This window comes from Triturus cristatus, chromosome 3_2 (genome assembly GCF_964204655.1).
Source record: "Triturus cristatus chromosome 3_2, aTriCri1.1, whole genome shotgun sequence".
In the NCBI taxonomy this organism is placed as follows: Eukaryota; Metazoa; Chordata; class Amphibia; order Caudata; family Salamandridae; genus Triturus; species Triturus cristatus.
In genome coordinates, this window is record NC_140584.1 from 418,012,131 (window position 1) to 418,156,309 (window position 144,179).

General features: G+C 45.4%; 1 protein-coding gene across 2 annotated transcripts; it reads left to right on the plus strand.

Annotated features, from left to right (window-relative positions):
- The first annotated feature begins 46,181 nt into the window (after positions 1-46,181).
- On the plus strand, positions 46,182-112,252 carry LOC146857472 (uncharacterized). 2 transcript variants are annotated; one of them, XR_014979580.1, is made up of 2 exons: positions 46,182-46,319; positions 111,482-111,612. XR_014979580.1 is itself a non-coding variant. In XM_085646824.1 (2 exons), exons 1-2 carry the CDS (start codon positions 98,204-98,206, stop codon positions 112,056-112,058), a joined length of 750 nt encoding a protein of 249 aa, XP_085502950.1. In that variant the 5' UTR covers positions 98,138-98,203; the 3' UTR covers positions 112,059-112,252. The 2 variants fall into 2 exon arrangements, 1 of the variants encoding a protein (XP_085502950.1); XM_085646824.1 differs by lacking the exon at positions 46,182-46,319 and adding an exon at positions 98,138-98,376 and having other exon boundaries at positions 111,482-112,252.
- The last annotated feature ends 31,927 nt before the right edge of the window (positions 112,253-144,179 follow it).

A 144,179-nucleotide genomic window follows, 5' to 3' on the forward strand; every position in this document is an offset into this window, starting at 1 on the left:
TTCACATTATCTTTCTCAGTCATGTGAGAATGAAGTCTGACATTCTCAGTAAAACATGTACATCCAACAAGGGCAGAGACTGTCAGTTGATTCCTTTGTGTTCTACTGCAGCTTCCCAGAGTGTTCCAAAGAACTACTAGAGCGCTAACAGTCCTACTTATGATAAACGTATGGCACACCTGAAGCCATCTTGCTTGGATTAAAGTGGTAACTCTTAAAACATTTAATTTAAAAAGGAACAAAATGAGGGGGTTCATTTTTCCATAAAAAGTATGATTAGTGCTGCAGAAAGAAAAATTAGAGCACATTTTGAGTGACTTCTCAAATCCTCTTCTATTTCATTAAAAAATTCTGACATGCAGACTGAAACATGCACTTTCAATACCAGCAGCAGTTTTCCCTGGTGAGCAGTAGCTTTACTACAGTGATCTAATGAGCAAAAAGAGTGCTAACATTCTGAATTTATGGCAAATGTGTGACACATCTGAATGCCTTCTTGATGGAATCAAAGTAAAAAACTGAAAGTATTTTCTACTGAGGAGACTGCAGTAAATGAGGAAATTAGGAAACTTCATAACAAATAAGTCTCCCAAGATGGCCACCAGAGACAAAAGAGCCCAAATGTAGCCCAAATATCACCCAGATGTAGCCCAAGTATAGCCCAATGACAGAATGTCCCAGAATGTTCTTAAAAACCACTAGAGCGCTTACTGTCTTCATTATGACAAAAGTATGGCACACCTGAAGCCATCTTGATTGGAATAAACTGGTAACACTTAAAACATTTAATTTAAAAAGGAACACAATGAGGGGGTTCATTTTGCCATAGAAATTATGATTAATGCTGAAGAAAGAAAATGAGGGCACATTTTGAGTGACTTCTCAAATCCTCTTCTATTTCATTAAAAAATTCTGACATGCAGACTGAAACATGCACTTTTAATACCAGGAGCAGACTTCCATGGTGAGCAGTAGTTTTACTACAGTGATCTAATGAGCAACTAGAGTGCTAACATTCAGAATTTATGGCAAATGTGTGACATACTGAATACCTTCATGATGGAATCAAAGTAAAAAACTGAAAGCATTTCCTACTGAGGAGACTGCAGTACATGAGGAAATTAGGACACTTCATAACAAATAAATCTCCCAAGATGGCCACCGGAGACAAAAGAGCCCAAATGTAGCCCAAAATCACCCAGATGTAGCCCAAATATAGCCCAATGACAGGTGTGCAAAACACTTATTATTTTGTGTTTTTGCAGTGTTATATAGTGCAGACTTGTCAGGTATTGGAGTGCTTTACATGAGCATTGGTTACATCACACAAGAACAAATTCATTTTGGTTGTAGACATGGGGAGACTAAGTGATTTGACCAGAATCACAGAATGTCGAGCTGAAGCAGAAACTTCAACCTGGTTCCCCAGTTGCAAAGTCTGCAGTTTTGGAAGTAACACCACATCCTCTCCCCTAAGTGCAACATTTAATCAAGTGGTCAACTGGATAAAAAAACATAAAGATAACAAATAATTTAAAAGTGCTTTGTCGCTATTTGAAAACTCAGAAAATATGTCCTTATTTTAGTCTTTTAGAGCACTAACCATAATTTTGATGCCAATAAGACCCTCTTATATATGTAATTTCTAAAGGAAATGCTCTAGGTATTACAGTTTTGATTACATCAAGATGATGTTAGGCGTTCCACACTTTTGTAATAAATATAGAATGTTAGCAATCTAGTTGTTCATTAGGATACTGTTGAGAGGCAGAGGCCAGGGGCACGGACTCTGAAAATTGAAGGCAGGTAGGAGGGTGCAAAGGCAACAATTTAACCACACTGAGCAGGCAGGAAGGGCCGTGGAAGCACAACAGACTATGGAGGGCAGTGGAAAGGGGGGCAGGGGCAACAAACCAACAATACAGGACTTGCAAGAGAGGCTGTTGGAGGGAAGATCTATTACGGGTCAAGGAAGCTAGGGGCGGTCCCCAGAGCCCCGGGAGCCACCACAGAACTGAGCAGGAGAGTGAGTCAGGGACAAAAGGGGCACCTTAATTTGAGCCGGGGTGCCTAGGAACGCTTGCTCCAAAAATGAAGAAAACAGACATATGAGACATGGAATTGGAGGCAGAATACAATGGCAGTTTAATGAGAAGATGCAACTTCAAAGAAACCGCAGAATAGAGACATAAAGTACAAAATACAGAATCCAGATAACCATACAGCTGTCATGATATTCTCTGTATCTCAATTAATGTACTGACAGAGAGAGGGAGAGAAAACACATCTATAAATGCATCATGAGAAACAAGTTACACCAAGGAAAATGTTACCTAGGAACACTCACGTTTACTCTTAGAGCAAGCATTCCTGCAATTACAACACAAAATCTTTTAAATGCAAAAGTAAAGAGAACAATGGTTAAACATAACATGACATTTCATATAGGTAAAATAGAATAAGATACTTCAAGCAAAGCAGAGCAAGACAATTTAAGCAAAGGAAGACAAGAGCTCCCAGCTCTTGGGGAAAACCTGCACAGCCTGTTAACCTACATACAGACGGCGAGGTAGTCCGTCGATATCTGTGGGTGCTCCCTTTTTATATCATTTTGTGAGCTCCTTTGCACACTACATCTACCTACGTATGCTACCCAAAAGCTTCGTCTGCAGATTTTACCAGACATTTCGTCATTTACCCACTTAATGCTGACAATGGACTGGGTGAAAAGGCCAGTCTCTCAGGCCAATCGCTTATCCTAAGTTCCATAGAGCAAGCAGAAAATAATGGGTATTGTACGGGAATTCAATGTATTCATGTATAAAATCTCCTCAGTTCTCCTAACTTGACGCTCTGCGGTTGCCACTTCCTTAAAAGCGGGAAACCTGCCCAGGAAGCAAGTACCAGTCCAGGGTGCAGCCTACTGTATGTCGACAGCTTCAGGGGGATGTTGAACTTTGATACCGAGCACGGAGCACTCGGGTAGGGTGGGGGCTACTAGTTTGGAGCAGAAGGCCTCGCAGACCTGCCTTCAGACTGCTATACACTAAAATTGCAGAGCTATGGTCAATTTAACAAAGAGGCCTACATATTGAACAGAAGGGCCTACACAGGGGTTTTATGCTGGCTGAGTGGTAAGGATGTCTCAGGATAATTATATAGCAACACAGGACACGCTGGTCAATTTAATACGGCCTACAAATGCGGCTGGCAGGGCAAGGACAAGGGTCTCATACTTCAGGTGTGGACAGAACGGGCCAGGGGCCCCCTGTGATACAAAATCTACCCTCCTTCAAGGCTGTGGCAATGTAATAGACCATTGTGGGCAGAAGGAAGAGGCAATGGTAGTACAACCATACATGCCAACAGACCCGATTCAGCCAGGAAACGTCCAATGTTTTTAAGCTCAAATGGGCTTTATTTGACTGTCTCCTGTCTACAATATCCTCTTTTTCAATGTAACTCAAAGGGGAAAATCAATACCCCAGTTTTTTTTCAAAATCTCCCTCTTACCAAATTCAAAATGTTCGCAAGTATGGTACATTGGATCATGGAAGGAAATGTGATAGGGACATGGACTTGGATAACAGAGGACAGGAGGGACATGGAGAGGTGCACCAAACTGACCCTGCAGGGCAGGCATCAGGGTTTGCAGCAGCACAATACACCACACAGGGCATGCAGGACGGGAGTGCAGCACAACAATCCATAGAAAGGGAGGGGACAGGACCATGCACATGGACAACAGAGAACAGAGGGGCAAGAGGCAATGGTAGCTAGCTGACCATAATGGACAGACAGGAGAGAAAGCTGCAGCATAACAGACCATAAAGGGCAGGAGGGACGGATCAGGGGCAGCACAGAAGACCATGCATGGTAAGTGGGAGGGTTAGTGGCAGCACAATGGCTATGATGGACAAGAAGGAGGGTGCAGGGGCATGCACAAAGGACGATGGAGGATAGAAGGGAGGGTCAGGACCTGTGCACAGACAAGAAAGTTCAGGGGAAGGGACCTAATAACAGACCACATGGGGCAGGCAGGAGGAGCAGTTGCAGCACAACAGACCAGGGAGGGCAGAAGGGTGTGGCAGTACAATGGACCATGTAGGACAGGAGGAAGATGATAGGGGCGTGGCATGTGGACAGGCAGGGTGGAAGTGGCAGGGACAGGTTACAGTCATCTGACAATGCTAGGCAGGTGGGAGGGGAGTGGCAGCTCAACAGAACACTCAGAGTAGATAGGAGTGGCAGGTCCATGGGACATGGTGGGCAAAAAGGATGGAGCAGGGGCATGCACAAAGACATCGGAGGGCAGGGGGAAGGAGAATAGGGGCAGCAAGCTAAGCACAGAGTTTAAGCAGGAGGTCAATGATGGGGCATAGAATTGGGCAATGGAGGGCAGGAGGAGTGGACTGGTACATCATACTAAATTGAGGGCAGTGGCAGCACATCAGACCATGCATGGCAGGAGGGAGGAGGCTAGTCCATGGATTCACACAACAGAGGATAGGGAGGAGGGGGATGGGGCAGCAAGCTAACTGTTCAGAGAAGGCGGGTATTAGGAACGTTATTGTTTTTAAAACATTGTGTCTGTGCGAACTACTTAAAATATGAACAAGTATGCAGCATAATCTCACTTTTATTCAGGAAGAAGAGGACGTTTGTGACTGTGACTCCGGGCTCACTTGGCAGAAACACCCCCTGACCCTCCACCCCCTATCGCAAAATGTAATGCCCGTGAAAAGGGTAGGTGAACACAGTGTTATATAGAACATAGTCCTGAGAGCACGATTGAAAATGAAAACTAGATATAGTGTATGGTATAAACTATGCACCAAAAAGTGTGATATAAGATGAACCGGGTGTGAAATATAATATGCAATACATTGTGCGCAATGACAGATTCATTGGAGAGCGCGAGATAGCACAGGCACTAGCGCGTGCTATGCGATATGCGCCTTGGAGTGTAATATGCACAGGGCAGTGTTGTGTAACCTAACTAGTCTCTAAAGTTGTAATATAAAATATGTGCTGGGGAGTGTAACGTTGCATATGCACTGTGACAAAGATATGGATCCCAGATTGTAATATGTATGGCATAGCACTGTGCGTTATAACATAGGCATCGAGGAAGGCACGTTAGATGGGGCAATATAACCTGTGCGAAGACAAGTGTGGCATGACATATTCACGGGGTGGTGTTACAGTGCACATGGGCTAGAGAGTGTCATAGCATATGCACTAGCTAGTGGAATACAACACAGAGGTGTGTGGCACTCGGCAGGCAATGGTGGGTGTAACACAGCATTGGGCTCTGTCAGGAGCGCGCTGTGACTCTCAAGTGATGTTCGTCCCCTTTCCAGAGAGTAAAATAAAAAGTATTACCCATCCGGCAGTGGATGTGTGTTTTATTAACCGTGAGGGGGGTTTCTTGCATAGTTTTGGTCGAATGTTTGTCGAATCCCCTTTGAATGGCTTGGTGTGCATGTGTATTAAATGTGCCCGTCAATAGCTACCCATGTTTGTATAAATAAACGACAAGGGTGTCTACCGGGATTAGGCACGGTAGGGCATCAGACATGTCAGAGCTTCACTAGTGGTGTAAATACATTCCACGTGGATTCATTGCATGCATAGTCGCCTTTTAATGAATATCACGCAAATCGTCATGGTGATAGGTACGTACGGTTTGTCCAGCATGTCCTAGGTGTGTCTATATATATATATTTTTTAACAATAATAAAAAACAGTGGCCGGCCCTGGGGATTGGGGTCAAAAAAATATAATTAGGAGACAGGCCCTGGGGGATGGGGTCATCAGGGCCAATAAATTAGAATAAGAAGGGGAACCACACAGCCCCCCTTCTTAAAAAATTAAAATAAATAAAAGACTGGCATCATGCCGGAGGCCATGCCCCCTCCGTGCAGCACTCTGCAAACGCGCCCCCAACAGGCATCTCCAGTATGCGCCAGGGAGCTGCGCTGCAGACAGGTGTTCTGAGGCCAAGCCCCTTTTTACACCTCTCTACAACGCAGCTCTGTGGCGCTTACTGGAGGTACCTAGTGGTCTAGTTTGACCCTAGGGACCCTTAGGATTCAAGGGGACTTAATCTCTCAACTTAGAACAGCCACAGGGCGCGTTTACACAGTGGTGAAGGGAGGGGACAGGGCCTGAGGTGACGTGTGCAAACACGCACTATGGCACGTTTTAAATTGGGGATATAATTTCCCTTCAATACTGAGGGCCCCTGGGGGCTAACTAGCCCACCAAGTGCTTCCAGTAAGCGCCACTGAGCTGCATTGCAGAGAGGTGGTCCAGGCCGTGCCACTTTTTACACCTCGCTGCAACGCAGCTCTGTGGCACTTACTGGAGGTACCTAGTGGGCTAGTTGGACCCTAGGGACCCTCAGGATTCAAATGAACTTAATCTCCCAACTAAAAATGGACACCGGGCGTGTTTACACAGTGGTGAAGGGAGGGGACGGGCCTGAGTTAACGTGTGCAAAAACGCCCTGTGGCCTGTTTTAAGAGGTAGTTTTAATCCCCATGCCCTATTATATACTAGGGGCTTACAGAGGAGGTCATGCTAATCACAGGGGGACCCCAACACATAATGTTCCCTAGTGTATGTAGGTGTTTTCACTGTATTCTAAGTGTCTTTTAACATAGCACTGGCTCTAGGACTGGTTAGTCAGACTCAGTTACCACCAGGATCCGTCTGAAAAAGTTGAGGGTACAGGATGATTTCGCAACAAGGCTTCTTTCTGCTCTTCTTTTTGTTCTTTCTGCACGTTATCCTTCTTCCTGCACTTATCTTCGTATTTGAGGACTTCTGTTGCTTCTTTCTGCACTTCTTTTGTTTCTTTCTGTGCATTTTTTCTTCTTTCTTCACATGTCCTATCTCTGTAGGCATAGTTAGAAATTAGCATTTAAAAAACCTTTCAAATTCACAGAAAAAACCATAGGTTTCAGGCACGTTATAGTTAGGAATTAGCATTTAAAAAACCTCAGAAATTCACTGAAAAAACCATAGGTTTCAGGGGTGTTATAGTTAGCTGGACTTTTCACTTGTACAAAACCATTGAAATTCCCCCGTTATAGTTAGTTCAGCTAACTATAACTCGCGCGCCCGCAATGCACTGCTGATGACGTCACATATTACATCACTCATGACATGGTCAGTGACATCACTCATGACATCACTGATGACATCTCAAATGACATCACTGATGACATCACTGATGACATCATCCTTGTGATAGAGTGGCAGACCTCCTCTCACCCTAATCTAACCTTTGATACACACATTAAAAAATAGAGACTACAATTTTCAAAACAATGGACATACCAATACCAGTTACAACAACCTCTTAAGCAATTCTAAGATCCACATACACATCCACTCATTCACCAACAGTCCTATTCAGTCACTCATACATGTACTCACTCATCATATGTACTCATACACCTATACATCCTGTTACACAATGCCACTCATCCATAAAGTTACTCACACACATAGTCACTCATGCTAATAAAGAATCAAACATACATTTACTTGCATATACAGTTATACACACACCACCACACTTACTTCTACGGAAACTTACACATACTTAGTCTTTTAAACAATCACTTTTAGAAACACATACTTATTCATACAGGAACTCTTTCAATCTCTCACTCTCACATATACTCACATATATACACCAATAGTCACATATACTAGTTTAAAACATATGTAGTTACTCATAAAGACACTATTGAGACAGTCATTCACTCACTAACACACCCATACACACACTCATCCACCCATACAGTCCTGCACACATGCTGTGTTCAACACATACAAACAGTGAGTCACTCATTCATGCACCTATGCACTACGTAATACCCCCCACCGAACCATGCAGACACTCAGACTGATACTCAAAAAACCAACTAATAATCTATATAGACACCCATGTAGCTACTCACCAACCCATGCAGCCACTTATACACAAAGTGAGACTGATACAGATATTTACATATTTAAACATTACTCACTAAGCCATGTATTCACTATGATACACTTAATCAGTCAGTTACACAATCAATTTTTCAAAAACAAATCATCCATTTAGACACTTATATACCCATTTATTCTTCCATCGACCTTGAGATATACATATATAAAACATACTTAATTTTCAGAAAAACACACATTCACTGGATGATGTCATCAGTGATGTCATCAGTGATGTCATTTGAGATGTCATCAGTGATGTCATGAGTGATGTCACTGACCATGTCATGAGTGATGTAATATGTGACGTCATCAGCAGTGCATTGCGGGCGCGCGAGTTATAGTTAGCTGAACTAACTATAACGGGGGAATTTCAATGGTTTTGTACAAGTGAAAAGTCCAGCTAACTATAACACCCCTGAAACCTATGGTTTTTTCAGTGAATATATATATATATTATCTACTGGCGGTCGCCAGTAGATAGTTATAGTTAGGACCGTGTTTCCATAGGAAATCTGAAAATTCTATTTTGAATAACTTTGGCGCCGGTTGACGAATCCTCGCGAAATTTTCAAAACTAATGGGGCGCTCCGCTCAGCTCCTACCCTGAAAGTCTCGGGGTGATTCGTCAAGTGGGGGGCGAGAAAAAAGGGGAGTCCCAAAACGTGTTTTCCCCATGCTTTTTTCCATAGGACCTTTAGTCGAAGGTACAGCCCGAACGGCTGAACAGATTTACTTGAAATTTGGCAGAGAGGTACTCAGGTCAGGCATGTGCCTTTTGCATGTGTGGAGTCAATTTGTTCAGTATTTCCTGAGAAAATTGCATTTAAAAGCACATACATATCTATAGCCGCGCACCTTACACGCACCGTACGCGCACGGTGCGCGCACCCTAACGTGCGCGAGCGTAATTCTGATTGGTGGTTACATGACAGTCAACGTTCGAATCGGTCGAAATCAGGAAGTGTCGGCCGCCATTTTGTTTGTTGTGGGTGCGAGAGTGAAAAAGAGAGGTGGCGAACATGAAAAGGGGGCAGGGTAGAGAGTTCCTGACCCCCTAGCCTTTGTCAGGGGGTCCCTAAAGGACCCCGAAGGGTGAAAAAACATATTATTTTTTTTTTTAAAATTGCGGGGTGCGCGCATGGTGCGCGCACGGTGAAAAACCTTAAAAAAAAAAACCATACATAACTTCGCATTTAAAAAACCGTACAAATTCACTTGAAAAACCATAGGTTTCACACACGTTATAGTTAGGAATTAGCATTTAAAAAACCTTGCAAATTCACTTAAAAAACCATAGGTTTCACACATGTTATAGTAAGCTGGACATTTCACTCGTAAAAAACCAATGAAATTCCCCCGTTATAGTTAGTTCAGATAACTATAACTCGCGCGACCGCCACTCTATCACAAGGATGATGTCATCAGTGATGTCATGAGTGATGCCACTGACCATGTCATGAGTAATGTAATATGTGACGTCATCAGCAGTGGATTGCGGGCGCGCGAGTTATAGTTATCTGAACTATCTATAACGGGGGAATTTCATTGGTTTTTTAAGAGTGAAATGTCCAGCTAACTATAACATGTGTGAAACCTATGGTTTTTTAAGTGAATATATATATATATATATATATGTATATATATTTATATATCGAGCTTGAAGTCCTGAGATGCCCACGTCACGGCAAGGAACAGGTACGGACCACACCGAGCAAAAATTGTTAAATAAAGTGCTTTTTATTCCAGTGCATCTTCCTCACACAGCTTTCTTGTGGCAAGTGCCCAGCATTACGCGTTTTGCCTGCGTCACCGCTGCCTTGAGATATATATATATATATTATCTACTGGCGGTCGCCAGTAGATAGTTATAGTTAGGACCGAGTTCCCATAGGAAATCTGAAAATTCTATTTTGAATATCTTTGGCGCCGGTTGACTTATCTTTGTGAAATTTTCAAAACTAATGGGGCGCTCCGCTCAGCTCCTACCCTGAACGTCTCAGGGTGATTCATCAAGCGGGGGCTGAGAAAAAAGGGGGGTCCCAAAACGCATTTTCCCCATGCATTTTCACATAGGACCATTAGTCGAGGTACAGCCCGAAAGGCTGAACAGAATTACTTGAAATTTGGCAAAGAGGTAGTCCTCAGGTTAGGCATGTGCCTTTTGCATATATGGTGTCAATCTGTTCAGTAGTTCCTGAGAAAATTGCAGTTAAAAGTACATAAATATCTATATGCGCGCACCGTGCGCGCACGATGCTCGCACGGTGCGCGCACCAAATGTCCGCGAGCGTAATTCTGATTGGTGGTTAGATGTCAGTCAACATTCGAATCGGTCGAAATCAGGAAGTGTCGGACGCCATTTTGTGTGTGACAGTGAAAAAAAAAGGTGGAGAACGTGAAAAGGGGGCAGGGTAGAGAGTTCCTGACCCCCTAGCCTTTGTCAGGGGGTCCCTGAAGGACCCCGAAGGGTGAAAAAAACATTTTTTTTTTGTTTAAAAAAATCACGGGGTGCGCGCATGGTGAAAAACCCTTAAAAAAATAAAGAAAACATTTAAAACTGTTTATAAGTTTATAGAAGATATTAACTATGCTGTTCAACTTTATCCTAATTTAAAGAAAAAGAGCTGAGCCATTCCATATTACAGGATACAGTCAATCTATAACTATATACATAGGTAGTTTATTGTAAAATAAATATATAAAAAATATAATACATACATAAATTAGCATTTAAAAAACCTTACAAATTCACTAAAAAAACCATAGGTTTCACACACGTTATAGTTAGAAATTAGCATTTAAAAAATCTTGCAAATTCACTTAAAAAACCATAGGTTTCACACACGTTATAGTTAGGAATTAGCATTTAAAAAACCTTGCAAATTCGCTGAAACAACCATAGGTTTCACACATGTTATAGTTAGCTGGACATTTCACTCGTAAAAAACCATTGAAATTCCCCCGTTATAGTTAGTTCAGCTAACTATAACTCGCGCGACCGCAATCCACTGCTGATGACGTCACATATTACATCACTCATGACATGGTCAGTGACATCACTCATGACATCACTGATGACATCTCAAATGACATCACTGATGACATCATCCAGTGAATATGTATCTTTCTGAAAAATAAATATTTTTTATATATGTATATCTAAAGGTTAATGGAAGAATAAATGGGTAAATACGTGTCTAAATGGATTTTTTTTTGGTAAAATTAATTGCATAACTGACTTATTAACAGTATCTTAGTGAATACAGTGATGTAATATGTGACGTCATCAGCAGTGGATTGCGGTCGCGCGAGTTATAGTTAGCTGAACTAACTATAACGGGGGAATTTCAATGGTTTTTTACGAGTGAAATGTCCAGCTAACTATAACATGTGTGAAACCTATGTTTTTTTTAAGTGAATATATATATATATATATATATATATATATATTCACTGAAAAAACCATAGGTTTCACACATGTTATAGTTAGCTGGACATTTTACTGATAAAAAACCAATGAAATTCCCCCGTTATAGTTACTGCAGGCAACTATAACTCACGCGACCGCAATCCTCTGCTGATGCTAATACTGTATTTAGACACTTATTTGCCCATGTCTTCTTCCATTAAATTTTAGCTTTACATATATTACAAATATTTTTTTTTCATAAAGACACATATGTCATCAGCAGAAGATTGCGGTCGCGTGAGTTATAGTTGCCTGCAGTAACTATAACGGGGGAATTTCATTGGTTTTTTATCAGTAAAATGTCCAGCTAACTATAACATGTGTGAAACCTATGGTTTTTTCAGTGAATTTGCAAGGTTTTTTAAATGCTAAGTTACTTTACGCCATTCGTGGCGTGCGCGCCCAGTTAACGCAGTTCGTTCCGTGCGCGCACGGTGCGCTTCGCGCACCGTGCGCGCTTCGCGCACCGTGCGCTTCGCGCACCGCGCGCCCTCTTTACGCAGTTAGTGCCGTGCACGCAAAGTGGTCACGCGGTGCGCTGCGCGCACCGCGTGCCCACGTTAAGCGGGATGGGCCATGTACGCACGATGCGCTTCGCGCACCGTGCGCACATGGGGGACATATTTTGCGCATCTTTATGAAATGTATTCTTCGGGCACCATTTTCACACGGGGTGGGGAGAATGTGGATAGTTTTTTTTTTTTATAATTTTTTACCGTGCGCGTACGGTAAGCGTAATCAGCGATTTTCCGAAAAATTTTTTTTTATTTTTTTTGGGCTTGGGGGTGGTTTGGGGACCCCTGTATCAATGCTGGGTGGTTAGGATCTCATGAAACTGCCTCTTTACATATATTTGGGGTACGTTTTTGCTGCCCAACTCAGGAAGCGAGAGAGAAAATGGCGGCCGCCGCTTCCTGGTTTCGACCGACTCGAATGTTTACTAAGATCTAAGAGCCAATCAGAATCGCGCTCGCGCACGCCACCGTACGCGTACGGTAAGCGCACGGTAAGCGCACCGTAAGCTGCCACAGATATATATATTGATTTAAAGGCTATTTTCTCAGAATCTACTGAACAGATTTACACCAAACCTACAAAAGGCACTTCCTTGACCCGGGGACTACCTCTCTGCCAAATTTCATTAAATTCTGTTCAGCCGTTCGGGCTGTAGCCCTGTCTAAAGGTCCTATGGAAAAATGCATGGGAAAAACGCGTTTTGGGACCCCCCTTTTATCTCAGCCCCCGCTTGACGAATCCCCCCGAGACTTTCAGGGTAGGAGCGGAGAGTAGCGCCCCACCTATTTTGAAAAATTCGCGAGGATTCGTCGACCGGCGCCAAAGTTATTCAAAATAGAATGTTGCGGATTTCCTATGGAAACGTGGTCCTAACTATAACTACCTACTGGCGACCGCCAGTAGGTAATATATATATATATATATATATATATATATATTCACTTAAAAAAACCATAGGTTTCACACACGTTATAGTTAGGAATTAGCATTTAAAAAACCTTGCAAATTCACTGAAAAAACTGGACACAATATGACATACAACATATAAACACAAAATGTTTCTCAAAACTTCTAGAACATACTTGTGCTTTGTCAATACTATGCCTCATGGTCTGCCGGGGTAGAGGGGCTTGTAGTCCCCCCTTTTTTGATTGTTCTGTAAATCAACAGTTGGACCATCTCAGATTGTAAGCGTCGATCGAGAGTAATCACCCATCTGTTAATGTTGTGGAGCTTCAAGAGATGTCCTGCTGTTGTCACTACAGACACCTCTAAATCATCACTCCAGCAGTCAACATGAAATCTAGAATTCCACATATTGGCAACAATGGTATGCTTGTCTCTCTGACAGCCTAAAGGTGGAAAATATGTGTATTTTTCCTTTTTTCAAATAAAAAATCCTGTTATTGTTTGAACAATATGAAAATATTGTGCAGTCATTTAGTATGTGAGATACACAATTGGGGTTCTTCATGCACATGAGTATGTCAGGATTATAACTAACGATAAGTGTACCATGTGCACCCTAGAGACATGAAGGCCTACAAGCTTTGTCTTAATCCCCAGCGAGCACAATCCCATATGACACACATGACCCTGAGCATCACATATCCCACTTGAAAGTTGTGCATTTTGATATTGATTACAGTTTAGATATTAATCTAGTGCTTAATTTGATTTGCATAAGTTTAAGACTCTGCCTATCACTCTGGTGATGATAGAAAAACAATTACTCACCTGTATTTCGTGAGTCTTACTTGAGAATGGTTACATCTATTCGTATAAAACCATACATTTTATAAGTATGTGGAGGTTAATGAATTGTTGCAAGCTATGGGCCCCGACATTATTTCTTGCAAGCTTATACCCTGAAGAGATCAAACAAGAGACAATTTCCCTGGGATTTGATCATCTTTAGGGTATGCACATCCCTTCACCTCTTTAAAAAAAGCTACTTTCAATTTTCACATTGGCCTTGTGAGATCTTCCATAGCAGCGAATGCACAACAAAAGGCACATTTAAAAACTCCACATGTTTATAAGTGGTTAGCCCTCTGCTCTGTTCAAAGTAATGGGTGTTCTTTTGGATTTCTATGTAAGACGCCCAGCCCATTAGCCAACATGCGTGACCAGATGTATCAGTCTGTGAAAGTTACTAAGGGCCTGATTTAGATCTTGGCGGATGGTTTACTCCATCACAATGGTGACGGATATCCCGTCCGTGGAAATATACATCCAATAGGATATAATATAGCATTATAGCCCGCCGTAGCGGGCTATACCGGCCATTAAAGGTCCGCTCCAGCGTTAAAGGCCCGAGCCTGAAGGCAAGGGCCTTTAACAAGGGAGAGGGACTTTAGTGGCCAGTATAGCCCAGCTATGAAGGGCTATAAGGCTATTAGAACATTCTGTCACTAGAGGGCAGAATGTTCTAACAAATAAAACAAAGGCCTCTCGGAACTCGAGGGGATTGAAGTCCCCTAAGGGCTCAGAGAGGCCTTGTTTAAACAACATTGGAATGTTGCTCCACGGGCTTTTACCGGGCTGTAGAAGCACGGAGCACTCCATTGTATTCAATGGAATGCTCCACATTCCAATGTTCTATTGGGATGTATATTTCGGCGGACAGGATATCCGTCACTGTTATGACAGAGTAACCCATTTGCCAGGATCTAAATCAAGTTCACTAAGTCACTAACAGTGTCAAAGTCACTAATACTGTAAGTAGAGTATGTCAACTGTGGTTGTTGACATCTGATGTTACCTCTGGTAAACTTTACATGCAAATGACAGTTAAATTCATCTTATTTTGTTCTGGATTCTACACCTAGGAGATATCTAAGAGATCCTTTCTATGAGCTCTGTTGCACAAAGCTGCTTTAAGCATTTGGCCGGTTGATAACAAAACATTCCAACAAACTTTTTCCCTCTTAAACAATAATATAGATGCATACTTTCTAAGATTATATTGTTTAACATCTTCAGCTTTCCTTTAATCCCTGATGATGACTACCACTAGCAACCCCAGGGTTATATTATTGAGAGATGTCAGCAAGATGACAGTGGTGAGGATGAATGTCTGAGGTACAGGAGTTACCTGTAAACCCAAGAAGGCCTAAGCTATACAATGTTAGGAAAAGCCAAAAGTCTCATTCAAAGTAAAAATAGATACACCTAGGCATAGATAGTAATGAATACTATCAAATTACAAAAAATGTGAATGAATATTGCTCAAAGAAGACCTAATTCAATACAATTGCATTATGTATATAAATACAATGAAACATATTAGTCATGAAATATGCAAAGGAGGCCTACATAAGCAACTGTGCTCTATAAAGTAAGTGATCATCCAGGCGCTAGGCAAACACTCTTGGGGAGTCTATTTCAGCAGAGAAACATACCTCATCTCTCACCGCAAAGTCTTTTGCCCATTCCCGCCTCCCGCCGCCGCAGCTCCATCCATCGCGGCCGCGGAGAGGAGGTGGGGACTACCTCTCGCAGGCTCCATAGCAGCAGGAAAGCCGCCAATGCTGTTTCCGCGCCCGGAGGCGCATAAAAGAGAAGCCCAGGCCCGGCAGAGCGGGCGCTAGGCAAACACTTTTGGGGAGTCTATTTCAGCGGAGAAACATACCTCATCTCTCACCGCAAAGTCTTTTGCCCGTTCCCGCCTCCCGCCGCCGCAGCTCCATCCATCGCGGCCGCGGAGAGGAGGTGGGGACTACCTCTCCCAGGCTCCATAGCGGCAGCAAAGCCGCCAACGCTGTTTCCGTGCCCGGAGGCACCTAAAAGAGAAGCCCAGCTAAGCCCGGGCAAAGGGCGGGCCGTCTGTGGCCGTCAGGGGCCTGAGGAGGCCGGGGCTGGGCCACCCCCTATGGACCTGCAGTTCAACGCAAATCCTACCCCTAGGTGACTGTTACATACACACGGCCGGTTGCCATATGAAATCACTGTTGTTTGTTGCATCAGGGTGTGTTTAGATTTGCATAGTTATGAATAGACGTAAGGGTGCGGTGGGGACACTTGATGCATTCATGATTAGGGCAGAGAGTGTACTCACGCATGAGATCGAGCTAACGGAGCGGCGACTGTCCCTAGATCTACTAACGGCTCAAAGACGCTCTTCATTGGAAGCTCTAACCCAGGGGGACATGTTACATCCCCGGCTCTCTGTATCACCTACCCTTTCTCCTATGATTGAGGCACCTTCTCCCCAATCTTCTTTATTAGTAATTCCGGACTCCCCCTCTGTTACTATTCTAAGTAGACAAAAAGTTTGGACTCGATCCCGCAATCCTAAAATTTCTATAGAGTCTAAACCTAAGGAACCACCGGCCAAACGCAAAAGTGGCCCCAACCTTACATCCAAATCCCACAACTGTTCTGGTGTTCTTAGTGTTGTTCCTTTACAAACTTCATCTGTTTCAATTACCGCGTCCGTTGGTACCCAAACTGATGATACAACTCATCCCCCTAGTAAAGATGTCATTATGGCTGCCCTGGAGTCGGGCTTGAGAGCAATAGTTAGCCATTCCAAGGCTTTATTTGATAAAAACTTCTCTCTTTTACAGGAAAGACTTGCATGCATGGAGCAATTGTTAACCCGGGAGCCAGCTTCTGATCTCCCGGTGGATAACCGCAATCCATTAATTACAACTACTCATACGCAGGGGGATCTTGCCAACCTAGGTCTCAGGACGGCTGACGTTAACAATGGGACCCAGTGTCCATCTAGTAGCTCACAGCAACAGCACTCTGCGATTGTCCCCCCCGAACATCGGACCCTGAAGTAAGACAACTCACTATAGATCCAATGCCGCCAAAGACTTTTCCTAAAACTGAGGTTCTGAATCTCCCCCCTGCCTCCTATCCTTATGTGATAGTTTTGGCTGGAGTTCCCTGCTTGTCAGGTTCTAGGAAGGAGTCATGGGTGGATCTTCGAAACAAATGTGTGGATTGGCTGAGGAAACACAAAGGGTTCGACCCGGCCAGACTGCACGAAATCCTAATGGTGCGAAGAGTGGGATGGGTGGGTGAATCTGCTAAAAACATTATAGGCGATTGTATTGTTATCAATTTTTGTAGTCCCCACACCGTCCGGTCCCTAATGCAAACCTGTGAGTTATTGCCGGGTCTAAAGTCGAACATATGTATGTTTACCCTTGTTTATTTTTATAAACCTACTATTAATGCATATGCGCCTACGCCCAAGGCCCTTCCTCTGGTTAATCGTTTTTCAGCTTTGTCAGATTTAGATATTCCCGACTGACAACCAAGAGTGAGTGTTGAACCCCTTGCCCTGTTACAGATTGAAGCTACTCCTGCTTTTTCCCAGTACCAGCACCTGCTATTCAAAATAGCCTAGATAGTCACCTAGGGAGAGTTGTGTCAAAAGTGGGCACCTTAAATGTTTTAAGTTGGAACGTAGCAGGCCTACGACAGAGATTACGCGACCCCGGGTGGCTCAGTTTAATTCAAAGCCACGACATAATTATGTTACAGGAGACATGGGCTACTACTGAACTGCACGTTAATGGGTTCCATTGCTATAACACTCTGGCAACCAAATCTAGAATGGGTCGTCCCTCGGGAGGCTTATCTATCTGGGTCAATATCACCGTTGGAGGCACTACCAGGGTTATACCAACGCATAATCAGAATTTCCAGGCTATATTATTTACCCAGAAAATAAGTTTTTTCCTGGTCAACTTTTATAACAATGATTTTAGTTCATTGCCAAATATACATTTTATAAATCTTTTTAACTTTATTACTACTTTGTAATCTAGGCACGACTTTGACGATACTAGCGGGTTTGTGTTGGGAGGTGATTTTAATGCTAAACTTAATGCGGCTTGTCCACCCATGGGGGAAAGTAGCTTTAGTTCTGGGTGTCAAAGGGGAGTGGAATTGATTTCCTTTTTGAATTCACATAATCTGGAGAATGTAATGGATATAATGGCTAATTGTCTGTTAACAGTTCCCCTAGTACCTACATTCAGAGGCAGAGATTGTTTATCAATTATTGATTATATTTTTAATCCTCCTGGGTTGGCTGACCGTATTAGTGAGGCCATAGTAATTCCCATGCCTCAAGGGGATCATAACCCCATTAAGGTTTGCCTTAAATCGATCCACCGCCCGGTATATAATAAGGAATGTGGAGCTAGGAACCTCTCCATATGTTCAAATAACCTTAGATTAAAATGGAGGGGTATTAATATTAAGGGGACTTTTCAGACACTGGTTAGAGATAACTTACCCCTTTTCCTCTCATGTTTGTCTGACCTAAATCCGAATCCTGAGGCAGTCGAGGATTTTGTTAAGATTTGCTCAGCTTGCCGAGCCCAACTCATGACCCCGCGGCGCATAGTCTCGGATGGCCCGAGATGGTTCGATCATGAGTGTTCTCTGGCCAACCACGACTTGCGGCGTGTTTTATCTTCCTGCCCGAGGAACCCGACCGATGTGAAAAATGCTCGATACAAACTGGCTATTACGAGAAGGAAGGAGGAGATCCTAGAAGAGCGTTGGGAGGTGTTAGTGCGAACTGCTGATCGCGGAAGGGGGGATATCTTTTGGGCCGCGGCCAAAGACTTACGTTGCTCAGATCAGCTTCTGACCCCAATGGACTGCACCATTTCTGGTGCAGCCTGGGTGGACCATTTCTCTAAGATTCATGCCGCCCCGCACTCAGTAACAGCTACCCCAGTATTCAATCACCCCCCATGGGTAGAAATATCATTATCGGAGGTGGTAGAAGCTATCACCCAGAGCGCGGGAAAAAGGCCCCAGTCCCGGATGGCCTCCCTATTGATATTATTAAATCTTATCCTGATTTGTGGGGCCCTTTATTGTTGAACGTTTTTAACAACTTAACATTCACCTCTCCACCACCAACTTGGTTATCGAGCACAATAGTGCCAATCTTCAAGAAGGGAGACCGGTCCCAACCATCCTGTTACAGGCCTATCTCCCTTATTGACAATACCCTAAAAATGATTGTATGACATAATTTCGAAAGACAAAAATTCGACCTACAAAAATATCGCAACAAAAATATCGTGGTCAAGAATATCGACATCCTATCTACAACATGGTAAGTACAAAAATATCGATAATTTAATATCGATGTCAAAAATTTCGTAATTCAAAAATATCGGGTTTTTTTTAGTTTAAAAATATATGTAAAATAAACCAAATAATACTTATAAATCAAAGAAACATAATTAAATATATTGTATAATATGTAAAATGTATAATAAATATATATAATTAAATGAAACTTTAATGAAACATATATATATAATATATAATATATACACTTACTTAATAATTACTTTTAATAATAATTTCTGTAACATATAAATTATTAAATATTTATTTAAATTACCAATACATCTATACACATAAAACAATAACATTAATAAATATTAAATAATTACATATAACAAATAATAATCAATAATTTTAATTTGAATAATTTTTATTATTAATTATATATTACAATAGCTAAAATATTACAAAACATATTTAATATCAGACACAATAAAACTACTAGTCCAACTTCAACAAAAACAACAGTAAGGAAAATGTTGGATAGCGTAGGGGTAAAAATAACTATTCCAACTCCCGAGAGTGCAACAGTAGGGAAAACATTGGATAGCGTAGGGGTAAAAATTACTATTCCAACTCCAAAGAGTGCAACAGTAGGGAAAGCGTTGGATAGCGTAGGGGTAAAAATTACTATTCCAACTCCAGAGAGTGCAATAGTAGGGAAAGTGTTGGATAGCGTAATGGTAAAAATTACTATTCCCACTCCAGAGAGTGCAATAGTAGGGAAAGTGTTGGATAGCGTAAGGGTAAAAATTACTATTCCCACTCCAGACAGAGCAACAGTAGGGAAAACGTTGGATAGCGTAGGGGTACAAATAACTATTCCAACTCCAAAGAGTGCAACAGTAGGGAAAACGTTGGATAGCGTAGGGGTAAAAATTACTATTCCAACTCCAGAGAGTGCAATAGTAGGGAAAGTGTTGGATAGCGTAAGGGTAAAATTTACTATTCCCACTCCAGAGAGTGCAATAGTAGGGAAAGTGTTGGATAGCGTAAGGGTAAAATTTACTATTCCCACTCCAGAGAGTGCAACAGTATAGAAAACGTTGGATAGCGTAGTGGTAAAAATAACTATTCCAACTCCAAAGAGTGCAACAGTAGGGAAAACGTTGGATAGCGTAGGGGTAAAAATTACTATTCCAACTCCAGAGAGTGCAATAGTAGGGAAAGTGTTGGATAGCGTAAGGGTAAAATTTACTATTCCCACTCCAGAGAATGCAATAGTAGGGAAAGTGTTGGATAGCGTAAGGGTAAAAATTACTATTCCAACTCCAGAGAGTGCAATAGTAGGGAAAGTGTTGGATAGCGTAAAGGTAAAATTCACTATTCCCACTCCAGACAGTGCAACAGTAGAGAAAAGGTTGGATAGCGTAGGGGTAAAAATGACTATTCCAACTCCAAAGAGTGCAACAGTAGGGAAAGCGCTGGATAGCGTAGGGGTAAAAATTACTATTCCAACTCCAGAGAGTGCAACAGTAGGGAAAGCGCTGGATAGCGTAGGGGTAAAAATTACTATTCCCACTCCAGATAGTAAAACAGTTGGGAAAGCACTAGATAGCATAGTGATTCTATGAACATTATGACCAATTCAATAATTTGTTATTAAAAAATTGCATGTTAACAATGTTTTAAAAAAATAATTATTATTAAATACCAATTATGTAAAATAAATATTTAAATAAATAAATTTAAATTACATCCCACACTATTCCCCCTTTAACACACAACACACTACACATACAAAATACACAATAGATTTAAATATCAATGTATCTCTTATTTACAATTAATAATACATTCTTTATAATTAATATAGTTATTAATTCACTAATTAATACATATTAACTACGAAATTACAAATATTCACCTATTAATTAACAATACACTAATTAGCAATAACAACAAATAAAATACAATAATCAATTATTTATATTTACTATATTTAACTAACTAATAACAATTAATTAATAATAATTACAAATAAATAAAATATATCATTATTTATTTCATTTTAATTACATCCAACCCTATTCCCCTATAAACCCACAACCCACTACACATAAAAATTCACATAATTAATTTTAATTATCAATTAATCACTTAATAAAATTAAATCACCAATTAATTACTAATTAACAATTAATTAATTAACTATAACAATAAATAAATATTATTAATAAACTAATTATAATTTATATAATTAACCAAATAATAAATTATTTTTACAATTAATAATTAATTAAAAATTATTTAATCTATTAATCAAATTAATTACCAATTAATAATTGATTACCAATTAATTAATCATAAATACCAATTAAACAATACATATTAATTCATTAATTATAATTACATTACTTCCCACCCTATTCCCCTATAAACCCACAACCCACTACACATAAAAATTCACATAATTAATTTAATTATCAATTAATCACTTAATAAACTTAAATCACCAATTAATTACTAATTAACAATTAATTAATTAACAATAACAATAAATAAATATTAATAATAAAGTAATTATAATGTATATAATTAACCAATTAATGAAATAATTTTACAATTAATAATTAATTAACAATTAATTAATCAATTATTTACCAATTATTAATTAATTACCAATTAATTAATCATAAATACCAATTAAACAATACATATTAATTCATTAATTATAATTAAATTACTTCCCACCCTATTCCCCTATAAACCCACAACCCGCTCTGATACTAAAACGCTAAATTAAATGTAAAATAATTATAAATCTCTAAACATTTATTTTTAAATGTATTAAAATACATTACAATAATCTTTAACATACAAATAAAATACATATTAACCCCTTCGCTGCTGCGGACATTCCGCTGCAGCGCTGGGGGGGGCAGGGGGGCAGCGCGGCGGGCCTGTGCTCATGACGGAACCGCTCCGTCATGAGCCACGGTTGACCTGTGCTCATGACGGAACGGTTCCGTCATGACTCTGCCCATTTGCGTTGTTCCCCCGCACAGGCGGGGAAACAGCGCCGCGTAGGCGGAGCGGCCGCCAACGGGCGTGTCATGACGGAACCGTTCCGTCATGAGCACACGGCAACCGTGGCTCATGACGGAACGGTTCCGTCATGAGCGGGGAAGGGGTTAAATGACATTACACTAAATAAATATCGATATTATTGACATCGAAATTTTTACTTACGATATTACTTACATCGATATTAAGTACTTCGATATTATTAACTTCGATATTACTTACCTTGGGATCGATATTCTGTCCATCGATATTCTTGACTTCGATATTCTGTACCTACGATATTAAAAACACGATATTATTGTAGGTCGAAATTTAAAACGCGATATTTTGGCTAAACACCCCTAAAAATACTAGGTAGAGTGTTAGATAATAAAATCTTGACCTGGGCCGAGGATAATCACATCTTAGAGAGCTGCCAGCTGGGTTTTCGAAATAAGGTTGGTACGGCAGAGCAATGTCTTAACCTCAATCTTATTTTGGGTAAATATACCGTAGCTCGCAAATCCCCAATTTACCTCGCCTTCATGGACCTGTCCACTGCTTTCGACCTTGTTAATAGGTCGATGCTTTGGAGGGCCCTATTGCAATATGGCCTGGATGAATCTCTGGTTCATTTTCTGGCCTACTTGCACAGAGATCTGAAGGCCTGTATTAGGATTAGCCAAGGGGGTGAGGTGACTGATGCGGTAAGAGTGCATAGAGGGGTTAGACAGGGCTGTGTTTTAGCCCCTCTTTTATTTATCATTTATATTAATGGGCTACATAAGTCCTTGGTTTCTCTAACCTGTGATGTTCCCAAAATAAATGGCAATTACCTTCCCGCTCTGCTATATGCAGATGATGCGGTCCTTATGGGCCGCACCCCCAATGCGTTACGCATCCTAGTGAATGGTTTCGTCGACCATATGGACTCTTTGGACTTAAAGACCAATTTTAAGAAATCCTTTGTTATGTCCTGTGGCCCGAAGAAACGACACATTGGAAGTATCGTTGTGGGGACAGAGAGATTGGGGTCTACTAGTAGCTTCCCGTACTTGGGAGTGGTCTTTGCTGCGAACAACTCCTGGAGTGGGCATATTGCCCACTCCAGGGGTAGGTTCTCAAAGGCCATTAACTCTATCCTGAGCCTCCCCCGCCCCAAAAGGACTGGCGCATTGGCTGCCACTTTAAAAATATATAAGGCACAATGCGTTCCGGTTGCAACATATGGAGCTGAGGTTTGGGGAACAGCCAGATGTCCGCACATTCTTGCTGAGGAAAATAGATTTTGCAGGAAGCTCCTTTGTGCCCCCATCTCCTCTCCCCACTATATATGTCATAAAGAATTAGGGTTGCATTTTATAGGGGATTTTATTTGTGCTCGCCCTGCTCTTTTTTGGCTGGCTATTTGGAAAAATCCTGCCGCTAAATTGACTAGGGATATTATAGAGGATTGTTTATGTTGTGATAGAGGCATGTCCATCCCTTGGCTTTCTGGGGTGCAGAGCGTTCTTGGTAGTGCAAATTTTCAAAATGTTTTTTCTGATCCTACCACCATCCACGGAGAGCGTTACGCTAAATGTAGGCTTTTTTGTCTTTTAAACGGCTTTTAACATTGCTAATAGGATTTATATTGAAGGGCTACGGAAACTACTTCTAATTTTAACCCTTTCTGTGCCACGCCCTTTCCCCCGCCTGTGCCGGGCGTTTAATTAGTGGGTGGGGTTCATGACGAGATAGTCTCGTCATGGGCACAGCGCGACCGCGCTCCATGACGAGACTATCTCGTCATGGGCACAGAAGAGGTTAATTTGTGTGGTGTCTTGTTTGTCTATTGCGCATTTGCACACAATTAAAAAGAGGCTTACTTGCACGCATCTGTTTTCCCTGACACTTCGCGCTGCCCCTCTGCCCGGTACTTTAGTTCTGGGTTTGGCGGATTGCCAGTCCGGTACAGAGACGTGGCTCCTCCCCCCCACCGCACTTCCGCTTCCTGGGGGCTATCTTCAAGAACATGATAGATATCCGGCCGCGCAGCGGGCGCGCCGGTGGCGCGCCGAAGGTGCGCCAAAGGCAAGCCCGTCTGCGCCCGTCCGCGCCGGCTCGGTGCCGGTCGTAGATCTTGTTGATAGTCCGCTAAGACCAAGGTATGTATACTCCCGGTCTGAGCTGTGTGCTATGGGGAAGCAGGTGGTAAGGTGCCTCCAGCCTCGGCCGGTTGACTCTGAAGGCTCTCTTAGATGCACGTACTGTGGCTTTTCACCCGTAGCTCTGGGCAAATCTAGCAACTCCACGCCCCGTTCCTCGGTGCGGGTCTGTTTGTTGAACTGTCGTTCGCTAGTTAAACACTTCACTGATGTTTATTGTCTCCTGGAGGACAGGTCACCTGACGTTCTGTTCCTTACTGAGACTTGGCTCTCGGAGGATACAGTGACGGAGCGGGTACTTGCTCTCCCGGTAGGCTACGCGATGCATGCACTTAACAGACCCAGGAGAGGAGGTGGCATTGCAGTTATTTTTAAATCTAAGTTCTCCTGCACTTTTATTGAACAGACTGTCGCCGACTGTGAGTGCGCTTCTTTTAAATTAGCTTTTAACTGTAACTATACAATGTCTGGTTTATTGATTTATCGCCCTCCAGGTCCTTCTACAGAGTTCCGCGCCACTCTACCTGACGTACTTAGCACCTTAGCAGTTAATGCCCCTAATTTCTCTATTATAGGCGACCTTAATTTACATATAGAAGATGTTCTTGACCCAACTATAGCGTTGTTCCTGGCAGACCTTATGGCCTGTCAACTTGTGCAACGGGTTCCCGGCCCCACCCATGTGGCTGGACACCTACTTTATCCCATTTTCACAAACATTTTATCGTCTGAGTTTCTCGTCCCAGACCCTATAGACTGGTCAGACCATTTTCTAGTCACTATGGTGATTTACGATATCCGGCCTATATGTACACCAGTAAATACCTCCTCTATCAAGCATCCTTGGCATCAATTGAGCTGGGAGCACTTTCAAGATCATCTTGTAGCAACCTCGCCGGTCCTTCCGGCTGATCCGTATGAGGCTTACTCCATCTTTTCGGATTGGATACTGCATGCTCTGAACGCTCTTATACCCGCTAGGCCCACGAGGAATCGGGTTAAGAAGCCCAATCCTTGGTTTAATGCTAAGCTGGCTGGCCTGCGCAAGAAGGGTAAGAGGTTGGAGAGAGCCTGGCGTCGGGATTATGACCCAGCCTCTAAGGCACTGTATCGCGCAGCTATAAAGCGCTATCATAGGGCCCTTCATGCAGAGCGTGCGGCCTTTTTTTCCGAACCGATTCGGGCCAGCCCTAACCCAGCTAAGACCATCTTCTCAATAGTGACAGGGCTCAAGACTCAGAAGAATGATGTAGGCGCAGGGATCTCTTCCAACTTGCAGTGTGAAGATTTGGCTAATTTTTTCATTGAGAAAGTTAAGGCTATCTATCATAACTTTCCTACGGTCCCTCTAGGCCTCTCTGAGCCCTCTAGCAACTCCAATCACGGGTCTTTTGAATTTTTTCCTTCTATCACCCAAGAAGTGCTTCTGACACTCTGCGATAAGGTCAAATCAGGATCTCCGGCTGATCCCTTGAAGCCCGATCAATTTAAAAGAATACTACCTTCTATCATTTATCCTCTAGAAGAAGTAATCAATGGATCTTTGCGTGAGGCAGTTGTGCCTATGGCCTGGAAACAGGCCAAGGTCCTCCCTTTACTCAAAAAACCCTCTTTAGACCCTCGGAAGCCCGACAGCTTCCGTCCCATCTCTTTGCTTCCCTGGGCTGCTAAAATCACAGAGGCATACATTACCTCTCTCCTCACAGATTTCTTTACAGCTCATCAGAGGTTTGTTGTGTCCCAAAATGGCTTCCGACCCGGCCACAGTACGGAGTCTGCTCTTCTGGCCGTCACTGAACATCTCTGGGCAGCTTTGGATGCAGGGCAGATGTCGGCACTGATCTTGCTGGATTTCAGTGCCGCGTTCGATACTGTATCTCATGCAATCCTGTTGAAGCGCCTCTCTGGGACAGCTCTTGGTTGGCTGGCCTCCTTCTTGGCTGATAGGACCTTTCAGGTAGTCTCTCCCCCTTTTGCCTCTGGCATCTTTCCTATTGGTCAGGGGGTCCCACAGGGCTCGTCCCTGAGCCCCCTGCTCTTCATCTTTACGTACAACCTCTGGCAGAGGTGGCAAGGAGTAGGGGGTTGACCATGGTTTCCTATGCCGACGTCACGCAGTTGGTGGTGGCCCTCTCGAGCGACCACGAGGAGGACGCCAGAATATTTCAGGGAGACCTCTCTGCCGTTGCCGAGTGGATGACTGCCAACTGTTTACAGCTAAACTCTAACAAGTCGGAGGTGTTGTTGGTGGGGGGGAACCATGAGTACTGGAGCGACCGGTGGAGGCCTGTTAGTTTGGGTGTGGCACCTACCCCTAAGCCGGTAGTAAAGAACTTGGGGGTTTGGATGGACAGCACACTCAACTATGCGGTTCAGACGAAGAAGGTGGCTGGCACTTGTTTTGGCCTTCTTCGTGGTCTGAAGCCCATCCTGGCCTTTTTTGATGCTTCTACCAGGCAGACCGTCGTCCAGGCCTTGATTTTGTCGAGGCTTGACTACGCCTGCTCGCTGTATTTAGGAGTTAATAAGTCTGAGATACAGCGGCTTCAGAGAGTCCAGAATGCGGCTGTCAGATCCATCCTGGGCTTACGTAGACCCTGCTCAGTGACTAGTGCCATTCGACGGCTTCATTGGCTGCCGGTGGCCAGGCATATTGAGTTCAAGGCACTTTGCTTTGCCTTTAAAATTCTGAAGCTGGCCTCCCCTTGCATTATATCTGATCTTCTTTCACCGTATATCCCTAGGCGACCTCTTCGCTCTATGGGACAATGTCTAGTCACAGTTCCTCGGGTCAGGAAAGTTCGCGCCGGTTGACGCTCCTTCCGGCAAAGAGCGGCCCTGTTGTGGAACTCTCTGCCGGTTCACATTCAGGAGCTCACCAACTTCCTCCAGTTTAGGAAAGCTATTAAGACCTTTTTGTTCCCCTCCCTGTAGGCCCTCTTTATTTCTTTTCCTTGTTTCGCTCTGCCGTTGCTTAGCGCCGGGACGCCTCTTAGCCGAGGCAGCTGTTGCGCTTTATTAATCCGGCTAACATAACATAACATAACATAACATCCAGCTCCCACCCAAGTCTGTACTTAAACAAGCTCTCTATACACTGTTCAGTGATGAAAGGGTTGTGAGAGAGTCCTTGAAACCTAGTGTTACCAGATACCTAGCCCGTAATCTTTTAACTTATCCCATACCCAGCTACCTAACTCTCCCAATGAGCCACTGGGAGCGAGGCCTTTTATTTCGCCTTAGGGCTGGTACTAACAAATATGCTCTTAGTTTCCCGCTATGGAATCATAATGAACAAATTGTCGAGCCGTGCCCATGTGATTGCCGGAGTGATTAAACAATTTTACATTTCTTATTCTTTTGTAAATTTTATATTAAATATATTAAATGGTTTTTAACCCCGTATTTTAAAAAATTGAAACCGATTAGCCTGGATCTCGCACTTTCAATGATATTAACCCTGGATGATCATGAACTTGTTTTCCGTGTGGGTTCCTTTTTAAAAACTGCGGTTCGTGCCCGTTTAACTATGTCTTAAAGTATGAATGTACTGTTGTTTTTTTATCTTGTAAATACTTGCATATTGTCCATCTGCAATGTTAATTATATCTTGTGCTTTTATGGATTACTATTATCCAAATAAAGTTTTGAAACTTGAACTTGTAAGTGATCATCCAATGAAAATGAAGAAAAAATATAAACAAAAGAGGTAATGTACTCAGAAGAAAGAAGATAGACAAAAATGGCAAACAAACTATTATTCGGAATCATTACATGAGAATATATATATATGGAAAATAAGTGTTGTTATGTTTTGTTAAAAGTACTTTTAAAGCGCAATGTATATTCAGAGGGTTCTTGGCACTAACTCTATTAACCCCTTTGCTGCTAGGCCTTTCCAACCCCTGTGCTAAGCCTTTTTTGGGCTATTTTGGGTAGTGCGCACTTAGGCCCCTGTAACTTTTTGACCACATAAGGTATCCATGCCAAATTTGCGTCCTTTTCTTGCAACATCATGGGGATTCTAAAGGTAACCAGGGTTTGTGGATTCTCCTAGAGGGGTCCCAGAAATTAGCCAAAATACAGCAACAAAAAGTTTTGGGGGGAACAATGGGAAAAACGGGCTACAATGAAAGCATCTGGGTTTTTCTCTGCAAATGGTATCAAAAAAGGGTTTGTGGGGCTGAAATCATTCACAGCTTTTAGGGAATGACAGTCTTTTGTCAGAAAACCAACATTTTTTACACAGTTTTGGCATTTTTCTGGGACATAGCCTACTTTTGCTATTTTTTGTGCTTTCAAGCTCCTTCTAGTTAATGGTAGAAATGGGTCTGAAAGCAATAATGGATCCTGGAAAGCTATACATTTGTGAAAAGTAGACAAAATTCTGAATTCAGCAAGGGGTCATTTGTGTAGATCCAGCAAGGTTTCTTTATAGAAACTAGCAGTTAAATATAGGAAGAAATGAAAATTAGTTGAAAAAACGGCCTTTTGTGTCAACGTTTTTACCTGTAGCTTTTTCCTATTATGACAGCTCTTTGAAAGCAATATACCGTTACATCCGCTGGACCTTCCTGGTTGTGGGGATATATAGGACTTGTAGGTTCACCAAGAACCCGACGAATCCAGAGTCAAAAACTGAGCAGCAATTTGCAATGGTTTTTTATTCTGTTCCGGGTATATAGCAATTATTGTGGGAAAATGTATACATGGAAAAATCGGTATGAAAGACACCTATGTATTTCTGAAATGGGAAAAAATTATAGAGTATAGAAACAGTACATATTTGCACATTTTCGAAATTGGGAATACTCATACTAGCATGAGAATTATCGTTCATTTTTCAAAATGGCTTCTTTTTTACACAATGTCTTTCATTTGAAAGGCAGAAATGCATCGAAAATCAATAGGTAATAACAGTTGCTTTACAAATCTGAATTACTCCAAGTCTCCCAATAAAAATGGTACCTCACTTGTGTGGGTAGGCATAGTGCCCACGACAGGAAATGGCTCAAAACCAAACGTGAACACACCACATTTTCACAATGAAAATTTACCCTTTGTTTGCGAAGTGTCTAGCTGAAGTTTTTGAACACTAGCTCTGCCGGCACCTAGTGAAATGTTGCAAACCTATACATTTTTTAAAACTATATACCGAGGGGAATCCAGGATGGGGTGACTTGACTGCCTCCCACCAGGTTCTGTTACCCACAATTCCGTGCAAACCTAAAAAATTGTCAAAAAAACACATTTTCCCCAAATTTCTGTGGTGGAAAGTTCTGGAATCTGCATGGATCCACAAATTTTTACCCACCCCGCGTTCCCCAAAGTCTTATGAGAAAAATGGTACCTCACTTGTGCGGGTCGGCCTAGTGCCCACGACAGGAAACGGCGCAAAACGCAACGTGGTCACACCTCAATTTCGCAGTGAAAAATGACCCTTTTTTGGCAAAGTGCCTAGCTGTAGTTTTTGAACCCTAGCTCTGCGGGCACCTTGGGAAACCTAGCAAACCTATACATTTTTGAAAACTAGACACCCAGGGAAATTCAGGATGGGGTGACTTGACTGCCTCCCATCAGGGTCTGTTACCCAGAATCCCTTGCAAACCTAAAATTGTCCAAAATAACACATTTTCCCCACATTTCTGTGGTGGAAAGTTCTGGAATCTGCGTGGATCCACAAATTTCCACCTATGCCGCGTTCCCCAAAGTCTTACGAGAAAAATGGTACCTCACTTGTGTGGGTCGGCCTAGTGCCCGCAACAGGAAACGGCACAAAACGCAACGTGGTCACACCTCAAGTTCGCAGTGAAAAATGACCCTTTTTTTACAAAGTGCCTAGCTGTAGTTTTTGAACCCTAGCTCTGCGGGCACCTTGGGAAACCTAGCAAACCTATACATTTATGAAAACTAGACACCCAGGGGAATCCAGGATGGGGTGACTTGACTGCCTCCCACCAGGCTCTGTTACCCAGAATCCCTTGCAAACCTAAAACATTGTCCAAAAAATCACATTTTCCCCACATTTCTGTGGTGGAAAGTTCCGGAATCTGCGTGGATCCACAAATTTCCACCCACCCCGCATTCCCCAAAGTCTTACGAGAAAAACGGTACCTCACTTGTGCGGGTCAGCCTAGTGCCCACGACAGGAAACGGCGCAAAACGCAACGTGGTCACACCTCAATTTCGCAGTGAAAAATGACCCTTTTTTGGCAAAGTGCCTAGCTGTAGTTTTTGAACCCTAGCTCTGCGGGCACCTTGGGAAACCTAGCAAACCTATACATTTATGAAAACTAGACACCCAGGGGAATCCAGGATGGGGTGACTTGACTGCCTCCCACCAGGCTCTGTTACCCAGAATCCCTTGCAAACCTAAAACATTGTCCAAAAAATCACATTTTCCCCACATTTCTGTGGTGGAAAGTTCCGGAATCTGCGTGGATCCACAAATTTCCACCCACCCCGCATTCCCCAAAGTCTTACGAGAAAAACGGTACCTCACTTGTGCGGGTCAGCCTAGTGCCCACGACAGGAAACGGCGCAAAACGCAACGTGGTCACACCTCAATTTCGCAGTGAAAAATGACCCTTTTTTGGCAAAGTGCCTAGCTGTAGTTTTTGAACCCTAGTTCTGCGGGCACCTTGGGAAACCTAGCAAACCTATACATTTATGAAAACTAGACACCCAGGGGAATCCAGGATGGGGTGACTTGACTGCCTCCCACCAGGCTCTGTTACCCAGAATCCCTTGCAAACCTAAAACATTGTCCAAAAAATCACATTTTCCCCACATTTCTGTGGTGGAAAGTTCTGGAATCTGCGTGGATCCACAAATTTCCACCCACCCCGCATTCCCCAAAGTCTTACGAGAAAAACGGTACCTCACTTGTGCGGGTCAGCCTAGTGCCCACGACAGGAAACGGCGCAAAACGCAACGTGGTCACACCTCAATTTCGCAGTGAAAAATGACCCTTTTTTGGCAAAGTGCCTCGCTGTAGTTTTTGAACCCTAGTTCTGCGGGCACCTTGAGAAACCTAGCAAACCTATACATTTTTGAAAACTAGACACCCAGGGAAATTCAGGATGGGGTGACTTGACTGCCTCCCATCAGGGTCTGTTACCCAGAATCCCTTGCAAACCTAAAAAATTGTCCAAAAAAACACATTTTCCCCACATTTCTGTGGTGGAATGTTCTGGAATCTGCGTGGATCCACAAATTTCCACCTATGCCGCGTTCCCCAAAGTCTTACCAGAAAAATGGTACCTCACTTGTGTGGGTCGGCCTAGTGCCCGCGACAGGAAACGGCACAAAACGCAACGTGGTCACACCTCAATTTCGCAGTGAAAAATGACCCTTTTTTGTCAAAGTGCCTAGCTGTAGTTTTTGAACCCTAGCTCTGCGGGCACCTTGGGAAACCTAGCAAACCTATACATTTATGAAAACTAGACACCCAGGGGAATCCAGGATGGGGTGACTTGACTGCCTCCCACCAGGCTCTGTTACCCAGAATCCCTTGCAAACCTAAAACATTGTCCAAAAAATCACATTTTCCCCACATTTCTGTTGTGGAAAGTTCCGGAATCTGCGTGGATCCACAAATTTCCACCCACCCCGCATTCCCCAAAGTCTTACGAGAAAAACGGTACCTCACTTGTGCGGGTCAGCCTAGTGCCCGCGACAGGAAACGGTGCAAAATGCAACGTGGTCACACCTCAATTTCGCAGTGAAAAATGACCCTTTTTTGGCAAAGTGCCTAGCTGTAGTTTCTGAACCCTAGCTCTGCGGGCACCTTGGGAAACCTAGCAAACCTATACAGTTTTTTAAAACTAGACACACAGGGGAATCCAGGATGGGGTGACTTGACTGCCTCCCATCAGGGTCTGTTACCCAGAATCCCTTGCAAACCTAAAAAATTGTCCAAAATAACACATTTTCCCCACATTTCTGTGGTGGAAAGTTCTGGAATCTGCGTGGATCCACAAATTTCCACCTATGCCGCGTTCCCCAAAGTCTTACGAGAAAAATGGTACCTCACTTGTGTGGGTCGGCCTAGTGCCCGCAACAGGAAGCGGCACAAAACGCAACGTGGTCACACCTCAAATTCGCAGTGAAAAATGACCCTTTTTTGACAAAGTGCCTAGCTGTAGTTTTTGAACCCTAGCTCTGCGGGCACCTTGGGAAACCTAGCAAACCTATACATTTATGAAAACTAGACACCCAGGGGAATCCAGGATGGGGTGACTTGACTGCCTCCCACCAGGCTCTGTTACCCAGAATCCCTTGCAAACCTAAAACATTGTCCAAAAAATCACATTTTCCCCACATTTCTGTGGTGGAAAGTTCCGGAATCTGCGTGGATCCACAAATTTCCACCCACCCCGCATTCCCCAAAGTCTTACGAGAAAAACGGTACCTCACTTGTGCGGGTCAGCCTAGTGCCCACGACAGGAAACGGCGCAAAATGCAACGTGGTCACACCTCAATTTCGCAGTGAAAAATGACCCTTTTTTGGCAAAGTGCATAGCTGTAGTTTTTGAACCCTAGCTCTGCGGGCACCTTGGGAAACCTAGCAAACCTATACATGTTTGAAAACTAGACACCCAGGGAAATTCAGGATGGGGTGACTTGACTGCCTCCCATCAGGGTCTGTTACCCAGAATCCCTTGCAAACCTAAAAAATTGTCCACAAAAACACATTTTCCCCACATTTCTGTGGTGGAAAGTTCTGGAATCTGCGTGGATCCACAAATTTCCACCTATGCCGCGTTCCCCAAAGTCTTACGAGAAAAATGGTACCTCACTTGTGTGGGTCGGCCTAGTGCCCGTGACAGGAAACGGCACAAAACGCAACGTGGTCACACCTCAATTTCGCAGTGAAAAATGACCCTTTTTTGTCAAAGTGCCTAGCTGTAGTTTTTGAACCCTAGCTCTGCGGGCACCTTGGGAAACCTAGCAAACCTATACATTTATGAAAACTAGAAACCCAGGGGAATCCAGGATGGGGTGACTTGACTGCCTCCCACCAGGGTCTGTCACCCAGGATACCATGCAAACCTAAAAAATTGTCCAAAAAAACACATTTTCCCCACATTTCTGTGGTGGAAAGTTCCGGAATCTGCGTGGATCCACAAGTTTCCACCCACCCTGCGTTCCCCAAAGTCTTACGAGAAAAATGGTACCTCACTTGTGCGGGTCGGCCTGGTGCCCGCGACAGGAAACGGCACAAAACGCAACGTGGTCACACCACAATTTCACAGTGAAAATTGACCCTTTTTTGGCAAAGTGCCTAGCTGTAGTTTTTCATCCCTAGATCTGCAGGCACCTTGGGAAACCTAGCAAACGTATACATTTCTGAAAACTAGACACCCGTGGGCTTCCTGGGAGGTATGGCTTGCGTGGATCCCCCAATGTTTCCTTACCCAGAATCCCCTGCAAACCTCAATTTTAGCTGAAAAAATCACCTTTTTCACACATTTTTGTGTGGGAAAGTTGTGGCAGTGTAAGGTTCCAACCTCTGATCTACTCTATCAACACCACCCATGTGCTTATTGTAGTCTAAAATGCACACAGGTTTGCGCACTTCAGAAATCTGACCCCAAGCAGCCACAGGTGAAGTACTCTCATCATGGATGGTAGTCAGCATGTACACATCCCTCCTGTCCACAAATTTCACAGCTAGTAGTTCATCACTACACAAGGAACTGCACTGTCCCCTCTAAAGTTTTCTGCAAACAAGCTCTTTTGGATAACCTTTACGGTTAGAGCGGATTGTGCCACAAGCAAAAGTGTCCACTTTGAACAATTCCTTAAACAATTGCACAGCAGTGTAGAAGTTATCAAATGGTGGCCTCTATTAAACAGTCCTCTAGGAAGATCCCACACAATTTTCTCAGAAACTCCAAAAGTGGATGGACAACCAGGGGGGTCAATAGTGGAATCCCTACCAGTGTACACACGGAAATTAAAAACATATCCTGTCCTACTCTCAGACAACATATACAGCTTAATTCCATAGCGTGCCCTCTTGCTAGGGATGTACTGTCTAAAAAACAAACGGCCCTTGAACAAGACCAAAGACTCACCAATAGATATTTCTTTCCCTGGAGTATAGATCTCTGAAAATTGATCTACCAAGTGATCAAGAACAGGCCGAATCTTAAAAAGACGGTCACAGTCAGGGTGATCTCGTGGCAACGCCAAAGAATTATCAACAAAATGCAGCATCCGTAGCAAAAGCAAATACCGATCACGAGTCATAACTGCAGGAAATATGGCCGTTGCCATCAAGGGACTGGTAGACCAATATGAAGCCATGGACGGCTTCCTTATCAAACCCATCAATAAAGTCAAACCCAAAAACTTCTTCATCTCTTCCAAATTTGTGGGAGTCCACCGGGTAGCTCTAGAGTGGGGCCTAAGTTTGTCACTGTTGTCCTTCAAAAACTGTTCAGCATACAAATTAGTCTGCTCAACAATCTCACCCAAAAATACATCATCCATAAACAACTTAAAAAACTGTATAGGCAAAAAATGTTCACAATCCACTCTACACCCTGCATCACCTCTAAAGGCAGGCAACACCGGCTGCACCATGTTTGGATCAACCCAGAGTCCATCACTTCCAGTAGGAAGCCTAGCAGCCTCAGGCTGCAATCCAGATGCCTCTTGCACCATCGGCACAGCAGTATCCCCCTCTAAAACAGGCACTTCATCCACACTGAGAGTAGCTTCATCTGCACTGAGAGTACCTTCATCATCTGATGATTCCATGTGGAGAGAAAACTCACTGCCTGAATCTTCCGCTCCCTCCTCTCCCTCAGACGCACTGCACTGTCAGTCTCATAATCCTGCTCAGAGGAAGATTCAAGAAGCATACCAACCACCTGCTGAGCAGTCATTCTACGGCTAGCCATACTGCTTACTAATAAAAGTAACTTGACAAACAAGTCAACAACAACAAACACTTATTAAAATAAGTAATAAACAAAATGCACCTTTATCAGAAATACCTATAATACTCCAAAACGATACCACTCACTTGCCAGAAGCAGATAAATTCACCACCACCTACTCTGCACCGACACAGTATGGATCAACAATATCCCACTAAAAAAGAAAGAGAAAAGAAAATTACACATAAGACAATGCAAAACACATCGCAAAGAATTCCTTGCACAAAACACTAACTAAATAAGCTGCCATTATGACACCACTTACAAAAAAATTCTTTCATACATGACAAAAATACTAATTTGGAGTATATACAACAAAAATGTTTTTCTTACCCAAAAAATGCAACTACGCAAAACTGCAGAACACCACTGTCGAAATCACGAACAGGAATCAAAAGCTTTACACTAGAATAAAAAGGAGAAACAAACATTACAATCACATATGCAAATAATGCACCAGTCCACACACAATCCACCAGCCAAGCTAAGGGGTAGGTGGGCCTAAGAGTATAAATAAAATATTCACCCCCGTAATAGGGGAGCAACCCTTGCCCTTGAGGCCACTCCCAAACACAAAAATGAAAAAAAAAAAACAGGTGGCTAGTGGCTTCTGCCCCCCTTGAGGGCAGATGGCCTAAAAAACATACTACTATTTTGCCACCCAAAGAGGGCAGAAATGAACACAATCATCCTCCCATAAAAGGGAGCAACCCTTGTCCAAGGGGGCGCTCAACAACAACAGAATCCCTGGTGGTCTAGTGGGCCCAGTTTTAAAAAAAACATAACATGGCCATCTGGCTCCCTGCGGGGCAGACACAGCCACAAAGATTGACCCCAAAGGAGAGTGACCCTTGCCCAAGGGGTCAATCTCAAACAAATAACTCCCTGGTAGCCTAGTGGGCCCTACATTAAACAAGCATTTGCAATGCAATCGGTCTCGCCTTTGGGACCTTATATGCACTTAGCTATGCAGCACATTAACCTGTGCCCTGAAACATTTGCTGTTCTTTGACATGGAGGGAAAGTAAGCACCAAACTGCGTGACACGCCAAGTATTGGAACACACGGGGAGAAATATTGCCGTTCAGCTGGAAATGGTATAGTCCAATGCTCTATGCTCTGTTTTTAATAGAAAATCTGGGACCTTCGGTGGTCATATCACTGACAATACAAGATTTAAAAAAAATATTATTGTCTGTGGGTGCTCGTTGAAGACAACTTCTATGGACTGAAAACTAGAGAATGCTTGAGTGATTCTGGTAGTTTACTGACCTCTGCTGGTCGTTTTCTATCAAAAAAGTCAAATAGTCAGTTGATCAGAAAGAAAAGTCCCTAAGCGGAAGCAGACAAGTCCTAGGGCTGATCTCCAAAGCACACAAACCATAAAAACATATAAGTAAATACTGAAGAATATACAAGAGGTCTCAAATGCTCAACCTAAAAATGGCGAAATCTGCCCCCCCCGCAGACAGCCAAAATCATAAGCCCCCAAAGGGGAGTGACCCTTGCCCAAGGGGCCACTCCACACTAAACAATCCCTGGTGGTTCAGTGGGCATTTCTTTTTATAAAGAAAATCTGCCCCCCCTGGGGGGCAGGCAAAGCCTAAAACATAGCCCCCATGAGGGAAGCGACCCTTGCCTAAGGGGCCGCTCCCCCAAACAAAACATACATCAAAACAACAAAACCTAACATCATAGGCATACTAAAATGGCCCCCAAAGGGGAGTGACCCTTGCCCAAGGGGCCACTCCCCAGTACATTTATTACATTGGCCCAGTGGGCCGATTTTTTTTAAATATAATTAAAACTGCCCCCCTCCCCAGGGGGCAGACAAAGCCCAAATTTATGCCCCAAAAAGGGGAGTGACCCTTGCCCAAGGGGCCACTCCCCACTACATTTATTCAATTGGCCCAGTGGGCCGAATACATTTTTTAAAATTTAAATCTGCCCCCCCAGGGGGGCAAACAAAGCAAAAATATAGGCGCCCAAAAGGGGAGCGACCCTTGCCGAAAGGGGTCGCTCCCCAAAACTAAAACTAATATGGTGGGCTTCCTAAAATGTCCCCCAAAGGGGAGTGACCCTTGCCCAAGGGGCCACTCCCCTGCACGTTCGCAAAGTGGGCCGATTTTTGGCCCAAAATGTAAATCTGCGCCCCCTCAGGGGGGCAAACAAAGCCAAAACATGTGCCCCCAACTTGGGGAGCGACCCTTGCCCAAGGGGCCGCTCCCCCAACCAACACACTGCCCAAATTAAAAAAAAATGTAAAAATCCCTGGTGCTAGTGGGCATTCCTGCTGCACGATATATATCCCACCCTCCCCAGCCCCAAAACTAACCTCATAGATCACCGACGCGCAGGAAGCAAATGGCTTCCTGCACGTCGGTGATCCAAGGGAACCCTCAATGACGTCAGCGCGCCTCGCGTGCTGACGTCATTGATGACGCGAGGGGGGGCGGGGGGAGGCAGGGGAAAGTCTTCCCCTGCCTTCCCCAGGAAAAAACACCCGATCGGCCGCCCACGGGGGGAGCGCCAGAGCTTCCCCCGTGGGTGGGTGTCATGACGAGCTGGGCTCGTCTTGAGCACACGGCGACTGTGTGCCATGACGAGCCCAGCTCGTCATGAGCACCGAAGGGGTTAAGTAGGCTCAGATCCATCATTAGCTGGAAAACAGCAAGGTTTTCAATTCTTTCCTAAAAGTCAACAAGTTATGTGTGGCTCTGATATGAAAAGGTAGTTTGTTTCATTCTTTTGCAGTATTCGTCATAACATTTCTTCCTCCACAATTAGTCATTTTGAACCTGGGAACCACAAGTTTCATGGCTCCCAAGGAACGCAAGATTCTGCCAGGGCCATACCATTTGAAACACTGTTTCAGGTAGTCAGGACCTACACATGAAGAGCCATGTAGGCAAGACAGAGGGCTTTAAATCTAATTTGCTGCCTGATAGAAAGTCAGTGTAGCTTTGTGATGACTTGCTAAACATATTTATACTTAGGAATGTTGCTAACAGTCTTCCGGCGGCATTCTGCAGAACCTGTAACCTGTTCAGATGCTGTTGCTGCATATTTAAGTACAGGCCGTTGCAGTAATCTAACTTTGCTAATACCAAGGCAGTCAACACAGTTGTTTGTTCGCCCGGGAGGGTCGAAGAAAAGGTAAAGCTTTTTTAGCATCCTCAGGGTGTACAAATATGAAGAAATTACTGCATTTACCTGCTGACCGAATGCAATCTTATGGTCCATTATAACTTCCAGATTCCTCACCTTACTTCCTGGAGAAGGCAGGATTCCTAGTTGCCCTGGCCACCATGAAGAAGACCAAAGGTAAGCGCTATTTTCAAACAGGACAACCTCTGTTTTTCCAAAGTTGAGTTTTAAACAATTTCTGTTCATCAAGGACCCACTTGCGCACATGCAATTATGACACCTCCCCCCTGTACTACTGTCGCCTGTGGACATGGATACCACAATCTGGGTGCCATCTGCATAGGAAGTAAGATCAAAGCCAAAAGATCTCATCAGGGCTGCCAGAGGCCTCACACAAACATTATATAGGGTAGGACTGAGTGAGGATCCCTGCAGGACACCACAAGGCAGTGAAAAGGTGTTAGACACAAATTGATCCAGGGCTCCTACTTGCTTTCACTCGGAAAGAAATGATTTTTAAAGAGCAAGCGCAGTCCCCTCAATACCGACAGCCCAGAGATGGTCGACCAATATCTTATGATCGACCGTATCAAAAGCTGCTGATAAATAGAGTGGTGCAAAAAAACTATTGATGGATAGAATGCTGAACAATGTCAAACATTCACCCCAGTACAGAGATCTGGGCCGAAATCCATAATTTGTTTGCTCCTCATACAATTCCTGTTTAAACCCAGCCATATGCAAATCAGTCTTGACCCTGTTCCTCATGAGAACATTCCAGCCCGAACTGCCAGGCCACAGTCTCCCTGGACTGGAAATTACCATCCTGGGGCCGGTTTCAGGATATCACCCCTCCTCATCAGCCAGGCTAGCTTGACTCCAGTGGCATGGAGAGCACGGGAGCCACGTCTGGGAATACCCGTCCCACTCGGGGTGAAAAATACAAAAAGAACAATTGATAAACAGAATGCTGAACAATGTCAAACATTCACCTCAGTAATGAGATATGACCCTAAATGCATCAATTGTTTTCTCTCCATGCCATTCCAGTTTAAACCCAGCCATATGCAAATCAGTCTTGACCCTGTTCCCTGTGGGAACAGTCCAGCCCGAACTGCCAGGCCAGTTTCTCCCTGGACCAGCAACAAGCATCCTGGGACCAGTTTTGGGGTATCACCCCATATCAGCCTGGCTATTGTGACGCCAATGGCATGGAGAGCACAGTACCCATGCCTGGGCATACCTGTCCCACTCGGGGTGACAAATGCAAAAAGAATGCTGACCAATGTCAAACATTTACCCCACTACAGGGATCTGGGCCTGAATCCATAATTTTTTCAGCATTCCATTCATCATCTGTTCTTTTTGCATTTTTCGCTCTAAGTGGGAAGGATATGGCCAGACGTGTGTCCCATGCTCACTGCCCCACTGGATTCAAGCTAGCCTGGCTGATGAGGGGTGATACCCTGAAACCGGTCCAAGGATGCTTGTTTCCGGTCCAGAGAGGATCTGGCTTGGCAGTTCGGGTTGGACTGTGCCCATAAAGAGCAGGGTCAAGACTGATTTGCATATGGCTGGGTCTGAACAGAGGTGGCGTGGTGGGCAAAACAATAATGGATTCAATCCAGATCTGTTGACTGGGGGGTGAATGTTTGCATTGTTCAGTATTCCGACCATCATCTGTTATTTTTTATTAATTGAGTAAGGACCAAGGCCATGCTGCCACCTCCATCAAGTATTGATCTGGCCTTTTCTGTTCTCTTGATCAGGGCCATTTCGGTACTATGACCGCTTCTGAACTGGAACTGAGTAGTATATAGCAGCTGAATGTTCAGTAGAAACAGAGCAAGCTGATGATTCAAGGCCTTTTCTACGATCTTTGCTGATAGAGGAAGGCGAGAAATGGAACGGTAACTGTTCAGGTGCAATGGAAATAAGTTTGGCTTTTTTATAAGAGGGAGTCTGAAGGCTTCCTTCCATTGTGTAGGAAAATACCCCGATTCAAACATGGATGATATTCGAGCACAGCTCGTAGAGGGCCATGATAATTTAATTGAAGCCTTTTTGGCACAGTGTTTGGGGCAGTCCCTTTATCTGAGTTTGGTAGTATGGCTGTGTTCGAAATGGCCCTTTTTGCAGGGTTACCCCAAACATTTTGCCTTCCTACTCCTCTTTTTCTGACCTTATTTTTGATGGCTTTAGGACTCTGAGCACTTACCACTGCTAAAGTGCATGTGCTCTGTACGTAAACTATGATGACAATTAGTTTATTCATGATTGGCATATTTGGTTTACATATAAGTCCCTATTAAAGTGCACTCCCTGTGCCCAGGGCCTATAAATCAAATGCTACAAGTGGGCTTGCAGCACTGATTGTGCCACCCACCTAAGTAGCCCTTTGACTATGCCTCAGGCCTGCCACTGCAGCTCCTGTGTGTGCAGTTTTAAACTTCCATTTCAACCTGGCAAGTTTATTTGCCAGGCCCAAACCTTCCCTTTGATTACATATAAGTCACCCCTAGAGTAGGCCCTGGACAGCCCATGGGCAGGGTGCAGTGTACTTAAAAGGTAGAACATGTACTTTTAAGTTTTACATGTCCTGGTAGGAAAAAATTCCTAAATTCATATTTCACTACTGCAAGGCCTATCTCTTCCATAGCATAGGGTAACATTGGAGCTGCCTTATAACATTTTACAGGAGTAGCTTTCAATTGGAAAAAGATAGGAAATGTAAGTTTGGTGTCTCTGGACTCACAATTTAAAAACTAATATTTTAGTGAAAATGGTTTTTAAATTGCAGGTCTGAAAATGACACTTTTAGAAATATGGCATTTTATCACTTAAACCCTTTAGTGCCTTCTGCCTGACTTTAGAATACACGTCTGGCTTGGGTGACAGCTGGCCTCCATCATTCCCTCTAGACAGACACACGCAAAGGAAGGATATGTGTGTCTGAGTGATCATCTGCATGTTGATGGGTCTGCCTGAGCAGGATGTGTGGGAGGGGCTGAAAGGGCTGGGTCTTGTCCCCACACAAAGGGCTGTGTTGTAATCAAAGATGCTTCCACAAGTTGATCAATACAAAATAGGTATTTTATTCGAAGCGCTAGAGACAACTTTGGTGGTTCCTCTGCAGCCAGCAGACAACTGACAGGCAATGAACACATCTATGTCATCGAGCATAGCAACACCAGAACTAACAGTGGAATGTTACATTTAAAGAACAAGATACATTTGAAGAACAGGATACCATAATATAAACTCATGTAAGAATACAACACATCCTCTCTCCTTTAAATAACAATAATGAAATTACAAATTACAAATGAAATAACAAATATCATATCATGTGAGGCTCACTAAAAGTCTCCACATACATAGTCTTGGAGATACTAAAAGTCTCCACATACATAGTCTTGAAGATATCTGGGAGGACACCTGGATCTTTGGGAAACAGATCTATTAGTAACACCTCTGAGACTATCACCACTATCCCTTGAGGGATCACTAGGTGGTCTCCTAAAAACTTCTTCGTCACTCATGAGCAGATGAGGATTGAAATTGTTAACAGTCTCACACTCATCATTCTTCCCATGACTCTTGTTTTTCTTGTAAAGATCAACTCTCCTCAGATTCCAACTTTCTCCATTGTACAAAGTGACATATCCTTTATGATTAGCTTTAACTTTGTATGGACCACGAAATTTAGTGAACCCACCACTCACACAACCAGGTCTGACTTTTACTAAATCATTGGGATTTATGGTTCCTTCATGCATTGAAACTTTATCGTGATCTACTCTGTCATGATTAAGATTTGCCAAACTTGGTACTTGCACAACGTCCCCTCATGACAACAAAAGGAACCTTCCCAGAAACAGTATTTTCGGTTGTACGGTAGATCATTGATCATCCCTCTCACATCACCTCTGTTTGCAACCGCGATCTGAATGACTCATTTGACCATGCGGTTGGCCCTTTCCACAACACCATTTCCCTGTGGGTTGTAGAGGGATGTCCTTGTATGTACAATCCCACACGATTTTAGGTACGTGGTCATTTCTGTAGAAATAAGTTGTGTGCCATTGTCGGTAATTAACTTAACCGGATAACCTTCTTCCCTGAATATTCCACTAAGCACATGAATAGTAGTTTTTGTGGTGATTCCCGTACAAATTTCACAATTAGCCATTTGGATGTCACATCCACCATGACCACACCAAAATTCAAATCCAAGTTTAGACAAGTAAAGGGACCTATGAAATCAAGGCAGACGGCTGGCTACCAACCTGCACCCTCTTCTCATTCTCAACACAATCCACACACCTCTCCACCCATTCAGACACTTGTTGGTCCATTGCAGGCCACAAGAAATGCTCCCTTAACCTTTTCTTTGTGAGTGATTGACCCATACGACCCTCATGAGCCAATTTGAACAAACCAAATCCCAACTCCTTTGGGGGAACAAACGTGTCATCTTTCATAATAACATTGCCCTCCTTTTCAGATATGGACAGATCTTCCAAAACTTTTCCAAAAGGTCTCACAGCAATGGGAAGGGTACTTTTACGCCTGCCTCCTTTGACAATTAAATCTTTGACCACTTGTAAGGCCTCGTCTTTGGACATGCATTCTTTCCACTGACCTTTGTCAATTTCCCAATTGTACACTTCAGCCAATTCTTCAATTGCAGCAACTGCACCCTCACATTCAAAAGACTCAACTTTTATCAACTTCATACCAAGGTAGGGGCAATCTGGACAACCCATCAGCTTGGCAGTTCTTCCATCCCACAATGTATTCAATTCTGTATAAATATTCTTGCAGACGAGCAGCTAACCTAGCAAGCCTTGCTGACCCTTTTCCCGCACCACCAGGAGATAGAATCTTGATCAGGGGCTTATGATCAGTCCGTAGAGTAAATTGGAAACCCCACAGATACATGCGAAAATACTCTGTCGCCCATGCTGCAGCCAAAGCTTCTCTCTCTATTACTGAGCAATTTCTCTCAGAATTGGTGAGAGATCTGGAAGCAAAAGCTACAGTCCTTACTCCTGAAGGGTGTACCTGTGCCAAAACAGCCCTTATTCCCACAGCACTAGCGTCAACAGTGAGAATAGACTTCAATCTGGTGTCAAACGGAGTCAGTACTTTTTTCCCACAAATCTCACTTTTGATTTTATCAAAGGCATTCTGTTGATCATCAGACCACACAAACTTGCACCCCTTTCTAAGCAATTTCTTAATATGTTCAGTTTTTCTGCAAAATTATATACAAACTTAGCATAGTACTCTATGAGACCAAGGAAGGACCTGAGCTGGCCTTTATCTATAGGTGCAGGGACCTTTCTTATAGCTTCCAAAAGATCACATTTTGGTTTAATCCCACCAGCAGGCAAAGTGTAGCCCAAGTATTCTACTTCTTCCACACAAAACTTGCATTTTTCGTTCTTGAGGGTTAGGCCAGCATCATCCATCTTACTCAAAAACTCTTTCAAGACTATGTTATGATGTTCTTTTGTGTCTCCAAATACAAACACGTCATCTTGAAAATGAACAACATTCTTTGTACCTTTCAAAACTGAACCCATCATCCTTTGAAAGACTCCTGCAGCGGAAGCCAAACCAAACGGCATCCTAGTGAACTGGAATACACCCTCTGTAGTGATAAATACTGTTAATGGTTTGGACTCTTTGTGTAATTTGATCTGGTGGTATGCGCTGCGTAGGTCCAATTTTGAGAAAAATGTCCCTCCTTTCAAAGACAGAATAAGTTAATTTATGTTCGGCAAGGGAAAATTGTCGACCACAATATTTTGGTTTAGGGTGCGCAAGTCCACCCAGAACCTATAACTGCCATCAGGTTTGCCCGTGAATACAACTGGCGAAGTTCAACTAGAGGTCTCAATTTGTTCTATGATACCCAGCTCTACCATCTCACCAAGCATACGTTTTACCTCTTGTCTGGCAATGATGGGAACTTTTCGTACCTTTTGCTGCATGGGGACCGCATCAGACTTGAGTACAATTTTGTGTACATATCCTTTAAGCTCTCCAATCTCTTCGGAGAATAGATTACTCATGCCTTCTACAATCGCTTCAGTGGTGACCCCATCGACAACCATGACCTGATGTGAGGCCCTAGGATTTATGACAATATGTAAATCATATTGGTGTGCCCAACCTAAAATTGGTGGTACGCTTTGCGCTACATAAACCTTCCCCTTCACACACCTATCATGGAAGGCAGTTTCCGTTGACATGTATCTTATAATATCTATTTTCTCACCCTGGTACCCCCCAGGATTCATATCTCTAGGGAATAGGTTCATATTTGGCCAGGTTTGCTTAAACATTTCTTGGGGAATGATAGTGTAAACTGAACCTGAATCTACCATCAATTCAATCTCCTTGCCTTGTATCATGAAAACTTCCTTAGGTCTCAATCTCTCTCCTGGTGTGGTTGTCATATCATCCTCATCAACGCATAACATTTTATCTGCACAATCTACATCACTCATTGTTATTATATTCCCAACATCATTCTGTACTACAGCTACCTTTGATCTATTATTTGTTCTGCACATCTTAAAGAAGTGCCCCTTACGGACGCATTTTTTACATTCTTTGTCAATGGCATAATACTTCTTATATTCAGCAGTGTGGTAAGTGCTGCCACACCTGGTACACATTTTCTCATATGATTTGTTGTGATCTGAACTCTTCTTTGCATTATTGTTGTACCTTTTACTGGGCACACCCTTCTTTCCAAAAGTATCACCACTTTTATTGAAGTTTACTGCAGCAACATCATCTTGTTCTACACAGGAGACCCCCGTTGCACTTTTTTGTTTTTCCATTTCTTTCATACATGCATCCGACTGCTCAACGACTTTGGCTATTTCTATAGCATTGCCCAACGTGGGATTTTTTGCATCCCATAATCTTTCTTGCATTTTTTTATTATGACACTGAACAATGAGCTGATCCCTGATCATTTCATCCCTCATCCCACCAAATTGGCACTTGATGGATAACTCATGTAAACATGTTACAAACTAATCTACCGTTTCATCACTTCTTTGAGGATGCGTGTAAAACTTATGTCTACACATGACAATATTTACCCTCTTCAGCAAACTGTTTTCTTAATCTTGCTTTTGCCTCTACATATACATTAGTAATTGCTCTTCTCTCAGAGTCCGTAATAACAGGTAAGTATTTAAATGCATGCTGCCCCTCTTTCCCTAGAGTGCTTAAAAGTAATGCTTTTTTTCTTGCTGCACTAAAATCACTACCATCTAAAGCCTCAATGTAATTTTCGAATATCCCACTCAATAGGAGGTTCACCAGGTTGCTGGAGAAATAAAGGTGGTGGGATTACAGCAGCTGGCATGTTTATAACTTCTTCTCAAATCTGGTGTGCTCTAATGAGAAAGTACTTGGTGTGCTTATCACCGGAGGTTGCGAAGCAAATAAATGAAAGAAGTAAGCACTTGGTGTGTTTATCACTGCAGGTTGCGTGACAGAAAAAATTATAAAAGCAATTACTTGATAGTTAGTCACAATTTCCGTTGTACATTCCAAAGAAAACAATTACCAAATTAAATTTAAATTGTTCGTGAAGGTATAAACCAAGTCATTAAATATATGTATGTACCTCAAGTAAAGTAGATTCTGTTAGTCTCTTTTCGTTGAATAGTTTTTTTCCGCTGGAAGATAATAAAAAAAATGAGTTACATGTAAATGATGACGGTAGATATAACGCTCTTTCATCATTCAAAATGGCCACCAGGTACGTCACCACGTCATGAGCGTCACTACGTGGGAACGTCACCATGTCTAGAACGTCGTCACCCTTGCTAACGTCACCACACGTCGAGCTTGAGAACACAGGGACGCAATAGCCTTGAGAGAATGGAACGGTGGAATGCACGCGCAACCGTGTACATTCAAGAGGTAACTGCCAATGTTCAAATAACAATATGTTGCAATGAAATCCGGTGAATTGATGAAAAAAAAATAAGTGTATGCCCCAATCTCTTCACAATTTCAGGGTCATTCTAGCAGCAGCACACACTCTGGCTGTGATATTTTAAAGTTCACTTTCTTCCTTTTCTTTTTTCAAGTCGCAAACAGCTGTACACATGTAGCCACTATCAAACGTAATAACGCTGGCACATGAACATTGCACATTCAGTCATGACCAAAATTGGTCAGCTTTCACAGTCATGCGTAGTTCTAAGGTCGATTCCTTACTTTATGCGTTTTCTTTGTTATCCTTGTAAGCACACATTAATTCTCGTTGCACCAACGGAACAAAATGTTCACTCTGCGCTCCTCCACTGCTGCTAGCTGATCGTCACAGCAAACAAATGATGGACGGAATGCTTACAATGCAAACATTCTCCCCCAGTCAAATGATCTGCGTTAAATCCATCATTCTTTTGCCCACTACGCCACCCCAGTTTGGACCCAGCCATATGCAAATCAGTTTCAACCCTGTGCCCCATGGGAACAGTCCAGACCGAACTGCCAGGCCAGGTCCTCCCTGGACCGGAAACAAGCATCCTGGGACAGGTTTCAGAGTATGTCACCCTTCTTCAGCCAGGCTTGCTTGAATCCAGTGGCACAGTGAGCAAGGGACCCACGTCTGGGCATACCCATCCAACTTAGGGCGAAAAGTGATACAGTAAACAAATGATGGACAGAATGCTGACAATGCAAACATTCTCCCCCAGTCAAAAGATCTGGGTTAAATCCATCGTTATTTTGCCCACTATGCCACCCCAGTTTGGACCCAGCCATATGCAAATCAGTCTTGACCCTGTGCCCCATGGGAACAGTCCAGACCGAACTGCCAGGCCAGGTCCTCCCTGGACCGGGAACAAGCATCTTGGGACCAGTTTCAGGATATATCACCCTTCTTCAGCCATTTGTTTATTGTAACGCTAGCTGATCGTCGCCATCTGTTGTAATCAAAGATGCTTCCGTAAGTTGATCAATACGAAATAGGTATTTTATTCGGAGCGCTAGAGACAACGTTGGTGGTCCCTCTCCAACCAGCAGACAACTGACAGGCAAGGAACACAGCTATGTCATGGAGCATAGCAACACCAGAACTAACAGTGGAATGTTACATTTAAAGAACAAGATACATTTAAAGAACAAGATACCATAATATAAACTCATGTACAAATACAACAGGGTGCATACCCCGTTGTTTTGAGTCTTGTGCCAGGGCAGGGTATTGTGCAGGTCTTTCTATGATGTCTCCCTACTTGAAAGACTAAAATAGGTATAAGTACTGCACCTCTGACACATGTACTCAGTTCACTTTTGGGACCTGAGGGGACTCTGCCAGGAAGAGGAGCTTTGCTTCAGGAGCAACTGCCACTCTGCTAACTGCTTTGCTGTGTTGGCATGCTGCCTGCTGATTGCTGTGCTGTAGTACGGACTGCCACTTTGCTACTTGCTTTTCTGTGTTGGCCTGCTGACTCTGGTCTGAGCAGTGAGAAGGAGGACTGAAGCTCATCCCTACAACCTCTAGAGGAAGCTTAAGTTACTTCAAGGGCTTGTTGACTTGCCCAGTGCTCACAAAGTCTCAGGGCCATCAAAGACTTTATTTTCACTTACACGGCTACCAGACTCTGCCATCCTTGAGGCCGGCAGCTGAGTTCTGTAAAGATCGGTGCTTGACACTTCCAAAGGCAGTGACTCCTACCATGACTGCCAGTGGAGCTTGGCTCCCCATGCACCAATACCAGTGCTTGCCTCGATCTGTGGTTGAGCTCTATGCTTGGGGCTCCATTGACCCCTTAACCCATGCTTCATTCCAAGTGGCGTCAGAGTCCAGATGAAGAAACAGTGCGTCCCTCACGGACGCCGCATTCCTTTCCCTAAGCATTGCCGGGGCAATGTATATGCCAGTGGAGTCCGGATCCAGAGCAGCGCGTCGCACGCAAGTCCCATTTTCCTTTCCCCACACGTAGCCAGGGCAACGATAACGCCAAGCTGAAACCAGCATGTGGTCCTGAACCCGAGGCCGACAACCTCGCCAGTAAAACGTATTGTGTGCACCCTGGACCTGTGAGGTTCCTATAGCTGCCCTACATGCTGTCGCGGGCGGCTAAATCCCTTAAATTGATCAAGTCCAGAGAGAACTGCAGAGTTCCTCAGTTCTGGTGTCTGTTTGTAACAATGGCACACAGTAACTTTGAGAAGGCATATCTATTAATCCCACTCGGGATCTGTGCAAGTGAAACCTACTAATTAGGCTTGATTTAAACACTGTTGTTATCGTTATACTTTTGCAAAGTGCATATCTTGAGATTCCTAAATGGGATGTTTTTTGTTTTGGTCTTTTTGTGGTGTTTTCACTGTGTTACTGTGTATTGTGATGGACAAATACTTTACGCATTGCCTATTTAGTTTGGCCTGACTTCTCTGTACCAAGCTACCATAGGGTGAGCACATGTAAACTTTGAGGGGGATGTTCTCAAGAACGTGTGATAACTACCGCAAAAGTAGCTTAACGCAACTCTTCACATCGCAGTCTATTGCGGGAAAATAACACTGTGTTAACGTGGTATTCACAACACGACAGTACCATGCGATAGACCCATCATAATGCGACAAATGAACATGTTAAAATCAATGCGACGCCGCAAAAATGTGAAACACAACGCAAAAAAAGCGGCGACGACGCAAATCATGATACAGAAATCAGCGAAAACCAGCCACAGGCCTGCAATCCCATGCGACATGCGGGAAAATGCACTACAAAAGTTGGGAAAAAAACACATACAAAAGCCAAACAACAGCGAAACACAATGGAGGCAGCCGGAGCAAGTGCAGAGGACAACCAGAACCCCATCCCCCCCCCTCAGGACCAGCCTGGGACCTCAGGGTCAGGGAACGGCAAGGAGAAGAAGAGTAGGAAGAAAAGGTTCAGTCCACAGGAAAACAGGATCCTGATAACTGAGGTGATGGAACACCATCAACTACTGTTCGTCACCTCCACTGTGTCACTGGCAACTAAAAATGGAATATGGCAGTCTATCGTGGACAAGGTGAATGCAGTCGGAGTGCTGAAGAGGACAATGGAAGAGGTCAAGAGGCGCTGGAATGATGTCAAGCGCAAGACCAAGCAGAAACTCGCAAACAACCGGAAGGCAGCAGTGTAGACTGGAGGTGGGAGCCCAGCGCCACAGGAGGAGCTGGACGAGATGGAGGAAATGGTGTCCACAGTCATCAGTGGGGAGACGGTGGCAGGAGTCGGGGGACTGGACACTGCTCAACATGACCGGACACAACAGCAACAGGGTGAGTAACGACCAGGGACTGGGGGGACGGGGGGAGATGGGCATAATGGCACACATGCACAAGTAAGCATAGCACAGCTGCGGACAAACCATGCCCCAAAGTCCCAACTCCCACCAAGAGACCAATGCATCCAAGTATGCAACATCTCAGCACTGTATAAGCACAGAAGTCAGAGGCACACCGCATGTAAGGGATAAGGGGCAGCCAAATCAGAGCTGCAGGGGCAACTCCCCCAAAATGCGGCACACACACATCACCTGCAGAGCACATCAACGTCGACAACGATGTGGCACAATCTGCAACACGTCCACCACAGAACAGAGGACACAACTGGTGTCGCTTGTGTGCAGAAACTGGCCCATCACATGTGGCCTAGCAGGGAAATGTGAATTGATATGTACAAGTGCAAACACACATCTGTGATGTTGTCGGAATGTCCACTGTCCCGCACCATAGAGGCAGCTCCCCACAGTCACAATGTACACTGTCATGCAGTCTGAATGTAAACATGTACAAAGCGACAACATACATGTGAACACAATGTTAAACTGCATCTCCCCTTCACATTGCAGAGGGAAATTCAACACCTCCTGCAGAGCAGTCCCAACCTCTCTTCTCTGATGACGAAAAGGACCACAACACCTTTGACTCTGACGCCCTTCAACAACTCGTGGACAGCCTCCGCAGCCCACTTCCAGTAGCAGGTCAGCCCAGCTGCTACGAGGAGAACCCACCCCCTGCACAGAACATGCAGCAGGCAGCACCCACCACCACGGCTGCCTCCCAGGATGCCCACGACGAACACATGGCCTTCCAACGCCATGTGTTGGGGTGCCAGGAGAAGCTGGCTGAACAGGTGCAGGTGGGGTTCAACCGCATGGCAGACAAACTAGACGCCATACGTGGGTGTCTAAGTCCCATCAGGGACCACTCACAGTCCCTAACAGACACCCACAGTCCGCTCCATGCCCTCCAATGAACCATGGCTGACATCGCCAGAGTCCTGACTCTGCGACAAGAACGACTCTCTGGTCAGAGTGGTTCTTGCGAGCTCGCCCGGGAGTTCGGACTCATGCGGAGAACATGGATCGGACGCGGGCAGAAAGATCGGCTGCCATGGCTGCACACGAGCGAGAGGTAGCTGGGTCCCTCAATGCCATAAAGACCCTCCTCATGGCAATGCTGCCACAAGGCCTGGCGCTGATGCATGCTGCTGCTACCACTCCATCCACATCCCCGGCCCCTGATGTGTCAGTGCCACACAGTGCTGGAGACAAAACACCACCACCCACATGTGAGGCACCTGAAACAGCAGAGGACGAAGATGTGGATGAATCTGCCCTCATGGTCAGAAGGAAGCGGTAGCATACATCTCCGCCATACGGCCTGTTTCTGGTTGGTTCTGCCCTCTGCATCATCACCTTCCACTGTCCCCCGATGCACCCTGCGACACTCACCTTGGACCTCGACATGGACTGCCATATCCTGTTTGGTCACCAATGACACAGCTATCAGACTGCGGACTGGGCTCCTCCTCTTCTGATGTACTTCTCATTCCCTGAAGGACTCTGGCTGGCCCTACACGGGTTGTCAATGTGGCGTGGGGTTTGCATGGCCCTGTACTGCTCCAGCTACGACACTCCATTGAATGTGCATTAAACATTCATTGTCACACCGATGTGTCATGTCTGTGATCTTGCAAGTGTGGAGGTATGGATGAATGTAGGGTCAATGATTCCCCCTTATGTCCATGTTGCACATTGCCGATTGCGTTCCGGGTGGCGCCGACACTAGAACAGAGACACACGCATCCGGGGTCATTATTCGCACCCTTATGCTGGACTGGCATGCGCCAGGCCAGCCCACTCCGCTTACGCTCACAGGGGGGGACGACAACGCTACATGTCCAGGTGTTCCCTGTAGGGATCTGCTGCTCACAGGTCTAGTTGTCAGCATGCCACAGCCACTCCCTCAAGGCTGGTTCACACCCATACCACATCCATTCAGCACCAGCGTCACAGGACATGTGACCCTGCCAATAAAAAGGGCCTGGCACCATTTCCACTCTGTCACTGGGTTTCTCCGTGTGGGTATCCTTTCTGCCTGACAGCCTAGGGCCCTGCCACAGCACATTGCACAGTGCTGGGGGTGACATGATGGCGTCCGCACCACGTGACTCAATCATAAAGGGTCCATGGCTTGCAATGCACAGACTTGGTGGCACCTGATACACTGCGGCAGGCACAGGCACACAGCCACGGGACGGTGTCTTTTGGTGCACTGAGGTAGGGGCACCGTAAGTGCTGTGCGGGTGTGCAGCCTGCGATGATGCACCGTCCAGGCAGTTTGGAATGGTGGTATTGGTGTGAGCCCTGCTGGACCACAGTGTAGGCCTGAGCCAGCGGGCAGTGGGGGCCTACCGCCACGTGGCCTCGCCTCGCAGTTCACAGAGTTCGTGGCACCTCTAATGCTGAGTGGGTGTGCAGCCTGCGATGAGGCCGGGTGCATGGATATGTTCTCTGTCATAGTGAAATCAAGACCCAGAATCAAGTGTGTGACCTGGTGGCCCACAGTGCGGGGCTCCATGATGTGGAGGATGCCATGGTCGCGGGCCCCGGGCTTGGAGATCCCACCGGCATGTGGTGGGCCCTCTTGGAGACACGCCGGTGGCGGAAGGTGAGCAGGGAGGCCTGGTTGCGCAGGGGCGGGCAATCATCACTGGGCAGCGGGAGGGGCTGGGGTGCAGCAGCCTGTGTGCGCAGGGGCGGGCAAGCACGGATGGCGTGTGCTACTGTATGGACTCTGCCATTCATGTCTCTGGCAAATGTTTCAGATGAGGGACCTGAGAGACTGCAGTGCTTACAGGGACGTGGTTGGAGACACACCAGTGATTGCAGATGAGCAGTGAGGACTGGGTCTGCAGTGTCGGAACTCTCTCACCCTCTCTTTCTTTCTTTCTCTCTCCCTCTCTCTCTCTTTCTCTCTCTCTCTCTCCCTCTCTTTCCCTCTCCCTCTATCGCTATCTTTCTCTCTCTCTCTCTCCAGGCTGTGACTTACAGAATGCCCAGAGAAGACCCGCCCTGCCTCTACAAGATTGTTGTTTTTTGTTTGATTTGCAAAAAAGTTTTTATTTGGATTATATGATTTGGATGTATGATTTCCATTTTTCTAGCCGCACCTGTATGTTAGGTGTTGTGATTGTGCGACTTCAGTCTATTTGTTTGGTTCATGGTTTCGTGGTGTTGATGTGCATTCTCTTTGTCCAAAGAGAGGGGGGGGCGGGTTGTGGGGTCCGGGGGTGGTGGCGGTAGGTGTTGTCGCCCTATTGGGTCTCCGGGCTGCATGTTCAGTTGCTCGGGAGCATCTGTTGTTCTTCATGTTTGGCTCTGGGCTGTGCTCCCTTGTCTGCTGCCGGTTGTTGTCCGACTTTACACCAGGTCAGAGCAGGTGTTAGTTTCCTGCTGCTAACGCGCCTTATCGCCTGTTTTGTGATCTTATCGCCGATGTGGCTGGTTGTTGAGAATGTCGTGGAGTGGTGTTGTCGCGGCTGTTCGCTCAGGAATGCCTACTCTGCATCTCATTAGTGATAGTTGCCGGGGTCATCTGTGGCGATGTTTTTAGGTCTTGCCTGAGCCAGCGCGCATGCGCTGTCCTGCAAGGCTTCTAGTGAGGACTTCAAACTCCGACCACATGCTCGTGCGTGTGCTTTTTCACGCTATTGGCCTTTGCTTGCGTCTTTCTAAGAAAGACAGCACGCAATTGGCCAAAGGCGGGTGCATGTCCCGCCTTCTCTCTCCCCTGGGCTAGGGAGCTCGGGAGCAAGCAGCAGCGTGACCGGGTGCCAGCTGCATAGCTCGCCTTCCTTGAGGTGCGTGCGCACCGCGCTTGTTTTCAAGCGCTAATACCCATTTTTACCACTTTTTACTTCCTGGTGGTTTGTGCTTGACTCCGTCTATGCGCTAGTTAAAAGAAGTAGAGATTTAGAACAACCACTATCGTTGCTCTATTTAAACACAATGTAAGTCAGGAGCCTGGAAATGTTTAATCAGCTGTAGTGATTTGGAACAACGAGTTTGTTATTACCTGCCCGCTCTGCGTCTAGGCACACGCAGAGATCTGTGTGCTTTCTCCACAACACGCCCCGCCCTAGTTGATTGTTGTCCTTTTACGCAAATACACTTGGTGTGTGGCCTTTGTTTTCCCCAGGGTTCACTGGCCAGGTAGAAGGGAGGAAGCAGGTGCTCGGCATAACGCCATTAGCAGTTCCTGATCAGTGCGCGTGCAGGGAAGGCACACGGCGAGAATCTCTGCCGCGGGGGTCTGTAGCGGAGCGGGCCTCTAGTCAGGTGAGTGGTCAGGAACAAATCAATATGAGGGGGGGAAAGTGGCGAATTCGATGTTCTTTTCTTCTTTTACATTCAACTGCTCTCGCAATGTGTTCACTTGTGTATGCGTTATGGTAGCAACACCGAACTGTCGGAGAGTGTAGGAAGGTGGAATCTGACTGCATGGTTACCCCCACTTTTTTCCTGGTGTTTTGCTGGTTTTCGACTTAGTCTGACTGGGATCCTGCTAATCAGGACCCCAGTCTATCTGCTTACTCCCTAAATTGGTTGTTCATGTACTTTAGGTACACTCCATATTGGATTCTGGGGTACCCTTATTAGTCCCTAGTATATGGTATACTGTGTACCCAGGGCATAGGTACCCCAGACGCCTCTCAGGGGCTGCAGCATATATTATGCCACCCCTGGGAGACCATTCAAAATGACACCACAGGTCTGCTACAGCAGCCTGTGTAAGGTGGTGCATGTACTCCTTACTTAGATATAGGTTCACTATATCTACTCCATATCACTGCACATATAAAGTTAAGTCCTATGGCAGGCCTTATCAATCCTGAAGGCAGGGTGCTGGGTTTTATGTGAGAGGGTGCTCCTTCATGAGCAGAGCCCCACTGCAACCTTCAGAACCTATATTCCGGGGGTTGTTTGTGATGCAGCCAACCATATATACTTAAGTGCATTATAACCTTGCTGTAAATGCTAACTTTAAAACGGCTGCATGGAAACATGTCGTGTTTGGTGTCAAACACCTTGGAATCATACAATACCACACCAGTAACTGGTGTGGGTGGTATGATTCCACCCTCCTAGGGTGAGAAATATGACAACACCGGTACATCCGGTACCAGCTTTCTCGACCCTGGCATCACAAGATGGATGCTGCCAGCCACAGACACGAGTCTGCCCTCCTGCTGCTGGATGAAACACCGGCAGGGGAAGGCTGGATAATAGGTTTCCTGTCACAGGGAGGTGCAACCACCTCCCAGACACCTTTAGTGTATTGGGACAGGGTGGGTGCACTCCGAGAGTGCTTTGATGTCTGCACTGGGGGCACATTTGGTGTCAGGAGCCATTTGCTCCTGCTCTGGCACGAAACTGGACAAAGGACGTGGGTGTCCTTTGTCCAGAGCCACCCCTCTGTCCTGACCCTCCCATAGATGGGTTCCCAGAGTTTGTCCCACCCCTTCCTTGGGTATAAAGTAGGAACCCCTGACTACAGGACTTTAGATTTACCTGGTCGAAACTCTGCTACAGAAACCAAGTACTTCAACTGTCTACACGACGCTGCATGACTGAAGAATCTCCCCTGGAATAAAGGAGTTACTCCCCTGAAAGGCAGGCACCTTAAACGCATCTGACCGGTTTGCATCTCCCGAGCTCCTGAGGACTCCGAAGATTTCTGCAACACAGGAGCTGGGTTCCCAAGTGTCCCCGAGGTTGACTAGTCCTCTCAGCAATCCTGAGACCCGCAGCCCTCGTGGGGACTGTGCAACCTGTACCCCTGTGCACCGTGTCCATTTGCAGCAGCATATGTTTTTCGGCGATCCCTGAGGATGCGCTTTGGGCTACTTGTAGTTCTGACCCTGAGCAGTAATTCCACTGAAGATTTCTGGCCTACACTCCACGAGTGTTCCATGGGCCGGTATTTTGTGATTCAGCTTGAGGTCCCTTCTCGATCCCTGGTCCGTTGGCCTGTGGGTCCCTTTGAAGGCAACTTTAACTTTCAGTGGGCTTCCCTAGTTGCTCCAGACGTGCCCTGACACTCCATTGTTTGGAGAGTCCCCAGGACCTAGCTGGTCCTCACCGAAGCATCTTTCCTCTGACAGCATGGGTTGCAGTTGCCAAGTCTTGTTGGTGTTCAATCCGGACACTGACCCCCCACCACTCGACATTGTTTGTGGGACAGGTCACCTCCGGACTTTGGTCATCGTTGATGTCTCCTGGTCCCCGTGGCTGCAGAGTCAAACTTCACCTCTTCTTACCTGGAACACCCGACATGGGTGGGCATTCGTCTATCATGCCCCTGATCACTGTGAAGTGACCCAGACTCTGTCCCCTCTGCTTTCAGGTTCTTCTCAGCTCCGATCCAGGCTTAGATCACACCGGACACTTCTCATCTGCCCGGCAGCAGCACTTCTTAGCATCACGCCATTGAAATCAACTAGCGTTTCCGACACCACTTGACCCCTATGCACCCAGCTTCCCTGGTATAGGTAACGCGGGTACCTCGGTACTCTCAAGGGTGCTGGCCTTAGAACCTCCCATGTTCCAAAGGGTTTGCTTGAAGTCCTCTCCTAAGTGTCCTTAATCTTCAAAATTCCAACCTCGACTTTCCCATAGAGTTGTACGGAGATCGCGGCTGTGTTCGCACACTGCACCCGGCCTCCGTGGGTCCCCTGTGTCACTACCTTGGGTGGTTCCTTGGGGTCCCAGCGATTCTATGTGCTCTAGGCACTGTGTCTAGTCAAGTCGTGGTTGTTATACCACTATCTTAGTATATGGTTCGGTCTCCCCCTAGAGCCTGCTGTGAATTGTGCTATTTACTGTCGTTCTAGTGCTTTAATATTGTGTGCCTTGTTCTCTAACCTCATAAAGAGGTTTGTAGAGAGTGTTTAGTAATAAATACATATATTTTATATATTCCTTTTGTGGTTGTCCTTTCATTTGGTCATTCAGGAGGTTATAATCTGGTAAACCAAGCTGCTTTACATTCCTTCGAGACTTAGCCTGAAGGCTGCTCTCCATAGCTACCACTAGTATAGCTTTCAATAAAGGTTGTCTTTAACCTAATCATCAATAAGGGTCGTTTGGACTGGTGCAAAGTGCCCACTTTAACTAGTGGACAGCATATACCAGGCCAACTTCTCACAGAGAGTACGTTTTTTGTGTGTGCAATGTGCTTTCTTATACCGAGTTCATGCCAGACGACTTTATGGAGGTGGTTAAGGATCTCGGCTTCCTATAGGCTAATGTCATCGCTTAATTTCGTTCCCGGACTGTTTTATAGTGGGGACTCAGCCCCATATCATGAGAGTGCCCGTCAGCCCGTGTGGGGCTGTCTGTTTCTTCACAAAGCACCAAAGCACGCAGTTTCTCGTAGTTTCACGTTTTGTTTTTAACCTTAAAAGTATGGGACTGACACCAGAGCTGGTAAAAAGCTACTATGATGGCAAGGGCCAGTTGATAGGTCTGTCTTCTTGGTGTTATGTTTGCTTGTTTGTGGATGAAATTTCCTAGGTTCAGAGGTGGTGTCTTTTCCGCCTGAATCCATGTTGTATTTCAACGCCCCTCCTTCATATGGCGTGCAATCGGTGCCCAACGCGTAGCGTGTTCTTTCTCAGTCACAACAGAGCCCCCTAGTATTCAAGGGTGTCGTTCTCTACGGTTCTTTAAACGGAAGGTCGCTCAACTGCAGCGCTTATCTCTTCAACGACCAGGAGATGCTATCTTTCAATAGAGACAATAGTTAAAATGAATTGCATCATCCTGGTGGTAGGCGTATGTGCTCGAACAGCAGTCTGTCAGTTGTCTCTGAATTCCGCACCTGGAGTCGAGAGTCGCATTCACATAGCCCACCCACCAAAATTCCTCTCACTCTTTTAATCTCATTAACAAATTACACCTAGGTAGGTGTACTGCCCGAAAAGGTTTGTGGTTTGAGTCTAAGCCAGTCGTGTGCATTGTGGTGTTGAAACTGGGTTTTCGGGTGTGCTGGTCAACTGCCTCACCTGACCATAATGAGGGGGACTCCTGAAACATCCTGGTGTTACTTAAAGAGCAAATGTGGGAAAGGAGTAAAGCATTTTATTCTAGGCAATAGGAATCTGCATCCCGGCCCAACACCTTTTTTAGGTCTGGCTACATGCGTTCTTCATCGATTCAAACATGGACTTGTGGCATAACCTCGCTCTAAGTCAATGTGGAGTCTGTCTCCAGTCCTGAATTGTTCCCCATCAATCAAAATAATTTCAGGTGTTAGTCCAATTAATTCAATTGAAGTAAAACAACTACAACACCCAGAAGGCATTAGATTATGATAAGAATGTCAGGGCCTGGAAACATTACATGTAATGACCAAGAGCTAGGTAATCACCCTAGAGGGCTTTGAGTCACCCCCCTTCAGCCATTAGTTGGTGTTGGTCAGCTGCCATCAGTAATTGCTTGGAGAAAGTGTCATTCATGTTTTAAATAATGGTAGAGGAATATTTCAGTCTTACAGTTTGCAGTTGCCTAATAGGTAGCAGTCCTTTTATTTTTGTTTTCGCTATTAAAACATAAATAAATTTCGTTGTCATTTACAATGCCATTAGCTTAAACTCGCATAAATGCGAGACCTATTGCATTGCAAATGCTTGTTTGAGGATGCTATCGCCGGAAAACTGGTGATATAGGCTGTTTGCACCAGCTTGTGAATGGGGCGATAAATTTATTGCCAATTTGGCTGCGATAAAGTGCCGATAACTCAGCGATAGCTCCTTGAGAGTATGCCCCTTAGTGCGTACATCACTTACCCTGAATAGTGTGGTGGTGCCTGCCTGGCCTGGGTGTATACCTCAGCTAACCAGGAACCCTATTTCTAATAGGCTGCCTGCCTGAAATAATCAGATCTCCATTCACAGTTCCTGTGGATATGCAGGAACTGGCCATAGAGTAGGTTGTTCTTCACCCCTTGGGGTGGTGGCTACTGTAAGATAAGAGGGTATTATGCTCTGTGAGTTTCCTATATTTCAGTACCCAGTTTGCCTTCGTAGACTTTGATGGTAAAGTCAAGAAAAGGTAGTGAAGAAATGCTGGAGCATATCATGCTCCTAAAGAGACACCTTTGCATTGTTGCAACTGTTGTCCTCAAATTGGAAAAAAATGTTGATAATGCAATTTCAGATAGCGTGGAAAGGAAATACGTGGGTACTTGTGGAGCTGGTCTGGAATCCCAAAGTGAGGTGATGATATTGAGTCCTTCATCCTCTGGAATACTAGTGTAAAGTGACTTGATATCAAGCCCTGCAAAGAGGTTATTCAGACGATCGAGGTCAAGGCATTCAGTATGATTTATTAAGTCCATACTGTCACATACAAAAACCTGCGATCAGGATATTTACCTATTGGTTCCAGTACAGACCTACAGCTAGATACGATTGGTCTTCTGGGTGGTGCATGGTACTTTTATGAATCTTTGGCAGTACGTATATTACTGGTGTATGGTGGGTTTTGTTATGAGGATATGGGGATTCCATTGTGGCTAAGAAATCCTGCTTCTCCACCCTATTTGATAATTTGTAAGATATTGTTTTGAATCCCTGTAGTGGAATCTTGGTCTGAAGTGTAAGTGAAGATCGGTGCTAGCAAGTTGCTGGAAGTAGATGAAGCTCGGTGTTAGCAATTTGCTGGAGGATCTCATTTCTGTAATCACAATGATCCATAATAATACACCCACCCTTATCAGCCGGCTTTATAATAATGTTTGTATTGGCCTTAAGGGAACTGAGGGCAAGTCTCTCTGCTTTGATAAGGTTATAAGGAACATATTTAATCATATCCTTAAGCTTGGAGATCTCATTAAGGACAAGTTTTTAGAACGTAAGTTCTTCACAAGACATTGACAATCTAGGTGGGTTAAAGGTAGAGAGTGGGTGTAGCCCTGTCATGTCTTTAATAGTGTGATTGGATTTGTCTGCAAAAAAGACATGTAACCTGATCTTCCTCAAAATTTGAAGCAAGTCTTCATGTAACTTGTAAGGAAATGCCTCTTTTTGTATAGTCACCTATGAGTTTTTTGACTGATGCTGCTGGTTTTTCGACATTCCAAGAGAGCCCTGAGGCCTGCAAACCAGACCTCAGTGCCAGTGCCCTGCCCCTAAAATATATGTTGAATTGGCTGTGCGCAATTGGAAATTGCTAACTTACCTGTAAGTCCCTAGTGAGTGGTACCCTGGTACCTAGGTACCTTAGAGGGGTACCCCAGGGCTTGCAGCACTGGTTGTGCCACCCTATAGGTCATCCAATAAACACAAGCCCCCCAGTCTGTTAAAGATTGTAGGAATCACTGTTAGCATGAGCTGTAAGCCATTTCGTTCTCGGCAGCCATTTTAGTTAGCCATGTGCTTTCTCCTTCTTCCAGAGCCTTGCACATGCTCAGAAAGACCTGTAGCTGCCAGAATGCACCTGCTCCTAGTGTGTAACTGTCAGGCTGTTCTAACTAATGTCAGCAACTCATTACTCCTCCTACTGGTTGACTGTGCATTTTCTGTATGACCATCTATGCGTGTAACTCTTCTCATGTGTACTTGTACCGTCTCCTTTTGAGCCCCTGTGTGGGTATAAAAGCCCCTGTTCTCTGTACTCCTTAGAATGGCTCCTACAGTGGCCTGAGGGTACTGTGTGACACAATCTCCCTCATGTGAGGTTAATAAATGCATTGTTTTTATATTACAGCTTCTGTGCCAATCTCTTCTTTGTTGGTTTAAAGGACCAGGTGTATCAGTGAACCCCTAGAAAGGTTTTTATTTCTTCAAGTCAACCACTGCAGACTGGTAGAGCAGTCCTGCACTGCTAGCTTGACTTTGCCTTTGAAAGCAATAGCAAAGCCACCACATTACCTGTAAACGTGATTAAGTCACCCCTCTGGCAGGCCTACCGAAACCTAAAGGCAGGTTGCAACATATGACACAGGCAGCCATGTACTGTACATGTTGTCACAGTAAAACCTGCAAAACTTGGTCGCCCAATTGGCGAGTACAGGGTAACATGCTGACCTCTCAGCTGTGCTAACTCCCGAACAGCGCAACTAAAGTGGGCACTCCAAGGAACACAAACAACTTGTTACATTAAGCCTGATTTGTATCTCAAGTCGACATTAATGTAATTTGTGGCAGTGTACAGCTTTAGCAAAGCTGCCACTTGGTTTAAAACTCCTGTACCTTCTCAGGCACACATGGAGCCTGCTACAGGCGACAGCCCTCTGGTCCCCTGGAGAGACGCTAAGGACTCTCAGGAAGGAGAACAAGGAGAGATTGCAGGGTAGTGATGTGTCACCTCCCTCATGCAGTAAGCCACTTCAGTGTTAGTCCCAAAAGGCAGGCTTCAAATGTGAAGCCACCCTTGAAGGGCAGATGTGTAAAACCAGGGGGGAGGGCTACTCCATTGTTAAGGTAGACAGGATGGCACTGGAGGCAGAATGGGAAACAAGTTGCCAAACTGGTTTCCCCAGGGGCATGTAGTCTGTGGTAGCCACAAACCGGGGTGGGCTAGGGAGATCTGACCATCAAGAGAGGGGTCCCACTATCTTGGGAGTGGGCAGAATAGGGCATCCTGGGATATGCAGATGCAACACTCCACAGGAAGAGGTCACAAGGTGGGAGGAAATCTGGTAGCCCTTTAGCTACCACCCACATCTTGCCCTAAAACCACTTTCTGAGCATCAGAGGGGCATCCCTGGCATACAAACCTTAGATCTCGACCGACTTGGAAGAAGGACCAAAGAAGAAATACCCTGCTGTACCGAGGGCCCATCAAAGAGAAGCTGTACTGTTGAAGACTTCACCTGGTGGCCAGGGAAGAGAGAGACTGTGCCTGCCGTGTTCTGTTCAAGGAGAAGCTGTCTTCAGAGCCCAGTCAAACCCAGAGACTCCAAGGGCGAGCTACCTGGCCTCCTGTTCTCAGAACAGGGACACAACAGTTGAAGACGCCTACCAGGGCAAGTTGTGCCTTGAAGACTTTGGGCTACCATCTCCACCGTGCAGTACTAAGGAATAGCACCCGATGCACAGAGTTGCACCCGAGTTCGCTGAACCAGGGTGTGCTATCGGAGAGTTGCTGGGACCCTTATAGGGTGAGGTACCGACCCAGGAACACTAGCCCTCTGACTGTGACATCTGGAACCTGGCAGTTCAGTAGCAACCGGACTTCAGCCAGACCGAAGAGGACTTTGGGGCATGTCGACCCTGCCAGCAGGACCCCCTACCTCTCTTCATTGACAAAGGAATCCCTGCAGGAAGACCTGGGTCCACAGTATCCTTGGTGCATCTTCAGCATCCTTTATCCCTTGCTTCAAGACCACTCCATAGGAATCCATTGCAACACAGCTAAAGTGCCTGGAACTGCTGAAGGACTGCTTGTTCGATTAAGGTAACTGTTCTTGAGGACCTTGCTGATCCCCCTGGCCAGCTCCCTACCAGAGTTGGTCACCCTAAGTACTTCTAACTGACCGCATTGACACTTACCTAAGTTTTCTTTGAAAAGGTTGATAAGCGTCCAATTTGTTGACTTTGCCACGGCTTGTTCATGTTTGAATGAAATTGCTTTGATTTACTATTGCTTGAAAAATCAATTTTTCCTGAACCCTCCAGTGGAACTTGTTTGCTTTAGGCTCTAAAGTCTTACAAAAATATTGTCTATTTATATAAATCAGTGTTGGATTTCTTGAGTGTCATGTCAGTTTCATCTTCAATTGTTTTGGTGCTGTTTAAATGCTTAACACTTTTTTCTCTGTGTAAACCTTGCTGCTCAGTGCCACAGGTACTCAGGGTTGAGTTGAGGGTTTTCCAGACTGTTAGACCTGGCATCATTGGCGTAGGCCTCCCTTCCTCTTTTCGCTTCCTAACTTTTATGTTGGCTGGATTTAGATGCTCTGGGCGCTGTGCCACTGCTAATCAGTGCCACAGCGCGAATGCTCCCTGTGTAAAGATGACTGTATGAATTGGGATAACCATAATTGGCGCGTTTGGTTTACCTGTCAGTCCCTAGTATAAGTGCAGTGTGTGTGCCCAGGGATGGTAGACCAAATACTGCTGGTGGGCCTGCAGCCCTGATTTGCGCTACCCACTGAAGCAGCTTTTAAAGTATGTTTCAGACCTGCCATTGTAGTGTCTATAGGCAGTCCAGAACTGCCTTTGTAACTGTGAGGGGCACCCACTTCCCAGCCCCTGCACCTTCCCTTCGCACCATGTAAGACACCCCTATGGCAGGGTGCATTGTCTGTGACAGGAAGAACATGCCTAGGTCTGTGTAGCATGTTTTAATAGCGAGTTACCCTCCATTTCACTGTTTACTATTGTGAGGCTATCCGCTCTCATAGGCCAGAATGGGCAGGCTGAGTCTTACATTCCATAATCCTACCTGACCCCAGGAACCTGATAAGAAATTCGAATTTGATATGTTTAAGCTGAGGACATTGAGATACATCTTTTAGTAAGGATCATTTGTATATCCCATGTTCGAAAATGCTTCTTCTAGAAACGAGGGATTTTCTTGCCTAAGCTTTCCTGTAGGCTTTGCTAGTATGTGTATTGGCCGTCTGGTTTTGGAGCAGCAGGGCCAGCTGGGTCAGACCTGGCTGGAGAGAGATCGGCATTCAGAGTATGGGGAGGGGTGACTCTTTGATCTGAGCAGGGCCGTGCCTGGCAAGGTGAATGATGGCTCCACCTCCCACTGGGCACCAGATAGCAGACCCCCTCATTCTCAAAGGGCAGGATGTCACCTCGTAAACCAAGTGCTCCCCGACCCCACCGAACTGGTTCTGGCTGGATTCAGTGATTTGTGACTTTAGAGAACAAAGACTTTTTAGGTATAAAACGCTGCGCTGAAACCTTTTTCAAGTGTGTTCCTTCTGGATGTCAAGACGAAACTCTGTCCGAGTGAATAGAGGAAAGGACTTTGAAACTTTCACCAAGCTTGCTGAAAAAACTACCCGAGGGCCTGAATTGAGAGCGCCTCCTGCTGAAGTCTCAGTGACATTAGACTTCATCCTGTCAGCCGTCTGAATTCCTGTGCGAGGAATTCTACTTGCAGGTGAGGCCTCCGTCGAGTAATGCGGAGCCTCTAGTTCTACTGTAAGGAACGCAGACTTTTAACCCTTGTTAACTCCATGTGGGCCGCCGCAGCTATGAGAGAGCTGCCGCCGCTGAGAGCCCGCCTTAACTTGTACCTTCGGAACCTTTGCTGAATCTGTGTGGGCCGCCGCAGTTAAGAGAGAGCTGCTGCCGCTGAGTGCCCGCACTTGTGTCTGCTGTGCATCATCGTGACTTGTCCTGTGGGCCGCCGCAGTTAAGAGAGAGCTGCTACTGCTGAGTCCCCACACCTTTACCAACTTTGCATCACCGTGATTTGTCCTGTGGGCCGCCGCATCTAAGAGAGGGCTGCTGCCGCTGTGTGCCCGCACCTTTGCCAGCTTTGCTTCATCCTGATTTGTCCTGTGGGCCGCCTCAGCTAAGAGAGAGCTGCCACCGCTGTGTGCCCGTACCTTGTTCACCATTGTCAAAGAATGTCGCTATCGTCTCGTGGGCCACCGCAGCTAAGAGAGAGCTGCTGCCACTGTGAGCCCACCACGGAGCTGCACGACGAGAGTCATCGCCACCACCAGCCCAGCTGCCGCAGCCGCATGATGCTGCCGCTGAGAGCCCGCCTGTCCCAGAGTGCCTGAATCATTGTGCGTGCACGCTGCTGACCACTGCAGCCAAGAACTGTGGTCGCTGGGAGTCCGCCTCTCACCGTCTCTGCTTCTTCGAGAAGCTGCGTGCTGTGTCCCCTTCCAACGGCAGATATCTGGTGCGCAAAAAGTTGTGTAGACCCAGGCCTTGAACTAAGTCAGTGCCACGTTCTAGTGAATACGTTATTGCATTTTTAAGCCCATACCAATTTACGTGCATTGTGGCTTATTAAAACGCTTTTGAGTGTCTTGTGTTAAACCTTAGATAAAGATACTATTTTTCTATACTTACTTGAGTTGTGTCCTTTTGTGGTGCCGTTTTGTAGTGTTGTCATAGTCAGTGTACTATCCAAAGTGGATTGCCCAATTGGTAGTACTTTTGTCTTGTTTGTTTCTCACCGTGTTACTTCTAATATTAATTGCTCTGTCCATGACCCCTGTCTTTGCCCCAGTATGCTGTATTTTTTTTTTACTTTTAACTGTGGAATTGGGGGCAGGTGAAGTAGTAGTTCCTTTAAGAGGGTCCTCTGTTGTGTTGTCAGAGGATTCCGAACATGTGATCGATTTTAGATTTTTAAACCTACCCCACAGGCACTGTTGTAAAAGCTGGCATAGCCGTATTCCTAGTTTCAAGTAAGTACTCATATCAACTTACCCTGGCAGTAATTGATTCAGTCTTACGTGCTGCCTCGTATATATAGCCCTGGGCGAAGTTCGCAGAACTCTGCAAGGTGACTGAAAAACTCTTCCACGTTATGCGGAGTTCCGCAAGCAGCTAAGTGCATTAGGTCACGCCGTTCGTGCAGATTTTTAGTGACAGGTGTTTGTCCCACATTGGAGGGCACAATGTGCAGCACTGTACGGCACTGCTTCTTTCTGCTGCTTGAGGAGATGGTCTAGTCGAGCGGCAGCTTCATTCATGCGAACAGTAGGCTTTTCAACGTGAGCAGTTGTGACCATCCGTGACCGCCCACTTTGAAAAATCTTCCTGGGAGGTGGTCTAGTGTTGGATTTTCCTCGCTCGCCAACTTAACTTTGGCGAGCCAGAGCGAGGAAAAAACTCCACTCCGTCACGGAACTCCGCGTGCTGCGCAGAGAGCGGAAATCTCCTCAAACTCTGCGAACAGAGCAGAGTTCACCACCTAGGCCTACTTATATACCATATGCATTTATTCGATTTTATTTCCCTTTCAGACACTCCTCGATTTACCTGTAAATTGCATGGGTTCATGCACACAGAACTTTCTTCCGCCCTCTTCCCTAATTTTGTGTATACACTATTGTTCTGGTATACATCTACATAAGATACATCTACATAAGATATCCCGGTAATTTTCCTCAATGCAATATAGGAAACCTTATTCCTTATCAAAGATTTATTATTTAGATTTAATTGTATTTATATATATTCTTAAAAATTGTAGGATCAAAAATTTCTTTCATCTGATGATGACCCAGGAACTCCACCTTTGGGTTGAGTGGTGTTGTAGTTTTGTGGCAAAACCTTTCATTAAATTATAATAGCCATCTAGGAGCCATGCTCAAATGGTAGCGTTTGCGGCACCATTTATGTTTGGCCGCCATTTTAGCCATGATCGAAACTAATTTCTCTCTGTCCCTGCTGAAGCAACTTTGATAGTTTTCATTTCTCCATGGTTGAGCTTTGCTGTACTAATGAATACACGGTTTTATTAGCGAATACCTTTCCCAGTAGATAGAGGCCTGCTCCCACTAGTCCAGCGATGGGCACAGGCAAGACGACCTTGGCATAGAGATAGTGTTTGCCCGGTCTCAGGATTGAAACTTATCTTTCTGTACCTCCTTTTTGTAGCTTCCTCCATCTGGAAATTTCCAGTCTGGGTGTGCCTTCATTGGTTCTGAATCGTACGTAATGTATAACCATGTTTTCTGATATGAGTCCTTCTGCAGCATTCCACAGAGACTGGGCAGAGTGCGCTCCACTTGAGTGTACCTGAATAAATATACTTGGTTTGTATTCTCTACTGTCTGACCGAAATTTAATTTGTATAGGATGCTGAGAGGTGGTCGCGAGTGACCTGGGAGGCCCTAATCGGGCAACTTCCTTCAGTTGGCACCCGAACAGGGACTCCATCCCCTCCCGCAGACGGGTGGGGAGGTCGGGCCATCGTCGGGTCGGACGGATGGATCAGACATTCCTGTACGAGGAGCATTGTTTGCTCTCAGCTGCCTCTTCTGTCCCGCCAGACGGTGCCTCGCCCCCAGGGGTCATCCCGACTGTGGTCCTGAATGGCGAAACCCTTGTATCTGACCGTTTGGTCCAAAGAGTCGGCAGTGGAGAATACATTTGTTTGACCTGTGTTCATGGGGTGAGTTTGTTTTGGTTCTTTGTGGCTATGGTACCATTTTAGTTTGTATTTGGTACGGTCTGAATACCGATTTTGGTATAAAGTGTTTGTGAACACTTTGCCAGGCAACATAACGAATTTGGCCCACTTTTGAAAATGCCTGGATTTAGTAGGTTTTTGGTTTCTTGTTGTCGTTGTTGCTCTGCAGATGCTCGATTGGAAGAACATCAGCCGGCGCCTCCAGAAGGCACTCTGAACTTTGATATGTATATGAAGCATGGCCTTGGCCCTACTATGTTTAGTACGCTATGGCACAAATATACGAGGGACAATGCCGAGTTGCAGTGGCCGCTGACGGGCACTTTTGATGAACAAAAAATTGGGTTTTTACAGGAGAAGTTATTCACAAAAAGAAGCAGACAGTCTATGTTTGATTCTCTCCAAATGTGGCAAAAGGAGGCTAAACAAAGGCGAATTAAGGCAGATAGGGATTGAACATGAAGATAGGAGGTTTCGATTGAATATTGATAAATCTAATGTGGTCCATGAAGAAAATGATACATTTGTGGAACAATTGTTAGATACTCTACCCCCACCCCCATGTGCCCCGCAGAGGATATATCCCGCTCTTACCTCACAGGTTCAGCTACCCGGTTCTTCCATCTCTACTGTTTCTGCTTCTGGCACTGTTGATCGGATTGTCTTGGCTACGGCACCTCCTGTCCTCTCTTTGCCTTCACCGTCTGTGGCATCTATGACTGTTAGTACCCCTGCAACACCTATTGCCTCAGCGTCTCTTTCGCCATCTCTTACACCTGCGACGCAGCCGGCAGCGACGTTAGTGCCTGCTACTTCTGTTTCTACTCCCACTGTGTTCTTCCATCCCCCGACATTACCCAGTAGTGGGACACCAGTACATGGATTCCAGGATAGAGACTGGATGAAGTTTAAAGAGCGAATGGGTCCGTATGTGCGATCGGAGATGGTAGATGCAGAGAAAAAGGTAGTGGCTAATCAGGCTGCGCAGTGGGCCAGAAACCCCATTTATGGTGTGGAAATGTGTGGAGTGTGATGAAAGATTATGAGCCTTCTGTACAACAGCATGCCCTTAAGCATATGTCTGCTACTTTGATCGGTCTTTGGGAGAAGTGCTTTAATGATGCAGCACCGCAAATTCTATATGATATTATGGATCATGTATACGTTACTGATATGGCACCTGGTCATGTTTTTGGTAATGTTGCGACATTGGTTGCTTATCAGGGTAGACTGCTTGAGAAAAGCCCCACTCCGGTATCTCAGTTCCCAATGTGGGAGGTTCATCCTATTTATCACCCTGAAATACCAGAGCTAAGAAATCAGCACAATGTTGTTACTAGACCAGGGTCAGCGGTCCGATTCTAAGAGCAATGGGTTTATACTCCATGGAAAAGGAGTGAAGTTTTGTCTCTTAAGACTCAGTTACATGATCCTTGGAAGAATCCAACTGCTTATTATAAAGAACTGACTGAAGCTGCCTCTTCTACGGTGATGACACTTTCTGATATTGAAATGTTCTTTGGCTTACTAGTTCCGGTGGAAATTTTGCGACAATCGCACACACAGGATCATGCTGAGGAATCGGGTGGCACTTGGGATCAGATAAAAGTATGGGATCAGGAACGGAAGCCAGGTGATAAGCCTAGAGTGGAGATATTTCCTTTTCCCGGCCGTATCATTGCATTCGCTTATCCCTCTGAGGAAGGTTGAGTGGGACAAGTTATCGGCTTGCCGTCAGAAGAAAGATGAGAGTGTGTCTGATTTTTTCACTTGGTTTGAGGGGGTGTTTCTAGATTATACTGGACAGGATTTATCAATTGAAGATGGTGTGTGACTGTTAATAGATTGTTTTCCAATTTGCTTCCTGAGAATGCGACCCGATTGCAGGCTTCCAAGAGCACCTGGTTCACATCTTCCCCTTCTGTTATTTTGAATATGGCGCAGTATTATGAACACAGGGAAAATGAGGATAAAGAGAGGTCATAGAAGAAGCACAAGGATTTACAGACAAAGGTGTTATTGGAGCAGGCTTCTAGGGGGAATGGTAGGGGACGTGGTGGTTCCACCCGACAGCTTCCACGCACCAACAGGCCACCATATATATTACAGGAATGGAGTTTTTGAGGAGACGACTGCTAATGTTTGTAATAGCCCTATTCTTTCTATTCTCAAAAGGACACCTTCGGGTTCCTCTGATGATCAAGCAGATGGTTATCGCTTTGTGATTGACTTGCTGGAAGTTAATAAAATAGTGATTACCCAGTTCCTGGTGACCCCTGACATTACAGCTCTTTTGACAATGATTCCTTCTTCTGCTATATATTTTTCTGCCATTGACTTGAAAAACGCTTTTTCAGTATTCCCATTCATCCTGACAGCAGGTATCTGTTTGGGTTCACCCTAGCTGGTAGAAGCTTTAGATTCTGTTGCGCTCCTTATGGCTATACAGAGTGTAGTGGAGACAGGGTTTTATGTGCACACATTGCTATGTTAGCATAAGTGCTTTAGAAGTTAAACGCCATCTTGCCACTTTGCAGCTTTTTGCACATGACACTACAGGTAGCTGTTATTACAAGTAAAACTGCTTGCTTGCTTTTTCTTCACATGAGAACGGTCTATTGTTCACATCCCTAGACGTGCACCGCGACCTTAGTCTGAACACTGTGTGCAGAAGCCTTCAAGGTCAAATAACAATGTATGCTGTTGAATTCAGGTTGATCGGCCCACGCTCTAGACACAACAAACACACAGCTGCAAATATATGAAACTAAGGTGCCTTTAATATTGCATTTGCATGCATGATTCATATACTTGGAGAAAACCTTTCCAGACACAGAGAGCAGAGCTGATCCTGTGATGTGATTCACCTAAGCTGATCTTTGAGGTATGGGGTTCCCCTTTCAAACCTAGAGACCTTCTATTAGTTCATAAAACTAGTTTACTAGCGAAGGGAGGGTGGTTCACAAGGTATTATAGGACCTGTTTTCCACTATCATTTTTAATAAGATTTCTCCCTTCATTTTCTATGAAATTGTAAGTGCTGATGGTTTTATTCCTAAGCATTTGTCTGCTTATGGTAGCCAAAGTACTGCACCTTAGAGCACGTAGTTAAAAATAAACATTTTTAACTTTTACGTGTCTCTGATTACTCATGTTGTGGGCTGATATGAGAATAATAACGAAAAGGTGTTTCTGATCCCCACCATTCCTTACAGAGAACGAATGAGGCACTGATGCTAGTCGGATAGGGGTTCTGGGTACTGAGGTGAGTTTATTGGCACTAACAACAGAACAACGTGGGAAAAAGGTCCAAAGGGAAGGATTTTAAAGACCAGCAGGTTGTATATCCCCTTAATCAAATCACTATAACACTTGTCAACCCGGGTCTAATGCTGTGTCAACAAAAAAGAAAAGAAAACATCTCTACTGTTTCCGACATCTCTTAGTTAGAAGAGAACCCTTCTTGGAACAGAACCCATCAATCACCGAGGAGTCAGTGCGTTTGTCATCATCTGGGTCTGGCTCTCTTGATACACCGCCCCAGGTCTAGATGGAATGACCCGGTTGCGAGTAAAGAGAAGTGGCATACAAGGGTTGCTGTCAGATCTCCAACAAAGAGAGCACAAAAAATATAGTAAACGCTCGCTCACGTGAGAGGGTTTCTAAAAGTGCAGCACTAAATCATAAAAAGTGACTAAAAATGGCTAGGGGAACTCAAAAGTGCTTTAATTAGTAGAGTACCTCTGCCAATATTAAAAAGCAAAATGGCAACTCAGCATAAATACTTTGTCATTATGCTCATTGTCCATAGTATCTGGTCGACATGTTTCTGCCCACTGGGATCTGCGTAGTATCAAGGGCATTCATCAGGACCTAAATTGCTGCTACTATGTAAAAGTGTGTGAAATTATAAAAAATTGTTACAGACATTCCTACCACCGGTTGAACTCAACTGATGTCTTAACCGGATACCTAGGAAAGTAAAGAGACATGGATAAGAAATGCAACAAATCATCAATGTTGACAAAAACAGCCAAAACAACAGTATTTAAATACCGTCTTGAGAAACACGAATTAGTGCTTCATACGGCGAAACTGTTCAACTACTTCGAAATACTATGAACATGCCAACCAACTCTCTTCTCAACTATTGGATAGGCAATATCCTAAGAGAACCATAAGAACATCAATGAAGAGAGCTTTTAATAATCACAGGGAGGCTCTTCTGGAGAAACGAATTGGTAATCCAAGTACTGAGGAGAACAGGATTACTTGTGTTAATACCTTTTCTAGCTACTCAAATGCACTGAAGAAGAGCATTCTTAAGAATTGGAGAGTGGTTAAGATTGAAGGGAAGACACTACCTCCTCCTTTATTTGCCTACAAAAGGAGTCATAACATCAAGGACCAGTTGATACATACACGTCCTCGAACACCCAGTAGATCCGCAGATGCGCCCCTTTGGGGTCTACCTCCAGTTAAAGGCCACTTTCCCTGTGGGAACTGTTCAGTGTGCCCCCAGACCTCGCACACCACGGAAATAGACATTGGTACGGACAGACCATGGCGCCTTGACAAACACACTAACTGTAACAGTGACAGGGTCATTTACCTTATAAAGTGTCCGTGTGACAAGAACTATGTGGGGATGACATCTCGAAAAATTAAATTGAGGATTGCAGAACATAAGAGCACTATTCGGTGCAGAAAGAGTGCTACCAAACTCACCAGCCACTTCATCACAGCTGGCCACAGAGAAACTGATCTACGTTGGGTAATACTTGAACAACCTCATATTCCCCAACACATTGTGGATATCCAACGTTTTCTCCTCTGTAGAGAACAGAGATGGGTCTATCGTCTACACTCGGATACTACAGGGCTTAATGACGATATCCCCTGGCTGTTGTTATGAGATACATGCGCGTTTATGAGTTTGTCTCTAATGAATATCATACTAGACAACACTCTTATTCCAGCTATGACTCTGTCTGCTAGGTTCGACCCTACCTCTACTGTGATTCTTGGGCCAGGTTCGATTAGTGTATGTAGATAGACACACATGTAGGCAAGGGGCCAAGTTGTCACATTGACACATTTACTTATGCATAGCTCATTATTACTGCGAGCCCACGCCACATTTAATTACAAATTTAACAGGTTCTGTGATGACCATCATGGTCTACATCCAGCAGCAAGAGTCCACGAATAAAATCTAAAATCTAATTTCTTTTGAATTTTCTTTGTCATTTAGTGAGACCGGTCTAGATTAAGCACTTTCATAACATGCGCGCTGTGTCAGAACAGTGTGTACAACCTGACACATGCGCACTAATAGGGACACAGAATAAGCTCGTTATCAACACATGCGCAGCACTCTACGGCGTGAGCCAGGTTGGGTCCTCACGCCGTTCCAATTATAGCAGGCTGTGTCGGAGTCACCCCTACGAAACGGACTTATACCACTTGACACATGCGCACTCCTGAGGGTAAGCGCGCTAGTAACACATGCGCAGTAATCTCCGGTGCAAACCATTTTGGGTCCTTACGCCGATCTAAAAACAACAGGCTTTGCTGAAGTTACCCCTGTGTAACTGACTCAGCTGTGTAGAATCGAGTACGCTATAAAGCACTCCCTGCCTCTCACGTCGGTACCTCCGGTCTTTACTCATAGACCGCCCCGGGGTACCGACGGAGTGGTAAGCGTGGCTCGCACTCTGTGACTGCTTTTTCAAATTCTAAGTCTGCCTCTGCAACACAGGAGTCTACAACACTCGCGGCTGTTGCGAGGTTTCAAAGACTCAGTTAGGGTCTTTCCATTGCTTGTCACTATAATTCTAATCATTCTCAGAACTTCTAGAGTTCTTGTGACTCCCAGTCAGGGTCAAAACCATTTTTTAAAGCCATGCTGTCTGCCATCACTACTTTTAATACATGGACAATGTCTACACTTTTGAGCCACCCCGATGGGGAGTATGAAGTTTTTTGGCATGTTATTTAGCAGCCTTTTTTCTTTTTCTTCCCCCTATCAGAGCGGGGCCCCTTTCCCTGAGCAAAGACCAGGTTGAGGTGAGGGTATCACCCAGAATTCTGGGGTAAGTGCAATCTAATAAATGATTGGATGTATGAAGCACTAATTCGTGTTTCTCAAGACGGTATTTAAATACTGTTGTTTTGGCTGTTTTTGTCAACATTGATGATTTGTTGCATTTCTTATCCATGTCTCTTTACTTTCCTAGGTATCCGGTTAAGACATGAGTTGAGTTCAACCGGTGGTAGGAATGTCTGTAACAATTTTTTATAATTTCACACACTTTTACATAGTAGCAGCAATTTAGGTCCTGATGAATGCCCTTGATACTACGCAGATCCCAGTGGGCAGAAACATGTCGACCAGATACTATGGACAATGAGCATAATGACAAAGTATTTATGCTGAGTTGCCATTTTGCTTTTTAATATTGGCAGAGGTACTCTACTAATTAAAGCACTTTTGAGTTCCCCTAGCCATTTTTAGTCACTTTTTATGATTTAGTGCTGCACTTTTAGAAACCCTCTCACGTGAGCGAGCGTTTACTATATTTTTTGTGCTCTCTTTGTTGGAGATCTGACAGCAACCCTTGTATGCCACTTCTCTTTACTCGCAACCGGGTCATTCCATCTAGACCTGGGGCGGTGTATCAAGAGAGCCAGACCCAGATGATGACAAACGCACTGACTCCTCGGTGATTGATGGGTTCTGTTCCAAGAAGGGTTCTCTTCTAACTAAGAGATGTCGGAAACAGTAGAGATGTTTTCTTTTCTTTTTTGTTGACACAGCATTAGACCCGGGTTGACAAGTGTTATAGAGTTTATTGGCACACCACAATTCACTGAGGTTCTGGTTTCCTGCACATAGTTCTGTGCATGAGCAGAATCCGTGCAACAAGAGAGTCTGAGTATCTATAGTCAGGCATTAAAAGGTCAACTGGATTCCTTGTCGCTCCCTACAGGTAATGCTTCAGTTTGTCGATGACTTGCTCATCGCCTCGGATACAGAACAAGGTTGCAGAGACAGTACGGTTAAATTGTTGTTACATTCAGCTCAACATAGCCATAAAGTATTCCTTTCCAAATTTCAGTATTGTCGACAGGAGGTCACCTACCTAGGTCACCTACTGTTGAAGGAGGGTAGGAGATTGACCCCGGAGTGCATCAGTCCCATTGTTAAAATGCCCGTTCCGTAAACTCAGAAAGATGTGCGCGCTTTAATAGGTATCACTTCCTATTGCAGGCAGTGGATACCTAGCTATTCGCCGTTAATTAACCCCCTGCTTGCTCTAACACTAAAAGATGTGCATGAACCCCTGCCCTGGATGCCTTTATGTCAGCAGTCTTTTGAGCAATAGAAAACTGCACTTTGTTTGGCTCCAGTACTCGGCACCCCTGACTATGCTAAGCAGTTTGTGTTGTACGTCCATGGGATGACTGGTTGCATGCTTTCTGTTATAACACAAAAATATGGAGACAAGCAATGGGAGTGTGCTTATTTCTCTGCTGTGTTTGACCCTGTCGCCCGAGCCCTCCTGAGCTGCCTAAGAGTGGTCGCAGCAGTGGCTCTCTCGATAAGACAAACAGCTGGACTCGTACTTGATACTGACTTCACAATCATGGTACCCCATGCTGTGGATACACTTTTGAATATGACACAGCACCTCACCAGTGCACATCTGACAGGTTATGAGCTAATGCTGTTCGCTAAACATATTACGATTAAACGGTGTGCCACTCTGAACCCAGCCACGTTTCTACCCCTCCCTTCTGACAATGATGAGATTGACATACATGATTGTATCTTCTGGACGGAAGAAGAGTCAAAAGGTTGGGTAGGCCTGACTGATGTTCCCTTATGTGACCCTCAAGGGGAACTATATGTTGATGGCTCTTGCTTTAAATTACCAGATGGCACTACAACTGCTGCGTATGCTATTACTACGCTGCATGCAGTAGTTGAGACATCATGAGTTCCCTATCAGTCGGCCCAAGCTGCAGAGCTCATTGCCCTTATTCAAGTCAGTGAATTGAGTAAAAGACTGGTTAGCAATATTTATACTGACAGCCAATACGCTTTTGGAGTCGGCCATAATTTTGGGCGACTCTGGGCAGAGAGAGGATTCCTCACTTCCCATGGAACAAAGATCCAGCATGGTCATCTTATTTATAGGATTCTGTCCGCTTTGACACTCCCTAAGAAGTTGGCAATAGTAAAGTGCAGCACCCATAGGAAAGTCACTGACAATGTAGATAAAGGGAATGCTTTTGCAGATCAGACAGCCAAGGAAACAGCCAGGACTAGAATGAAAAGAATGTTCATAGCAGGTCCTGCTAGGTGGGTGCCCGAGGTCACCTTGTTTCAGGATACTCTTTAGAACGTGAAGGAGATTCAGAGTGAGACCACAGTTTAGGAAATAGCAGTATAGCAAGAAAGTACAGCACAATTGGACGATGAGGGATGTTAAATTGACAAGTCAGGGAAGCAACGATGGATGTTGCCAGATGCATATGTTCTTCCTGTAGTTACAATGGCTCATGGCCCTGCCCATATTAGTGCTAAGGGTATTTGCAAGTTGTTAGACCCCGTATGGCAAAATGACAACATTTTGAAGACAGCTACACATTTAGTGAAGTACTGTATGGTGTGCATGATGCACAATCCTGGGAAAGGTACCCCTACACCACCCGGAAATTTTGCACCACCAAATTTCCCTTTTGAGGTCCTTCAGCTAGATTACGCCGAATTAGACAGGGTCAACAACTTGAAGTACGTGTTGGTGGTTGTCTGTGCATTCAGTAAATGGGTTGAGGCTTACCCCACTGAAGATAATACAGCCATTACGACTGCAAAGGTACTCCTGATTTAGTTCTTTCCTCATTTTGGTTTGCCTCGTTTGATCTGGAGTGATAACGGAAGTCACTTTAATGTCAAGGTCATTCTGGTAATTTGTGATGGTTTTCACATAAAACAGAAGTTTCATGCTGCAAATCATCCACAGTCAGCAGGTGTGGTTGAAAAGTACAATTGTGCTCTCAAACTGAAACTGGCAAAGATTCAGGAGACAACAGAGTTACAGCAGCCTAATGCTTTACCATTAGTTCTTTTGTCGACAAGAACAACAGCATATTCTAGGACAGGATTGTCACCCTACGAGGTGGTGTGTGGACGCCCGGCAAATGTCTGTGGTGTCCCGCGCCTTCGTAGGTTTTCCGATATTGAGTACCCATTGTTGACAGACTACCTATGCCAGTTAGCTGAAAATTTGCGTTCTATTCACCAACAGGTCCAGGAGGCTCTGCCTGATATACCAGAGGGACCCAGACACGACATTAAGCCTGGTGATTGGATTCTGATGCAAATTTTCAGTGGAAGAAGAGTTTGGAGCCACACTGGAAGGGACCTGATCAGGTCGCTCTAGCCACCAGAACAGCAGTCAAGGTCACTGGCCGAAAGAACTGGATTCATGGCACTCATCGCAAACGAGTGCCTCTACCTTTGCCCTCTGACCAATGGGTCGCTAACGGAGTTGGGGATACTGAGTGTGAGAATGTGCCTCAGTTCGTACCCTTTGGTGATGCAAAGCTTACATGGACCCAAACGGATGCAGAGGATGATGATGCACTAAATGCAGCTGTACCTCCAGAAATTTGAGCTATTGAGGAGCCGCTTTTTGTTGACCCCTCGGTGCCTGGAGTCACCAGGTAAAATGTACGCCCTTGGCTGAGGAATAGTGCACCAAAGGAGAAGACAGATTATCCAGGAATGGACTGTGTAAGTTAGGGTGTACTTTGCTGTAGTACCAATGGTGTTAGTTCAGAGTGTCGTGAGATTGGTGCACTGTTCTGACATTGGACAAGATAGATCAAACGTACTCCCCTGTGCGACGTGGGATTCATCGCGAGCTTAGGACTGAGCAAGTGCCTCTACCGGTGCTCAAGAGCCTAAACGTTGATGAACAATAGGAGCCTGTACCAGTGAGGCTCTGACGGACACTGGGAACATTGACTTTGCTATTGTTTTGTTGCATTTTTCCCTTGCTCCATAATGCATCCATTTGGTCAGCCTATTGATGAGGAGGAACAGCCATTTGCACCACCACATCTAGCGCAGGTTGTTCCACAAAGAGTAAAATAGTTTTCATATTAATTGTCGTGATTATGCTAATAATAATACTTGGAATATCCTGGTTTCTGGAGGAGAAGTATCCTGTACACTCTTTGGTTGGTATGACACCCACTCCCCATGAGCATGTTTTTGTCACTTTGGCTCCACATAAAGAAGCGCTTAGATTGTCCTATACCGATAATGTCTTTATACAAATGTTACATCAAGTTCATAATGTCTCCAATACAACTAATTGTTGGGTTGTGGATTGCTCCCTTCAGTCACTCATAAAAGTGACAATCTGTTCTCCCTGCCATTGTCATATATTGGTAGCTGTAAGGGATGGTTTGAATTGTTCATTATGGTGCATTATCATTTCCAACTCTCCACTCTGGTTATGACACCTGCTGATTCTCGCATTGTGGTAGAGAATATATGTTTTTATCATGGGCTTACTCCCGTAGGACTGGCAGGACAAGGGACCTTCGGTACATTGTCCCCAAACTCCTGTATGAGCACATATGAAAAAGTGAAGAACGAAACAAGGCTTCGAATGGAAATGGCTGATTTCCAAAGGTTCACCACCTCTGAGTATTTTCAACCTTTCCAAGCTCGCAATATTACTAAGGAAAAAACGATGCCTGTGTCTGTGGTCAACACAACAGCTAGTTTCTGTGTCCAGGGGACTGGGGAGGTAAAGGTGGGGGAGAGTAAATGCAATTTCACCTACAGACAGAGATCAATTAATAGTCCGCCTTTGATCCTACCACATAATGTTTATTTTGTCTGTGGATCCCAAGCTCATGTCTGGCTTACAAGGGGATGGTCAGGCAGATGTTACCTCTCTTTTCTCCTCCCCCCTGTGTATGTTGCCCCGTCCAATTATCATAAAGATCATCGGTTGCAGTGTAGGAGTACACACTTGCCCTGAGTCAGAAGGGTTGTTGACACAAAGGATATAGGTCAGACAGATACCACTGACCTACAATTTGGGGATGCTTTGAAGGACCTACTACCTTATTGGGGTCCCATGGCTAATAGCATTCAAATTCGTCAGCTAACAATAGTTGTTGAAGGGGATAGTGACAAATATCACTGCTGAGCTCCAGGCTACGAGATTAGTCACCTTACAGAACATGATGGTGTTAGACGTCATCCTTGCAGATTGGGGAGGGGCTTGAAGCATTATTGGCAGCAGCTGTTGTGTTTACGTACCTGACCACACTCCCAGCGTGTATGCAGCTATACAAAAATTTCATAGACTTTCGTCTGACATATACCAAGAGACAGGCACTTGGACCCTATCGGGTTGTTCTGGAATATGCTAACAACATGGGGTTGGAAGATCCTCATCTTTTTGGTTGTGGTTGCTAGTATTATTTTCACATGTTGCCTCTGTATACATTGTCTCCCGGTCTGTAGCTCCTACTGTGTTAATGCGCTCACCCCAAACAGAAAATATCAGTTCATGATACTAATGTTTCGATTATGCTCCAACAAGATATTGACAATATGATGCACATCGGTGGGGGTATCTTTGAATACTGATTATATGAATAATTTCTCACAGTGTTGTTTCTTGCTTCCGCAAAATGTTGTACTTTTCTTGATAACATAAATATGGTTACCTCCTGCTAAAAGGAGGGTTTGTTAGAATAAAAAGGTCATAGCTGTCTTTCCTATGTATTGCACATCTTAAGTTAGCATCGCAGCACCATTTTATGTTTTGCTGCCATTTTAGCCATGATCGAAACTAATTTCTCTCTGTCCCTGCTGAAGCAGCTTCGATAGTTTTCATTTCTCCAAGGTTGAGCCTTGCTGTACTAATAAATGCGCAGTTCTTATTAGCGCATACCTTTCCCACTAGATAGAGGCCTGCTCCCACTAGTCCAGCGATGGGCACAGGCAGAACGACCTTGGCATAGAGATAGTGTTTGCCCGGTCTCAGGATCGAAACTTATCCTTCTGTACCTCCTTTGTGTAACTGCCTCCATCTGGAACTTTCCAGTCTGGGCGTGCCTTCATTGGTTCTGAATCGTACATAATGTATCACCATGTTTTCTGATGTGAGTCCCCCTGCAGCATATCACAGAGACTGGGCAGATTGGGCACCACTCGAGTGTACCTGAATAAATATACGTGGTTTGTATTCTCTACTGTCTAACCGACTCTTCATTAGTATAGGCTGAGAGGTGGTCCTGAGTGACCCGAGTGGCCCTAATCGGTTCACTTCCTTCATGTATGTAATGCGTTTCATTGTATTTACATACATAAAGCAATTTATTGAATTACGTTTCCTTTAAGTGATATACAAACACATTTTTTGCAATTTGATAGTTTTAATCACTATCTATAATTAGGCGTATCTATTTTCAGGGATACCTAGTAGGACTTTTCATTGTTCATAACATTGTTGAGGATGAAGGCAGTGGCCTCAGATGTTAACTCATTGAAAACATCTTTGACTGATGGGAAGTGAATTCAAGTACAAAGTAGAGGTACACCAAAAATGGACATATTATCTTTTACAATGCATGCTACTAATGGAGCAATTACTTTTCTAGTAATTTGGGGACAGTCTAGAAACAAAACTACTTTGTAGGCCAATTTTATGATAGTTTATTAATATATGTTTGAAATTTGACATATAGACATGGCTATGCTATGTGAGACTACATCTGTTAGAGCTCTTGATATGTATTCTTAGAAACAATTACTAATTGAATTTTTAAATGAATGTGTTTGTTGCAAGCATATTAATATGTCTGCTTAATCCGACATAGGTTACGTAATCCTGTCATCTGCTGCAGCATTAGCAATTAATTGGTGGATAAGTTGTAGTCTTGCACAGAAACTGATGAGATCTTCAGTGCAAGGTACTTGAACATTGGTGTGATGTGTTTGCAAATAATATTTATACACTTCCTCTCAGTCATGGAGTCATGCCAATATTAATGAGTTTCACCTTAGGTAAATGACACATATTATATGTGTCTTCAAGTCCAGAACTAGTTATTGATTAAGCCTAAGCATAATATATGTGTAAAACATGAGGACAGGCCCAAAGTGTGACTTAAGACTCACATTTGCGTTGCTAATTTAAATGGTGGCGCAGGAACTTAAAAAATTGTTAGACTGACTTTTATTTTTTCACAATAGGTGGATTTCTTATCTACTTTCCATGGTCCAATTTTTTTCCACTAAGCATCCCGATCATTTGCTTGTTCAGTACTTCCTAATGCTGTGTCTCCTCTGCATGGTCTCCATTTTAACAAGTGTCTGTAGACCTTGTTGAATATTTGAATAGATCTCTCAAGCGGAACTTCAAAAAAATGAAATGCTGGTCATTTACTAAATTTCTTTTGGGAAAATATGTACTGTGTGTAGCCAATAAAAGTGTGTTTAAATTGTTAACTTTATTAAACAGTGTGAATTATTATTTTGTAATGCACCATTTCTTTTTATTTGATTAATGTCACAACACATTATTTGTATTCATTTTTATAATTATTCTAAAACAATATGATAAAATTGAATGTCACATTCTCAGTAAATGAGATAGTATGTATGTCGGATGAGAAATTAAAGATGAGTCTACAATTTGTTAGGGTAATTTTCCAGGCAACAGTCCATTCGTGGATTTAAAATGTGTGGACAGAAGGTGGATAGGGTGATAGTCCAGATGCTCATATTAGGACAACACTTCGAAGGTCTCCTGGAGCTGACTCGTTGGGTGCTGCCCTCACCGGGCCAGGTGAATGACCCCTCCTAAGGCCACTAAAGTGGCCTCACTGTCAACTGGGGAGGTGGTGGCAAGTGGCACCATGGGCAACAGTGTCTCCTTTTTGTGGAGTTGCCAGTTGGAGATGTTTCTTGGACCAAGCTGGCAGCAGATGCTGCTTGAGAAAGGGCCAGCTAAATTTAACACAGCTATAGACAATGCTCAAATGACATTCTGGACCACTCAGAATGTAAAGTGTAGACACTCACGTGCTTCTCCAATAGATCATTTTGGGTCCTCTGGATCTCATTAGTGGCTCTTGGAAGATCTATAATTTGGCCCAGGTGTCCCTTCTGCCATGTAGCTGCCCCATCAGGTGTTTGCCCATGGTGTTTACATCGGTTACATCGGCATTGCACCTGGAGCTTGCCTATCCGCAGCAGGTTCTGGTCCAGCCCTGTCAAAATGGCCCTGTGATGGACTGGATGGCCACAGACATTGTCTGTCCCGGCTGCGCAGCAGTTTTAATTGCTTTGGGTGTCACAGGAGCTAGGATAGCACATCCTATGGTGGTGTGGGGCCACAGGAGTCTGTTGGGGACATGGATGTATGTAATGGCAGCAGGAGTCTGCTGCCTGTATTAAGTGTAGTGTCTTGAGGCAGAGGGAGAGGTAAAGAGCGCTGGCCATACACAACTGATAGGCCAGGCTGCTCTTCAAGAACTTCCTCATTCGACAGGAGAGATGCTCCCATTGAAGGCTTCAGATTTTGGCTAACAGAGGTTTTTAAAAAAACTTTATTTATCATTTTGTATACATACAGACAGTGTGTAGCCAAATAACACCAATTACAGCATAGGGTCAATAGTGAGTAGATCCATAAGGGGAAGAATTACATATACTTCTGGGTGGAGTCCTGGGGTGAAAAACGAGCTTAATAGTGGAGCCACACCAACAAATACAATGTTTACAACATAGCATGTCAGAGGTGTCCCGATTTATCCAGGCCAGTCCTCCCACAATCGATGTTAAAAAGGAAAACTGTTGTATCGAACAGATACAGCGTCCCGTACATTCTCTTTGAAAAAGCTGCCAATACCTGACCATTTAACCCATTCCGCCGCTGCCACTAACACAAGGGTGGACGCATTCTGATTGTTATCTTCCTCGTAATTAACTGACATATGGATCAAGTATGCTTGATATGACCCCCATAAATTGTGCGGTTTATTGCGTATCAGCGTGAGAGCCTTATAGGTGTCCGTCTGTGTGTTGCAGTAGGACATGCCAGTGTGCCATTCTGGTATCGCCGGCAAAGGGCACTTCATCCATAGCATGGTGATTCTCCGCCTTGCCAATAAAAGACCCAGAGCCACCAGCCGCCTAGACATCTTTGGCCCATCGTTGTCATATCCCAGTAAGGCTACCAAGGGTGACTCCGGCAGCGGCATCTCCACAATATCTTGTACCACTTCAAACACCGCTGGCAAAAACTGACGAACCCCCTGCAAAACCAAGCCACATGCCCAAAGTCAGCACCCTCGGTGCCGCATCTCAAGCAGCGGTCATCACCCCTTAACCCACATCTGAATAATTGTGCTGGGTGTAGTATACACGGTTAAGGAAGGTACTTAAAATGTACTAAACTGTGCCGCCCAGTCTGTGAAATGGTTTTTGTGATCGATCAGCAATGTGCCCACTGTTTCTCTGTGATTTCTATGCCTAGGTCATCCTGCCATTACTGCCGTGTTTTTTTTGCAAGTATCGAGTCCTTATTTATTCTCATGAGCTTATATAATGTCAATATCCCCCCGCGGGGGGAATGAGTCTGCAATAGGTACGTCAGTGAGACCATCTCCTGTGGTTCCAATATCTCGTTCCCTGGCAGTGCACGTAAGGAGTGGCGTGCCCGGTAACAGTTGTATCTGATAAGTAGTGCTATATCAGATGTTTGGATTGGCTTTGTTCCCAGGTACTAATCACCCCTTCTACAAAAAAGTCCCCCATGAAATGTATGTTAAGAGCACGCAATGCCTGTAGTACTGCCCATTCTCCACCCAATGGAAACCATCTGCACCACTCCACAGGCAATTTGATGAATAGAGAAGTTTAATCTGTAGCTCATCAGCAATTTTCCGCATGAGAAATCGTGTGACGCCCATGAGATCAATAGTGTGGAATCGACACTGCGACATACCCAATAAGTATGGTGGGAGTGCTAATGGACTAGTCTCCTCCCTATCCAAATATAGGTGATGAAGCTCCAACGGTCCATGTATACAGTAATACGCATTGTTAGAACTGGGTATCTCTAGTTGGCAGAGGTAGGTACCTTTGACCAAATAGGGACCCCTGCTTCTAGTCAGGGTAAGGGACTACACTTCTAAAATAACCCCTGCTCAACCCCTTGGTAGCTTGGCACGAGCAGACAGGCTTATATCAGAGGCAGTGTGTAAAGCATTTGTGAACACATACACTAATACAGTGAAAACACTACAAATGGACACCACACCAGTTTAGAAAAATAACGAATCTTTACTAGACTTAACACAAGACCAAACGACAAAAATCCACAATACTGTAATCAAAAATAGACTTTAAAATGGTAGAAATAGCTTAGTTCAATGTAGATGGTAAATGCGACACTTTACTCTCAAAGTACCTTGGATGCGTCACGCAATACAAGCAAAAGGGTCGCAGGGAAGGTGATGTGTTGCTTCCTTGCTTCGGGGGAGGTGATGCGTCGGTTTCTTACTGCAGCGCAGGGGAGATGATGCGTCGGTTCCTTACCGGAGAGGAGGTGATGCGTCGGTTTCTTACAGTGATCTAGTGGGATGCGACAAGATGGTGCCTCGATGCGATGCGACAATCCGGTGCGATGCAACAAAATGGCGTCTTTGATGTGATGCAACAACGTGGATGCAATGCATGCACACCCGACGGCCCGGCGGCGAACTCGGTAATTTCTGAGCCGCGACAGGCCCTGCGACATGCGTCTCCGGTGATGCGATGGTGACCTCTGCGGCGGCGACACGCTTCACCGGTGATACGACGTGCTTCGTCGATGATGCGACGGCAAACAGCTGCAGCGGCGGCACGCTTCTTTGGCGATGCAACGGCTACTGCTGCGGCGGCGACACGCTACTCCACGTTGCGTTGAGCTTCCAGCTCCCAGCGACTCGCAGTCTTCTCAGAGGGTCCAAACAACTGCAGGCAGCATTCCTCAGCAAGGGAATTCAGGGGAGCTGGTGGTGAAGTCTTGTATCCCTGAGACTTCAGGCAGAAGGCAAGCACATTTGAAGCCCTTGGAGATTCTTCTTCAAGATTGCAAAAGTATGCACAAAGTTCCTTTTCGCCTTTCCTTGGCAATAAAGTAACCACTGCAGGCCAACCCCAACAGCACTGCATAGGGGCAGTCTCCTCCTTCAGCTTCTTTGTTTTTTCTCCTTGGCAAAGGATCGTCTTGATTCCCAGAAGTGATCTAAAGTTCTGGGGTCTGGGTCTTCCTCTTTATACACACAAATCCTTTGTCCTCTGACGGCAGAGGATCCTGTACCTAGCCCAAACCAGTTCTGGGTGCATTCTGCCAGTGCACAACTTCTTCCTTTGTCAGTGTGGGCCAGGGTCATCAGACGCACCACAGGAGGTGGAGTCAGCATTGTGAAGGCAGGCACAGCCCTATTCAGGCCCAGGTGCTGCTCCTCCCACCACTGAAAATGCAGATAGGTCTATTCAGCCTAGTGCTGACTCAGTGAGTCAGTCAGTCATTTGGTCTTTATTTCGATTTTAAAATCATTTAAGACATCATACATCAATGATTAAGTCTAACAATTCATAACATAAAACCATTTGTTAGAACCATATAATAAAACTTGTAGCAAGATAAATCGCAGGGGTAAAAAACGTAGCATTAAAAATAGTTTAGACAAGATAATATCAGTTTACATAAAACCACTATTATACCAAGTAAGGGAGCTTTCACAATTTAGAGAACAACAACACTAGCTCTATAGATAGGGAGGAAATTCATATACATGAACAAAAATAAAATGAAGTGATTATGAACTCGGGGTGCTAGAGCTATTAATAACAATTATCACAGCTATGGTGCCCTCGTCATTTTTGCTCGAATGACTCACATCCATCCCAGAAATTTAGCAACGGCAATCACTGTGGGCTCACATGTTTCTGACTTTAAGATCCTTAGTGCCTCTACGCCCGGCCTTCTGCCAACAATTGAACAGGTTGGTTTAAGCCATCTGTTCCTGGAAGGCTTGTAAGCAGGGCAAACAAACAGAACATGTGCAATTGTTTCCTTCTGTGACGGACATGCGATACATTTGTCTTTACATGTGAAGGTTTTTATTGGGAGGGAGCCCACTCTAAACTGATGGTAAAATTTCCTATCGTTAGGTACCGCAATAAAATCCCAGTAACATTCATACTTGTACTCTTGTTTATGCTCCAGAATTTCCCTCGTCAGGGTAGGCCTCGTTATAGATGAGAATCGCTGCATCATGATCATATTCCAATAAGCTTTCTTGAACTCTTTCTTTAAGGGAAAACGGTTTCCTGCGGGATTCTCCCATAAGCTACTCATCCCCATATCACTTAGGGTGTCTTTTATCCTTCTCAACCAGGAGATCTTACAAGAGCTATCAGCCCCCCTGGTTTCCAGAAGTGCTTGGGCGTACAGGGACAGTTCAGGAGTAACCCAAAGCCTTCTCCAATATGCCACAGGTCTAAAATGAGCTTTATCCTCGATTTTGTTGCAGCCCAAATCTAGATAAAGAGGCAACAGTGGTGTTGATTATGGGAGTCCTAATAAGGCTCTCACAAATTTATTTTGGGCTGCAGTCAGGGGTGCTAGGTCCTCAAAGCCCCACAGCTCCGCCCCATACAATACCGAGGTGTTGATTTTAGTTTTATATATCTTTATAACAGGGGCCACTGGCTTGGCATGGGAAAGTCTCTGTTCCTTCCTAAGGACTCCTGTCAATTGGGCATGTTTAAGCGACAGCATGTCAATCTGGGGTTTCCAATTTAATTTCTTTCCTAATGTAATTCCCAAGTACGTAAAAACATCAGTTTGCTCTAGTTGGACTTTGTTCATAAAGACACTCCCTTTGATGACTTCACGATTGTGGAGGACCATAAACTTGGCCTTATCCATGTTTACCACAAGGTCATGTTCGCGGCAGAACACCTCGAACCTATTAAGAGCTAACTGCAGCCCCTTCTGGGTCTTGGAGATTATCAGAGTGTCGTCCGCAAACATTAACAGGGGTATCTTCATGCCTGCTAGGGTTGGGGCATCTGTGGGGTAGTTAGAGTAATACTGCACGATCCTGTTAATGAATAGAGAAAACAAGGTAGGAGCGAGGACACACCCCTGGCGAACTCCCTTGGAAATGGAGAACTTGTCCGTAACGTCCCCATGTATACCCCAGCGAACCTGAGCAAAATTGGAATCATGTAAGATAATTAAAATGGCCAGTATTTGAGGTGGCATCTCCATGTCCATAAAAGCTCTCCACATTTTTATGTGGGGCACCAAATCGAAAGCCGATTTACGATCGATAAAGGCTGCGTATAGTGTGCCCCCTCCTATGATGACCGCCAGTAAATAATCACAAACCTAAAAACCTGGTCTATAGTGCCAGTGTGTGGCCGAAACCCTGCCTGCAATGGTGACATAGGTGCCGATTCCAATCCTGTAAAACCCGGGTACGAATGGTTGTATGGAGCGTATTCTCCGTACGACACGTACCCGGGAAATCTACTGTACAAACCAGCAAGTACGATTCGTACAGAAATACCATTTCCGTACGAATCGTACAAAACACCGTACGGCCAAAAAATACCTAGGGCCTGATTCACAGAACTAACTTAAGACAAAATCCTAAACTTACTACCATTTTGGTATTCACAGAAGGCACTTACTCATTTCGGTATTCACAGAAGGCACTTACTCATTTCGGTATTAACAGAAGTTAGGAGTCCTAACTTTAGGACTCCTAAATGCCTTCTGTGAATACCGAAAGTCTTAAAATTGGAATTTTTCTCAGTTTAGTAGTAGTATAGTTAGGACTCCTAAGTTTAGGACTCCTAAATGCCTTCTGTGAATACCGAAAGTCTTAAAATAAGGATTTTTCTCAATTTAGTAGTAGTAAAGTTAGGACTCCTAACTTTAGGACTCCTAAATGCCTTCTGTGAATACCAAAAGCCTTAAAATTTGGATTTTTCTCAGTTTAGTAGTAGTATAGTTAGGACTCCTAAGTTTAGGACTCCTAAATGCCTTCTGTGAATACCGAAAGTCTTAAAATAAGGATTTTTCTCAATTTAGTAGTAGTAAAGTTAGGACTCCTAACTTTAGGACTCCTAAATGCCTTCTGTGAATACCGAAAGCCTTAAAATTAGGATTTTTCTCAGTTTAGTAGTAGTATAGTTAGGACTCCTAAGTTTAGGACTCCTAAACTGAGAAAAATCCTAATTTTAAGACTTTCGGTATTCACAGAAGGCAGTTAGGAGTCCTAAACTTAGGACTCCTAACTTCTGTGAATACCGAAATGAGTAAGGGCCATATGTAGGTAAATTACATTTACCGATTCTTAAATACCGAATTTTACCGATTCGGTATTTATGAATCGGTAAATGTAATGTAGGTAAAAAAATACCGAATCGGTAAGTGTCGGTATTTTAGAATCGGTATTTACCGATTCGGTAATGGCAACTGGCTTCCCATTCATTCCTATGGGCCTGGAGGCCCATAGGAATGAATGGGAAGCCAGTTGCCATTACCGAATCGGTAAATACCGAATCGGTAATGGGGGAGGCAGTATCATGGGTGGCAGGGTGTCACATTGACACCCTGTTGCACCCCTGATTCGTCCATGTGTGCACATGTGGCGCACATACATGCCCTAAGGGCATGTATGTCTGCCACATTGCACACTTCAAAGTGCACAAAAATGCATTTTTACACCTATTCGTCATTTACCACCAACTTTTAGTTGGTGGTAAATTACGAATCCCCACACCCACGACACACTCCCCCTACATCTCATTTCAGGATTCGGTATTTACCGAATCGGTAAAATTACCGATTCGGTAATTTTACCGATTCGGTAAATTACCGAATCCTGAAATGATCCCCCTACATAGCATAAGCCTAAATACCGGTCGGTAACGGTATATTTACCGAAAATCGGTAATTCCTACATATGGCCCTAAGTGTCTTCTGTGAATACCAAAATGAGTAAGTACCTTCTGTGAATACGAAAATGGTAGTAAGTTTAGGATTTAGTCTTAAGTTAGTTCTGTGAATCGGGCCCCTACTATTCTGATCCGGGACTGCGCGTACACGACGTCCGTATGGAGTCAGGCAGCGTTTTACGGACCAGCAAGTACGATCCGTCCCTACGGCACTCCGTCCGGCTCTTTTTTTACGGGAGCCAAAAACAGCCGTAAAAGCTGATTCCCCAGGGGTACGAGTCGTACAGGCCCCCTCCCACCCCTCCTCGTATGTACGCACCGTACCCCCACCCCCGTATGTACGCACCGTACCCCCACCCCCGTATGTACGCACCGTACCCCCACCCCCGTATGTACGCACCGTTCCTCCACCCCCGTATGTACGCACTGTACCCCCACCCCCCGTATGTACGCACCGTACCCCCACCCCCGTATGTACGCACCGTTGTTCTACTGTACTAGAACCTCTGCCCCCTGGGGTCCCTCGTGAATAAACATTGATGACCAGTATATCCGGAACATTTCCCATCCAGAGTCTGATGACTATAATATCCCTACTATTGTTCTGGACTTCCTCCACTGTATAGCCTGCTTGCTGTCTAACCCAGATGACAAGTCCCCCTAAGGGTCTGCCCCTCTGTCCCCCTAAGGCCAGCTTGTAAAAATGTAAGAAGCCTGGGTGATAGATTTGCTCTAGTGCCCAGGTTTCCTGAAATGCCCAAATGTCATGATTATCAATGAATGAAGACCATTCTAATGAGGAGGTTTTAGAAGAAAGACCAGCAATATTCCAGCAATATTCCAGCAGACTAGTGATATGTTTGGTTTCTTAGGTCCTTGGTTTGGAGAGTTGGAAATAACCAAGGGGTTGGGAGCATTGGCATTATCCAAATCCACCTGTCCAGATCCACTGTTGGGCATGGGAAACCCTGCTAGTAGAGGTGTGGAAGGATAGTCTTCCCTCACTACACTACTCCCATCCATCCCACCTTGTCCTTTATCCCCCGGGATGTCAATACCTCCCACATATCCTACCCCTGACTGTTTAGAATTCCTATTTGGGGTTAGTTCCATAGTGTACGGGGAGTTAGGATCTAAAACGTTCTTACGAATTCCCCTAGAATCGTGTATGGCTACAGAGGATAGACCAGTACTTGACCCAAGTCAATCAATGTCATCCAGGGAGGCAAAAATGTCAAAACGATTATATGTAGAGACTGGATAGTTATATTTGCTATGAGCTTGTGGTACCACCCCCCGTGTACTGCACCTAATATCTGCAGTCAGTTGGTAAAAAAAGCCCAGGGGAAGGATGTTAATATCATCCATCTTGATTTGTCGGTTTCCTCCCCTGTCCAAAATGTGTTGAACCAAACCCGGGGACCCAAACCTTAGGACCACACAGTCCCCAGACAGAGACTTGTGTGATTTACCGATCCATGGTACTCTACGAACCATTTTGAAGTCAGGGAAAAGGTCCAGAGGGAGGTGTAGGGACGTATGGACATGAAAATTGCTAATAGCATGTTGCTGGGGAATCCAAGTATGAGAATCACCCGCTGTCGGAGCTGATGGAGGGGGTACGCCGCTATGAATAGAATGCAAGGATTGGTTGGCCACGGGTGCTACAGCAGCTGGGGGTGGTGGGCAAGGTGCAGTATTTGTGAGTGCCCTAGTGTGTGTACACTCACCAACTGAGAATCCGTACCTTCACTCTGCCGCACATTAGGATTAGTTAGCAGGGTACTAGAAATACACTGCTCTATTTTTGCCAACCTTCCTTATATCAGGATCTATTTGTCTAAAAGCGGATTGATCAGGGCTATGAGTTTATTTTCTATCAGTGTGCAAAATACAGCCTCAGGCGGACATGATGGAGAGTCAGTTATTGCAGTGGTGGTAGTGGTTATACATGCATTGTTGGGGGCAGTGTTGGTCTTTAAGATACCTTTGCTCCCATTTTCACCCGCCTTACGTTTGGTGGCTCTAGGTACCTGCTGATTGGACTTTGAGAGACCTTGGGCTTTCCTTTTATTTGAAGGCGGTTCCCCCCCCACTGACCTGGCTGGACTTCTGGCTCCTCATGTGTACCATAAGGGTCTCGGGGGTATGGGCTGTGCTCCCTATACTAAGGGGTGGAGAATGTGGTAGTGCCAGTGAAATCTGGCTAGTCCGTGGGATAACATCATCAGTGACAATGCGCTCAGGAAGGGACAACGACGCTGTACTGCTCAGAGGTAATTGGGGTTCAAGCGATAATCTGCGTTCGGTGAGCTGGATCTCGTGAATCAGAGCTGATTCAGCCCTGGAAGGGAACGCATTTAATGTCCCCACAACTCCAGATCCCACTCCCACCTTGTGCTTATTCATTTTAATCGCAGCCTAAAATCAGCAACAACAAGGGCTAGCAAATACAATGCTTACAAATAGAATGTTAGGGGGGTGGCCCAGCCCAGTCTCTGCCAGACTCTGAGGGGCTCAGACGGGCCCGCCCTTGGTCTGGGCTTTGTCTGGGCATCGCCCGCGCGCGTCCCGCTTCACGGGTGGAGAGGCAGCGCTTTATGCGCGTTGACCACGCCTCCCCATCACTTGCGGCCGCTGCAGTGTTACTGGTGCACCCTGGGGGCTGTAATCCTCTCCAAGGGTGATGTGGCAGTTCACAACTTGGGCGGCAGCACAACAGCGTCCTGCGCAGCCGACCACCAGCAGGGCAACAGATTCGCCAAAGAAAGGTCTCCCAGCAATAGAAACAACAAGGGCACGGCCAAGAAAAGTCTCCCACCAGTAGATCATAAAAATCTGATCGCCTCTGCTTTGCTTCCGACTGTAACCAACATTTCTCGCTTTACAGGTGCCCCGAATTTGGATGGCAGAGCTACACAGTGCTACAAAGACCAACAAGAGTTGCTGTTGAGTGTTGGGCCTCCTCAGCTCAATAACTCCTTGGTCAGGTGCGTTACAGCACCCGCAGGCCAAGCAGGATCCTTGGAGCCACCCCAGCCCCTGTCACCCACAAACCAGACATGCAATACACAACCTAGCAGAGGCAGGCGGGATGGTTAGGTAAGAAAATGCCTACTTTCTAAAAGTGGTATTTTCAAACACCGAATGTTAAAACCAACTCCACTAAAAGATGTTTTTTATCATTCTGAGTTCAGGCATACAAAATGTGTTTTTCTACCATGTTCCCTGGGTCAGTTAGGATTATAAGATGTTATAATCAAACTGCCCATTCTGGCCTGTGGGGACAGGTAGCCTTGCAATAGTGAAAAACGAAACTGGCTGTAATTCACTTTCAGGGCATGCCACACACACCAGGGCATGTCCTACCTTTTACATACAATGCACCCTGCCCATGGGCCTATCTCATGGGTGGCTAATATGTAGAAAAGGGAAGGTTTAGGGACTGGCAAGTGGGTGCACTTGCTAAGTCGACATGGCAGCCCCAGGCTGCACACAGGCTCTGCAATGGCAGGCCTGAGTCACATTTTACAAGCTGCTTCTGTGGGTGGCACAACCAGTGCTGCAAGCCCACAAACAAAAGACACACAATTGATGGACAGAATGCAGAACAAATCATAACATTCACCCCCAGTCAAGAGATCTGGGTTAAATCCATCATTCTTTTGCTCACCATGCCACACCAGTTTAGACCTGTCCATATGCAAATCAGTCTTGACCCTGTGCCTCATGGGAACAGTCCAGCCCGAACTGCCAGGCCAGGTCCTCCATGGACCGGAAACAAGCATCCTAGGACCGGTTTCAGGGTTTGCATATGTAACAGTGCAAAATGTTTAAGATACACAACATGATTTTGAAAAATGATCTGATATCCAATATGAGACTGTGAGACTTGTGTGAGACAGCCGAAACATTCTGGTCAGAAGATACAGGACTTTCCAGAGCAATTGCTAGACTTATAAATAGATCCCTCTACTTCAACGTATATGTAGATGAGTCCATGTTTTCATGTTTGTGTAGTTTGAAAAATGTATATGGAACAAGTGAAGGATCATTAGTTATTTTCATAATGTGTGTTAAAGGCGAGTTATAGTTAGCAGCAAAACTGAGATTTATCAATTTGGCCCAAAAATGAATAAAAATATTCCCCCACATTATAGGGAAAAGCAATGTTAAAAACCAGACTTGATCATTATAGTCCCAGAGACATGTATTCATCTATTATAACTTCTCTACCACAATGTTCTTATTTTACTTAGTCTACAGTGTTAGTAGTAAATTGCTACATGTAGGCATTACATATGGCTGGGTGTAATTTATACTCCAAATAAGCTGTTACACCTATTTAGATGGGTTTCAATAATTTCTCTTATTGTATTTAAGAGTTGTAAATAGCGCTGGCAAGACCCGGGGGTATCAGAGCGCTTTATATCAGTAAATGTTCATAATACAATAGCAAGTATAATCAGGACAGGTGAGTAGAGGCCAATCAGGTCGGTGGTTGAGCAATTGGGAGAACAAATAACAAGGAGGCGATGTAGGGAGAGCAGGGAGGAGAATCTGTAACGATGGGCGGTTGATGATCCACTAGTAGAGATGTCAGATGAGAAGGGGATCCTTTAGCTGTCTCTTGAAACACATGAAGGGGGGTTTATTTCCTGATTTGTCCTGGTTTGGAGATACAGATTTTAGGGACATTGCTTGAGAAAGACAGTGCCAGTGTTTTTTGTTTATGGGCTTTGGGTGGAATGAGTAGTAGGGTATTTGAGCTTTGTTAGTAAGGCAGGTGGTTCAGAAGCTGTAGTGAGTGTCAATTGAGAGCCAATTCAGTTCTTTCAGGACAGGGGAGATGTGGTCATATTTTTTATTCTGGTGACCATTCTGGCTGATTTTAAGGGGTGCAAGGTGGGATTTGGCCAAGCCTGTGAGGGTGGAGCTCTCATAGTCCAATCTAGACAGCACCAGCGCTTGCGTGGCAGATTTGAGATAGTTCGGAGTTAGATAGGGTTTGATTTTGTGCAGAAGTTTCAGGTTGTAGAAATTACTCTTTGCACTATTTTTTATGCAGTCTTTCATGATTAGTTTGGGGTCCAGTGTGATTCCTACAGATTTGATGGAGTCAGCGCGGGTTAGATTGCACTTGAGAGAATCTATGGCATTTAATCATTCTAGCATCTGGTGGTACTGTCTTTGAGATGAGGAGAATTTCTTTCTTATCTTGGTTGAGTTTTAGTTGGTTGCGAGATAGCAGTGTTGAACTTCTTTTAGGGTGTCATTTAGCCAGTGTATGTTGCCTAGTGAGGGGATTTGCATGTAGAGCTGGATGTCATCTGTGTATATATAAAAGGGGATGTTTACTTGGTTGAGGATAACTGTGAGGGGTAGATTTTGAACATAGTGATCGAGAGGACAGAGCCTTTAGGGACACCCTGTGTTATTGTCATTGTATCAGAAGTCTGATTGCTTATTTTTATTAGTTGAGAGAGGTTTTGTAGGAAGAATGTGAACTAGTGTAGCACCACCTTATCCACACCAATCCTTTTTGGAGGGAATCCAGGAGGAGCTTGGGGAAAACCATGTTGAACGCCACCATTAGGTCTCGGAGTATGAGCAGGTAGCATCGATCTGAGTCCATGGATTTGTGTAGGCCATCTACTATATGTAAAATAGCTGTCTCCGTGCTTCATCCTTTTCTAAAGCCCGCTTTGTGAGGGTCAAGGAGATTGTTGTTTTCAATGTGTTTGTTAAGTTGTGAGAGAACACGTTTCTCTAGAGTTTTGGCTAGGAAGGGCAGATTGAAAACAGGTCTGGAGTTATTTTGGTCGTTAGGGTCTGCTTCTGTTTTTTTTAGTAGTGGTGTGACTTGACTGAGTTTGAGACAGTCAGGCATAAGTCCAGTCATCATGGAGCTGTTTATAATTAGTCCAGGGGGGGGTTAGTGCATGATTGAGTTTTTTTGCCGGAGAGGTTGGGAGGGATTCTGCTAGGTGGGAAGAGGGTTTGGACATGTCTAACAGAATAGATATGTAAGTCTCCAAGAGTGGGTTGAATACCTTCCATTTTCTGGGAGTTGAGTGGAGCCCTTGAATTCAATTTGATCCATTGTTGTCCTTTGGGGTGAACGATGCTAGGGTGGTCGTGTAGGGGGAGGGGGTTTGTTATCTTCATTTCTGAGAGGCGAGTTCTCCTTGGAACACTGGTTGTAAATGTCAATCTTCATGATTTTCTCGTTGAAGAATTTGATGTTAAGGAAAAAAGTGTACTAGAGTGATGAAATGGTAGCTAGTGGTTAGGTAGGGTATGTGACAGACATCTTGTAGGAAGGTTGTGTTAATAGGTTGCCATTAGTGGAGATATTTGTGTTAGGGAATAGGAGTGCTAGAGTGAAAAGAGGGTGAACTAGTTAGTCCTAGAGAGGCAGTATTTATACTTTCCACCTGGAATTCCCTCAATGCCTTCAGCGTACAGTATGGACAACACTTTCTCCTCCCAGAACGTGAGTTAGAGGGTCCAGTGCATCTTGATGCACCCTGGAAGTGAGGGAAAGTACTCTCCCCTGCAGGTAAGTCTTGTCTTATTGCTTGTGGATGTTCTCCTGTGAGCGTCTGGTATTGGAGATCGCATTCATCTTATTCTGTCTCACATTTGCCTTTACTGGCTCATGGTTGTTGTCTGGACCAGGGATTCGAATAACTGTGGCTCAGCCCTAACTATCTCATTCACCACAAAATGTAACTAATTTTCTGAGAACTTGGGTTGTCTTCTTCCAGTCATTTTGAAAAGGGAAGCCATTTTAGGTCAGCTGCTGGTGCTTTGCGTTGTAAGTGGTAAATGGTTTGTGTGGTTTGAGAATTTTGTTTGCTATAAATGCATTCTGCCTATTGATTACCATTGACTTTGTGACTTGATACTCACATTTTCAGGCTTTCTATTCACTTGCTTCATTTGTTTTAGCCTGTTTATCTTGTCTTTGTCCGTCCTTTGGAGCACAGACTCTTTACTAACTCTCTGACTAACTCCTTCCATGAGTGCTTGCTTTTTGGGAACAATAGTATTACTTTTCCGTAAAGTGTTTGCTTTTTGGGAACAATAGTTTACATTTCTGTAAAGCATTCCAAGAGAGTGCATGTGTTTTCCAGCTGTATTCCTCATATGCTTTTCTGCCCACCCCAGCCCTACATGTTTCCTGTCCCATGTTCTGTCCCACACCCCCATTGCACTTTGCTTTACCCCTCCTTCTGCCCTCCACTGCAGTTTGCTCCCCCTTTTACTCCATTGCTTTTGTCCTTTTCCCAATACCCTCACACCCTCCATGCCTGTTGTGCTTTTACAATGTGCCCATTGCACCCACCCACAATCTGCTCCTTGCTCCTGCTTCTCTCTCACCCATGTCCTTCCCCCAATGTGCTCTGTCTCCCTGTTGCTTTGTCTCTCACCGGCTCCTCAACCCACTCCTACTTTGTTTTATTTTTTAAAAGGGCTTTTGTGTAGAAAATCTCAAAAGTGCCTTTGCCACTTATTTTTATTTATTATTCCATCTCAGAGCGGTAAATAAAAAGATGAAAAAACAAAAGGTGAAAAAACATTGCTTCATACGCGCACCTTCAAAATTACTCAGCAGCAGGATTATTTGGCATTTTCTGTTTCTTTTTTTATCCATGATGCACAGCAGCCGTGGTGCTTTACATCGTAGCTATAAATCAGTGAATGAGTGAATTTTTATTGTGTCAATTAACTACTATTGGTACAAAATAAATAAAGTACTAAAATGTAGACACAGCATTCAATCACAATGCATGCACTATTCTGTACCAAGTAAGGTGCAAGACCTTGTGCATCCAAAGAAGCGATAAAAGTCAATTTATGAGGTGTCCAAGTACTATATGTCCATACAAAAGTTAAAATGAAACATGAAATGAAATGAAATTTTTATTGCATGTAGTTAATTAAAACCATTACAAAAAACACATTAAAATTTGTCAATAAAATCACAATCAACATTTATGTTTAAAAGGTAAAGAAGAAAAGAGGAAGGTATGTCCGTTTCCCAAAGTTCAGAATTCATCATAATTAGTCAGCATGATCGGTGCACAAGTTCTAACTCAATTATTATTTTTGTTTTAACTTCTTTTGACCTTTTGCTAAAGACATGTGCAATATTGTGTTTGTTAACAAGTTTTGCTTGTCTGCTGCATCATGGCTGGCGATGCGTTTGAAGTTCAGTCTTACGGTGCAGCGTATCTCTCATTGCAGGTGGACATCAATTTTCATTGCGGCAGTTATATACGAAAAGTGCTAGTGTGTGTAAATCCTTGACTACACAGCTGTGATTATGAACAGTGCACAGATATAAGCTTGATGTTACAAGACCTCTGATTCATGTGCGGTGTCATGTGCATTGTAATTTTTTTTAAACAGGTTGATTTCTAGAAGTGCGCTTAAAATGAAACAGACAAGATAGCCACTAAAAGTGATGAAACATTCAAACAAATAGTTTATGTTCAGAGGGAACTGATGCTTCCATGCTCAAGGTAAGTTTGGTACTTTCGTTCGCGGTTTAATAGTAGAAAATATCAAATCAATATACTTTCCAAAACGAGCCAAGTTCATAGGGGTTCTGGTTGTTAACCAGAAATCCAAGGCATCCCTGCAGGTTGTAATACCATGCTTTAAACAAAATACACCGAAATTATGGAAGGAATGTCGAACAAATCAAACATTCACCCCCAGTCAAGAGATCTGGGTTACATCCATTGTTCTTTAGCTCACTACGCCTCCCGGTTTAGACCCAGCCATATGCAAATCAGTCTTGACTCAGTTCCTCGTGGGAACAGTCCAGACTGAACTGCCAAGCCAGGTCTTAACTGGACCAGAAAAAAGCATCCTGAGACCGGTTTCAGGGTATCAAACCCCATCAGCCAGGCTAATTTGAATCCAGTGGCACAGTGAGCACGGGATCTACGTCTGGGCATACCTGGCGCACTTAGGGCAAAAAATGCTGCCGCAACAAATGATGGATGGAATGCTGAATAAATCAAACATTCACCCCTAGTCAAGAGATCTGGGTTAAATCCATCATTATTTTGCTCACCATGCCACCCCAGTTTATTTTGTGATGTTGCTATGTGTGCCCTAAGTGGCTCAGGGTATGCCCAGACAGGGGTCCCTTGCTCCCTGCATCACTGGATTCAAGCTAGCCTGGCTGATGAGGGGTGATACCCCGAAACCGGTCCCAGGATGCTTTTTTCCAGTTCAGGCTGGTCTGTTCCCATGAGGAACAGGGTCAAGACTGATTTGCAGATGGCTGGGTCCAAACTGGGGTGACGTGGCGAGCAAAATAACAATGGATTAAACCCAGATCTGTGACTGGGGGTGAGTGTTTGAAAAGTTTCAACACTATGTCCATCATTTTATTTTGTGATAATTCCATGCTTTAAAAACAACGGCTTCAATAAAGTGTGCGGTGCAGGTAAAACTTCAGAGCAACAACAAAGCAGATGAATAATGGACTCTCTGCTATAATGGCTAAAAATATTTCCAAACCAATTGGTCTCTTATGTGAGACCTATTGGCTTTTCCAATGCTTGCTGTCTTTAGTCCCTTTCAAGTATACACCGAACGGCTCCCGTTGACTTCTGCAAGGAGCATATGGGTTGATGGCTGACTGTCACACTCAAAACAATATGGGGCAGATTTACAAGCCTCTTGCGCTACTTTTACGTAACTTTTCCCATTTAAAAGTGATGCAAAAGTGGCGCAAGGGGGTACCTCTTAGCAGCTGACTAATATACACCTATGCGCTCCATTTTATACTCCTTTTCAGCCACTACACTTTAAGCGCAGTGACCCGAGGCAGGACAAGAGCGCCATTTTAGTCACTCAAGCATGACACCGCAATGATCCCACATAGGGCACCCTGCAAATACATCTTTCCAACCAGGCACTTCCGCACGATGTAGCATGCTACCCATCTCATCTGGTAATGAACTTTGGTGCCTCGAAAAGAGTATTAAGCGCTATGAAAATAAAAATACACGTACTACAAGCATTCACCGCTAACAATCTTTCACCACTCTTAGGCTTCACAGGGTAATAGGTGTCTAACCTGAGACTCTGGTTATTCATATTTTATCGGGTTCAATGGCTGAATTATTTAGACGTTACTTGACGCTTTAACTAAAAGGAAAGGCTTGAACCAACCCAGCCGGCAAACGCACACAGCCGAACAATGGCGCGGTAGAAACCAACACCGGCTGCGGGGCTCCGCAACCGGCAGAGCAGAGGCGCAGCCTGCGTATGAGGACCCGGCCATGTCGGAGCTGAAGAGAAGAGCGAAGCCCGCCCGTTTGAACCCCGATTTCCCAAGGGTTTCAAGCAGTACAGAACAAAGGGGCCCAAGCGCCTTGCCCCTCATAAACGGAAGTCCGTCCGGGGGTCACCCGCCCGGGAGACTGGGCTTTCCACACAGGGACACCGTCTTCAGGTGAGAAGGTTAATGGCTTCTTTATTTACAAGGCTCTGCTTGATGCCCTGTTCGTTAGGGTGCCATCTTGCAACAACTTTGGCCTAGTTCTAAGAGGACGACTGCCCAAATCTTCCAACACTGAAATACAATTTTCTTTTATAGAACTATCAAAACACACTTAAAATTGTTTAAAGAGCTTTGAGTCTCAGTTGTAATTGTTTTCGATTGGCACAATTACCGGCCAACACTTTCCTCTCCTTTTGTTTCTCTGCTATCTGAGGTGACTTTAAAAAACTTTCCAAATTCGTTTTTGATCCGACTATTTCAAAAGCCAGTATCTTTCCCCATGGTGCTTGCGACGAAAAGATCTCCTCTGTCTCTGGTAATCTGGTAGGAGGAGACGAGAATCATTCTTATGTTGCTTCAGGGATACTTCAAGGCCACAGATCTCTGAGGGTTTAGCCTTAGCTAGGGATATGCCGGATGCATAGGTTTTCAATCTCAGCAGTTCGGACTCAGACTTTCATCCTTCCGAGGTTCAAGAACCTGGCTCTTCGAATGACCCTAGCACTTAGACGGCTCTGCTCCCCTCCTCCCCCCAGCACCTTGAGACCCTCGCGGGTGAGTAGTTGAGCTTGACCAACCCTTGAGTGATTGATAAACTTAGGGCCATTCCTTGACTTTGGTTATTTAAGGGCTACGGACATATGCCATTACCAAGGATTGTTATACTTATGGTATGTACGCTCACACAAGTGAAAGTCCACAGGACTCTAATGACAAGTGTCAGCAACAAAGCAGCTGTAACAATTTTATCATTTTAGGAGGGATTCAAGGTGGAGGGACCAGACAGAAGTTGAACAAGCACCTCACAGATCTCTACAGCAGGTGCTTTTACCCACCAAACTCAATGTACTAGCTTCCTTTTCTAACTTCATTTGCGATCTCTTGCCCACCACTAAATCTACTTTTGAAAAATGTGCCTTCCTTCAGGGTGGGTTCCAGTATAGATTGCTGTGTAGCGCTACACCCCTCCCATACTCTTTCTTTCATTCATTCACACCTTCTCTTGGTAACTATTGTAAGTATATGCAAATGCGAGTCTATCCCTCCAACCTTGTTTCATGCCTGCGTAAGCACCTATGTATTTTTGCCCTGATATGTTTGAAACATGTGACCGAGTTTCAAATATCACATGAAAATACATCCCACACAGACCTCACTGTGACCACCAATGCGATACCAATTGTGCTCAATGAAGTGAGTATCTGCTTGGTCGACCATCTAGAAAGCACTCTGAGTCCTTGATATGGGTGGAAATTCTCTCCTGACCTGCTCCTATTTCGGCCTACGTGATAAAAGATGCTGTAGGCTTCTTGTACTCTACTCCAAGAGGCCTTAGCTTGACTAGATACTTTCCAGTTGAGGCACGAAGTATATGGCAGAGTTAAGGTTTTGTTGTTCATGCCCTACTGGATTTAGCAGCCAACGAACAAGGAAGGGTGAACACCAGATGTGGACACCCCATGCCCATCAATATGACCAGTTATGAATCAACGTAGCCCACCCTAAGACTTGTTCTGAAGAAATCCGCAGAAGCAACAAAGGCACCCATGAGGTGGTGACGGGTGTCACCAGAGAACTGAGAGAAAATGGAAGCAGTAAACAAAAGAATCATGTGTGTCAATGGGGTAGGATGGATAACCAAAGATGCTGAGCGTTGCCTCATGACAACTGTGCCCTCCCTATGTTCTGCCTGTACTTTGGCTTTCCACCATGCTACTCACTGCTTTGTTGCCCTGTGAGCCACCATGAAGTCACTCATTTAGCCACGGATGTTATTTTACTTATAGTCCATATTTTTTCACAATCCTTCATTTCATTTTGTTTCATGCGATTCTGTCTTGAGAAGTCTTGCCACCAGTGTTTTGCAGTTTTCAATGTTCATCAGAAAGGCTTATGCTAGTAGGGATGTCTTGTGAGTTAACATTTGCGCTGACTTTTGGTGTGATCGGCAGGTTCGGCGTTCCAATTCACCCAATACCGATTCTGTCTTCTGTACATCTAATTTTCGTAAATTGATTTGATTAAAATAGGGTAATGATGACAGCACATAGCAATACTGGAAAAGTCGAAATAATGCATTACATAAATACACAAATCATCATTTTATTTAATACTCACCTGCACCACTTACAAGCTGGATAAGACATCCCTTTCTTTAAATAAGACCTTCCAGAATCACTGCAAAGACTAGGCATTTTCAACACTAGCTTCTCTTCCGGCTGTGCTAATGCAATCCCCCCACCTGACAAGGGTACCTGCACAGTGTTGCCTAATCCATGCTAGGTCTACCACCAAACATTCACATGACCTTCACACCTTAGTATTAGCCAAAGCTCTCAAGTTTGTCTTCATCACTGAAATATGGTTCACCAAATCCTCATAGAATACCTTCGAGCACCTTCTCACTCAGAATTAACCCAACATAAACTTCCGGAGACCTTAAGGAAGAGTAGGCGGCTTTGCTATAATACACAGACTTGAATACCACATCACCAAACTAATCCATCCCGCCATCAACTCCTTCAACCTTCCCCTCCTCTAAAGAATTTGTACATTCAACAGCCTCAACCTGAAAACTGCGATGATCATCCTTTCGTACATCAAAGGCCATTGCCTGGGCACTATTGCCATCCATGCACTGGAGACCTCCAACCTCATCCCATCCCCTGTTGTCTGGTCTACACCATCTGCCACACTGCAGCCCACCCGCCTTCTCTCAGACCTACTGACAATCATAACCTTATTTCTACTGGGACACCAATCTCAGCATCAACCCTACATCTGATAAGAAGTCAAGTCAGTATTTTACCAACTTAAGCTACTCATGAAAACTCTCCACTTTATACCCAAACCCACCATGTTGCAATAGTGGGCTACCTCGTTAACTCATGCCTCGACTACTGGAGTTCTAAACACATCGGCCTGCCAGCCTACCAACTTAACAGACTCCAAAAAGTACAGAAAGCTGGTGTTTGCTGCAGACATGTTATTAGAAAAAACAACCCACCATCATACACCGAAGAAACCTCAATTTGCAACCAGTTACAGACTGGGCCAACATCAAGACCCATGTCGGAGGTTCAAATGCCACCATGGGTCTGCTTCCTCATACCTTCAAAAGAAAAGAAAATAATCCACCTCTTCCAGAGACTTACAATTCCAGAGAATTACAATAGTTGATACTTTTGGAAATCAACTATAAGTCTATACAATAGTTCAACTGTTTGGGTGCTTGTTTTCGAGGTGTGTCTGTAAAGTGCAGGTTATGGATTTGATCCAAGGTGGGGGAAATCATCTCTCCTTTTTTTGAAAGGTATAAAAGTAGTGCTAATGAGTTTATTAATAGCCCACATTATGAAAGCGAATAGAGATGTTTCGTTTTGTGGGTATGTTATAAAATTGGCCTCTATCATATGAGAAAAGAAAAATGACAAACTAGTTCTAGGGGGTTCTTGGACAACCAATAGTTACTAGGCTCCAATTGCGATACCCCTGGGACCGCATCATGAAATTTGACTGGCGCTATTTCACGTTTTTGGCTGTAAGTTAAAGTAGTGCCTCCTGCAAATACCTTTTACCATCCGTAGTATGAAAATAAGATTCTGGAAGTGGTAATGTGTGATCAGAATGTTTGTGCACATTTTTTGTGTGCCATTTTATTTTGGCTGTGATGTGTTCTGTTGTTTTTTGTGTAGCGGAATTTTTGGGCTCAATTAGAACAATGTGGTTTTATTGTGTTGTATCGCAGTTGTTATGTTCAGTTGTTTACTTTAGATATGTCAATAAATGTTCCTATATTCCCAGTCAAAAGCAGCACATGCCTTTAAAATTCATTTCACAAGCAACCATTTACCGCGGTCTAAAGATCCAGTTCCTCAAGTACTTAAGACACCAGTCTGCCCAAAACTATGGCAGACACTATGTCTTAAAGTAATGCCTCCAGTGCCCACTTTACGTGATGCTGCCCTGTGTATACATTAGCACTTGTAGTGTTCACTTCATATGATATGGCCCCTGATGCCTGGAGCCACCTTACTATTTGACTCAAAACTAAGCACCAAATACACCCCTTTAGACATTTTCCCTCAAGATAGCAAAGCAGGGCAGCCCAAGACTCAAAGGGGTGGTGTAGGTTAGAAAATAAGGACTCAGCAGAGATATTAATAACACTTATTAACCCTATTGGTCTAATCAGTTATTTCATCTTGCAAAAGGATCAGTTCTTTATTTTTATACCCATAGCTGAATATAACAAATTTTAACCAACAAATGCAGAAAAAGAAATACGTATGGAGGAAACAGAGTTTCTACAATATGCTACTACCTGCCTATTGGCTTTGACACAGAGTTTCCTAATGTACAGACATGGCCTACTGTCTTTTTCTAAAGGGTAATTCCTAGATACCCTTCTTTCTCTATTAGAATTGTCATTGGGTGTGTTTACAGCCTAAACCACTGCCTGCTAGATTTAGCAATCTTTTGTCAGAAGGCAAAGGGTTAATGTATCTTTAGTTTGAACACCCCCTCTCCCGCCCACCAGGGTGCGCATGGTGTTTCCTTGGTGTGGTCACTCAGGGCAGCAGTGAGCCTCCTTCAAGATGCTGCTCTGTTCTAAGTGATCGCACACGGCACCAATGTATCCCCTTTTCAGCCAGAGTCCTGCCACGCCCCCGCCCCCCGGCAACATACCATGCCACCTTCCTCCGATCTTCCTCAGGGTCACAGCACAAGCCCCACACACAGACGGACATAAGAGCCCAAATGTTATATCTTTGCCAAGAATAGTGTCAAGAAGTTACTGAAGACTGTGTGTATTTAAAGAGGGAATAAGCTCCCTTCACACCACTGGTCAGTGTATTCCTGAATCCGCTGTGCACATGGCTGGGTTTCCGTGTCACCTGAGCCTCTGTGGCGTCTCGGTGCTTGTGATCAGGCGCGCAACACCCATTGGACTCACAGGGCTTCAGCCCCCCCCGTCGTGTGTGGCAGCCCGGGATGAGACACCTTCCCGGGCAAAAAAGCAGCCGCACCCGAGCACTTCACAGGTCTTTAAAAGACCATTTGCATGTTAATGAGGCCTTGCTGTTGTTTCAACCCTTCTAAGAGCCCCTGCAACTCCACTCTGCCTATTGCTTAAAGTTCAGCCCCCCCGAAATTTTTGCTCAGCCCCCCCCCCGAAATTTGGCTCTAGTTGCGCCTCTGCTTGTGATCACATGTTGGTGTTTAAGAAAGCTGCCTGATGTGCCATGCATGAAGGCCGGTGGTGGGATGCTGCCGGAATCAAGGATGTCAAACATGGGCTTAGTTTACCAAACAATCTCCATGACTTTCTGAAAAGGGGCGCGGACAAGCCCTATAACCAGACCCTCCCAAGATAGTAATCTGTCCATCTGATGTTACCTAAGATTTCCCAATGTAAGATGAAGTGGATTCTTTTCCTGTAATATCAGTTCCTTTTGAATCATGTTTAGGGCTCCCAGTTTTCAGGTATTTATTTTTTTAACATTTCCGTCTGTATTTATCCATATTTATTTTGTGATCATTTTATCCGAATTTATCCGCATTTTATTTTGTTACAAGCAAAAAAAGAAGATGCGGTTAGTATTTTTCCACATTTATTTCAATCGGCTATGCGTGCTGGGTTGTTATAGGTTTAGATAGATGGGTAAATGGGTTACTGCTTTTAACAAAGAGATCCTTTTGTTACTTGCAGTTAATAAATTGCAGTCCTAACGTAACCTTCACTTTCTTATGCAACACATAATTATACATTGATTTACACACATATGATTTATTGTCAATGTATGATGTAAAGCGCTCTGACACATTGCATTATGATGAGTGATGAGTAGGCATATAGCGCTATAAAAAAAATAAAACACACAATAGTGGAATTTAAATTGATGGGACAGACCAACACGTCTAACATTCTTACAGTGCGTTCATATCTCTTGGCTCCAGGGCCGAATATGGCTCATTACATCACGATGTATTACATCGCGTGCTTTTACAACGCAATCGTTACAACGACCGCGTTGTTAGTACGCTATGCATTTACATCGCAAGTCATTACAACGACTTGCACTAGGGGGCGCACTGGACTTAGGAATAGTATTAATTACTATTCTTACTACAGTTTGCGCAACAGTAGGGAAGGTGTTTGAATTCATTTCCAATACCTCAGCACCCCCTAGTGCAAGTCGTTGTATTGGCTTGCGATGTAAATGCATCGCGTACTAACAACGCGGTCGTTGTAACGACCGCATTGTAAATGGAGCGCGATGTAATGACAGCGTTGTAAACACTGTTTCTCCCAGGGACTGAATAGAAGTGAAAAGCAGGCCTCTCTTAAGTACCTGTGGGGTGATAAGCTGTGCACATTTGTTTTCCCTCAATTACTTTTAGGTATGCGTCTTCCTCCTCACCGGGCCCCACCCCCCTTAGTTTCCCGCAAGTATACTTAAACAAAAGGAGGCCTGATGGCCCCCTTAATGTCGACCTTTGTTATTGGCTCAGCTGAAATTTGATAAGCCCTCTCCCCGTCCTGCACTCGGACAGGCTTGTCTTCACCTAGCAAACAGCAGCAAAGGGAACCATATTTATGGGCATTTTTCCTTTTCTATTCATAAATACAGACTAAAGAAAAATATTTTTCCGTCAGTATTTATATGCAAAAATCCATTTAAACAGAAAACCGGGAGACTTAATCATATTATAGGGAGGCATTCACAAGAGGCAGATGTAACTAATTTGCTCTCTTATTTTTCATTGTGTTATTCACCCCCTTTGTTTCTATTTTTCTCCCAGATTGTTTTTCTAGCAGTTTGATCATTTTCTGGATTCGTTCTTTTCTCATTCCTGCCAGGGATATTGGGGCATTGCTGTTTTCCTTTCCATAAATCTTTATCTTCAGTGAGGAGCTACAAGATTGCTAAGGGTTTTTCCCCTTTCTTGTATTTTCCTTCTACCCAGGTGCGGCTCCTCCATTTGAGTGGAGGAGCATCGCCCCACAAGCCCCAGAGCGGAAAAATAAAATGGTAGTAAAGATTATTTCTTACCATTTCATTTTTCAGCAACCCTTCTCGAACTGAGTGTCAAGACGGGACGGGCCATTGCTGCAGAGTGGAGGCAGGGAGCTGTGAGCTAAAGTTGGAAATCCGCATGTCTTTTTCGCCGGCCGTCTTGCATCAGCCAGACAGACATGCGCACTTTAAACCTCTCTAACCCAGCTGTCCTAGACAGCCGGGTTAGAGAAAGCACAGGCCTCCAGTGCTCTTGAGAGTGCTGAGTGAGGCCACTCCCTCTAATCCTGGCGCTTCTCTCATGCTGTTGAGAGCAGCACCAGGATTGGTTAGGGGAGCTGGCTGAGTCCCGCGTTGGAGCCTGCTTCGAAGAAAGAAGATCTGAGCGAGGAGAATGTCGGGCAGCAAGCCAGGAAGGTAAGTCTATTTTATTTATTTATTTTTTGTGCCCCCGGCCTCACCCTCGGTACATGCCAGCCACCACTGCTTCTACCTAGGACCCTCTTAAAGGGATGCTAGACACCTTTCTTGTGTACTGATTTTTGCAGAGTGGCACTGTGGTTACTGGGAGGATTCACCATTTCTTCAGGCAACCAAGAAAGGAACTTTAACAGACCTTATCAGTATCCAGTCCTTGACACCGATCTGTATACATGATAATCCCTGACAACAATTGAGGGGAAAAGGGAACTTCAGCAGGAGTCCATTGGGGAGTATACTTCTTCCCTAGTGTTCTCTGACCAGGATCTCTGGGCCTGATGCAAATAACAGAGTCAATAACTTCAAAAGGCAGTACTTCTGAAACTGGTTGATGTGACCAAGATATTTTTCATCCTCCCACGTTTCCAAAGGTTGTATTCTGGAGATCGCAGAACATGGCTTCAATATTTTCATGTGGCAAAACCTGAGATACCCTTATCTATGAAACCGCTAAACCTGGTTAACGTTTCCCATGCTCGGGACACCCACATTGCTGTGAGAATACAGTGGGGCAAAACCAGACTCTTGTGAATTGTGGCTTTAATGTACGATTTCTTCTCAATCAATGGTTGAATTTAAAAGTGGTTTGAGGGTCATGTAAACCAAAGCCATGTGTACCAACCCCACTGATCACCTTCAGGGCAGGAGAGAGGACCGGGTAATCTTGAAGTTCATTCTTTAGAGAGCCACCAGAGGCGCACCAGGGATGAGGGACAGAGAGGGCCGACATGTGTTCTCTGATCCTTGCAGAGTTGATCGGTACCCTGGGCCACATTCAGTGTTGAGATGACTTGCTTCCACAGCCCCTCAGACTCCAAGCAGCTAGGTTCTCATCTTCTCTTTAGACAAGTTACTCCTGCAGGACTATACTTTTAGCACTAACCTCCAAAGCAAGGTGATTTCTTCCTTCGAGGCAGATTCAGGCAGCACGTCCAGCAGGTTTCAGGACCCAAATTCAATCCCGGTGGTCAATAATTTCCATAAACACTTGTGGATCTGGCCTGCCCCTGGTCAAGAGAATTCCTGGAACCCTGTGCAGAGATTCAACCTAGTATACTGCCAGGAATAGGGTTATTAATTTGAGAGAGGGGCACCCCTACCAACTCACTCTGGTTAGGTCACAACACAATTCTGAGATAATCTTTGTTCAACCTCTGGTAGCTACGGCACAAGCAGCAGGCACTCCCCAGAAGAGTATGTGCTAAGTTCAAGCAGTACCGATAATTTCAGAGTAAAGAAGACAACACAATAATACTTCGAAACCAATTAACAAAGTTTTAGAAAAAAAACTAATGAGCAGAAATACACCAAGTTCATCAAAATCGGTTAGGCAGGGGGCGTGGCTAGCAGCCGTCGAGAATGGCCGCTGCGTAATCGAGCTCCTACATTCCCGATGCCTATCCTGACACATCCGCTGCCATCCACGACGAAATACATGCTCTGATGCCAGTGTGATAACTCTTCAATCCCCCCTGGGTACTTTGGATCGGTGGACGGAGGAACGGCTGCCCTGTGTCGTCTGTTTCCTATGACGGGGCTTCAAACACTAATGGCGGCGCCCAGGAGACACCCGAAGTGAGGGATGGTCCCGAGGCGTGACGGGGATCGGACCCTGATCGGTGGCTGCCTGTAAGGTATTCCTCAGCACAGCGGCGGATGCAGGGTGCGGGCGGCCCGTAAACCGACGTGCGGAAGTGGGGCGCCTGAAGAGGCTGGAACACAGCCCGGCACTACGTTCAGCGGTGAGGAGCACCCGGGGTGCGCCGGAACTACTGGAGGCCCCGGCTTCGCAGCCTGGGCAGCGAGACGTGCTGCCACAGGCCCTGAGAAGTACGTACGGTGGTGCGGAGACCCAACGAAGGGGCTAGAAGAGTCTGGCTGTGGTGGGTGCCCGGTTAGGGAAACCTGCACGTTCCCTTCCCCCTGGACTCGGAGACCTGGCCGCGGAGGATACATTGAGGCCCCAGCGTGCGGCCGTTACGGGAGGGTGACATGGAACGGATGCTGCTAAGGGGGGCGCTGTCTGCTGCCGCTTTTGTGCCACTGGATGAGAGGTGCTACGAGCCCACTGTAAAGGGCTGTGACCGGGTGAAGAGGCTTGAACTGAACTGAAGAGCACCCGGTGAGAGGTGAGTCTACTGGGGTCCCGGCTTCAGGGCCTGGGCTGAGGGCCGTGCTACTGAAGGTGACACGGGACAGTGACGCGGAGCGGAGGCTGCAGTGAGGGGGCTGTCTGCGACCGCTTCTGCATTCATCGGCAAGAGGTGCCCGGAGCTTCGACTAAAGGGCTGGAGCCTAGCGGAGAGGGTTGGACTGCAGGCCTTCGGAGAGTGGAGTTCGATGGACTACCTGCACAGGAGGTAGGAAGAGTGAGTGGATGTTGGAGGAGTCTGGGATAATCTGTGCAGCAGTGACCAACGCCAAAGGTGCATAGAGGAGGCCGGGGAGAAGAGACCTGCAGGAGAGGTGGGGCTGGATGGGTTTGCAGGAATAAACCCTGAGGCCCGCACTCTGACTGCGCTCAAGGGGTCTGGTAGATGGCCTGGACTCGAAGGGCGAGGCCTTGACTCCTGATCCTTTGGAAGCAAGTGTAGACAGGATAAGTCGGCGACAGCTGGAGTCTCAGCCATAGGAGCTTTCGAGGCCTAGACCCTATTGTCGAGGAGTGGGGCAGGTGATCTGGTACCCCTGAGATAACTGCTGTAGAACGGCGAAAATAGAGGACAGAGACACTTCGCACAAGAAGTTGGGGAGGCTAACCACGCCACCTCGACAAACATCGCGGCGAGTTGAGCTACCCAACCGGTTATACCCAGCGCTTGAAAGTAGGGACAACGGGGCAGCGGCTCCGGAAGTAGGAAACAAACTCATTCACTCCTGCCGTTGACGGTCCCCACCTAGTGGTCCGCTTGCTGCTGTGTAATCATGGCAACGGGAGGGAAGGGTTCCAAGAACAGTGCCCAAAAGCAGCTGGCAAAATTTGCTTGGTCCAAAACGGTGGGCACGGGGGACTCACCGCAATCGGAGACGGGTGGAGGGGCAGCGGTGGGGGAAACTTCACCTGGACAAGGCCCGGAGCCAACTCTACATGATGTCATGGTGACTATTAATGGGGTGCGTGCCTCGGTGGACTCTGTTACAGTGGAAGTCTCTCTAGTGCGAGCCGATCTCCGGAAGATGGACGAGAAGGTCAAAGGGCTAAAGATGGTAACTAGTGCCTTGCAGTCAGATACGTCGGAACTCCAAACGCAAATGCTCGAAATGCAGAAGAGGCAAGAGAGGATGTCGCAGCAGCTTGATGAGTACGAAGGGCGTCCGACGCAATAACATCCGAATTTTAGGGGTTCTGGAGAGAACGGAGGGACTGGCAGCAGACCTATATGTGGAACATCTTATCACGAAGCACCTGAAGCCTAAGACGTTGTCCAGCTATTTTTCCATTGAAAGAGCCCATAGGGTACCAGGAGGAAGGCCAAAACCGGAAGCCCCCCCGAGGCCCCTTATTGCTCGAGTGTTCAACTATCGACATAGGGACACTATCCTGCAGACCAATCCCCCCCTGCATATAGACAATTACAAAGTGGCTTTCTTTCCGGACTATACGGCGAAGGTTCAGGCCCAACGTCAAAGCTTCTAGGCAGTAAAGAGGGAACTACGAGATCGAGAAGTAAAGTATGCAATGCTCTTTCCTGCACGGTTGAGAGTGTAATCAGAGGTCAAGTCGTGGTTTTTTGACTCTCCAGAGGCAGTATGGGAATGGATGGAAGGCTGGAGAACGGTGGGAAGCCAAAGAAGAGACAGACCGGGTAGACCCGGTCGGCAGAGGGATCTCAGTAAAGAGACAGGTGATAAAGGCTCGGGGAGGAGGGAAGTCAGATGAAGGAACGGGACTGATGGACCTGGGCGGTGAGGAAAGTGAACGTAAGCCCAACTGCAAGCGCAAGTAGAGGGGATGGGAGGGGGAACTTCACCACTACGAGACTTCCTTAGAGTGATGACCTTTGGCCTCACTGGTGGGGAGCCGGTGTCCGACTGGAAAGCGCAAGTAGGGGGGGGGGGGATCGGGGGAGGAGTTGCTAAACCCAGTAAAGCGAGACTTATCAATTGGGACTTAGTGAGCGATTACAGGCCGATCGGTTTTAAGTGTTGTGAGCTGAATGGGACCCTATAAAACGAACTGTGGATGGAAAAAATATTAGTTAATTGTGATATGAACTGGCAGAATTTTTGGGAAAGCTAACTTTTTAAGCTACTTCTATTCTTTCTCTCTTTTAATGTCCGAATTTGCCTTGGTTATTTTGATGTTGTCATGTCGGACATGTCCTTTCCACTGCATTCCCACTCACTTTGCCCTACATTACATAGCGACCAGTAGCGGCAGACACAAGCAAGAAGTGGTGCGGGTGCGGAGGAGTACAGGAGGGGGTGCGGGAGGTTTAATAATAATAAAAAAAGGCTTACCTGAAGCTGCTGACACACGCCCCGTGCCTCGCTGTTGCTCTTCTTCCTGGTCCCAGCAGACAATGGAACAGCATCAGAGACTCCTTGGGCAATTACCGGGCTGCTCTCATGCTCTGTGCTATTTATCCAACCTTTACTGTACAATACAGCTGGGTTGGAGAAACCTAACTGCACATGTCTGTTTAGCCGGCCTAAGACGGCTATGCAAAAAGACATGCACACTTAGAAGTGCACTCCACTCCTCCCTCCCATGGTTTGGCCCCGTCCCTCCCTACACACACTGGCTCAGCCAGCAGGTGAAAAATAAAACGATAATAAAATATTGTTTTATGGGGCGACGCTCCTCCGCCATTGTGGAGGAGCTGCCGCTGATAACAACATCTCTGATCTGGCAAGTGTGGATCACTTTCACACACAATTAGATCTTAAAGTATGATTAGTGGTTAGTTTGATAAAGACATTGACAGACTGTTGACTGCCCAGAAAAGATAGGTGACTATGAAAGTGTCAGCGAAGGACTTGAGAAATGCTTTTTTGCCAGACTCTTCCCCTTCGGGTACACATCTTTCTGCTGCTATGTTAGATAGTCTGAAAATCAAAATACCCCAGGTACACATCTATATGTTGCTATGTTAGACCAGTCTAAATATTCAAATACTCCAGGTACATTTTTGTAATATTTTTTGTCAAGCAATGGCAATCAAACACATTATCAAGATTGTGAAGCACTGTTTATTACATTTCGTTCAAGTCTATTGATTCTTTTTAATGCAAAGAAGCAATTCATTACAAAGACGCAATTCCCCATAAAGAGTTCTGTACCCATATTCATCATAGCCTCCATTGAAGAGCGTTTAGGTATCCGTAGTCATTCGTCCATGGGGTCTCCCGGTTTAGTTGACTACCAGATAATATGCTAAGGTGCACTATGCATAGGCACTGCTGGGACATCAGCAGATATTTGTGCATTACATCATCTTGACATATCATTGCAGAAGGTCTGGCTAACTGTATTAAGTCTTGTGATATGTGTGGGAATAATGCATTTCAGTGGTATTTATTGTTGTTTCATTGGGATTGTTCTTTGTTTGCAGGTGCAGGATCACATCTGGTAAAGGCAGGCGTTATGTACTGGAGGATTTGATGAAAAACCAAAAGGGTCGCCTCCCAGGAGATCCTCCCGTTCTTTCTGCAGCCATTTGCAGGACGGCTCTAAATGGATGCCGGCCCTTAGTGTCAGCGCAAGGTGAGAGGCGAGAGGTAAGGCCAGGCACAACAGAAGAGCGACGGGCCTATCTCCAGCTCTCCAGTCCCATCCGGCCAGTCTTCAGACCAGTCACTTGCAGATCAGGACTTCTCAGAAGCAAACGCCTCAATGGTGCGCAGATGCATGTACAACTAAGGCCAGATGTGATGCAATACTCCCACCGCCCAGTAGTGGAAACCCTTTGTGTATGTGGTGTGGTGTGCATGTCACCTCGGTCCACTGCTGAGCTGCGCGCTTGGCCACAGTTCAAAAAATCCAAAACAGAGCTTCACGTGTACCTGCCTAATGGAGAATTACCGCAACCGGACACCGGAGATTGTGAATCTCTGGATGAAGGGTTCATCGAGGAGGCAGACGCAAAGCTGTCCACACTTAGTATACAGGACAAACACCAACAACAATGAAGAACTCATATAACAGAAATGTCTGTATATAAGATGACATGTTCCAAATGACATCAGATTGTCAGGATCAAGTAGAACCAAAAGCTACACAAATTAGTCATATAAGGAAAACAGACTTTTTGTGAATTTTGTGATGAACCCAAACTGTGTATCTTAAAATCTTTTCAAAGAGAATGGAAATATATTTGACTTGAAAACTACTGCATTGAATCATGTCTTAATTACTGTTTTCTTATCAGAATTACACTTTTGAAAGCTTTTAAGCAACTGTATGTTTTAATATGTGTCAAACATTTGGTTACTCTGACGGACACCAGAAAACCAATGATTCGAACAACAAACCCCATGAACATGTTACATTTTTAGTTTTTGCGTAATGGCACTTAAACGTTGCAAAGAGGAAAGTGTTTCCTTGGCATTACAGGAGTCTGACAAGGGCAACGCAGGTAGGACGTAATCATTGAATTTTGTGCTTATGGTCACTCCATTGCATTTCATGAACTCATTTATTTGTGTGCCCATTGATCATCTATAAACACATGTAGCATTTAGTATTATTTGCACATGTATACAATATATTATTTGCTCTATTATAGTTTGATAGCACAGCAATAATTCATATATGAATTCGCATGATCTATAATACCGTATAAAATTAAGTGAAGGTGTCACATGATTAATATGTTAACTCTTGAATTTCACATCATTCGATGTGAGGCTTTCTCTTTTTCAAAATAATTAGAAAAGTGTATTTAAGGTGGGTACAGGCAAGTACACGTTACAGAGGACATCTTCAACTTCCTAGGAGACCAGATCAAGTAAGAAGAATCTCAGCCAACCTTCTTGAATCTCAGAGCAAGCCTGGTCTCATTAGCCCTCTGGGAGGCCATATTTACTGAGCAGGAGAGATAAACAACAACCTTCTTCACACAGAAAAACACTTCTGTTGTTCAACAGAACAGGCGAGAGACCACCTTAAAAACGTGTGCAAGCCCTTTTAGTGCTAAAATAGCTTTTCTATAGGCAAGAAGAGAGGAGCCATCTCTTTATGCAGCAGAATTTGATATCCTCAACCACCGTTACACTGTTGCAATTCTTTTTAGTGTTTTGTTTCGTAACGCCCATAATTGCCACCGCTTTGTTCATTCTTTTAGTTACAACTACACACATTGTTGGCACTAGGATAAGTAGCTTATTTTAATAAGATCATAACACATATCCCTATTGTGCATTCTGGAGCGTGTCTTTTCATGCTGAAAAGAGATTCAGAACCTACGACCCAATAATTCTGTGAATTCTCACAGGACTAATCGTTACCAAGAATGCACCATCCTCATGTAGTGCTCATGTGGTTCATGGACTACAGTCCACTAGGTTTCCTGGCTCTAGCTGGTAAGTTGGTACTGAGTCTGCATCACCGTCAAAGGGTTTAGAAAACCTAATTCTAGGGCCGTACCATATTTTCTATGGTATTGCAAAAAAACGTGTCAGATACAGCATATTTTACTCTTTGCCTAGTATGTGGAAAATTCTGCAGTAAAACTGTCTAACTTTCTCACAACCGGGCCGTGTTTAAGATAGTTTAAGATAATTAAGGGTGTGAATGCACCTGCTGCACAGATCTATGTGCATCCAGCAAATCTCAGGGCACAATATTGATAAGATACCTCAGTTGGTTAATGTACTTGATGCAGAGAACTTTGTCTAATAAGCTGCACCAAAGATTACTTTGTAATAAAAAAGCTTAGAGGGCATATGTGCACAGCCTGCAGATCACAGGTTTGTGTCTTAGTAAACTAGGTAGGTTAGTTGCCCTCTGTAAATGTCCACATGTAACTTACCCAGGATATGCTTAAATCCTTGCAGGTGTTATTTCAATATTTCAGTTATTGAAAGGGTTATTTAATGGGTACCATTGAGGAGAGTAGTAATTGCCACTTAGTCTCAGATTATTCAGTTTCTGTCAAGGGCTGTGTTAATGGCCATTCTTAATGTAATTGCACATTTGTAACATTTATAACTTAAAGAGCTTGTAAAAATAAAAGGCTTTCTTATCTTGGTTTAAATGTCAGCCTTCATGTGAAACAGAATGTATATGGTTTCCTCCTGACTGACTGCTGAGCCTTAAGGCATGGTGTCAAATGTCCAGAGTTGCGCCACCCCCTTGACTTCTGATACCTACTCCCAGCACAGGCTCTCTGACAAAAGGATTAATTGATTCTACATGATGTGAGATGGTGTATTGTGAGGACACTAGGGGACAGAATCTGCCTGGTGCAGAGCCAGGGCACTGGAAATCACTTCCTGCTTCAAGGAATTTCACAGGAAGTATGAGGAGGAGCACCCTAGGTTGGGATAGCATAGGGTCAACATGGGGGCTGTAGTATTGTGGGCCAAGGAGTGTTTAGTATCGCACCCCCGGCCTCGCAATGCACTTGGTATGGCCCCACAGTCACATGACTGAGGGCCTAAATAAATGGCCGGTACTGCGCATAGGCAGTTTCACGCTAGGCCATGACTAGTGTGTGTCATGTATAATCTCTCGCACCGCATGGCCTGCGCACAGAATTCTGAGGCTAACCCTGGGTACCCACTTCTCCAGAACATAACAGCTGGCGACAAGGACGGTGGACTTCTGCCCTTGCATCGACACCCTGCTGCACCTGGCCCCGCCAATGTTCCCGGCAGTGGAAGGAGGCTCTGAGCACCCTCTGCGTGGCAACGCCCTGCCGACCACGCCTGACCTCCAGCAGTCGACACAGACAGCGGCCCCGCATCCCCATTGCCCACCGCCCACACCGCCTACTCTCTCTGAGTCATCTGTGCTCGGCGAGCACACAATTTTTGGACCTGTTGAACCAGGAACCCTGCAACAAACCCCTAGCTTCCATGCCAGCCCTGGGAAGGGGCACCTGATTTACTCCCTATACTGCAACTGCAGCCCAGTAAAGGGAGAGACTACAACAGGCATGTGTGCCTCACGAAGCAAGGCTCATGGCCAGACAGTGAGAAGGCCTGCAAGAAGGCACATGCGCCTGATGCTGAGATGCCCACAACCAAGCATTGCGTAGCCACTGTGCCCAGTTTTGCCAACAACACCATGCACCAGGAAGATCGCCATATATCTCCCTGCATCCTACATAACTAGAGGGATGGCAGAAGAGCCAGTAAGGAGCCACACCACACGCTACTCTTGGCACAACCAACGGCACACCACCCCACCGACTGCTCATCCACCCACACAAAATAACTGTGCTGATGGCGTTCGTCCCCACCATTGAACCTTTTGTTGTGACCAGAGCACTGTCTACATAGGCCACCAAGTGGGCAACCTGGCTAGATTGCCTAAAAATGTACTTTTCTGCAGTGGGACTAGAAGCAGACAGGCATCGGCCTATGCTCCTCCAGCTAAGTGGTGCCACCGTCCACAAGCTGGCAAAAACAGTACATGAAGCTGGCCCACCGTGCACCTACATCACGCTCAGCTCTGACTGCTGACTTTGCATGCCTGGCCAGTCTGGATTATGAGCGGTTCCTGCTTCAGCAAACCCGGCAGACACCAGATGAATATGTGGATGAATTATATGCCAAACTCCAAGAGCTAGCGAGTACGTGCACTCTTCCAGACGAACAAAATGAAGTTTGAGCTCAGTTCATCTGGGACTGTTTGTTAGTAAAGCTTTGAGCGCACAGCCTTCAGGTGCCCCACATGACGATGGTAGACATTCTCACCATGGGCCAATCAAAAGAACTGTCAAAATCGTGGGCCGCCCAGATGGAAGCAACCCTTCAGTGTGCCATCAAGAATGAGCCAATCAACCAGGTAGGAGCATCCATGTCGTCTTGCGACACAAGAGACGCCACAAACTACCAGACATTGTAGGTGGTGCCAAGGTCCTACCCCACACTCTGGAGACTGCCCCACCAAAGGGAGAAAATGTTCTGCATGTGGAAAAATGAACCACTACGCAAAGGTCTGCTGCTCCACAACCCCAGCGAAAGGGCCCAAAAAGAAGACAGCCAACCGGGTGGACAAAGAATCCATGCTCGCAGATGAGAATGACATGGATGACCACGAATCAGAGAGAACGTTCCATGTCATACACATCGTGGATCCGGCCCTAGGCCGTATCCGCCGCACCCCTCTGTGCCAAGTCACCATCGATGAAAAACCACTGGTGGCCCTCATAGACACTGGAGCGTCAATCAACATACTACCACTATTGATACACAGCTAAATGTCCTCCCCACCAGCACTTTGTCCCACCACCACCACCAGGGTTTAGGCCTATGGCACCTCCACATACCTCCAGCTCACAGGACTGTTCACCACCACAATCAGCCATGAAGAACAAACTACCAAAGCAAAGGTTTATGTCACAAAGGTGGGGCCGATATGCTCTTCAGTTGCCACACAGCTGAACAACTGCAGCTGGTCCTATTTGCGGTTGGTGTCAATGTCAGTGCTATAAACTCGCTCCTGGATGAATTTGAAGACCTTTTCCAAGGCATCGGATGCCTCAAAACCGAGTAGTTGAGCTATACATTGACAATTGGTGCAACCGGTCACACTGCGCCACCACAGGGTGGCCTTTCAGCTTCGACTGAAAGTGGAGGCGCATCTGCTGAAGTTTGAAAAACTGGAAGGGACAACACCCTGGATATCACCCATAATAGTAGCAAGCAAGCTGAAGCAGCCCAGAGAAGTCCATTTATGCATCACCATGAGGCTCCCGAACACTGTGATCAAGAGGGAGTGCCACATAGCACCAACTGTGGATGACATTGTAGGTGAACTCTCCGGCTCCCGATGGTTCTCCAAAATGGACCTATGGTCTGGCTACCACCAGATCCTCCTGGCGCCCGAGTCCCGGCATGCAACCACATTCTCCACCCACCACGATTTGAGGCAAAATAAGCGCCTTAACTTCAGCATCTCCAGTGCTGCCAAGGTGTTTCAAGACATCATCATGGGAGTGCTGGCTGGCCTTGCCGGAGTGTCGAACATCAGAAATGACATTCTAGTTCACTCACCTACTCTGGAGGAACATTTTCACAGACTACGCTCAGTGTTTCACCAGCTACAAAGCTGCAGCCTCACTTTGCACAAAGAGAAATGTGAATTCCTGAAGAAAGAGATATGTTTCTTTGGATACCGTTTCTCCATGAAAGGGATCACCCCTGACCTGGCCAAAGTCCTTGACATTAAGGCCGCACCAGCACCTTCCACATTCACCGGAGTCAGAAGCTTCTTAGGAATGGTCACCTACAGGGGCCGGTTCATGCCAAACGTAGCTGAACTCACAGGACATCTGTGAGACCTCACCAAATCGTCTACCCCCTGCCAATGGGGTCCCGAACAAGAGAAGTCATTCAAGGACACAAAGCAAGCTCTAGCTGAAAACACTACACTCATATATTTCGACCTCAAAAACAACACGGAGCTGGCCATGGACGCTAGCCCCATGGCTCTGGGAGATGTACTGTCCCAGCCACAATTTTGAAGAGTGTGGGCCCCCGTTGTCTATGCCAGCCATGCTCTGACCCCCACAGAGCAGCAATACTCATATCGAAAATGAAGCTATAGCCATTCATTTGGCTTCAGTTATTCCCACATCAACCTAAATGGACACCTGTTCACAGTCAGTACCAATCACAAACATTTGGTCCCACTGTTCAAAGGGTCAGCGTTGAAGCCCCAGCTCCGGTTTGAGATATGGATACTCCAGTTACTGGAATACCATCCTTCAGTGGAGTATCGACCTGGAGCCCATAACCCTGCGGGTTATCTCTCAAGACATGCCCGCCCTGCCAAACTGCAGGAGGAACAAGAGGCTAAGGACGCAGAAGAATACATGAAGGTAATCATGGAATGGTCATGCCACCTCCCAATATCTCTGACCAACATCATAGAAGCCACCCGAGCAGATGGCTGTCTGCAACAGGCCATAGTGCCAACCAGGTCGCAGAGGTGGAACACCATTATGGTGGCCCTTCCCCAAAAGATTGTGGAAGCCCAAAGCACGCTAAGATCCCTGCAAAACATGAAAGACAAACTCACCATCTCGGCAGACAGATGTCTACCTGTGAACTCTGGGTCGTCATTCCAGCCAGTTTGACTCTGCAGATGGTGGACCTGGCCCACGGATCACACAAGGCAGTCGTCAAGATGAAAAACAGGCTGAGAAGCAAAGTATGGTTTCCCAGCCTGGATGAGAAGGTCGGACAGACAGTCCAGCAATGTGACCTCTGCCAGGCCATCAGAGAGGTGATCCCCTTCCCCCAACATCACAGCGCGAGTCCCTGAACTTCTGTGGCAGTGCACTAGCCTGGATTTTGGCACTCTCCCAGATGTCAGAAACCTATTGCTAGTCATCAATAACTTTTGTAAATATATGGAGGTGGAGATCGTGAAGACAACCTCAGCGGAAGAGACAATTCCCAAGCTAGAGAAAATTGTAGCCATGCATGGCCTAATACGGGACCTCCGAAGGGACAAAGGACTGCTTTTCATCAGCCAAGACCTCGCCATCTACCTGACAGCCAGAGGAACAAAACACCGCCGGATCACCCCCCCACCCCACCCACCCGGTGTCCCCCAGCCAACGGTGAGGTCAGAAGGGTTATGAGAACCATCACGAAAGCCATCCGCATAGCCCAGGTGGACCAACAGTACGTGCAACCTACACCTTTTTGAAGGACTACCGCCAGACCTCACACACCACCAGCGGAGTAGCACCCAGCATCCTTTATTTCAGGTGAAGAGAGGAATAAGCCCAGTGCCCCCCAACCATGCTCACTCACGCAGGGGGGATGAAAACCGACGAGCATCTCAACACAGGTGAGCCAATGCACCAAGACTCTCCATAGAGGACTTAGTGCTGGTAAGAGACTGACATCCAGGGAGTAAGTTCCAGCTCCCATTTGAGCGCCACCTGTGGAAAATCACAAGGATCCAATGTACTATGGTATCGGCCTCCAGGGGCCGAGAGACAGTCACCCTTACTGCTTACTATTTCAAACAATTCCGAGGAAATCCCGGAGTCTCACATGACCCGATGGACGAACACGCACCAGAAGAGCGGGACAATCTGGAAGTGGCTGATCCACTCCTGCCATTCCCCAAACCACTAACATCCCTGCAGCATCGCCGAGACACCTTCAAACCAGCTCTGCCTTCTGCCCTGCATGTGGAAAAGGACACTGAAATACCCACACTGAACCCAATGGACATGACTTGGGTCTCCTGAGATATAACGTCCGGCAGAATCCAACTCCGTCCAGCAACTCCAGGACTATGAGGTGAACTAGCAGAGTCTGGGAAGCAGGCCAGGGCGAACAGGAAAACAGGCTGCCAGTATCCTTTAGCAAGTACGGGTTGTGCTCTACATTGTATGTTGTACCCCAACAGATGCTGTTTTTGACCCAGTATTGTAACTGGTCAGTCATTTGTTTTATTTATCATTCTTGTTAGTTATTGTAGTGACTGGCTGGTCACGGTCTAGTGTTTGTAGTATATGTTTCCATCAGCCACTCCTCCCGGGCTGGCTTCTACACTCACCCCACACCCATCCATCACAGGTGTCACTGGTCAGGTGAACCTGCTAATAAAAGGGTTCTAGGCGCACGTGCCCAGGGCCAGTTGCCAGTACCCCAGCTATGTGTCTGCATGCATTATTTCACTAGCATGAGTGCCTAGGGCCCACACCATTACAATTGCTACAAGCGGGTTGGACCCGCGTGTGCAGCCACCCTGAAGTCTGGCATGGGGGAAAATGTAGCCTGAGTATAAGGCGCCCCTGCCAACTCGCTGTACCCAGTGGGTGAGGACATTGGTTCCCACAAGTGTAGGACCCTGAAGCAGCCCGCCTGCGGTGGGCCAGTGCTGGAACACTGAGGGGGACATCCCCGGATGTGACGAGGATGGGAGTTCTAGTCCAGTGTTCCACTGACGTGACCGAGTAAGGCAGCGGTGTACCAAGTAAACTGCCTGCTTACCCGCTGGGTGTGAGGTGAGCCCTGCAGGCAGCCACGTGTACCTGGGAGTGGAGTAGGTGAGAACTGGGGTGAAGAGTGCCAGCCTGCGCTGATAGAAAGGCACCCAAATGCTGTGGATCTCGACTGCATGAGGGGACACTCCCTTCCCCGCATCGACAACTACCACGTGGGCGAGGAGATAGCGCTCAGCCCCCTAGCAGCGCAAGTGCTGACACCCAGTACAGGACTGTCAAGTGCCTGCATATTTGCGCCCTGACAAGTGACGGCTCCCGGGGAAGGACACGTAGTCACACAAGAGTGAGAAAGCTTACCTGCTCGATGTCCTCCGCGAGGTCCCTGTAAAATACGGCAGCATAAACAGCAGCAGCACGGTGGGGGTGCACCTGCAGAAGGGAAGATTAGTGCCCGGTGCAATGCCAGGAGAAAGAGATGATACCCCGCCCGCAGGTGAAAGGAGCATGCCATGGCCCACAGCATCGAGGAGGATGCCACAGGGCACACTCACCCGATAAAGGAGGTACCTGTTTGAGAGGGGGCAAGTTTTCTTTGAGGCCTTGCTGGTATGTCCCTGTCCTGTGGCGTGTCCGGGCAGCAGCTGGCCTGATTCCCTGGGGGATAACGCCACCTGAGAGAGAAAGCGTCAAGCCACCCGGAAGGCTGTAGCACCACCTAGTGGCAGCAACATTGAACTGCACCAAAAGAACGAGCAAGTGACTTGCATGTTTCCCCCACTGTATGCAAGTCACCAGTGAGCATGCGGCTCAAGAAAAGACCCCTGTAGCTGATGGAAAATCTTGTGACATGTCAGGACGCAGTTAGCCCTGAAGAGACACACTGTTTTTGAGCCATCACACACCTGGAAGGTGCATTATATAAAGAAATGAAAGAGCGTGGAATGCGAGGCGGTGATTGAGGTACGCAGGTCCCACTTCGTGTAGGGCTTTGTAGGCGTGCGAGAGGAGCTTGAAGGTGATTCTTTTGTTGACTGGGAGCCAGTGGAGGTCTCTCAGGTGGCTGATGATGTGGCTGTGGCAGGGGAAATTGAGGATGAGTCTGGCGGAGGTTTTCTGGATGTTCTGCAGTTTCTTGAGGAGTTTCTGGGTGATGCCGGCATAGAGTGCATTGCCAAGTCGAGTCTGCTGCTGATGAAAGCGTGGTTGACTAGTTGCTCATTGTCGAAGCGCAGGGAGTGAGGACCTTTTGAGCATGTGCATAGCCAGAAATTGTCCAAGGAGAGCGTCACATGCCGCTTGGGCGGCATATGATTTTTAGACTGTTATCCCCTGCAGAGAGCTTCGAGTAACCTAAAGTTGCCCCACAAGAAAAGCTATGTAGACGGGGCCTATGAAGTCGCTGCAGTGACATCTAGTGGCCATGGTTAGTCACTTGGGATTACACAAGAGGCTTGGAGGTGGTCCTGTTGGGAGTTCATCAGTGACCCCTTGGCATGGCCTGTGAGAGGCCCTGCACAGCCCACACAGTTACGTGGCAATCTAGGGGCAAGGGCCTCAAGGGATTCCTGTGAGAGGAGAATCCGGTCATGAGAGATGTGTCTGCACTCACTCCACGACAGGTATCAGGAAGCACAGAAAGTGCATGGAGACTGGGTCAACCAAAGAGTATCCGGTAGATGCCGGTGCACCAGAATCCGGATGGCCAGAGTACACAGACCCTGAAACAACCACCCTTGAGGCGGAGTGAATGACTTGGAGGTGGTGCTGTTGGTGATTCCTCCATGGACCTATGGTGTGGCATGGGAGGGATACTGCACAGTCCACACAGTCCCGTGAAAAGGGCCTCAAGGGATTCCAATGAAAGGGGAATCCTGGAAAGACAGGGAAGCCTGAAGTTGCTCCACCAACAGGCACAGGAAGCACTGCGGCATCCGAGTAAGACTCTTTAACCATTGCAGTGAACTCATCTGTCTTTGCAGGCATGCTATCCCTGGAGCTGGGGCATCTTGGAAGAAATATCAGCAGCAGACTCCACCATTGCTCCAGATTCACCATCAAGTGAACTTTATACATAGACTTCCACACAGTGAGACCAGATGGGAGAGGACCCACAGTGCCCAGGTGGACTGTAACAACATGGACACACTGCCATTCGTGTCCAGAGTAGTCTGGTGAAACTATGGCGGCGTGCCGTGATGCCGGGTGATCCCAGCTGTACCTGTGCCCTCATCCTGTCCTGCAAGCAACCTGAATAGACACAGTGGAGTTTTTGTTTTCTTATTTTGTTCTCTACCACAGGTTGGACTCGTCCATTATTAAAAAAGTTTTGACGGGAAGTGTTTGTAATATATATTTCCACCAGCTACTCCTCTGGGGCTGGGTTTGACCCCACACCCATCCATCACAGGTGTCACCGGTCAAGTGACCCCGCTAATAAAAGGAGCCGGGCGCACGTGCCCTGGGCCAGTTGCCAGTACCTCAGCTGTGTGTCTGCGTGTGTTATTTCACTAGCATGAGGGACTAGGGCCCACACTATTACAATTATAATAAAGGAGGAATGTAGTGTTGCGGGCCATGGGTTGTTCATTACCGCGCCTCTGACTTCACAATGTAGTTGGTATGGCTCGTGGTCACATGGCTGATGGCTTAAATAAACGGGCGAGACTGCGCGTTGGCGGTTCCGCGCATTGCCATGACCGGTGTTTGCTGTGTAAAATTTCTTGCACCACGCGGCCTGCACGCAGCGTTCAGAGGCAAACCCTGGGTACCCATGGCCCCAGAACATAACAAGGGTTCCCACGTTTCCCCAGAAGCATAAGGACAAATGTAATAGAGTGGGCATCCATATTAGAGAATCATTTAGCCCACGTACCCATCTGTGAGTCTTTGTTCACACTTTGCATCAGGAATGACACAGGGTATTTTAAGCTGTGTGATCAGCACCAAGCAGCACATGCTGTTACGTGTGGTTACGACGGCTTTGCTTGCCACTGTTTGTGCTTCTGCTGGCAACCTGTTCTCTGGTACATTAAAGACAATTTGCTGGGGGGGAAATAGTTCCAGCAAAAGAGCAGCTGTAGGAAATGGAATCAGTCCGGTTCCCACTCTATGCCACCACTGGATGCAACTGCGGCTTCAGTCAGTAAAGCTGGCAGCAACGTCACTCATTAATCAAAGGACAGTGGAGCTGATGTGGCTCTAGAGAATCGACAGCTGGCTTAAGTGACCGAGCTGTGCGCCATCCGGGCATGTTTGCACCACAAAATGCCTCTCACCGTGTGCAGGAATACAGACTCGCTGCTATGGGCAGGTCTTGCAGATAAAAGACAGACCGCCCAGAGGTTATTGGGTAGTTACTGTGTTGAGCCACTTAGCGACAAGAACTGCATGAGAAGCACTGAGTTTGGGGTTTTGTATGTTCATCTGAAGTGCATGCTGAGGTTACATTGCAGGCTCCAGGCTATGGCTGCCAAATGTCCCCATGCCATGCCTGGCACCTCCAGGCAGCCTTGTTGTTTTAGTCAGTAGCATTCTGCTTCTGAGAACTGTACTTTCACTGTTAACCCTGTGTGGGCTCAAAGCCTGCAAGGAGTTCTTGACCTAAAAACCAGGCCTGACTGATGATCTCTCACATGACATGGTAATAGGTAACTATGTATGGAAGCTTACAAATTCTTTATGTAGCTCTTTCCCCATCGATCTTCGCATGAGTGTACATATAAGGTCAGGCACAGTTCCTTCCTACCTTCTTTTTAATATACCGATAGACAATGCGTATATATATAGGTGCTTCCAACTGGCTCGCCTGGACCAGGAACTCATCTGATGAATGAAGAAGGGTTTGTACTAAAATATCTGGGTGCTAAGCTGGGGTCTTTATTACACATCTGGCCAGGGCACGAGTCTGGGGTACACGCCGGTGGATGGCGTCCACCCACTTTTTTCACAGGGTGAAGGCCGTCCACCCGGAAAAGAATCTGCACCCCACTGAATAATGTGCTGAACTCGTCCCAGTGTCATTTCAAACATCGGGACACTTTCAGCAGCGCCTGCACATTGTCTGCTTTCCATCTGAACCATGCAACAACGTGCAGTCTGGGACAGGGCTTTCTTTTTTAAGACTCCTGCTGGGCCCATAACAAAGGCCGAATTTGAGGGTTCATCAGGCCTGAGGTGTGGCTCACTGGTTAGAGGCGGCAGACCCGTAAGCAGAGAATTGGCCAGGGACCAGGGTTCAATTCCCGATGTGGCAGGGTCGTGGACCATGGTCAAAACGGACTCGATAATTCTCGCCTCGGTACCTACTCTAACCAGGAACACACTCGGCAACTCTGGGCATTAAGCTTGCCTCATCTCTACAACGGCCCCCCACAGATGCTGGGGATGCCTGGTTTCACCTTGGAGATACCCAGAAAGGGACCATCTCACAGGGATAGCCAGGACGGGTTCCCCAGCAGTCTATAGCGCCGGGACACCTCCTCGTGAGGTAGCTGTTCGCGCTTTACAAATATCAGTATTATTATTATTATTTTGTTCGAGTCTCTTGGCTGGGAGCAGTCAGGAGCCTCACACCTGATGCAAATGAAGCGGAGGGGAAACAAAGGCTCAAACCTTGTTAGCTCTTCACACTTACTTAAGAGAGGCAGCTTTTCAATTGGGTCAGTCCCTGTTTATGAGCTATGCATGCACTGTAAGAATATCAGATGTGTTGGTCTTTCCCAGTATTTACACAAAGCAAATTGCATTTATATAGAGCTTACTTTACTTCCCTGAGGAGGCGTTGAAATAATTTGAGAACCACTATTTTTTCTTGCATAGCCCTACTCATTCCAAGGCAGGGTGTCAAAGCGCTTTACATCAACACGTGCATATTACATGTACAAATAATTATATAAGTTTGTTATTGAATGTACAGGATGTGTTACATAAAACTGGGGGATTGCAAGGTGTAAAAGTCATATATCATCTTCCATAGCTCACTGTGCTATTATCCTCTCAATGCGCTCAAACGTACACATGATAGACCTGCTAAACAGATACGTGAAGGCTTTGGATCTGATGTCACTTCTTGTGATGCCTCTTCCTGTAAAGTCGTGGCTTGTGATGCCACTTTCTATGATGTCAATTCCTGTGATGCATTGTGTGATGTTGTGCGCTATGATGTTGTTCGTCGTGATGTCACTTGCCGTGATGTCGCGCGCCGCGATGTCGCGTGCAATGACGTCACTTGCACACTGCCTAACTAGGTTAGTCCCCCCACTTCTTTGTTTAGGACTTGTGCCCTGCATCTGGCCATCTCCCTAGATTCAGGGAAGTCAACCTATGTACAAATACACCAAGGCCAACCGGATAGCTGCGTCTCAAGAACATATAGGTTATTCATATGTCCAACATCCATGGCTCCGGTAACCCTTCAACTTCAATGCATGAGTTTTACATTGAAGATTCGCTGCAGTCTGCACCTAGGCTGTGCACCTCTACACAAGTGGCGTAACAAAGGTTGAAGGGGCACCCCTGCAAGCTACACAGAGGGGCCCCCGCTCCGGATTTAATCCAGAGCTATCAGGTGTGAGTACTGTGCTGAGGGGGCCCCCTGCAGCTCGGGCCACCCCGCACCACGGGGTCTGCGGGGGCCTGTGTTACGCCCCTGCTCTACACTCCCTGATATATACATTTGGCCTACCTTGATGAGAATGGCAAATAATCAAGGGGGTAAAACTAAGTCTGGCAAACTAGTGTGGAGAACTACCCCTTTTCAAACTTTACTGGTCCAGCAAGATTTTGTCATCCCCACGAAGGGGAGACTAGGATGGGTCATAACTAGATAAGTACAGAAAAATGTAGTGGAGTGTTACTTAATTCTTTCTCACCTACTTCAATCATTCAATCAATCACTTGCATTGGTAGCCCAGCTACCGGTATTACTAGAGTCTGAAAAAGCAGAGTTGCCACCTTCAGCCCTAATTCCAGTTGCAAAGAGAGTGAGAGACCATGTGAGTCCAGTGCTCTCTCCACCTGTCTTTAGGTCCCTGAATGTCCTGTCACCCAAGAGAAGTCACTTCCATTCTAGGGACCACCAGAGGGAAGTTCACAACTGCTTCCGGTTACCCACTGGGGCAGTGCTTAAGCCTTTTGATATTCCCCCCTTGGCAGCTCTTCCTAGTTAACCCTGTGTTGTATCTTCATCTTTGCCATGCATTCCACCCTTAGTGTTTTGTCCCTTGCTGCTCAGCCAGAGTGACTGTGATGGAATTATAATGCTGATGTGTGCCTGGTGGAGTGAATGTCAGTTAGAGTGCATGGGTTGAGGAGCAACAATGCTGTTCCTGGTGGGGCTTCCTTCATACCTACTTTACCTGGAAACTGAGACTCCTATCTTAAGAACAAACCTCATCCTATTTCACCTTACTACTGGCTACCCTGCATCTTCGTTTACCACAATGGTGACAAGCGGACAAAATGACCATGCGTGAAGACTACAAGGCTAAGAAAGAAGAAAGGGCTACTGCAGGAACAGGAGAGGAATACAGATTGAAACTGAAGAGTACACTGAGCCTATTAGGCATCTAATTGAAGAAAACAGACTAAAGCCTCACCAGTGTCTCTTTACGACTGACAGCCCACAGACAACAGTAGTGCTGGCTGTTTCTGGTTATGCTGCTCGCTAAACTACCTCACAACATCCTCGCATCAAGCACACAGCCACTCCCCTGCAGACACTCAACCAATCAGGCTCTTGAAAGCACCATCTACCATCCCACCAGGCTTAGCCCAAGCAAATCATGTTTCTTCATTGTCATTCAATCCTCCCAGGTTCCTGCTCAGGCTCCCTACCCGGCACTTCTTGGTGGTCCTATGGGGACACCACCGCAGAGCAAACATGCAGAGGTGTTCAGCTGCAAGGGCGAGATAACCAAGCATTTCAATGCATTGCATTTGCTTAAAATGTTAATTGATTTCTACCCCCTGTTAAAGAGGCACAGCACACTTTCAAAATAAGGTAAGCAAAAAATAGCATCATTGAAGTGCCCCCTACTTATTATAGCTCATTAATCAGAGGCAGAGCATTCGAAGCTCACAAAGTGGTTTCTATTGTTTTCTTATTACAGGCGTATTCTGACATCTGAGCCCACCTGCAAAAAGGAAGTATTGCCACTAGTTGCCTGTAATTACTTACTATAATCTAGTAGCAATGTATCAGCAAGCACAGTTTCAAATCTGACCTGCAGCTGGTGGTAGCCACCTACGTACATTACATCAAACTGTGTGTTTCAGTACCATATGTTTTGATGTGATATACATTTGTTTTTGCCCACTGATTATAATAACGAATGTACACCCACTGGTAATATTATAAGTATAGGTGGGTAAAATTCCTGCATGGTAAGTGGGACGTGGGAATTTGGCCCCTTTTTCCAACTGTGGAAGAAAACTAAGGCTGATCCGTTGCTCTGTGGGCGGATACAAATCCCAACAAGTACATTTGTTTCTAGTAGCACTGTGAGCAATATATAACTCGTAATTGTAAATGCTTTAGGGTACATATATTGCTTTGCCCTCTGACCTTTGCACTTCAAAACCACTTCCCCCGCAGCGAAGCCTGTATGTCACACCTGCCTAGGTGCTCTGGCAGACTGGCTCCCCCTGCTGGGGAGGTTGCTTTGAAGAACACTGTCAGGGGCCCAGCCATTGACATTAACTTACTGTAGTTATTATTAAGTTAATTCTAATGGCTGGCCCCTGACAGTGCTGAAATTCTCCGTTCCATGCAATTTTCAATGCTCGGAATGAGGAATTCTTGTTATGTACAGCATTTTAGCTGCATGTCTCCCTTTGGTAAATCTGAGCCAGGTGGGTGCGGACATGGCAGAATTGCGCAGTTTTGCATTCGCTTACCGCAGATTAAAAAAATATATTTTCACCCATCCATATCTATAATAATATATCATGTCTCCTCTGACTCACATGCTCATCTAAAAGTAATCTACCTTAGTTCTCTTGCTGCTACATGGTCATGGAACTCTTGTGTGACTTGCAATATCCTTATAACGTACAGCAGTGGTACATTATCCCATATTTTCTGAGCTCTGTCTCAGCCCCCACCAGAAGCACCCCCCCTACCACTGGTCCCCGCTCAAAGTAGCAAGAACCGGAAACAAGGCACCAGTTTGACTTCTAGCACACTGAAAGTGAACTGTTTCCTCCCCCCACCTCAAAGACAGGTGCCTGCAGGAGGGGACCAGTTTGGTCTCTACTGTAATGAAAGTGAACTAGCTGTATAATTTTCCGGCCACCCTGGGTTCTAATCTATTGAAGAATTATCTTTATTCAATCCAACTAAACTGCAAACCTGCTTCATATAATCAAAGATACTTTCTTCCAGGTTTTGTTTTTCAGGCAGTAGTACAGACTATACTGAGACTTATAGTTCCACTTTTTCCAAAATCCGTGGGAACCTACAAGTTCAAGCATGCTTAGCACTGCCAACTGAGAGTCCAAGACAGACTGAATGTCACTCACACAACATGTGGCCACATAAAACCTGACAGCACATTTTCAACATAGGATGAGTGCATTGTGCCACCAGTAAACTATTCCCTATGGAAGGAGCAGTCAATGAAATGCATGGCAGAGGCCCAGCCTTTTCTGTGTCATCATGAACTCTCTCTTCTCTGAATGTCTCAGCAAATTACTATGAATTAATTAATGACATATTCTAAATCCTAGCTCAATTATCAGTGTGGTAATCGAATGTAGCCCACATTATTTCATTATCTCAGGCAAGGTCTAATATCTGAATGCTCCTCTAATAAGAAAATTGATCAGTGGTTTGAAATAACTTATTAAAAGCAAGCAGTGGGCTCTCTGCTGGCGCAGTTCTATTAATAGCCTTCATGTGGCAGTAGCTACCCACGTATATTGCAGCAAACCATACATTTCAGTGACATACTGGTTGATGTGATGTAAATTTGCTCGGTACGTTTCAGTAACATATGGATTATTGTGATGATTAGTTTGTTTTTCTCTATTGATTATATTACCAAACTTACCCTAACTGGGTACATTATAAGGAAATAGTATGTCACCACTTCCATGCCCTTCCAGCCCTTGACCATTGGACTCTAAGGTCACGGAGCTCCTGGTTTGCAAAATATTTCCGTCTCCAACATCTCTCATCTACCGTCTCCCCCACACACCCCAGAAAGACAGGCCCCTGAAGCAAAGCATCAGTGTGGCTTCTACTGTAATCATAGAGAACCGTTTCTAGAATTTTATGGCCACCAACTGGATTTAAACTTAGGGTAGATGCAAGAAATTGGATTAGTGGCTGATGGGGTGACACCCGGCTCAAACCAGGAAGCATACTTCTTGGCAGGCTGAACCACAAGCAAACCCCAAGGTAACTTGTGCTTCACCTTCTGGCAGCTTGGCACAACAACACTGAAGCTTAACTTAAAGGCAATGTGTAAATTATTTATGCAGCAACTTCAAACAGTTACAAAGTAAAAAACACAACACAAAATGCCATACCAATGTAGAAAAATAGAGTAAAATTTAGTAAGTAACTTGATATAAAATCAACCCCTTTCATTGCTAACCCCCCCCCCACCCCCGCATCCCCTTAGTGCTAAGCCTTTTTTTGGCTATTTGGGATAGTTTGCGCTTTGACCTCCATAACTTTTTTCCACATAAGCTATTCACGCCAAATTTGCGTCCCTTTTCTCCAATATCCTGGGGATTCTAAATGTACCCATAGTTGTGGATTTCCCTAGAGGGGACTGAGAAATTAACCAAAATACAGCACAATTTTGTTTTTGGGGAGAAACTGGGATAAAAGTGCTGAAGAAGAAAGTGGCTGTTTTTTCCTGCAAATGGCATCAACAAAAGGTGGCATGTAAATTGTCTGAGCCAAGCAAATCTTTTCACAATAGGTGGTAGCAAATGAGTTGCATTCACTACTTCAAAGCATTCCAATGCAGTTATGTCTGAATAAATAATCATGCTTCTCCTTTTAGAAAATCATATAGCCTCATAAATATTTATGCTGTTTTTCAAACACATCACACTTTCTTATAAGGTCCATGAGGATTTAGCTTGAGCCAAGCAACATTTCCACCAAACACGGTGCTGCTCTTCAGCCAATGCATTCCTACAAAATCATATGCAAATAATTAACGATTCTCTCTCTCTCTCTCTCTCTCTCTCTCTTCAACTTGGCTGACACATATCTATAGTGATCCTAATAAAGGGAGCATCCCTCTAGACTATCTGTATGCACACTTGGTTAGTTGATCAATAATTGTCGCAACAAGTGGTACCAAACTGGTCACCCCTACACCTCAATGTATTCCTATTCAATTATATCTAAATAAGTAATCTGAATAATTAATCATAGTTGTTTTACAGCAAAATCACATTGGTTCTCAAATATTTATGTTATTTTTTAAACTAAACGTCCATGAGGATTTTCTGAGCTAAGCAACATTTCCATCAAAACAAATGACATCTGTGACACCCTCCTGCCAATGCAATCAATCACTGTGATGTCAGTTGATCTGAGTTCAGAGAGAGTCCATTGATATATGAGTTATTTATTACTGCTAGACTCCATTATTCTTATCTGAACAGCTACTATCAACCCGAAAAGACAGAAGCTTCATAGTGTCTACGAACAAACACACAGAGACGACAATGGGCTCCATATTGGAAATGTTAATTATATAGTCAAATAAACATTGGAATTCACAATTAGATATAAAGCAAATCAAGAATATGTTGCAAATTCCATTCAACATATTTAAATAGGTTCTGCATCTTTAAGGATAACATCTAGATCCCAGTATTGCAAGGGTATTAACATATTTTGAAATTTAGACACAAAAGCTCCATATTGAATAATGTAGAAGATACATTTTTCATGTGTCCAAAGAATGTTTTTAACCCAGTAAGGATAGCAGAGTTAATTACCTCCTTCCTTATACACTGCAAGTATTTAGACGGTGGCTATATTGGTTATGAAAAACAGAGGGGATATTAACCATTAAGAAGGGCAAAAGCTTTACATTAGTATCCATCCGGTGTAAGAACGACTGTTGCTAGCTTTTATGGCTCCTATACCAATAACCCTGCAACTTGATATGAGCTCTGCACTATTCTGGTGGAAGCAGGGGGCTTCACATAATCTACAGAGACTGAACAGTACGTTATTAGAAAGAGACTGATCTGCAATATTAGCTGTTGGAAAATCACGTATCCCATCATCAATGTATTAAATACATGTTATGCTAGAGGTTTAAGGTACATGGCAAAATATGCGTTTATGTTTTTTCTGCATGGCATCATTGGTATTCTCATACAAACTTTTTGTTATGTGTAAAATAATTTATAATCAAGTGATATAGAATGTAGCTAGCCCCAATGGCCTTATTAGTTTCTTATCTATTTCTTTGAGGGCTTTTAAGAATAATATTGTGGGCTAAAGAGATTATGTGCTAAATCTGTGTTTGAAAATTACCCCATAGCAAAGGTTTCATCTAGAGGTCTCCATTAAGGACTACGTTATTCTTCTAGGACAATGTAGGGTTGGCTGAATACAGCATAGGTTTGGATACAGCCAAGGCTTACTTTATGAGGTTGGTCTCCAGTTTGGATTGAGGAGCAACACAGTTCAGAAAACTAGGATGCAAAGGGTTATAGAGTTGATATCTTAGCTAAAGAGAAAACACAGGCATCAGATTTTTCAGGTGTATGCAAGGGGTTGCTAGTAAAAATACACATTTGTAAAATTGAACTTGGACACTATGGGGCATATTATCAAGCACAGCGTTAAAATTATCGCCGCTTAGTGGCAGAAAACTGCCGCTAAAGCGGCGATAATGGGCTTGATAATATGCCGCAGAGAATTCCAATAGAAGCCCATGTTGACACCAGAACATGGGCTTCTATGGGAACTCTTAAGAGCATATTATCAAGCCCATTATCACCGCTTTAGCGGCAGTTTTCTACCGCTAAAGCGGCGATAATTTTAATGCCGTTTCTTGAAAATATGCCCCTATGTATCTTCTCTCTTTTGAGGGTGGCAGCAGCTATTCAGATGGGAATAATGGAGGCTAGCAGCAATACACGCATTCATATGTCAATGGAAACTCTCTGAACTCAGATGAACTGACATCACAGGAATTTACTGTATCGACAAAAAGGTGACACCGTTGACTTTTGTTTTGATGAAAATGTTGCTTAGGTCAGGATAAAACTATATCACTATAGGTACTCCCAAAGTGGACCAGTAGGCAAAAGAAGAACTTTTTTGCTATCAGTACAAGTGTTGGTATGCCCTATTTGAAGAAAATAACACCACCTAGGCGTGGGGAAGGAAGCAAGTCCTTTTGTTATTATTTTCCCTCACACACCCTAGTGGTGTCATGCTTCATCATTGGGACACCCCGACGTCTAACGGTCAGGGTGGGCTCGACCAATATTTCAGGGAGCACTTGATGAGATGTTTTTTTGGCCAGGGGGTATAAAGATTAAAAATCGGCGTCAAACCCCAGTATCCCTTTATTCTTGGGTTTGGCACTGATGTTAAAAATATGATAAAGATAAGGGTTTTCTAGGGTTATTATGGTCCTAGGACCCTATTGCCAACATGTTTCTGTCCTTAATGCCCCGTAAAGGGTGCACGGACATTCATCAGGGCTTGTGCCCCCTGTGAAATTAGGGAAAAAAGAATTAGGATGGAGTGATTTAAATGGCGGAATGACATTATAATAAGGATCTGCCCTTAACATACAATAGTGTAGGGAATTTCTTTCTTTTTTCCCTAATTTCACAGGGGGCACAAGCCCTGATGAATGTCCGTGCACCCTTTACGGGGCATTAAGGACAGAAACATGTTGGCAATAGGGTCCTAGGACCATAATAACCCTAGAAAACCCTTATCTTTATCATATTTTTAACATCAGTGCCAAACCCAAGAATAAAGGGATACTGGGGTTTGACGCCGATTTTTAATCTTTATGCCCCCTGGCCAAAAAAACATCTCATCAAGTGCTCCCTGAAATATTGGTCGAGCCCACCCTGACCGTTAGACGTCGGGGTGTCCCAATGATGAAGCATGACACCACTAGGGTGTGTGAGGGAAAATAATAACAAAAGGACTTACTTCCTTTCCCACGCCTAGGTGGTGTTATTTTCTTCAAATAGGGCATACCAACACTTGTACTGATAGCAAAAAAGTTCTTCTTTTGCCTACTGGTCCACTTTGGGAGTACCTATAGTGATATAGTGTTAAAACACGGGAGGGTGTACTCCCTCATCGAGTTCCTCTCGGCCCCTTAACCTAACTAGGGATCTGTCCTTATATAGGTTTGTGTATTAGGTCAGGATAAAACCTTATGGACCTTGCAGAGGGATGTGGCGTGTTGCAGAAATAACATTAATATGTGTGAGCGAATGCGATTTTCTTATAAGACAACTATGATTACATATTCAGAAGTAATAGCATAGGAATACATAGAGCATAGCTTTCCAAACTTTTCATGTTGGTGACACACTTTTTATACATTCCTGCTTTAGTGACACGGTAAAGTGAGCGAGTGAGCTCGAACCACCTAAGGGAGGTTCAGGGAGGTTCTCCCTCCGAGAAAATTTTGAAAAAATAGTGGGCAAATGGTGCATTTTCAAGCAAATGTGAGGAAGCAGGAAGGTTAATAAAGCAATTGTGAATCTGTTCTAACAATGACAGCACCCCCCAAACCTGCAGATCATCTTCCACTTTATCATCATGTCTACATTTTATGGAGGCTTACTTCCTCCGCGTACTTCCTCCGCCACTGCCTACCTACCTATTCACACACATCCCTCTGCCAAACATCGAGACTAGGCCCACCCTGGCCCATCCAGGTAAATGCTATTCTCCTCTTTGCCAACAATAGCAAATGCAAAAAAATGTAATTCCATCTTTCTGCCTTTATTATGCATTGCAAGCTACTGAAGAACCCACCAACAGCAAATGTAGGTGGTGTGGAAAATGTTCATGACCTTGAAGGCAATGTTGTGCAAAAATGGAAGAATTCAAAAATGAAAAATAGGGCAGACTGGAAAGAAAAAGAGAATTTACGCCTTAAATATAGCGCTACATTCTGCATGTGGCCGTGTCAAAGTGCTGTAAAATACAGGCAATATACTTACCAATGTTTTGGAAGTATGGAAGGGTGGGTCAAACTTGCTGTAATTCTGACTGATGTTTTCAGTCACAGAAAGACACTGCACCAAGAATGTCCTGAAAACCTGACTTCACCCCAAGTTCCTAGTAGTGGGATTTCTCAGTGAAGCAGGATAAAGTGCTATGAATTTTCCTGATTAACCATGGACCATTGTCTTGTGGGAAACCTGTAACAATGTCCAGTGAGTGACAGAGTAACACGACTAAACAGCATTATGTACAGTTGAATACCACATTCTTCATAAGTCATAGCGCTTCTTTCCAATAAAAAGTCTTATTCTGTGATGTAATTTTCTCTTTGGGCATGTAATGTAAGGGGACGCCTTGCTGCTTTTGTTTCTGTCTGTTTGGAATCGCCTGCTGCCAGCCTACTTCTTGCGGAACCCGCTCCGCGGGTCCCGCTGCGTGATGAGTGTTGACCGCAGCGCCTTGAAGGGGACACCGAGGGAAGTACTTGCACGGGGCTGCGAGCGAGTGCGTGAGCTCCTTGGGACTGCATTTCCCAGGAGCACCCGCCTGCCCTGATCAGCTACAACTGGGCCGCTCTCCCCGACCCCTCCTACCCTTCCACCGAGCCCTTATCATCTGCTCTCGCTGAGACGGCGAGTGGGACGCCTTGCTGCTTTTGTTTCTGTCTGTTTGGAATCGCCTGCTGCCAGCCTACTTCTTGCGGAACCCGCTCCGCGGGTCCCGCTGCGTGAGGAGTGTTGACCGCAGCGCCTTGAAGGGGACACCGAGGGAAGTACTTGCACGGGGCTGCGAGCGAGTGCGTGAGCTCCTTGGGACTGCATTTCCCAGGAGCACCCGCCTGCCCTGATCAGCTACACCTGGGCCGCTCTCCCCGACCCCTCCTACCCTTTCACCGAGCCCTTATCATCTGCTCTCGCTGAGACGGCGAGTGGGACGCCTTGCTGCTTTTGTTTCTGTCTGTTTGGAATCGCCTGCTGCCAGCCTACTTCTTGCGGAACCCGCTCCGCGGGTCCCGCTGCATGAGGAGTGTTGACCGCAGCGCCTTGAAGGGGACACCGAGGGAAGTACTTGCACGGGGCTGCGAGCGAGTGCGTGAGCTCCTTGGGACTGCATTTCCCAGGAGCACCCGCCTGCCCTGATCAGCTACACCTGGGCCGCTCTCCCCGACCCCTCCTACCCTTCCACCAAGCCCTTATCATCTGCTCTCGCTGAGACGGCGAGTGGGACGCCTTGCTGCTTTTGTTTCTGTCTGTTTGGAATCGCCTGCTGCCAGCCTACTTCTTGCGGAACCCGCTCCGCGGGTCCCGCTGCGTGAGGAGTGTTGACCGCAGCGCCTTGAAGGGGACACCGAGGGAAGTACTTGCACGGGGCTGCGAGCGAGTGCGTGAGCTCCTTGGGACTGCATTTCCCAGGAGCACCCGCCTGCCCTGATCAGCTACACCTGGGCCGCTCTCCCCGACCCCTCCTACCCTTCCACCGAGCCCTTATCATCTGCTCTCGCTGAGACGGCGAGTGGGACGCCTTGCTGCTTTTGTTTCTGTCTGTTTGGAATCGCCTGCTGCCAGCCTACTTCTTGCGGAACCCGCTCCGCGGGTCCCGCTGCGTGAGGAGTGTTGACCGCAGCGCCTTGAAGGGGACACCGAGGGAAGTACTTGCACGGGGCTGCGAGCGAGTGCGTGAGCTCCTTGGGACTGCATTTCCCAGGAGCACCCGCCTGCCCTGATCAGCTACACCTGGGCCGCTCTCCCCGACCCCTCCTACCCTTCCACCGAGCCCTTATCATCTGCTCTCGCTGAGACGGCGAGTGGGACGCCTTGCTGCTTTTGTTTCTGTCTGTTTGGAATTGCCTGCTGCCAGCCTACTTCTTGCGGAACCCGCTCCGCGGGTCCCGCTGCGTGAGGAGTGTTGACCGCAGCGCCATGAAGGGGACACCGAGGGAAGTACTTGCACGGGGCTGCGAGCGAGTGCGTGAGCTCCTTGGGACTGCATTTCCCAGGAGCACCCGCCTGCCCTGATCAGCTACACCTGGGCCGCTCTCCCCGACCCCTCCTACCCTTCCACCGAGCCCTTATCATCTGCTCTCGCTGAGACGGCGAGTGGGACGCCTTGCTGCTTTTGTTTCTGTCTGTTTGGAATCGCCTGCTGCCAGCCTACTTCTTGCGGAACCCGCTCCGCGGGTCCCGCTGCGTGAGGAGTGTTGACCGCAGCGCCTTGAAGGGGACACCGAGGGAAGTACTTGCACGGGGCTGCGAGCGAGTGCGTGAGCTCCTTGGGACTGCATTTCCCAGGAGCACCCGCCTGCCCTGATCAGCTACACCTGGGCCGCTCTCCCCGACCCCTCCTACCCCTTCCACCTATTGTGTTCATACTCCTTATTAAGCCACAAGTACTCCCGCAGCGCGGGAGAGCGCGCGGGAGAAGCCCGGGACAAGGGCGGGACCGTCTGTGGCCGTCCGGGGCCGAAGGAGGCCGGGCTGGGCCACCCCCCCTACCAGTGACATATAGTATCACCTCCAGTAAGTGGCCTAGAAAAGTTGGATTTGTTTAGTGTTTAACATGGCAACGTCTACATCAACAAACTCTGTAAATAGCCATCAAATAATTCCTCCTGTAGAGTCTGGTCCACTGGCAATTGGCCCCTTAGATAAATTTTTCTTTAATCGTTTATTTATTTATTTATTTATAACACATTTATAGAGCGCCTGGTTACACCACAAACGGTGTGTCCCCGCGCTATGACACAGGAGAAAGAAAATAGCAGTGAGGAGATGATAATCAGAACTCTAATAGTTCTTTTTTCCATAGAGCCATGTTTTGAGTTGTTTGCGGAAACGTATTTCAGACGTCTCTGGTTCACTGGTAATAGACAAAGAGTTGACCTTGGCAGAGAAGCGCGCAGAGCGTAGGCTGTCAATCGAAATACTTAAGAATTCAACGGATAAGTTTTCAAATCTAGCTTACCCCACCCTGGTAACTCCTCTGTCATCAGTGAACCTGCCAGTTGTAAACGACCATTTTGAGGTCCAGGCCCAAAAACCAAACAAGGATGTTGTGATAGAACTAAATAATCCTTGTGGCGGCAAAATCCTACCAGCACCGCTCACTGATTCTGGCGCCCAGGTTACATTGGCCCAACCCAAAATCGGGTCCAAACGGAAACGACCAGCATCTGTAAGAAAATGTAAAAGGGTGGTCAAACCCCCTCAAAAACCCAGGAAGTTACATAAACTCGTGAACACAGGAGAGGTAGCTACTAACGAAACTCAAAGCACAGAAAGTGTTACACCTACTAATCTTGTCTCCTTGAACAGCCAGGACGGAGATGACAATCCTTGTACCGACTCCACTGTACCATGTAAAGATAAGGAGCAATCACTTGTAATTGTTCTCCCTGAACTGGAAAAATTGTTTAGATCACTACTCACCCCCATTGAGGATAGAATTGCAAAGCTTGTAGATAGGCTAAACCATTTTGAACAGACTACCTTAGACAATTTTTATTCCACAAAATCACTGATTAAAGCGAATAGGGTGGAAGTAAGCACAAACTCTCAGGCCCTAAACAACCCTGTTATTCAGGATAAGGGAAGAAATCCCCGAAATAGCTCTCCTTTACCTCCCAAACTGAGCAAACCTACAGTTAAAGCCATTACAAAATCCTCAGACAGAACAGAGAGAGCAAACGTTGGCCCTGATTTACCTCAGTCGACCATAATACACCCTACACAGCCCACAATCCCCCCGACACAAAATCCACCATTCGCAACGAGTGCTGAGGCTACATTGCGTCACCAAGCGGGAATAGTACCAACAAACGCAAACGTAACTAATAGCACGCAGAAAGCTCAGAATATTCCGGTGGGAGGGAATTGGGCTAACACAGGTTTGTTGGTAGGTAAAACTTCAGTACCGTCCCAAATAAATAACAAACAACAGGCGCTGAAGCCTGTCCCCCAATATGTCCCCCAAGTTCCCAAATCTATCCCACCGCCCGTGGCAAAACAACCCTACAGAAAACCACCAATTAATCTCACCCCAGACTCCTTTCCCTATGTAGCAGTTCTTATAAACGTCCCACCATTACCCCAGGACAGAGAGAAACTTTCCAGATGCTCAAAAACAAGATCATGCACTGGCTAAAGGAAAACCGTCCTCTGCCTGGTGACATCGACGGGCTAATCATAGGGGTAAGGAGAATAGATTGGATGGGATATACATCGAAAACCTTGGGTGGGGATTGCATAGTGGTCAATTTCCAAGACCCAAGGGTGGCGGGATGGATAACAAGGCAGGGATGGGGAACAAATAAGGGAGGTATCGGAATTGTAGACCTTACCTTTTTTTACCCCCGACCGACTAGTGTAACGACTAGTTTACTCAATGAACCCCTCATTCCCCCTACTGTATCATGGCTAGTCAATCCCTTACCACCTCCTCCTGTAGGTCATAATCATATCACTTACACATATTACAACCCTCATGTAGGATGGCAGGAGCCGGGATGGGGATATTGACAAACCAGTACTGACAGTTTAGGAGGGAACACTAACGAGCCAGAAGGGCAATGTGATGTTCATGGTAATACAACTGTTACAAACTCATTGGTCAATTACATCGAGACGGGGGGTTTGGTCGAAGAAGGTGGTTTTAGACTGGGAACCCTAAATACAAATGCCAAGATAACATACCCAGCCAATACGACAGTGGATCCGACAGATGACCAAGAAAGGCAGACTAATTCTACTGAAAGCCCTATGTTAGCCCAAGTATTTCCATTGACAAACACCTGAGATGGGCTAGATGCTAGCATTGGTACGCTTTTATCTTGGAATGTCGCTGGGCTGGCAAGTAAATTGGATTCCCAATCCTGGGTGGATTTTATAAGTGGGTATGACATCTGTTGCTTCCAAGAAACCTGGGCTTGTGATCCCCTTTTCTGTCTTGGTTATTTGAACTATTATATACCAGCGTCAAAAGGGGGAAGAGGGCGGCCCAAGGGAGGCTTAACTGTTTGGGTTAGACAGGACCTGCAGGTCAACATCAAAATGTTGGACCTGGGAAATTGTGATTTGCAATTATTAAGAATCTCCGTAGCAAAGGGTCAACTAATAGATTTGTACAATGTCTACGTGAGAGGTAGCAACGTAACCAATTTACCCACCATTGAGCTGTTGTCTACTGCCATTGAGACCAAGACCCAGGAAAGTGTAACGATAATTGTAGGGGACCTCAACAGGACTTTTGAACCTCTGGACTGTACAAATGACCTCTTGGAGAGCGAAGAGGACAATCTCTGGGGAGTACCACCTCTATGCCTAAAACCTGTAAGGAGATGGACAAAAGAGATCTTATCACTGAATGGAATTTGTATGGAACATGGTTTAAGAGCACTGAACGGGAGGACACCTGGGGACAAGGAGGGCAGCTACACTTTTGACAATGGCATCAACAGGAGCCGAATCGATTACATTTTGTGCAGTCTCCAACTGTGGAAAGGGGTTGTTGACATGACAGTTAGGCCCCGGATTGAAAGTGACCACAACCCCCTCTGTGTGACTCATAGGTGGTGGAATACTGGTGCGGGTAACCCTCTAGTGATATACGATGAAACCCCTGTCATGAGTAATGATGAACGCAGGTTAAAATGGCCCAAGGTACTGGCAAACGAGGCCACTATGACTTACATCAATAATGCTGTTGATTGTGCAATTTCCGCGATGGAAACAGCGGTTCCAGTGGTTCCAGGGGATAGTGGAATCACCGAAATCCACAATAAGTTATTCTCCCTCCTGAGACCATGCTTCTTCATTAAAAAAAGGAAAGGGAAGAAATCTAAAGAAGTGGGAAGGTGGTTTGATAGTCATTGTAGATCAGCACGATTAGCCCTGGGACAAGCCATAAGGAATAGGGACCGCGCCGCTGTGACAAAGAATAGGGAACTGTACAAGATGGCCATCTATCGTGCAAAAAAGAATTGGGATGAAGGCCACTGGGCCGAACTAAAAGAGGCCTCTGATAGTAAAGACTCCAGGGCATTCTGGAAAATCATCAAGTGGGGTAGTGGAGCCGGTCCTGCGAAGCCAGACAACAATGTAGCAGAGGAAGCTTGGGTTGATTACTTCAGACCTCAGTACGCGGAAGTCAACCATCCTGTGGCAGCTGATAGTATAACACCGGTTTATGCAACCGACGATTTGTTCTCCCTTAGAGAAGTGGAAATTGCCATTGGTTCCGCGAAATGTGGGAGGTCGCCAGGTCCAGATGGCATTCCACCTGATATTTTTAAACACGATATGACCAGATGGGCGAGATATACCCTCCTTGTAGCGAATGCCCTAGCCAAGGGGGAAGTGGTCCCAGACCTCTGGAAAGGCGCAACCATTATCCCCATCCACAAGAAGGGAGATCGTTCACTGCCTGCAAACTATAGGCCCATAAGCTTAATAGCCACCATACAGAAAGTAGTCGGGAGAATGGTAACAAACCAGCTTATGGACTGGGTTGAAGACAACAACGCCCTTTCTCCATACCAAGCGGGATTCAGGCGAGCAACCAGTACCATCGATCAGGTCTTCCGCTTTACCATATTAAGGTGGAAGACCGTTGTACTGGGAAGGGGCTGCCTGTACGTCGCGTTCGTCGACCTGCGGACGGCGTTCGACCTAGTCCCCCGGTTTAAGTTATGGTTGGTTTTGCAAAAGTTGGGGATCCCTGCTGATCTGCTAACAATAATTATGCGATTGCACGAATCCAACTTCGCTAGAGTCCAGTGGGGTGGAAGTGGAGAGACAACAGAGGATTTCCCAGTGGAAAGGGGTGTTCGACAGGGCTGTTCCATGGCCCCTTTACTTTTCTCGTTATTTATTAACGGAATCGTTGAGAGGATGCTGAAGGCTAGTGTTGATGCCCCATCGTTAGCGGACACCAGGGTTCCGATCCTGATGTTCGCTGACGACACTCTTATCTTGTCTAAGACCCCCATGGGGCTGCAACGTGCATTAAACATTTTTGATGCTTTTTGCACTGAGCATGGGCTAGAGGTAAATGTGGGAAAAACAAAACTAATGGCTTTTTCCCCCGGACGCAGGAACTACCCCAAGGTAACCTTAAACAGCAGTAGGTTAGACATTGTCAAAGAATTTACGTACCTGGGTGTACAGATCGCAGAGGGCATTGGCTGGACGCATCATGTAGATAAAGTGGTCTTAAAGCACCAGCAGCTTTCTGGTGCTTTAAGGGGGGAACACCGCAAATCCAAAACAAAACCCATAAAACCCGCATTAATAGTGTATGACGCGAAGGTTTTGGGTGCCACATTATATGGCGCGGAGCTATGGGCCTGGGATGGTTTAGCGGCTCTTCAGACTTCAGAGAACAAGTTTATGCGAGGGATTACAAGACTCCCACAGAGTACCCCCTTAACCCCACTGTTTTTGGAGTTAGGTAGACGCACCATTGTAGATAGAGCCCGATTGCGCCCAGTCCTTTACTGGAGACGTCTCTGGACGACTCCAGAAATAAGACAATATGCGGAGGGTTTTCAATGGATTATCAAGGAAGATACCTTCCATAAGATAAAATGGCTAAAACATCTGAAGTCCATGTTAGTAAACTTAGGGTTTTCAAATCTTTGGAATAACCCTGAGGGAGAGATCTTCCCTAGCAAAGAAGCCCTTAAAGAACAATACTGGGATTGGGTTGGCGGTAAGATGCTGAATGACACCAGGGCCGACTCTATGACTGGTCGCTTCCTGGAGATAAATTTTTTCCTGCCCTGGAAAATTACTGGGACAACATCACGGTACCAATGGATAGGAAACTTGTATTTCAGCTAAGATCAGGATCTATCCCCCTCAAGAAACTGACATCTGGCTGGCACAGACCCACCAAAAACTTATGTCCAGCATGCGAAAATGCCGAGGAGAGCATAGGCCATTTTCTTTTCGTATGCCACGCTTATGTGAATCCGAGGAGAAAATGGCTCTCGCCGGTATGCAAAAACTTGGGGACACGAGACAGCACAGTGGCTCTAAGAATCCTACGTACTACAACTCAGGATTCGATAGTCATAGGGGTAGCTAAATACCTGGGTTGGGCATGGGCAATTAGAAGACGGTCCCTGGGGGGAAGCAGGTAACAAGGTATTCCTCTCAACAATGATTAATGTAATACTATTTGTAAATATGGTTTTTATATGCAAATGTTGTATGAGCTGTACTCTATGTTTAATGAATTTTTAATCCGTAATAATGTATTATTGTATAACTGTGTTGATTTTATGTGCTTTTATGAGAATTGTCTCGAATAAAGCTTATACATTAATAGTAATCCAGGCACATTACATCCCTCTTGTTCCCAAATATAAGGAAGCAAAGAGGTCTCCTGCAGCCTTAATTCAAAGAAATGTCTGGAAACTTGTATTAAGCATAGCTAACTACATGAGCACCAGTTACGGGCAGTGGAATAAAGCGCTCTGATAACTTCAGGTCTAGTTTGCGCTATTCTGCATTGGAAGAAGGGATATAGCTGGGGCAAGACCACTATGAATTTGAAGAAAGACCTCCTCTTAAAAATAAAAAATCTTGGATTGAGTTTTATTCCACGTTAAGATCAAGAGAGACAGCGAATGTAGCAGACATCATGCAGTATTGAAGTGGCAAAACGCAACCTGCATGGCCATGAAAATTGATAAACTGAAAGCAAAATTCCTTCGAGTTAATGACAAGTACTGCTCCAAATCAATAGGAGTCGTAATTTCTCCTGTCACCAAACTTTCTGAGGAAGACCTCAAATGACAGCTGGGGAAAACAAAGCACAGCTAGGAAACCATAGCTTCCAGGGTTTCAGATTGCCACGTGTGACATTTTCATAATTTCAGTGCGATTATGAGTGACAGTTGATCGAGTATGAGTGACAAGCAAAATGAAGGAATGAAGAGAAGGGAAACCTATAAATATCCCAAATTACAGCCATTTGCATGACGAGAAACGTATTTTTAGCAGTTTAATGTGCGATACGTTAAGTCACTTCTTTATGAACTCCTGCAAATAAAACAAGTAAACATAGCCATATGTCTTTATCAGCTACAGTTTACTTACTGACATTGTGGAAATTAGGAATAATTGTTTCTAGGTGAACTGAAAAGTTAATTCTAGGCATGGTATTGCAGTGCTTTCTTGTCCAACTGAATGGCACTAACAGCAATATTAGCTGCAGAGAAGGATGAAACGGACAGCCAGCCCTGCTGGACCGCACCGAAGGCAGCTAAACGTGATCGGCAAAATGATGTGAAAACATTAGGATCTTTGAAGTGCACAGTCATGCCCCGAGTGACTGACAACTCGCTGTGTGTGTCATCCACCCCAACTTTGTAGTCTACTTCATGTCGGGCATTCTCTTCATGAAGTCTGTGTGGGCTGACAGATTAAAGTTCCCCAAACGGCCTTAGCGAGATCGCGCGCTCTGACACAACATTAAAAAATGGATAATTTGATCGACATAAGCATTTATTTTGTGTTTTATATAACGGAAATAGTAGAAGTTATGACAAGTGCTTCAAGGGAAGTGGCAGGCGTTGGGGAGATCATCGTCAGTGCTAGCCAGCTGCAGCAGCGTGGTCTGGCGCGTCGGTGACTTTTCACGAGTCGGCCCTGGCAGCTCTGCTTAGTCAATCAGCTGGCTGCCAATGACCCCAGCTGCAATTATCCGCCTTGGTCGGTTCAGCTGAGGCTGCGGCCAGCTGTGTTATCTGAATCACAGATAAGAAATGCAGAAAGGCGCGCACTTCATCACCGGTACTTGTGAGAATGTCAACGCCTTCTTACGCCCCGGCCACAGGACAGGATTGTTCTCGCGGTCCGCCGTTTCCTCATCGTCCCGAAACTGCGCATGTGCCACGCGCACACGCTCGCCTAAGGGTCTCCTCCTTTCTCCACATACATCCGGCGTATGAACATCGAAGTACCGGTGTAATCC

Coding starts and splice junctions, on each gene's coding strand:
- LOC146857472 (XM_085646824.1), top strand. CDS start 98,204: ATGTCGGAGCTGAAGAGAAGAGCGAAGCCCGCCCGTTTGAACCCCGAT. Junction 98,377..111,481: donor CACAGGGACACCGTCTTCAG/GTGAGAAGGTTA, acceptor CTTTGTTTGCAG/GTGCAGGATCACATCTGGTA.